Raw genomic sequence first — 142,395 nt, forward strand, 5'->3', positions numbered from 1 at the left:
CATAGGTGACCACAGACCCAAACCCTTGGATCTGAGAACAATGAAAAAGCATTCAGTTTTTTACAAGAAGACTTTTAATAAAAAATAGAAGTAAATAGAAATAAAGAAATCCCCCCTGTAAAATCAGGATGGTAGATATCTTACAGGGTAATTAGATTCAAAAACATAGAGAACCCCTCTAGGCAAAACCTTAAGTTACAAAAAAGATACATAGACAGAAATAGTTATTCTATTCAGCACAATTCTTTTCTCAGCCATTTAAAGAAATCATAATCTAACACATACCTAGCTAGATTACTTACTAAAAGTTCTAAGACTCCATTCCTGGTCTATCCCCGGCAAAGACCCAGCAACAGACAGACACAGACCCTTTGTTTCTCTCCCTCCTCCCAGCTTTTGAAAGTATCTTGTCTCCTCATTGGTCATTTTGGTCAGGTGCCGGCGAGGTTACCTTTAGCTTCTTAACCCTTTACAGGTGAGAGGAGCTTTCCCCTGGCCAGGAGGGATTTCAAAGGGGTTTACCCTTCCCTTTATTTTTATGACATAAGCCAAGTCCCGCAATTTCATGGCAAAACTTCTGTTTTCCTTAAAGCCCCAGCTCCCAGAGTCCTGTGATTACAAAAAATCTCAGCTCTCATTTAAAAGAAAAATAATAGGTTTCTGTTCCTCATAATTACTTTTAAATGTGACTCCCTAAAGGCTTAGAAACCAGAAGAGTCTAGCACTCTATGAGTGAGAACTGGAATTTCCTTTCTATTAGAAATTCTGCAATTTCAAAATTTATTTTCACTCCAAATTGGAATGAATTTTTTTAATTAAAATTTCTTGCAAAACAGCATTTTTTAAAAATGGTTTAGGTCAATCAAAATGTTTCATCTGATAAAATTCAAATGTTTTCTCCTGATTTGGACTTTAAAAATTTAAAATGAAAAACTTCAAAATGAAAAATTGAAATGTTTCATTCCACTCACGTTGACAAATTTTCAGTCTGAAAAAAATCCAAAGGCAGCGTTTCAATGGCATTAAAATGGAATATTTGACTGCAAAGCGGATGTAAGCAACATGCTCACGTTCTGTCTGTGCCAGGGGCAATGGAAAGCACATGCAAGTCAAATGATGGGGGCTGGACTAGGCTGCGTCTGTTCAGTCAGAGGAATCCATCCCTCTGTCTCGAACCTATTAATGACCAGTGGGATCTTCTTGTCCTTGGTATAGAAGAAGGGGAAATTTTCCTCCTTGAAAGAGGCAATGAAGGTGTATAGATGGGTCAAGGACTCAGCATTGTAAAAGACCACCTAACCCTCCGTGTAGTCCAGGTATATCTCGACCCTGTGAAGCCTCTCGTTGCAGTACACAAGGGCCAGGGAGGTGTTGAGAGCCCAGTATTTGCCCATGTGCATCTCCACAGTCCAGAAGCCATGCTTAGGTGTGAGTCTGAGATGTCCCTTCCTCTTCACTGACTTTCTGGCCACCCCCACAGCCCAGCAGCCAGCATCCCACACCTCCATTTCCCAGTAATACCTCCCAAACGAGAATCCTTCATTGGCCAGGACGCAAGGAGCTGTGTCGAATCTCTCGCGGTAGTTGGGCAGGTCCATCCGCTCGTCTCCAAGAGACACACTCCTCCTGTCACTGGACAGGACAAGCTCAGGGTTGGCTGTTTTAGAATTCAGTCACCTCTACTGGAGAGAGAGAAAGAGAATGTGTGATTGGATAGATAGATAGATTAGATTAGATAATAGATAAAGGGAGTGTGTGCAATTGGGCTGGGGAAAGAGAAGAAATCAGGTCATTGCAAGGAGAGAAACATTACTTAGAGAAAATATAAGATGTCCCTATCTACTCCCTCTAGATGTATATCACATACTGAGTTTTTCAGTTTTCTGAGTTGGGGAACCCACTGGCTCAGGGGATGTGGGGAATGGGACATGGGCCCTTTCCTTTCTAGGGGCTGCCAGCTCTGTACAGGTTGCAGGGAGAGGGGATGTGACATTATCTGATTAAAATATGACCATGTAGATCATTGTTGCTACCACTGATATATAATTGTAACAAATCTTATAAGGTATATCAAGTAAGGTGTCTATGGAAAGGTTATGATTTTCTGAATATGACTGTGCTATTTGTATGCATGCATCATTTTTGGATTTGAAGTGATGAGTATTGCCTCTATACCTGGATTTCAAATGTTTGCTCTGGGTAGCACCCACAAGGTATTTAGCCAGCACATTGTGAAGGAACTATTCAAGTTGAATGGCCCATTAAAGAACACTTAACTCACACTAAGAAAAGGAGTACTTGTGGCACCTTAGAGACTAACCAATTTATTAGAGCATAAGCTTTCGTGAGCTACAGCTCACTTCATCAGATGCATATCGTGGAAACTGCAGCAGACTTTATATATACACAGAGAATATGAACCAATACCTCCTCCCACCCCACTGTCCTGCTGGTAATAGCTTATCTAAAGTGATCATCAGATGGGCCATTTCCAGCACAAATCCAGGTTTTCTCACCCTCCACCCCCCCACACAAATTTGAATTTGTGTGGGGGGGTGGAGGGTGAGAAAACCTGGATTTGTGCTGGAAATGGCCCACCTGATGATCACTTTAGATAAGCTATTACCAGCAGGACAGTGGGGTGGGAGGAGGTATTGGTTCATATTCTCTGTGTATATATAAAGTCTGCTGCAGTTTCCACGATATGCATCTGATGAAGTGAGCTGTAGCTCACGAAAGCTTATGCTCTAATAAATTGGTTAGTCTCTAAGGTGCCACAAGTACTCCTTTTCTTTTTGCGAATACAGACTAACACGGCTGTTACTCTGAAACCTGTCATTAACTCACAATGGAAGACACCTATCTACATGTAATGGACTTTCTTGCTATGACTAAGCGAAATCATGTGACTCCAAACACCGTCTTGTCACCTGTAATTTTCCACAGTGAGAACAATGGGTTTCCCTTCATTTGAGAGAAGCTATAAAAGGCGCTGGAAACATCTCCATTTTGCCTCTTTCCTGCTCAAACCTCTGGACTATGGACTTATACTAATGAGAGCATTCTAACCAAAGGACTGAGGACCTTCTAATGATTTGGAAGCAACCAGACACTTAACAAGCCAACAGTTTATTCCATCACTGCTACAAGCCTGAACCAAGAACTTTGCATTTATTGTATATATTTGATTCCTTTAGCCAATTTTAACTCTCACCTTTCTCTCTTTCTTTTTTCTATAAATAAACCTTTAGATTTTAGATACTAAAGGATTGGTAACAGCCTGATGGTTGGGTAAGATCTGAGTTGTATATTGACCTGGGTGTGTGGCAGGTCCTTTGGGATCAGAAGAACATTTTTTTTTGATGAAATTGGTTTTAAATAACCACTCATCATTAAGTCTAGTGTTCGGGTATTGAATCCAGGACTGGAATGCCTAAGGAGAATGCTTTTCTGATTTTTTGTTAGCTAGTGTGGTGAGACAGATGTTTACTTTTGTTACTGGTTTGGTATATCTTATGGGAGAATAACCACCAGTTTTGGGGTATGGCTGCCCTATTGCTTAGCAATTTGTCCTGAATTTGGGCCAGTTGTTACCCACGGAGGCATGGTGACAGGGGACTATGGGGCTCAGGGGAGTGGGGACATAGGGAGTTTCCCCTCCAGGGGCTGCTAGCTCTGATCTGGCTCTAGAGTGGGAGCATTGGCTGACTTGGGGGTTGGTGGGATACAGGACCTTTCCCCCGAGGCATCAGTTCCAGTGTGGCTGAGCTGGCAGTAGCTTGAAGCCATTCCCACTGATAGCTTTAGCGGCACGGGTGAGACAAGCAGATGGATAATAACACAAGAATGGCGATACTGGGTCAGACCAATGGTCCATCTAGCCCAGTATTCTGTCTTCTGACAGTGGCCAATGACAGATGCTGCAGAGGGATATGAACAGAACAGGAAATCATCAAGTGATCCATCCCCTGTTGCCCATTCCTATCTTCTGGCACTCAGAAGCTAGGGACACTATCCCTGCCCATCCTGGCTAATAGTCATTGATTTACCTGTCCTCCATGAACTTATCTAGTTCTTTTTTGAACCCTATTATAGTCTTGGTCTTGACAACATTCTCTGGCCAGGAGTTCCACAGGTTATGTGAAGTACTTCCTTATATTTGTGGTAAACCTGCTGCCTATTAATTTCATTGGGTAACCCCTGGTTCTTGTGTTGTATAAAAGGGTAAATAACACTTCCTTATTCAATTTCTCCACACTAGTTTTTTTTTTTTTTTCCAGAACTCTCTCATATCCCCCCTTAATGTGACTCAGTCCTTTTTTCTGGATCTGACTCTTAGTTCTTTTTCCATTGGGGTCCCAGAGGCCAAACTATCCTGTAACCCTCCCACCCACCCTGAAGTTTGAACCAAGGTGGGACAGCATGAGGGAAGCTCACCCTGGCGCTGCCCATGCCCCACATGTTATGTGGGCTAAGGCCTAGTCCCCAGGGCTGTAAGTGAAGGGGCCTCTCCACACCATCCAGTTGACATTTGGAAAGTGATGTGATTGCTGGGGTACAGCATGCTATATGGATCCATTCCCCCGCATTTCCTTCCACAGAGCCCCTTGCTGGGGAAGCCTGTAGCCCTGTGATTCTCTTTAGGCCAGGTCCACAGTTGGTGCATTTCGCCACAGCTAGCAACGCCCGGACAATTTACACCAGACCTGCAGGACCTAGCCCCGCTTGCTGTCACGCATAGGCCTAGCCACAGCGGCAAGAAGAAAAGGAATGGAATTGGCTCCTGCTTCACCTCTGTAACCCATCATCTGTATCCTCTGGATGCTGTTCAGCAGGGGCAGCTAGCAGTTACATGGCTGTGGCGACTGCAAGCGGAGCTTTGAGGGCTTCTCACTGCCAAACCTGCAACCCACCAAGAGAGGCGTAGTTACAGATCACTGAGCCACAGGACACCGGGAGTGTGGCCCCATCTAGCTCCTTCTTAGGACTGTAGGGTAAAGCATGCCAAGCCACTGGGCTTCCCTGGTTTCCTTTGGAACAATCATCATGAATGCTGCTATCCAGCCTGAATGGGCCTTTGCCCAGCCTCAGGCCTGGGCTACCTTACAAAGTTAGAATGGTGTTAGCTGCCTTACATCAACCCATTTGTGCATGTGTCTACACTTAAATGTGTCCCTCACTGGCGTAAGCACCCCAATAAGCCAACCCAGTAACACCAGCTTCCCAAGTGATGTTGATCTATGGTCGATGTATGTAGGCTGATGCAACAGAAACGTAGACACTGTTACCTATGTTTGCCCTAACAGTCCTCCAGCAACCATCCCAGAATGCCTGCTACGCACCACTCTGGTTGCAATGGTGAACTCCACTGGCCAGGGGTCACACAGGCTGGAAGCCCCCCCATCACCTTTAAAGCCCCTGGAATTTTTGCAATGCCTTTTCTTGATTGTCCAGCTTGGTGAGCATACCTAGCAGCGCTCCATTGTTTTACGCAACTGCCCAGCTGACCACATGCTGGCTACATGTTCCAGGCGTGCTCTGGTTTGGAGCAGACTGGAGCTATTGGATCTCCTAGGCCTGTGAGAAGAGGCTGTGCAGTCACAGCTACAGACCAGACATAGAAATGTGGACATCTACGAGCAGATTGCAAGGGGGACGCAGGAGAAGGGTATGACAGGGACCTGCAGCAGGACCACGTGAATGCTAAGGAGCTGCAGCAGGCATATCAGGAGTTCCAAGGAGGCCAACAATTGATGCAGTTCCAAGACATAGACATGATGCTTTTACAAAGAGCTGCATGCCATACTTGTTGATTCCACCAGCACCCCTCTCACCACCATGGATACCTCCAAGGAGCCCAAGTCACAGACCTCTGATGTGAAGAGCAAGGAGGAGGAGGAGGTGAACAAGAAAAAAGAGTAGGAGGATGGAGGACAGGTGACAGGGAGGACCACCTATGCTGTGAGCCAGGACCGGTTTGAGATTCCATCGCAGTCCAGTCAGTCCCCAGGTCAAGCATGACCTAACCTTGGATATAGTGATGGCACTCCCAAATTAGCAGGACACAGCTATAGAATTTTCATTAATTGACTCATACTAGAAGAGGTAGTGGTACAACAAAGGGAGCTGGAGTTGCTGTCTGCTTTTCATTTTCATTCTGTAGAGTTAGGCAAGGAGGCCACACAGAGCAGTTTGTTTATGTAACCAAGGATGTCCCTTGAATCCTCCTGAGAGATCTCAATGAAACGTCCATGGAGGTTTCTAGGGATGGCCGCCTAATTTCTGCCTCCATTGTAGAACACTTTCCCAAGTCAGTTGGTGGTAACTTCGGCAGGCACCATTGCCACAAACTGGCTAGGAAAGTACGAACCTGGGTGACTTTGGGACACCAGCAGTAGCAGCTGCGTTCCCTGTGCCTTTGTTACCCTAAGGAGTGAGATATCAGGTTAAACTGCCACCACCACCTGCAGAAAATGGTGCCAGTATTCAATGCCACTGCTTTAATTTCATACTTTCATGCAACTGAGCAATTTCCTCCTCATTTCCATCACCCCAGCAGCTCATACTCATGACGTCTGGTGCTGTGAGTGCACTGTCCACGAGCACGCTGAATCAGAAGTCTTAATAAGCTTGTCTTGTGTAACACTTTAGGGGAACAAGGGAAGGGGGCAGTTCTGAACGTTCTTTTTCACTTTCCATTCCTACTACACTGGCGCTGGTACCTCTGCGTGTTTTATCTGCAGCTGCTGCCATTGTGGCCTTGAAGGGTTCCCCCACCACATGGGTGGAACAGTTGACCAGAAAAGGAGGAGGAAAATGGAGGATGTGGGGGGATACGTTCTGTGAGATTCTGCAAGCCGGTGCTGCACCAGACCTTGAAGAGAGGGCCTGCAGGATGAACACTGCAGACTGTATGGAGAAGGAAAAAGAGGACAGGAGAAGCACCAGGACAAAATAGGGCTTCTTTGTCAGCAAACACATATGCTGTAGACTCTTATGGACCTCCAGGCCTCGACTCCCATTGCAGTCTGCGGAGCACTGCAGCATAGCACCTCCCTACGAGCCCCCTCAGCATTCCTCATAGCCAGCATGCCTATCCCTACCACTCCACGCCGGGGAAAGCGTAAACAACCAGAGCTGACTTGTGAAAGCCAGCATTGATGTAGCTACAATGGACATGGCTATTCCTTCCTCTGGTTTATTTATTAAGGCTCCCTAATTTTTTAGGTTAAAATGTATTTACTGTTAAGTTTTTCAGATTGTGTGTTGGGAACAGTTTTCATTCTTTTGTTGTGAAAGTGATTCACCTTTCCTAGTTTACTACACATGGTGTATAATGCCTGGTGGCAGGGAAAGTGGTGGTTTGTGCACCGCACCAGCAGGAACGTGCACAGGAATAAAAATTTGGCCGCTTTTGGAGAGGCACTTTCAGTGCCTCCCCTCACCCCCTGTGGGCGGAGAAGCTAGATCTCCCTTCCCCCCATGGCTAGAAGAGCTGGCTCTCCCTGCCACAGCCCTAGGGCTGGGCTCTCCCTCCCCACCCTCCGCAGCCCCAGGGCCGGTGGAGCTCGCTTTCTCCCAGCAGCCAGAGGAGCTGGATCTCCCTCCATGGCCCCAGGGCTGGAGGAGCTCACTCTCCAGGCCCTGGCTCCGGAAGAGTTCTCTGCCCCCACTGATTGCAGGGGCCTGGGGCCCTGCTTATCCCACACTGTGCATGCCCCTGCAACCCAGTGGATCAGTGCAGTCGTCATAAATGTACAGCAAGCGCCCCCCTGTTAACAGCTGCACTGGCAGTAAGATGTGCCTAGATATGCAGCAAGCACCACAGAGTTCCTAACAGGCCCCCAAACTGCAGTGCCAGGTTAAGCACAGTCCACCACAGCACATTACCATGGCTCACTGTTAAAGTGCCCTTTCAAAGCCTCCCCAAGCCATATAGAGCCTCTCTGATAGCCCTTGTGTCTGGCTGTTCAAACTCAAACAGCCCCTCTATCTCCACCCCTGCAGCAACATTTCCCCCTTTGCTTTCCAGGTATTATGCAGGACACAACAGGCAGCTATAACCACTGGGATATTTTCACACCAAGATCCACTCTGTTGAGTAAACAATACCAGCGCTGTTCAATCTACCAAAGCACATTCACCTGTCATTCTGCACCTGTTGATCCAGTAGCTGAATCTTTCCTTGGTGCTGTCGAGGTGACCTACATACAGCTTCATGAACCAGGGGAGCAAGGGCTAGGCTGGGACCCCAGGATCACTACTGGTATTTGAACATCACCAACAGTAATCTGCTGATCAGGAAAGAAGATCCCTGCTTGTAGCTTTCTAAGCAGTCCTGTGCTCTTAAAGGTGTGAGTGTCAAGCACTTTCCACAACCAGCCAACACTGATGTAGGCGAAGCATCCCTGGTGATCCACCAGCACCTGCATGACCATAGAAAAGTAGCCCTTTCTGTTGGTGTACTCTGTGGAAAGGTGATCTGAGGGCAAAATGGGGTTCCTTGCTCCACTGCAGTTTGGGAACCCCTTAGCTGCAAATCCATCCACTAAGTCCTGCCTGTTGCCAAGAGTCACAGTCCTGCATAGCAGGAGATGATTAATGGCCCCACACATTTGAATGACAGTGGCTCCCACAGTGAATTTTCCCCACTCCAAAAGTAGCAAACCAGCTTCAGTTACTCTGAAACCTCCCAAACCAGCTTGCAAGTTTCCACAGTATGATTGCCACTCATTTCTCCATTGTCAGTGAAGCTCTCAGTTTGGTGTCTCTGTGTTGGAGGGCTATGCCAAGCTCAGCACACAGATCCAGAAATGTGGCCTTGCTAGGACACTCTGTACCTCAAAATAGCACCATAGAACCCCCATATTCTCCCCTGTGATATGATGATATGCTTTATACAATACATGCCTTGTGAGATATCCGTTAGAAAGTCTTGATTTGTTGAACATTAAATATCCTGTTGGGGTGTATGTACTATCATTGTATGTGAAGTTATGAAATATTGCTGTGTGTGTTATTGAACTATGAGGCAAATGGGAAATTCCCACAGCTAGCCTTTCAGTGGCAACAAAGGAGTAACTAACACTGACAAAATAGATTTACATCATGACCAGCCAGACATGTTGATGGCCCATCAAGAAGAATCCACGCTCCCAGAGATCCCTCAGAAAAGGCACATTCACAATGGGGACTACTTAACCCCCATGTCATGCAAGGAGAGACTGTATAAATGAAGGTTGATGACACCACCTGGCCTCTCTCCTCCCCCATCTCAACATCTGGAAGATCATCTGGAGGACAAAAGATTTTGAACTGGGGAGACTGGTCCCAGGCTGAGGAGGAAATTCAGCCTGTGTATTAAGAACCGTAACCTATCTCCAACATCCAGTGGTGTAAGAAAAGCTGTTTGATTCAACTCTTGCTTAGTCTGTTAAAGTGTAGAATTTAGATTATGATTCTGTATTTTTTTCCATCAGGTAACCAACTTGAAGAGTTGGCCTGCAGGGTGAACACTGTGCCTGTTCAGTGGTAGCAGATGACAGAATGAGGAGTAATGGTCTCAAGTTGCAGTGGGGGAGGTTTAGGTTGGATATTAGGAAAAACTTTCACTAGGAGGGTGGTGAAGCACTGGAATGCGTTACCTAGGGAGGTGGTGGAATCTCCTTCCTTAGAGGTTTTTAAGGTCAGGCTTGACAAAGCCCTGGCAGGGATGATTTAGTTGGGGATTGGTCCTGCTTTGAGCAGGGGGTTGGACTAGATGACCTCCTGAGGTCCCTTCCAACCCTGATATTCTATGATTCTAAGGATGGCATGGTATGGTATTGCCACTTTATTTCTGTGCTGCTGCTGGCAGCGGCAGTGCCTTCAGAGCAGGGCAGCTGGAGAGCAGTGGCTGCTAGCAGGGAGCCCAGCTCTGAAGGCAGAGCCATTGCCAGCAGCAGTGTAGAAGTAAGGAAGGCATGGTATGGTATTGCCACCCTTACTTCTGTGCTGCTGCCTGCAAAGTTGGGCCCTCAGTCAACAGCCGCCACTCTCCAGCCACCCAGCTCTGAAGGCAGCAGCGCAGGAGTAAGGGTGGCATAGTATAGTATTGCTACCCTTACTTCTGTGCTGCTACTGAAGGCAGCGCCCCACCAGAACTGGGCACCCAGCCAACAGCTGCTGCTCTCTAGCCCCCCAGCTCTGAAGGCAGCACAGGAGTAAGGGTGGCAATACTGCAACCCCCATAAAATAACCTTGTGACCCCCCTGCAACTCCCTTTTGGGTCAGGACTCCCAATTAGAGAAACACTAGTCTCCCCCATGAAGTCTGTGTAGTACAGAGTAAAAGCACACAAGACCAGATTTCACAGGGGGAGACCAGATTTCACGGTCCATGATGCATTTTTCATGGCCGTGAATTTGGTAAGGCCCTACTCATAGCTTAGAGAAGCAGCTATAAGATGAGATCCTATTACCTCAAGGCCTTCCTCTGAGGGCTTTCACTGGGCTCAGACACCCACAAGGAGTAGCTCTTCCAAGTTATCCCAACACCTTAGCCGATACATGAAAACGAGACTGGTCAATGAGCAGAGTCTAGTCCTCACTCCCAGGGGCAGGTCTCCAGACTCTGCAGCTAATGGTGCTGCTCAGAAAATTACAAGTAGCAATGTACTGACAGTGATCCACCCCACTCAAATTTATGATAGCAAATTGCTCTGTCTGCCCAATTACACCATCATGGAATGCTGAGACAGCACCACCTATCTCATCCTAGCATCCACACAGCTCAAGAGACCTCAAAGGACAGGAAGAGCGCCTGCATCAAGGCTTTCAGCCAGTCAAGACTATGTCCATATGCTCACATCACATCATCTCTGGATAGATAGATACCATAGAAGCTTTATAAAAAAAAACAAAAATAAATAGTTAGATCTCTGGTTTATGAAGGTTATTAGGGATTGCATGTATTAAAGGGTTGTGCTGTCTGAGAAAGGGAGAGTCCTTACCTGCTCAAGGTGATATTTTCATCCTGCACCAGATGAGAGAGAGGAAGAAAGAGTCAGGTTACATTGTAGGTTTTCCTTTTCTCATGTTAAGTAAAATCCTTCCCTTCCCTCTGGCCCTGCCTTTCTAATGGTTTCCAATGCATGGGGTCAGCCTGGCCATGGAGAGTGCCCCCTGCCCTGCTCCCAGCACCACAGGCCCTCTAGTGCTACTCTGGAGCATTGGGGCCAGCACTGCCTGCCAGAGGAGAGTGGAGTGACCCCTGCTGATCTCTGTCCCTGCAGCACAGGCCTCCTAGTGCCGCACTGGGCCTTTGGGGCCAGCTCTGACTGCGAGAGGCCCCTGCTGAGACCTCCCTGTCCCCACGTTGCATTAGAATCCACGGGAAATTCTGAACAGACATTGGCAGCCCTAGAGGGAGTTGGGGGTCTCCCCAGGAGGGTTTGTCCCTTGGATCTGGGCTGTCTCTGTTGCCATCTCACCTGCTGTCCTGGGTCTGGCTCCTCTTTCCTCTCCTCCCATGTGCCATTTGTCTCCTCCATCTCCTGCAGCTTCTGGAGGATCATCTGCTGCCCATCCTACAGGAAGGAGAGCAGGTGCTGCAAGGCAGATAGGGTTGTCAGAGGTGCCTGCTTGGGGGTCTCAGTGCTGCATTGGGGACACAGCTTTAGAGAGGTCCTAGGACACAGCTGAATAACCAGGGTGTTACCAGAGCTGCCCAACCTGCTTAAAACTTGGAGTTCAGATGCCCAAGGGCTACAGGGGAAGAACCTGGAAACGGGCTAGGGAGGGATGGTGGATAAGCAACCAATGTGAGTTCCCAGGGCGATGCTGTGGAGCAAAGGGCTAACGTGATCCTAGGATCTATCAACAGGGACATAGTGAGAAGAAATAGGGAGGTGATTTTACCTCTGCATCCATACTGCAAAATGACAGGGCTCAACAGGAACTGGATCTGACCCATCCCCTAGCAGGGTGCTAGGGCTCAGGGTCAGCCAGCACTCAGATCCAAGTCAGTGATTTGTATGTGGGCAGAATGGAGGCTTGCACTCAGCCCTTCATTAGAGGCCTGGCTTAGTTTGCAATGTAGACACAACCTCATGGCTCCACAATGCCATGTGCCTAACCCAGACAGAGATTGACCTGTGAGCCCAGGTGTGGGCTATTCAGCCCTGGGGTATGCAGGGATGCTGCCACAGAAGTCATGGAGCTGGATGTGGCTAATGGGGTGATAGGGTCACCTACCTCTCACATCTCCCCATGGCATGGGAGGCTCAGCATGATCTCCAGGTCCCTCTTCAGAGTCTCCAAATGTTGCCTGAAACTTTCCTGGAGGGGGAGGAAAGTCTGGTTGGTTAGTGAACAGATCGATCCCACTGAGCATCGGAGGCAGAGAGGGTCCCTGGGATCTCCAGCTGGAGCGGTCATGCAAAGGACATCATGGACGGTGTGATGGGGTGTGCATACCATGCACTGGACAAGAGAGGGTTAACCCCACTCTATGGGCAGTGGAAGTCCTGCCCCTCGGACCTTGCTGGGCATGCTTCAACTGCTGCCTCAGTATAAAAGGGAGCAGTCCAGCTCATTCTAGGCTGACTGCTGGAGGGGAAGGACTGTTAGTGGAGGCTCCAGCTGAAGAGCCATCACAGCCCTTGCTTGTAGGTGCTGGAGATTGAGAGTCAGACTGGAGACCCAATGCCAGGACTCAGGAGGTCTGGTTCCCAGATATTCTCCTTCCTTAGTCAATTCAGACTCAGGGCAGGGACTGTTTCCTCACTGTGTATCTGTGCAGCGCCTGGTGCAATGGAGCCCTGATCTCAGCTGGGCAGGGATTCTCTCACTGTGTGTTTAGCCAGCGCCTAGCACAGGGAGGTAAGTGCTACTGTAACAGGCATAACAAATTTCATGCCATGCTCTCATTTATTCCCACCCCCCAAACACCTCCCCCACCTCCTTGGTCTTTGCACCTCTCATGGTCCTAATCCCCCTCAGCTGGCACAGATTTGTTGTTTTACTCTTATTACAGTCCAATCCCTGCCACACCCTGGGTTTCACAGAACTAACGTTGCTGCAGACCGGATATATGCACCTCCACCCCAGGATCACCTCTGTCCTGTAATGGGGAGGCCTCAAAGGGAAAGCTGAATGTGCAGTGCAATTTGGGACAGCCCCTTAGGGAATGTCTACACTGCAATTAGACACCCACAGCTGGCCTGTGCCACTGACTTGGGCTTGGACTAAGGGGCTACAGCCCCAGTTCTGCAATGCCCCCCCCCCCCCGCAGGGTTCTAGACCCTGGACTCTAGGCCTAGCCCAAATGTCTACACTACAATTAAACAGCCCCTTAGCCCAAGCCAGCTTGTGTAACACTGACAGACCCCAGTTGTCAGGATCAAACCTGGGACCTCTGAAGCTTAGTGCATGAGCCTCTACTGCATGAGCTAAAAGCCATATGGCACTTAGCTAAAGCTGTAGAGCAGACTTCTTAATCTCTCTGTGGTATTGGTGCCACTAGATGGGATCTATCCCCACACCTCATGGGTGTGGTGGTTACACATGCACAGGCCAGCCATGTGTTTTTAATTGCAGTGGTGACAACCTCAGAGCTAGTCTACACTAGAAAATTAGATTGACCAAGCCTTAGGGGTGTGAAAAATCCACACCCCTGAGCAACATAGGGCATGTCTACACTACAGCCATAAGTTGACCTATGTTAGGTTGATCTACAGCCACCACAAATTACTGTTTTTTCATGTCTACACTTCCCTTCTGTCAGTGGTGCATGTCCTTACCAGGAACACTTCCACTGACCAAAGAGGGGCAACGTGAGGGGCTGAGAGCCAGGGCTTGCAGCTCCCCACCACAAGCCCAGCTGCCCCCTTGGGCTCTTGGCTCCCTGCTCCTGGCTGTCAACATGTGAGATCACAGCCAGGTGAGCTCAAAGGGGGGAATCCAATCTCAATTCCCCACTGTGTGCTGGGAAGGGAACCAGGACAACAGTGCAGGGGGCTGGTGTTTACACAAAGTCACAGGAGCAGCTAAGGGGAGGTTGGTCCCTGGCACTGAGGGGCAATTTGAGGCCCAAGAGGAAGGAGTGGGGACCAGTGTGTGGTTTTGCTAGTTTCTGTTCCCAGTCTGACATGAATTGTGACCTGAATAGAAATGGGACTGAAACTCCTCCTACAAAATTACCTAGGAAACAGGATCAGAGCAGTGCCCCCATCTAGCCTGGTATTTGCCCCTATACACACCCATCCCCCTCCTCACTGCTCCAGATCAGTCCCATTGGCCCATCCTGCCGGGTGTCCTGTCTGAGTGGCACCAGTGCAGAGCATTTCAGAGGAAGGAGCAAGAAACGCCACACTGATTTATCCATCTTTCATACATGCCCGCCGCCTGTTTGTCCAATCTCCACACATCTCCATCCAGCTGTATCTAGCTCTCCAAGCTTCACACAGCCTGATCTCACCTGCCTGATCTCTGCACAAGCCCCTTTGTCTGTGGTCACCCACCTCCCTGCCTGTGGTCTTGGACTGCTCCCCTCCCCCCACTCAGTGCTGAACAGCTGTGAAACTCTGCACAGCTTCTCCTTTCCCAGCCCCAGCTTGGAAGCAGCTGCAGTTGTGGGAAATGCTTTAGTCTTGGGCTGATTTCACAAGATGGAATCAGAGTAGCAGCCTGTCAAGGTTCCTTCCCTACTCTGAACTCTAGGGTACAGATGTGGGGACCTGCACAAAAACCTCCTAAGCTTACTTTCACCAACTTAGGTTAAAACTTCCAAGGTACAAATTAATTTTATCCTTTGACCCTGGATCCACTGCCACCACCAAACTCTAACTGGGTTTACTGGGAAATGTAGTTTGGACATGTCTTCCCCCCCAAAAAATCCTCCCAATCCTTGCACCTACTTCCTGGGGAAGGTTTGGTAAAAATCCTCATCAATTTGCATAAGTGACCACAGACCCAAACCCTTGGATCTTAGAACAATGAAAAAGCATTCAGTTTTCTTACAAGAAGACTTTTAATAGAAGTAAAGGAATTGCCTCTAAAATCAGGATGGTAGATACCTTACAGGGTAATTAGATTCAAAACATAGAAAATCCCTCTAGGCAAAACCTTAAGTTACAGAAAAGAGACAGGGATAGTCATTCTATTCAGCACAGTTCTTTTCTCAGCCATTTAAAGACATCATAATCTAACACATACCTAGCTACATTACTTACTAAAAGTTTTAAGACCGTTCCTGTTGTATCCCCGGCAAAAGCAGCATACAGACAGACTTTGTTTCTCTCCCTCCTCCCAGCTTTTGAAAGTATCTTGTCTCCTCATTGGTCATTTTGGTCAGGTGCCAGCGAGGTTACCTTTAGCTTCTTAACCCTTTACAGGTGAGAGGATTTTTCCTCTGGCCGGGAGGGATTTTTTAAAGGGGTTTACCCTTCCCTTTATATTTGACACGCCCCCCCCCTCCCCAAATCTCAGCTAGGGTGAAACGCTGGCTGGGATTTCTTCCTGGAGCTCTAGGAAAACAGTTAATAAGACACATGCACCTCTACATATACTACCAAGTACATAAAGACTAACTATTTTCCACGTCTCAAGGACGATTTTAACCAGAGGATTCTGGGAAACTTCCACAGGAGAATGCATCAGCCACTTTGTTAGAAGCTCCTGAGACGTTGGATGTCGAAATCAAAATCTTGGAGAGCTAAACTCCACTGAATAAGTTCTGTTATTTCCCCATGGTGGTATGAAGCCACTGGAGCGCAGCATGGTCGGTTTTCAGGTGGAAACTCTGTCCCCAAACATATGGGCGTAGCTTTTCCAGGGCTTAGACAATGGCATAACATTCTTTTTCCACTGACTGATTAGTTGCTTTCCCTCTCAAACAGCTTCTTGCTGAAACACACTACAGGGTGGAATTCTTGATCAGATCCTTTCTGCATTAAAACTGCTCCCACACCACACTCTGACACATCTGTGGTTACTAGGAATGGTTTGTCAAAGTCTGGGGCCCTTAGTACAGGGTCAGACATGAGTGTCGCTTTAAGCTGGTTAAAGGGCTTCTGACACTTTTCGGTCCACTGAACAGCATTTGGCTGTTTCTTTTTGGTTAGGTCTGTCAGTGGGGTGGCGATTTGGCTGTATTGCGGTACAAATAGTCTGTAATAACCGGCCAAGCCTAAGACTGATTGAACCTGTTGCTTTGACTTTGGGACAGGCCACTTCTGGATAGCATCCACTTTGGCCTGTAGAGGGCTGATAGTTCCTTGACCCACCTGGCATCCAAGGTAAGTCACTCTGTTTAGGCCTATTTGACACTTCTTAGCCTTAACAGTTAGTCCTGCCTCCCTTATGCGCTAAAGGACTTTTTGTAGATGTTCCAGGTGTTCTGCCCAGGAATCCGAAAATAGGGCCACATCGTCAAGGTAGGAGACTGCATATTCTCCTAATCCCGCTAGGAGACCATCTCCAAGTCTTTGGAAGGTGGCGGGTGCATTTCGCAGCCCGAAAGGGAGGACATTAAATTCATACACCCTGAGATGTGTGGTGAAGGCTGACCTTTCCTTGGCAGATTCATCTAGCGGTACCTGCCAGTACCCCTTGGTTAAGTCCAAGGTAGAGATAAACTGGGCCCATCCCAGTTTCTCTAATAGTTCATCTGTGTGTGGCATTGGATAGTTGTCTGGGTGAGTTACAGCATTTAGCTTACGGTAGTCCATGCAAAAAACGTACCTCCCCATCTGATTTGGGAACTAGAACCACTGGAGATGCCCATGCACTTCCAGAGGGGCGGATTACACCCATCTGTAACATATCCTGGATCTCCCAGTCTATACCAGTTTTACCTTGAGGAGACACCTGGTAACGTTGGACTTTAATTGGGTGAACATTACCTGTGCCCATGGAGTGGTATGCCCGTTCAGTCAGTCCTGGGGTGGCTGAGAACGTCGGCGCATAGCTAGTGTGCAGCTCCTTGATCTGCTGTCGCTGCATACGCCCAAGAGTCATGGAGAGGTTCACCTCTTCCACACCACCAGCACTTTTCCCTTTGTAGCAGGCACCTTCAGGCCACTCAGCGTCGTCTCCTCCCTGGGCTGTAAACTGACAAACCTTTAATTCTCTGGAGTAAAAGGGCTTTAGAGAATTAATATGATACACCTTAGGCTTTCGGTTGGAGGTGGGGAATGCTGTGAGATAATTAACAGCTCCCAGGTGCTCCTGGACCGTGAATGGCCCTTCCCACGATGCTTCCATTTTATGGGCCTGGAGCACCTTTAAGACCATAACCTGGTCCCCTACTTTGAAGAAACGCTCTCTGGCATGTTTATCATACCAGGCTTTCTGCTCTTTTTGAGCATCCTAAAGAAAACTTACAGGAAGAGCTAAAGAGGTTCGGAGGGTGTTATGTAGGTTGGTTACAAAGTCCAGAATGTTAGTTCCTGGAGAAGGTGTAAATCCCTCCCATTGCTGCTTCACCAACTGTAATGGCCCCTAAACTTCACAGCCATATACAAGTTCAAATGGTGAAAACCCTAAACTGGGATGTGGTACAGCTGTGTAGGCAAAGAACTGCTACAACACTAGGTCCCAATCATTGGAGTGCTCATTTACGAATTTACGTATCATGGCCCCCAAAGTTCCATTAAACTTCTCCACCATGCCATTTGTTTGATGGTGGTAAGGAGTGGCAACCAAGTGATTTACCCCCATGAGCTTCCCAAAGGTTTTCCATAGTTCCTGCCAGAAAATTAGTCCCCGCATCTGTGAGGATGTCAGAGGGCCAACCTACCCTGGCAAAAATGTCTGCTAGTGCCTGGCACACTCTTTTAGCCTTGGTGTTGCTTAGAGCTACTGCTTCCGGCCATCGGGTGGCAAAATCCATGAAAGTCAGTATGTACTGCTTTCCTCTGGGTGTCTTTTTTGGAAAAGGACCCAGAATATCCACAGCTACTCGCTGAAATAGAACTTCAACGATAGGGAGTGGCTAGAGAGGGGCTTTGACCTGGTCTTGTGAAGTAGGCCAAAGAGTGGGGGAAACCCCAAGACTGGAATAGGTAGAAACATCCTTTCCTATTCCCTCCCAGTGGAATGACCCCCCCCCCCCCCCCCCCGCAAAAGGTCCTGTTCACCCCAGCATGACCACTAGGGTGATCGTGGGCTAAGCTCAAGAGCTTGACCCGGTATTTAGTTGGAACTACCAACTTTCTCTGAGGATGCCAGTCTTCCTGGTGTCCACCAGAAAGAGGACTTTTCTACAAGGAAACCTGGATCAGTTAGAAGAGCTGAGAGGTGGTGGGTTGCTCTGTGCTGCCGCCCAAACTCTCTGGAGACTTTCATCTGCTTCCTGTTCGGTCTGGAACTGTTCCCTTGATGCTGGAGACATCAGTTCCTCATTGGACTGTGGACCTATGCTTGGTCCCTCTGGAAGCGATGTAGGGGATGGGGCTGTTCTGTTGACTGTGAAACGCTTTTCGCTGGGACGCTCTGTTGGGGTTCAAGCTCTGGCTGAGCCTCTTGTGTAGGGTTATGGGCTGCTGCCGGTTCAGGTTCAGTGGGGCCCTCTGGTGTTGAGGTTGCAAGTACTGGATTCAGTGCTGGCAATGGGTCTGGTGTTGGTTGTTCCACTGGGTCTCTGGGACTGGATCCACTACTGCTGTTGCAGACATTGGCCTGGGGTCTGGGTCCATCACCTCTGACCGGGTCCTGATAGAAGTTTCTGGAACAGAGCTAGGCCTCACTGCTTGTTTAGCCTGGCTGTGGGTGACCATTCCCACTCTTAGCCTGCTTCACATGATTGGCCAAGTCTTCCCCCAACAGCATGGGGATGGGATAATCATCAGATTGAAAAGTCCACAGTACCAGGGCTGGTCAGGAATGGACAGGCAACTTGGCTGTAGGCAAATTGAAAGAGTTGGACTTGAAGGGTTGAATAGTCACTTGGATCTCTGGGTTGATTAAATTGGGGTCCACTAAGGAAGCATGGATAGCTGACACTTGTGCCCTGGTGTCCCTCCACGTGGTGACCTTCTTCCCGCCCACACTCAGTTTCCCTCTGCTCCAAGGGTATCTGGGCCTGAGGACCTCTGGTGTGATTCCGGTGCAATGAACTAATCTGTTGGGGTTCTTGGGGCAGTTGGCCTTTACATGCCCCAGTTCGTTACATTTAAAACATCGTCCAGCTGACGGGTCTCTGGGACGAGGTGGGTTGCTGGAGAATGGGGTGGTGGGACGATAAGGTGTCTGGAGAGTTCTTTGGGAGGTAGGTGGGGCCTTGGGCGGCCCCTGGTAATAGGGTGTGGTCTGGGGTTGTCCCTTCTGGTCTCTGCTCCAACTGCAACCAGTTTTCTTCTTCTCTGCCACCTCCACCCATCTGGCTCCAATCTCTCCTGCCTCAATTACAGTTTTGGGCTTCCCATCTAGGATGTATCTTTCTATTTCCTCAGGAACACCCTCTAAGAATTGTTCCATTTGCATTAGGAAGGGCAAATTTACTGGAGATTCAACACTTGCTCCTGATATCCAGGCATCCCAATGTTTCACAATGTGGTAGGCATGTCAGGTAAATGACACGTCTGGTTTCCACCTTAGGACTCTGAACCTCTGACGAGAATGCTAGTGTGTTATCCCCATTCTGACTCTCGCCTTGGATTTAAACAGGCCATACTTGTTCATTTGTTCTTTAGGTATTTCAGCCGCCACCTCAGCTAAGGGTCCACTGAGCTGTGGCCTCAGCTCTACCCTGTATTGGTCGGTAGAGATGCTGTACCCAAGACAGGCCCTTTCGAAGTTTTCTAAGAAGGCCTCTGTATCATCACCTGCCTTGTAGGTGGGGAACTTTCTGGGATGGGAAGTGGTACCTGGAGAAGGATTGCTAGGGTTTGTTGGTATATTCTGCTGAGCCTTTATCGTCTCCATCTCCAGTTCATGCTTCCTCTTTTTTTCCTTCTCTTCTATTTCTCTCCTGTGAGCAGTTTTGAGCATTTTTGGCTTCTTTCATTGTCTCCAGTTTGGCTAACTCCAATTTGTTTAGTGCCTTGGTGTCTGACATCTTTACCTCTGTTTTTAACTAACTTCACACCCGAGCGTTAGAAATAAAAAACAAAACAAAAAAAAACTTTGCTTGTAAAATTTTGCTGTGCTGGAATAGGATACCTATTCTCTGATAGTGATTGTCAGCCTACAGAAAAAGACAATTCCCTTTGTCTCTGCTCTGGCCCCAATCAAAGCAAAAGCCTGCTTACCAGCAGCCCAAAGGAAAAAGATTTTTCACACGTGTGCTCCTTTAAAAGAAAAATTGAAATCCTAAAAAAAACCTTGCCACTTTTGTCTCCAGGCAGATGGGTAGAACACCCCCCCTATTTACCTTTAGGGGGAAAAAACTTCTGGTTTGCGAAGACTGAATTTCCCTGCAGGAGGTTAAGTAACTGCCTCCAGGCAAAGAAAATCTGCAATTCACAAAGATAATCCCTTGTGTCTCTGCTCTGGCCCCAAAGCAGAGAAAAAAACAGCTGCTTTCAGTTGGACCTCCTTTCCAGCAGCCCCAAAGGAAAAAAAATATCCTTTTTAAAATCTGTATTTCTGGTTCAAAAAAAATCTCAAAATGATTTCATGTTAATCCCACCACTTTGCCACCATGTCAAGGTTCCTTCCCCACTCTGAACTCTAGGGTGAAGATGTGGGGACCTGCATAAAAACCTCCTAAGCTTACTTTCACCAGCTTAGGTTAAAACTTCCCCAAGGTACAAATTAATTTTATCCTTTGACCCTGGATCCACTGCCACCACCAAACTCTAACTGGGTTTACTGGGAAATGTAGTTTGGACATGTCTTCCCCCCCCCCAAAATCCCCTCACTCCTTGCACCCCACTTCCTGGGGAAGGTTTGGTAAAAATCCTCACCAATTTGCATAGGTGACCACAGACCCAAACCCTTGGATCTTAGAACAATGAAAAAGCATTCAGTTTTCTTACAAGAAGACTTAATAGAAGTAAAGGAATCACCTCTGTAAAATCAGGATGGTAGATACCTTACAGGGTAATTAGATTCAAAACATAGAAAATCCCTCTAGGCAAAACCTTAAGTTACAAAAAAGGTACACAGACAGGAATAGTCATTCTATTCAGCACAGTTCTTTTCTCAGCCATTTAAAGAAATCATAATCTAACACATACCTAGCTACATTACTAAAAGTTCTAAGACCATTCCTGTTCTATCCCCGGCAAAAGCAGCAGACAGACAGACACAGACCCTTTGTTTCTCTCCTTCCTCCCAGCTTTTGAAAGTATCTTGTCTCCCCATTGGTCATTTTGGTCAGGTGCCAGCGAGGTTACCTTTAGCTTCTTAACCCTTTGCAGGTGAGAGGATTTTTCCTCTGGTCAGGAGGGTTTTAAAGGGGTTTACCCTTCCCTTTATATTTATGACACAGCCGTGTTAGTCTGTATCCGCAAAAAGAAAAGGAGTACTTGTGGCACCTTAGAGACTAACAAATTTATTAGAGCATAAGTTTTCGTGAGCTTTAGCTCACTTAATCAGATGCATACAGTGGAAAATATAGTGGGGAGATTTTATATACACAGAATATGAAACAATGGGTGTTACCATACAGACTAACAAGAGCGATCAGGAAAGGTGAGCTATTACCAGCAGGAGAGTGCGGGGGGGAGGGGAGAGGGGAACCACATGGCCCCACAGTATGCCAACATTTTTATGGCTGACTTAGAACAATGCTTCCTCAGCTCTCGTCCCCTAATGCTCCTACTCTACTCGCGCTACATTGATGGAGTCTTCATCTGGACCCATGGAAAAGAAGCCCTTGGGGAATTCCACCATGATTTCAACAATTTCCATCCCACCATCAACTTCAGCCTGGACCAGTCCACACAAGAGATCCACTTCCTGGACACTATGGTGCTAATAAGTGATGGTCACAAACACCACCCTCTCTGGAAACCTACTGACCGCTATTCCTACCTACATGCCTCCAGCTTTCATCCAGACCACACCACACGATCCATTGTCTACAGCCAAGGTCTATGATATAACTGCATTTACTCCAACCCCTCAGACAGAGACAAACACCTGCAAGATCTCTATCAAGCATTCTTAGAACTACAGTACCCACCTGCTGAAGTGAAGAAACAGATTGACAGAGCCAGAAGAGTACCCAGAAGTCACCTACTACAAGACAGGCCTAACAAAGTAATAGAACACCACTAGCCATCACCTTCAGCCCCCAACTAAAACCTCTCCAGCGTATCATCAAGGTTCTACTACCTATCCTGAAGGACGACCCATCACTCTCAGATCTTGGGAGACAGGCTAGTCCTTGCTTCCAGACAGACCCCCAACCTGAAGCACATACTCACTAGCAACCACACACCACAGAACCACTAACCCAGGAACCTATCCTTGCAACAAAGCCCATTGCTAACTGTGTCTACATATCATGGTGTCCCCTGAATAGATAGGGCCTAATTACATCAGCCACACTATCAGAGGCTTGTTCACCTGCACCATCTGCCAATGTGCTATGTGCCAGCAATGCCCCTCTGCCATGTATATTGGCCAAACTAGACAGTCTCTATGTAAAATAAATGGACACAAATCAGACGTCAAGAATTATAACATTCAAAAAGATAAGCTATTACCAGCAGGACAGTGGGGTGGGAGGAGGTATTGTTTCATATTCTCTGTGTATATATAAAGTCTGCTGCAGTTTCCACGGTATGCATCCGATGAAGTGAGCTGTAGCTCACGAAAGCTTATGCTCAAATAAATTGGTTAGTCGCTAAGGTGCCACAAGTACTCCTTTTCTTTTTGCGAATACAGACTAACGCGGCTGTTACTCTGAAACCAGTCTATAAAGTATCTACGTGGGGAACAAATAATAGAATCTGTTCAGCAGCAGTCAAAAAAGTGACCAGAATGTTGGGAATCACTAAAAGGAATAGATAAGACAGTAAATATATTGCCTCTATATAAATCCAGAATAATGCATGCAGATGTGGTCACCCCATCCCAAAAAAAGACAGTAGTTGAATCTCTCCTTCGTGCTGTAGAGGTGTACAGCTTCATGAGCAAGGGATAGGCTAGGACCCCAGGATCACTACGGGCATTTCAACACTACCAGTGGTGGTCTGCCAGTTGGGAAAGAAAGTCCCTGTTTGCCATATGTGAGCACCCATAGGAAAAAGAGTGGGTGCTCAGCTAGTGAACTGAGGGGTAATCCCACTGTGATAATCAGCAGCAAATCAGCTCTTGCACATTTGGGAGGGCCCCCCCATTAACCTTTGATGGGCAGCTGGATTAGCTGTTTGCAGACAATCAGCTGTAGCGTGCTGAAGACAAAAATAGGCAGTAGGGGGAGGGGGCTGGTGTGAAGGGAAAAGAATTTTTTTTAAAAAAAAAAAAATCCCCTTTTCTCTTTTGCTGCTCTGAAAGGGCCGCAATCCTGCAATGATTCATTTGTCTTAACTTTGATTTCACTGTAGTAAATGAAAGCGTGCAAGTGGTTGTGAGATCAGAGCTGAAGGGCCTGTCTATACCACCCACACTTCAGTGGCACAGCTACAGCATTCAAGCGGTGTTACTGTAACACCGTGCTGCAGCAACAGAAGGGTTTTTATCACTAATTAATCCACCCCCTTGAGCGATGGTAGCTAGGTCGATGGATGAAATCTTCGATAAGACAAACTGCCTGTACAGTTGGGTAGGTCATCCTAACTACATCACACAGGGGGTGAGATTTTCCAGGAGTCTGAGTGATTTAGCTAGGTTAAGCCTACATCTAAAACTTAAGTCAAGTGTGTTTGTAGAGTCCATGGCACCATGAGGCCCTGGCTTCTAGGTACTGCAGCAATTAGGGCTGTCAAATGATGAATTAATTGCATTTAATTGTGATTAAAAATCATGATTAATTCATTTTAATCACTGTTAAATAGAAATCCCAAAATATTTAAATGGTAGTTTTCTAAATTTTCAACTATTGATTTCAGTTAAACAGAATATGAAGTACAGTGCTCCTTAAATTTTTACAAATATTTGCACTGTAAAGTTACACGCTTGGACCACTGTTCCAGAGAACATGCTTCCATGCTGATCGGTTCTGCTCTAACTATCCAAAGCAGAGCAGACTGATGCATGTTCATTTTCATCATCTGAGTCAGATGCCACAGGCAGATAGTTGATTTTCTTTTTTGGTGGTTTGGGTTCTGTAGTTGCTGCTCAGAGTGTTGCTCTTAGACTTCTGAAAGCATGCTCCACACCTCATCCCCCTCAGATTTTGGCAGGCACTTCAGATTCTTAAACCTTGGGTCGAGTGCTGTAGCTATTGTTGAAATCTCACATTGGTACCTTCTTTGCATTTTGTCAAATCTGCAGTGAAAGTGTCAGGGCCAGATTAACTTTTTTGGCGCTGGGCCCACAACATTTGTGGGCCCCTTGGGGAATGATTGTAAAAGGGGCTGGGGCAAAAGCCCAGTGGGGTAGGAGCTAGGGTTGGTCCCTGGAGCAAGGGAGGGGCCAGGGGTAAACTGCAAACCCAGCAGGGCTGGGGAGAGGTAAACAGGATTTTTCCATGCCCCACCCCCTGCCCACATAGAGCAGGTACTTACCTGGTTCTAGCCCATTCTCTTAGTCTCTCTGCACTGAGCTGCCCCTCCTCCCACAGCAGCAGGGCCCATTCTCTTCCAGCCTTCTGGGGTGGGTGTTGGGAGTGGGAGGAGCAGAGGCTAATGTCGTTACTCCTATAACTGGACTTTTAGTTTTAGTATGACACTCATGTCATTTTCTACTGGAGTTTCCAGTCTAAAACGGGATACCTGGCAACAGGGCTGCCAGAAAAGCCTGAGGGGCAAGCAATCATTTTTAAAAGTGAGAGGGCTAAGCCTTAAGCAGGAGCTGGCAGCATTGTTGCCGGCACCCAGTGCCAAGAGGCTAAACAGCTGAAGTTGGTTCGTTACCCAGTGTGCTACACCCAATAATCACAACGGGGTGGAGAAGCAGAAAAGTTTATTTGAAGCTTCAAATAGGTACAGGGAGATTTGAATCTCAAATCCTGTACCCAGAGCAGGAAGTTACATAGGCTTTTATACATCTTTTTCCCAGCATACTTATCCAATAGCAAGCTGCTCTAAGTATTCATATAGCCAGCCAATGCAGTTCCCAGCTAGTTCCCTGGTTCTCTGTATCATTTGTTAAACTATACATAAAGCTGCTTTATTCAGCATTGTTCTTCCATATCTCCCCTGTTTGGCCTTGCTTAGTTTCAGGCAGTCTGACTCTGCAACATATTGTTGCAGATTCTCAGCATAACTGCTGTGTGTGCCTCCAGGCGGGGAGGGGGGCCCCCCCAAGGACACTTGGGCCTAGTGCGAGGGGGCTTCATTGACATTCGTGGTCTTCCATCCCCTCGAGTTACCTAGTGGCCATGCCCCAGTGTCCCTAACAGCATCAAGCTTCTGCCCCCATAGGAGAGCCGGGAGGGGAGGGGGGTGGCGTGGAGAAAAGCGGGCCAGGTGGGGCCCCTTTGAACTGTGGGCCCGGCACCATGGTAAATCCAGTACTGGAAAGTGTTCTGAAAATGAACAACATATGCTGGGTCACTAGCTGAGACTGCCATAACATGTTCTATATGGCAGAACACAGGTAAAACCACAGAGCAGGAGATGTACAATTCTTCCCAAAGGAGTTCAGTCACAAATTTAATGAATGCATTTTTTAACAAGCATCAGCATGGAAACAGCTCCTCTGAAATGGTGGCTAAAGAATGAAGTGGAAGACAAAAGTTTTAGCCTATCTGGCATGTAAATACCTTGCAATGCCAGCTACAAAAGTGCCATGTGAATGCCTCCTCTCACTTTCTGGTGACTTAAATAAGAAGCAGGCTGCATTATCTCCCGTAAATGTAAACAAATTTGTTTGTCTGAGCAATTGGCTGAACAAGTAGGACTGAGTGGACTTGCAGCCTCTAAAAAATTTTAGATTGTTTTATTTGAGTGCAGGTTTTTTGTACATAATTCTACATTTGTAAGTTCAACTTTCATGATAAAGTGATTGCATTGTAAAGATAGTATTTTTCAATTCACCTAATACAAGTACTGTAGTGCAAATACTTGTATCAAATGTAAAGTGAGCACGGTACACTTTGTATTCTGTGTTGTAATTGAAATGTATATGTAGAGAAACACCCAAAATTTTAAATTGGTATTATATTGTTAATGGTGTAATTAAACCTGACTAATTTTTTAATTGGGTTAATTTCTTTTGAGTTAATCACTTGAGTTAACTGCAATTAAACAGCCCTAGCAGCAATCTAAATATCATAATTATATAAGGCCGCCCGGTTCAGCAAACACATCAGCATGTACTGCACATGACTCCAGGAGCTGGGGGTGCAAGATAAACTCTACATATTGTGAGACAATAAAATCACAACAGTTGATAACATGATGCAGAAGGATCAATCCCAGCTGTCAACTGGGGAAAGCATCTGTTTAACATGCAATCAAATATAAATTGGTTTGATGTAATTAGTGGTTTTAGATTCCAAGATCAAAAGGGACCACTGATCATCCAGGCTGACTCCCTGTATAACCCAGGCCAGATCCCCACCCAGAGATTCCTACATGTATGGTGAGCAGTCCTGGGGCTTTCCATAGGCCACACACAAGATATAAAAGCAAAGACTTAAGAAAATAAGAATGACCATACTGGTGTGGTGGTGCATGAACACCCCATCCCTCTTTGGTGTGGATTGTGGGTGTGATGGCACCACCGTTAGTCTACCAGAATGTCCTGGGACTCAAGATAGTGCTGCTTAATGGCCAGAGTCAATATAGCAGCCCTCAAGTGCAAGGTGGCATGGTTAAGTGCCATAGAATATCAGGGTTGGAAGGGACCTCAGGAGGTCATCTAGTCCAACCCCCTGCTCAAAGCAGGACCGATCCCCAATTTTTGCCCTATATCCCTAAATGGCCCCCTCAAGGATTGAACTCACAACTCTGGGTTTAGCAGGAGCTATCCCTCCCCCCAGAGTCAATATAGTGGTCGAGTGCAGGGCTATGTGGCCTAGAGGCCAAGGACCACAACCCAGGGCAGTGACAGTCCAGGGGGGGCGGGGGTAGGGAGAAGGGATGGGACCTGAGCCCTCTCTGCCCCACCAGCTCCTGGCCCAGGGCCCCACTAGTAGCAAATATGTCTGCCACCCAGTCAGTGGGGAATCATATCACAACAGGCAGACTCTGCTTTGCAGGAGGTCACAACTCTCTTCCCCCTCCCTGGGCCACTTCCTACCCTGCTTCCTGAAGTCATGGTCCATATGACACTGGGGTCTCCAGGCCCTTGGCAAAGGTAACTCACTGGGACTTTGACTCAGCTATAGACAACAGGTCTCTGGTCAGTTCTTGAGCTCTCCAGCTCCCACAGGCAAGGGCTGTACTGGCTCCTGGGCTAGAGCCTTCACCAAGCATCCTTCCTCCTCAGCATTCAGCCTAGACTGACCTAGTCTGCTCCCTCTTATACTCCAACAAGAGTTGGAGCATGCCCACCATGGTCTGAGGGGCAGAACTTCCTCCACCCACAGTGTGGGATGAACCCATTCTCACCTAATGAGGGGTATGCACACTCCATCACACTGGGCAGACCAATGGTCCATCTAGCTCAGTATCCTGTCTTCTGACAGTGACCAATGCCAGGTGCTTCAGAGGAAATGAACAGAACAGGTAATCAAGTGGTCCATCCCTGGTTGCCCATTCCCAGCTTCTGGCAAACAGAGGCTAGGGACACCATGCCTGCCTATCCTGGTTACCAGCCATTGATGGACCTATCCTCCATGAATTTATCTATTTCTTTTTTGAATCCTGTTATAGTCTTGGCTTTCACAACATCCTCTGGCAAGGAGTTCCACAGGTTGACTCTGCATTGTGTGAAGAAATACTTCCTTTTGTTTTTTAAACCTATTGCCTATAATTTCATTTGTTGACCCCTTGCTCTTGTGTTGTGTTCCTTATTTACTTTTTCCACACCAGTCATGATTTTATAGACCTCTATCATATCCCCCTAGTCATCTCTTTTCCAAGCTGAAAAGGCCCAGTTTTATTAATCTCTCCTCATACAGAAGCTATTCCATATCCCTAATCACTTTTGTTGTTCTTTTCTGAACCTTTTCCAATTCAAATAATTTTTTTTTGAGATGGGGTGACCACATCTGCACGCAGTATTCAAGATGTGGGCGTACCATGGATTTATATAGAGGCAACATGATATTTCCTGTCTTATCTATCCCTTTCTCAATGATTCCCAACATTCTGTTTGCTTTGTTGACTGCCGCTGCATATTTTTAGAGAACCATCCACAATGACTCCAACATCTTTCTTGAGTGTTAACAGCTAATTTAGACCCCATCATTTTATATGTATAGTTGGGATTATGTTTTCCAATGTGCATTACTTTGCATTTATCAATATTGAATTTCATCTGCCCAGTCACCCAAGTTTGTGAGATCCCTATGTAACTCTTCGCAGTTGGGGACTTGACTAGCTTGAGTAGTTTTGTATCATCTGCAAATTTTGCCACCTCAGTTGAACTTGCTTATTCACATGCTTAACTGTAATGCAGGATGGGAAGTCGGCAGGACCCTTGCCTAAAACTTGATTGTCTTTGTCACATGGTAGAATTTTAAAATATAGGTACATATGTAATGCTGGTTACAGAAATCCTTTTTTGAAAACTCATATTTTGATCATGGTACACAACCATCTTCAGTCACACTAAGGATGGAAAATTTCACAACCCGAAAAGAAAAAAATTCTTTTCTTGTTTCACTCCTAATTTCCAAATTGGTTTGTAACTGCTCAGGTGCAGGCAGGGCTCTGGTCGGATTCCTGCCATGCAGCAGGTCTGGGCCCAGGGCTCCTGAGCTGTGGCCACCAGAGGGCTCTGGCTATTGGAAGGAAGGGAAGATGCTGGTTACTGCAATCTCTATGCTGAGCAGATCCGGGGTTGAGCTTCCTGGGTCACAGCTGCTGCTTCATCTGTAGTGTCCAAAAGGCAGACTGAGCTGCTGCCGCCCAGCGGGGTGTGTGCAGGGACAACCCTTCCCTAGTGTCCCTCTGTGCCCAGCCGGGGGGACTTTCTCTGGGGGCTGGAACAAGCCCCCGGGACAGCCCCGGGCTCTGCCGACACCAGCCCCTGAGCCGGAGCCTGCTGCAGGTGAGGGGAGAGACCCGGGGGTGGGCGTAGGTTGACCAGACCTCCTAATATTATCTGGCCGGTCCCAAGATATTAGGGGTTTTGTCTTGTATGGGTAGCTATATCCACTGTCTTCCCCCTGCCCCCTCCCAAAAAAGGTGTCTCAGTTTTTCACACTTGCTAGCTAATCACCCTAGATAGGCAGGAAAGTGACTCTGCACAAATGGCCCCTCCTGTCTGCGAGTCCCAGAGCTGCTCCCCTGAGCGCCTGCAGGAGCCGAGCCAGCTCCGGGAGAGCGACCGGCCCGGGAGCGGGCCAGGGACCCAGTCTCCCAACCCCAGGGGAGGGCAGAGGGGTCAGGAAGGAGATGGGGGAGAGACTGGCAGGGGCAGCAGGAGCAATAAATGGGGAGGGAGGTTCCCGCTCCCAGCCCCATTCCCTGCAGCACCCGGGCAGATTGACTTTCCTGGACAAGATGAGGGGTAGGGAGAGGAAAAGGCAGTTCCTGCCTCTGCCAAGTCCACACACTGCTCGGGGGGATGCACTGCCTGGGGACAGTGTCAGGGGGATCCCTCAAAGCAGCTCCTTGGATTCTGCTCTTTTCTAGCTCTTGGCTCAGAGACTCTGTTACTGGGGGGGTTTAAAATGTCTGTGGGTGGGTCTAGGCCGGGTGGGAGGGGCTGGGTCTGTGCAGAACAAAGTGACCGCTCTGCAATGAGCTCTGTGCACTGTGCCTGCACTGGGGATGAGAGCCTTTGTCTGCGAGGTGTTCTTTGTTGTTGGGCTTTAGTGAAAGAGGCCCTGAGAGAAGCAGACTGGAGATGAAGTAAGGTTTGACTTAGTCCCAGGGAGTAACATCATGGCATGGCATGACTGTTTGTTTGAAATGGTTGTGTTAGTCAGGAATGGCAAAGCTCCCAGCAATGGACTTTGCCAGCTCAGCCTATAGAAATATATTGGCAGGATGACTGGTTTTTGTACATACTCCATACCTAGAATATTAATGTTACAAAATATCATAAGGAATATGGTATTGCTGACTCGAAATGCTAAAAAGTCATGCACCACAGTCCAAAAAGATGGATTTAAAAATCATGTTATTTTAAAAAAAAAAAGAGAGAGATAAAAAGAATCCAATGCATATTAATCTTTTGCTTTTCAAGCCTTTAAAGGGTTGTGTTTTCTCTTCAACCACAAGGGCTGGAAACTAGCAAGAAAGCTAGCTAGCTGAGATTCACAAGGGAGCACAAGACTCCAGGAGCTGGGGCCGTATGATGTACTCACAGTAATATCACCAGAGTTGATAACATGATGCAGAAGGATCGACCCCCCCTCTCACTTGGAAGAACTTGTGTTCTCTAACCCTTGATCCAGTTTGTAGTGGTTTGATGTAGTTACAGTAAATATTTATTATCACCGATTTTAAGGCTGGAAGGGACCACTGTGATCATCTGTCCTGTCCTCCTGCATCGCACAGACCAGGGCTCCTCATCGGGTGATCCCTACATCCAGCCTGACCAGCTGGTATTCTGTTCTGATGCCTCACTGTGATCACACTAGTCTCATTTCCTGTTTGAACACAAACCGTGAAAAAGTGGGTGTTTACCAGTACAAAAACTTTTCTCTCCCCCCACCCCACTCTCCTGCTGGTAATAGCTTATCTAAAGTGATCACTCTCCTTACAATGTGTATGATAATCAAGGTGGGCCATTTCCAGCACAAATCCAGGTTTTCTCCCCCCCCCCCCAAACCCACTTTCCTATTGGTAATAGCTTATCTAAAGTGATCACTCTCCTACAATGTGTATGATAATCAAGGTGGGCCATTTCCAGCACAAATCGGGGGGGGGGGGGGGGGAGAAAACCTGGATTTTTGCTGGAAATGGCCCACCTTGATTATCATACACATTGTAAGGAGAGTGATCACTTTAGATAAGCTTATTACCAGCAGGGGAGGGGGGAGAGAAAACCTTTTGTAGTGGTAAACACCCATTTTTTCATGCTTTGTGTGTATAAAAAGATCTTCTGTACTTTCCATAGTATGCATCTGATGAAGTGAGCTGTAGCTCACGAAAGCTTATGCTCAAATAAATTGGTTAGTCTCTAAGGTGCCACAAGTATTCCTTTTCTTTTTACTTTATAGACTGTAATCACATCACTCCTTCACTTTCTCTTTGTTAAACTAAATAGACTGAGCTCTTTGAGTCTATCACTGTAAGGCAGGTTTTCTAATCCTTTAATCATTGTCATTGCTCTGCTCTGAACCTCCTCTAATTTATCAACATCCTTATTGAATTGTGGACCCCGAACTGGACACAGGATTCCAGCAGCTTAAAGAAGTTGGGTCTCCGAGCGACACTTTTGAGCGCTGTCTTACCCAAAGCTGCTGTTTCCAGGTTATGTTAGGCCTCCCACTTTTCTCAGACCACTTTCCACCTGGGTTGCCATGCCTGACACGCAGATGCCCTGCTGCCTAGTGGAAGGCACAGGCCTGAGTTAGGCACCTGTACAATGAATGGGGAGAGTAAGGCAACTAGGAACGGGCTCCGCTAGCAGGGAAACCAGCCTGAGCTAGCCAATAGGAAATGCTGAGAAGAGGGGTAAGTCCTCAGCCCTGTCCCTCTAGGGGACACCTAGGTGCCTAAGTCCTCCCCCTCCCTCTGCTCAGGAGTCATAGCCATGAGCCCTCACCTGACTTTCAAAATATGGAGGAATGGTGCCTCTCCTTACCTGCTAGCTGAGGGGTTGGAGCACTCAGCCAAGGCGAGAGAACTGAGCCTGGGTCGCCTGTCTCTGCCTGGTGGGGAAGCATAGACTTGAATTAGGGTTTACTGCCTCTCAGGGAAGTGCCCTGGCCACGGGGCATTCTGGCCAGCGGGCTCTCCGTCTCGCCTGTTGCAGCTGCTCCACCGTGCATCAGGATTTCAATATTCTTTGGGACAGTGAGAGGGTGAGACGGACTCTGCAGTCCAGTGATTAGTGCTCTCATGGGGGAAACCCAGGTTCTGGTCCCCCTGCTCCGGGTGCAAAGGGTGCTGCGGTAATGGAGAGCCTGGCGGGGTGTTTGAGCTGTGTGTGGGACAGGCAAGGCTGTGTTTTACAGCTGCTATACAGAAAGAAACAGCAAGAATTGGACAGAGCCTAAGTGCAAGGACCTTGGGAGACTGTTCAGCCCATGTCAGTCTCCCCACACTCCTCCCAGCTCCTCTCCTGACCTCAGTGTTTCTCAACAGCCAGCTGGCTCCCAATCCCCCCATTTCCCTCACTGTCTCCCAGTCTCCTTGAGCAGTCCCAGATTTTCTCCCTCCACATCCAGTCCCGGTTCTTGTGCCAATCTGCTCCTTCCCCACTCCCACCCTGGTCTGCCTTTGCACCAACTGCATTCTAATCATACAGCTTCCTCCGTGGTGCTGCAGGGGGTCACTGAGAGTGTAGGGGAGACAGTTCCACTGGTTCAGGTGCCCAGCCCCGCCATAGTCTGGAGCAGCGGTTGCAGGGAGAGTCAGTTGGAGTGTCACGAACTGCTGCCTGTTCCAGTTTGCTACTGGTATTAATATCTGACACAGCTGGTGTATCATTCTGTGCTACCCCGTTAGAATTTTTCTACCTCCATCCCCTGGGGCCAGTGGTAGCAAATTCTGGTGTATGGGGGTCTCCCTGTCGCAATTTGCTACTCCTCACCTTTCCCTGGCCCTGTGGGCTTGCAATGGTTGTTTTGGATTACATTTGCCCTAACTCTGGCCCCCGGAGCTGGCCCGACCTGCTGGAGTGGGTTCAATAACGTTGCTGCCATGCAAAGGAGATGTGAAGGAGACCAAGAGACATTGGGTTGTATTCCATGGATTTGTAGTCCAGCATGCATCCCACCTGAATTCATTGCATTAGGTGCAGCTGCACTGGCTGGTGGAGGGGTTAACTGGAGTAGGCTGGCAGAGTTGTCACTGTGATAGGAGGAGGGGTGCACAACATATACCCAGAGGGATCAGTTATGCCTCGTGTCAGCGCTGAGTTCTGTAGGTTGGGTTAGAGGCAGCTCACAAGAGTTTCTTCTTGCTGTGGGGATGGTCAGCAGGCTGCTGGCATACACAGCAGTGGGCTCCAGAGACTAGTGAGGCATAGGGGAGCTGGGAGGAGACAGGGCTTGTTCAGTTGCTCTCTGGGGATGGTGAATGAACAGTCTGGCCAGCACTAGGAGCAGGGAGGGGCTTGAACATGCTCAGTGAGGACAAAATCTTCAGCAATTTTAGCAGCTAAAACCAAAGAAGCCTCTGCTGACCATGTGCAAATAGCATTTTTCAAAGGCATATACATTAGCCAAATGCGGGTTTCCCAGGCATGGCAAAATTCTCCCACCCCCCACCCCCCCCCGCATTACAACACCCTGCTCTGAAGCATGGAGAGTGCGTGAGCTTTTCAAAGAAAAGGACATCCGAATTTTTCAGCATGGGCAAAACCACTTATTTTTCCCTAGCCTCAGTTTCAGAAATGGCTGGACTGTTTTGCTGAAATTTTCCCAGCTATTTCAGCCTGAGGCAGAGACCTGGCATGGAAAAGATCAGGCCAAACAGTTTATGTTTGGCAAAGTTATAAGCCACAGAAAACAGTTTCTTATAACAGGATGTGCCGGGCAATCTTAATAATAGGTGGTGCTGTCAGCCCAGCTTATAATGTGATAGCCAGCCGCTCCCCTGTATAGGTGTGCTTGGGTGGCTGGAGACTGAATGTTCTGTGAGCTTTATTTCTGTATCCACAGAAAGACCCTGGGGGGAATCGGGGTGAGAAATGCGTGAAAGCCGCTTCTGAAACCTCCCCACTCGCCCTTCTCATCCTGACAGGCTGCAGGATAACGTCCCGGTTTCACTCCAGATCAAACCGCCTGCCCGGGGGTCGGGGATGGGAAATGGCTGCAGAGCAGCTGGCTCAGGTAGGGAATGGTCAGGGGCTGCTGGTGGGGGACGGGGGAACAATTAATCTGAAATAACAGAAGGTGCTGAGAAAGGAATGAGCTGCTGAGATGCATTTAATATGGGGCACTCAGGGCACCTGTGACTGAGCGAGTGGGACTGTGGCTCACTGAGTGGGGGATTCTTGCTGTTCTAGGAGCCAGTGACCTTTGAGGAGGTATGTGTGTATTTCAACGAGTGGCAGTGGGCTCTGATGGACCCAGGTCAGACAGCCCTCTACAGGGATGTCACGGGGAAGGGTTCCTGTCCCCTCAGGTATTAGAAGCAGCTGGCTTGGGTTCTACTCAGGGTGCTTTCCCACTCCCTTAGGTTTCATGGGGATCAGCCCCAGAGTATGTGTGCGTGTGTTAAAAGAGTGACTGTTCCTTTCACTCCCCTTCCCCTGGGAGAGGAGATTCAAGGACACACCAGTGGTTAGGGCTGGTCAAAACATTTGCAACTGAACAGTTTTCTGTCAAAAAATGCCATTTCATCAAAATCAAAATGTCTTACCAGAACGTGTCCATTTCAATGAAATTTTCAACGAGAGAAAGTCAAGCCGTTTCATTTTGACCTCTCATTTGCACTTTTATATTATAGGCATATGTAAATTTTAATATTGTATTCTATTAGAGAATATTATGTGTGTGTCCTGTTCTGGTGCCCACAATTCAAGAAGGATGTTGATAAATTGAAGAGGGCTTAGAGAAGAGCCACAAGAATGACTTAAGTATTAAAAAACCTGCCTTATTGTGATAGACTCAAGGAGCTCAGAGAGAAGAGAAGGTGAAAGGGTGGCTTGATCACAGTCTATAAGTACCTAGGTGGGGAACAAATTTTTAATAATGAGCTCTTCGTTCTAGCAGAGCAGGGTCTAACATAATCCGTTGGCTGGAAGCTGAAGTTAGACAAATTCAGACTAGATATAAGGCATACATTTTAACAGTGAGAGTAATTAAGCATTGGAACAATTTACCACGGTTCATGGTGCATTCTCCATCACTGAGAATTTTAAAATCAGGATTGGGTGTTTTTCTAACAGCTCTGCTATAGGAATTATTTGGGGCAGTTCTCTGGCCTGTGTTATACAAGAGATGATCACAGTGGTCCCTTCTGGCTTTGGAACCTTTGAATCTGTAATAGTGACACAACACATCCCTCAGCAGACATCTGACTCTCCCAGAGTGTGTCCATGGACCTTTTCTCCCAACTTCCCAGCACAGAGAGAGGGTTAAAATCACGTCTCTATAATAAATATTCTCTGTCTGTGTCTCAAGCCCTGATCTTGCCTGTTCTCTTTCCCCCAAGCAGGATTTCCCATCCCCGAGCCCAATGTGATCTCCTGGATGGAGCAGAGGAAAGAGCTGTGGGCCCCAGATCTGCAGGACTCTGAGGAACCAGAGCTCCTGAGGGATGTCCGAACAGGTGAGGAATTGGTTACATCAGCCAGGAAAACATTACAGTGGGAAGGATGGTTTGTGGCTAAGGAACTGTCTCTTGATTTTTCTCCCTCTCCCATAGTTATATGGGTTTCTTCCTCCCTCTCTGAGATTCCCTTTCCTCCCGGCACAGGGAGTGACTCCTGTGTGGATTCTCTTTGTCCCAGCAGGTGACGGTACGGGGAGTGAGAGCGAGGAGGAGACCCCTCAGCAGAAAGGCCCTGAACCAGTGGAACTACATGGGGCGGTATCGGGAACAGCCAAAGGGGATGTTTCCCAGAGTGCTGAGCAGGGAAACCCTCGAGGGACAGGGAAGAGCAGATCCTCCTACCCGGGCAGAGGTGTCAATCAGCTCAAAGACATCGGGGAGCGGCCCTACCGGTGCGAGGACTGTGGGAAAAGCTTTAGCAGCAGTTCAGCCCTCATCATCCACCGGCGGATCCACACCGGGGAGAGACCCTACAAGTGCCCCGAGTGCGGGAACAGCTTCAACCAGAACTCGGCGCTGATTGCACACCGGCGCATCCACACCGGCGAGAAGCCGTATGAGTGCCCTGACTGCGGGAAGCGCTTCAGCCACGGCTCCACCCTCATCAAGCACCAGCGCACCCACACGGGCGAGAAGCCCTACCGGTGTGAGGAGTGCGGGAAGTGCTTCAGCATCCGCTCGACCCATGTGCGGCACCAGAAGACCCACACGGGCGAGCGGCCCTACGTCTGCGGGGAGTGCGGCAAGAGCTTCAGCGACAGCTCTTACTTCGTGCAGCACCAACGGGTCCACATGGGCGACATGCCCTACGCCTGCCGGGACTGCGGAAAGAACTTCATCTGGAGCTCGGCCCTGCTCCGGCACCGGCGCATCCACACCGGGGAGAAGCCCTACATCTGTGGCGACTGCGGGAAGAGCTTCAGCGAGAACTCCACCCTGCTGCGGCACCGGCGCATCCACACCGGCGAGAAGCACTACAAGTGCACCCAGTGCGGGAAGAGCTTCAACGACAGCTCCTCCCTCATGCGGCACCAGCGCGTCCACACCGGGGAGCGCCCCTACCAGTGCCCCCAGTGCAGCAAGAGCTTCGTGGATAGCTCCACCCTCATCTGCCACCAGCGCACCCATACCGGCGAGCGCCCCTACACCTGCCCCGACTGCGGCAAGAGCTTCACCGAGAGCTCCACCCTCATCACCCACCATCGTGTGCACACGGGCGAGCGGCCCTACACCTGCCCCGACTGTGGCAAGAGCTTCAGCCAGAGCTCCAACCTTGTCACCCACCAGCGCATCCACACTGGCGAGCGCCCCTACGCCTGTGCCCAGTGCGGGAAGAGCTTCTACCGCAGCTCGGACCTTATCCGACACCACAGGACCCATACGGGGGAGAAGCACTACAGGTGCCCTACCTAGATCCAGCTGAGCTGCTCTGGGTATCGGAAGGGACCTGGCTCCCTGCAAGGGTAGCTGATCTTGTGGCCAGCGTACACAGCTGCCTGCGTGAGCACTCCGGACGGAGGGCACATGGTGGGTGAGACATCTGCATGTGCCAGGGCTCTGTTTTCACAGGTGTGTATGTGAGCCCTTTCGGACAGAGGGCATATGGTGCATGAGTTGTCTGCTGAGGCACCGCTCTCTCCATCACCTTCTTCTGAGAGTTCACCCTCGAGTTTGTGCAAGTGAATTTGCCTTTGATGCCTCCTTATTGACTTTTTTTTGTTATCGGTAACAGAGTCAACTCAGGAATCACTTTGGTTAATATTTTTCCATCCCAGCCTTTTGCATAAGTTAGTTTTCTGAAGCAACAATCATTCAATAATAAGTTAGTGGGATTTTGCTGTTGTTTTTTCGAAAAGTAGCAAAGAGCCCTTGTCTCTGTGGGGAGAGGGAGACTGGGCCGAAAGGTGGCAGTTTTGCTGTCGATGCTGACATATAGTGTTTTGTGTGTGAGTCCTTGGACAAGGGACACATGAGGCCTGAACTCTTGTGATATGTAGAATTTGAGGCCCTTTTCCTTCACATATCTCTGCATGCCAGAGGGTTTGAGCAGGGCAAGCTTTCACGGTCAATAAGCTCCTGTGGGTGTTGGATTTTGGCACTAAGAAAGGGGTTCCCCTTGGCCCTATCACTGGGGCTATCACTCCACCCCATCCCCCAAGACAAAAACAACATACAGCCCCTGGGCCACACACCTGGCCAGCTGACACAGTTCCTGGAACACTTCTCAGATCCTCATGGGTGTCAGAAGCTCAACCCGTATGGTGCCTCTGAGACCTCTGTTAGTCTGTGCTGAGCTCTCCAATCATTGCTCCGACTGTGAGGGGCACTGCTGTTCTGTGCTGGAGGCTTCTCACTGCCTACGCCATCGTGCAGATATGCCCTTATGGGCTGAGCATTATTTAGGGCTGGGCTGGTGCATGTAACCCTTGGACTGAGGAGGAAACTTCAGCACATAGGGCCAGATTTCTAAAGGTATTTAGGCACCTAGTGGGATTTTCAAAAGCCTCTAGGCACCCAGCACCCATTGACATCAATGAATTTCAGGTGCCTAGGCTTGCATGTTCATGGCCTGCAGGGTCAAGTCAATGCATCCGAGTGCCTAGCTCTTTTGGAGGTCCCAGCTATAATTCCTCTCTGCACAGAGGGCCAGCACAAAGTCTATGCACTAATCTAAACACTGATGTTTGCAGCTGAAATCAAACGTGGGATGCTGATTCTCCAGTGCCTAGCACGGGCTGATCTCCGAGGACCTAACTCCATCTCTGTGTGACTTACAGCCACTATCTGCTGTAACAGGGATCCAGAGAGGAGACCCCAAGGTTACTTCCAATAGGGACAGAGGAGTGGGAGCTTAGAAAGGAACAGAGTTAGGAGACTTCATCCCATGAAGTTTTATGAGCCAAAGCACCCACAAGCAGGGCCAGACTTTCTGACTAGCTCAGCGTGTGGGATGGTCTATGGACAAGCTGAATGCTGTTGGAGATCTGGCCGCTTGTTTTGTAAGTAGCAAATGTTAGCAAAAAATAACTCCCAAGGTTATTAGGGGTTTTTTAAAATAAAAAAGCTACCCAATAAAAAGTGTGGAAACAATGAAACACTCAGGTCACGTGCATCAATGTAGGAATACACCTGCAGTTCATACATTCTATAACAAACACCTGTGCGGGGGTGCTGGCGGTAGGGACACTACTGGGACCCAGGATTATCAAAGGGAATACCCAAAATATAAGGGCACAGGGGCTGAGGGAAGCCTGACCCCAAGAGCCCAGAAGACACATGCCCCTGGTGGGCCCAGGAAAAGAACTGGTAAGCCCATTTGTAATGGGGCCAGAGTGACGGTTATGGGTTTAGTCATTTCTGGCGCACTCCCCTTCTAAGAAATAGAGCTGGGGAGTCACAGACCTGGAGTCTGTAGCAAGAAGGCTGGTTGTGGCATTGGGCTGGGACCGCTCTCTCAGCCTCCCCGTATCACCTCAGGCCAGTCACCTAATCTGTATGTGCCTTAGTTTCCCTGTGTAATATACAATGGGGGTAATAATCTATTTAGACCGTGAGCTATCTGGGGCAGGGACCCTCTCAGGGTCTGTGCATCGCAGTACAATGGGGATCGGTTCTCAGCGCCTTGAGGTGCTCCCGTAATACAATTCATAACAACTGCCCCACCCCAGGCACCCCCAGAAGGGCTCTGCACTAAGTAAGTCCCACAAAAGCTGTGTTTTCAGACCATTGGTTGGCCCCTGTCCCAGGCATGAATTCCACCCTACAACTGATTGTAAAACATCCTAGAGTTCTAAATGCAAATTCCCTGGCTGTATTCAGCCAGTTCCAGTGACATCTCAGCCCCCTCACCAGGCTACCCACACTCTGGCAGGTGCTCCTCAGTGCCTGGGGGGCTCAGCTCCCACAAAGCTGGGAAGCTCACCACTCCCATAAAGCCAGGCCCCAGGGGATACTTACAGGTGAGTCTAAATATGATGGCCACATCAACACTGGCCTCCCTTCTCTGTGGATCCAGCAAATGGAAATAAGGAGACACCAGGAGTCTGGGGTGTTTCTGTGAGGACCCAGGATTGCGCCAGAGGATACCTCACAGCAGAAGAGACCCAATGGCCAAGGGACTGCTCGGAGCCCCAGATGGCAGCAGGCTTGGGTGTCTTTGTTCTGCAGGGTCCTCTCTGTTCAGGAACAAGATGGAATCTGGAAGATCCAGGGGGAAGTGTGGGTGGCTGATTTGCTGTTAACTCAAACTCCAATGGCTCAGTAAACCCCATTTGTAAAGAAGCAAGAGGGGCCATGGTGTTTAGGGTTGGCACCCCTGGAGTTTGCGGAGAGTAGGTTCCCATCTGTTCCCTGTGTTATTTGTGGTCCCAGTTCATGCTGCTCTGGGGCACCTGGGCATCAGGTGAGTTTGTGTCACAGCACCTGAAGATTTTTGGGGACCTGTCTCCAGTCTGTGAGTGAGTTGGGGGCAGAAGTTGCAGTCCCGATACTTTTGCAGGGAAGGGCTTTGTTAAGGAAAAGGGAAGGGCTATGGTAGCTGGGGAGAAACCTACATTAACGCCCCTTCCCAGCCGGAGGGGGATTTTCTCTGGGGGCCGCAGACTCCAGGTGAGGGAAGAGACCGGGGGGGAAGGGCTGGGGCCGGGCAGGAAAGTGACTCTGCACCAATGGCCCCTCTTTGCCCCAGCTTTGCTCCCGGGGTGTCAGGGGTTTGTAAGTCCCAGAGTTGCTGTCCTCCCTGACCCGCCCCCAGCTCTGCTCCCCTGAGCGCCTGCAGGAGCCGAGCCAACTCCAGGAGAGCGACTGTCCCGAGCCCGGGCCAGGGATCAAATCTCCCAGCCCGAGAGGAGGGGAGGGGGGCAGGAAGGCGACACGGGGAGAGACTGGCAGGGGCAGCAGGAGCAATCAGTGGGGAGGGAGGTTCCCGGCTCCCAGCCCTGCCCCATTCCCTGCAGCACCCCAGGCAGATTGACTTTCCTGGGACAAGGTGAGGAGCAGGGAGAGGAAAAGCCAGTTCCTGCCTCTGCCTAGTCCCCGCGCTGCTGGGGGAATGTGCCACCCTGGGGACAGTGTCAGGGGGATCCCCCAAGCAGCTCCTTAAATTCCATCCCCTGCTAAAAACATAAATCTGCTCCAGAATCTTAACTTTCCTTTAAAATAAACAGTATGCCCACCAGCTCTCATGAATGCAAAGAAACCCTTGAAAATGTGAAGGGAGTGGTACTGATGCAGATTTGTCTGCCTGAGTGTGCAGCCAGCCTAAAACAATAGTGCCAAGTGGTGGGGACTGTCCCCATTCATGCAATAATCCCTAAAGGCAACATTTAGCTATTGCAGAAGTATTAACTGCCTGGTTTAGCTGGAACATAAATCTAATCTGCATCCCTGTTGCTGTGATGTGGGATTGGAGACCTGGGATAGGGGGGGTTGTAAGATAGGACCAGGAGCCAACTCATTTCTGCCCAGATTACTGTGGGAGGGAACTACATCCTCACTGCTCCCAAAGAAAGTCCTGCCCCTTCGGAGCCTGCTCACTCACAGGGATGGAAACAGGAGATGCATCCACAACCCTGTCTCCTCAGTCCCCAAACTGCTTCCTAACCCTTCCCCTAGGGACTCAGTTCCCTGCCACAGAGATCTCACTGCCAGGCCTCCTGACCAGGGCTCCTAGTTTTCTGTGATTAAAAAAACAAAATTCTCCAACAAAAAAACATAAAACTCCACATTTTTCTGTGATTAAAATGAAAGGCTGAACTTTCATTTCCCTAGCCCCAATATATATAGGTATCAGTTGAACCCAATGTTTTATTGATATACAGTGGAACTCCATTTATCCAATCTAACTGGGACTGGGTCCCGATTGGATAATCAAAAATTCAGATCATCAGCAGGGGCTCAGACTGTCAGCCATAGGATGGAGGGCTGAAGTATCAATTTCCTATATTCCTATGTGTGCACTGGTGGTTCAGCTAATCTGGAGAGCTGGATAATGGAGGCTCAGATAAATGGGGTTCTACTGTATACATTTTTATTTTTTCACAAAATGTAAAAGTGAAAGATTCTCTGTAAAAATGCAAATTCTGCATTTTTCCATGGCAAACGGATTCCTAGGATGTGACCCGCACCTGGGGGTCACAACCACTAAATTGAGGAGCGTATGCTTTAAAATGCAGAAATCCTCTGTTCCATCCCTGCTGATGACCCAAGGGGAAGTTTCCCTCTGCTCCAACAAACAAGAACAAACCCCCCTCAGATTATTTTGAGATAACATCTCCTAGTCAGCCCGTCTCTCCCTGAGTTGCAGGGCCCAGTGCCACAGGGTTCTGAGCCTTTGATGAGGCCTTTAGATGCTACTGCAGGATTACAGTCTCGCAGTAGCAAGACCCATAGAATTTAAGACCATAATTATGGTTGTGTCAGAACTGGCTGGTTTACCGGGTCCGTACCTCCACATCTCAGCTCTGTTCAGAAACCCTTTCTGGTAAACCTGCCATGTGGGGAATTGGAACCAAAAGTCCACCATGGATGGATGTGCATGTGCAGGGATCCCCGGGCTGTGTTTGGATGGGGTGGATTTTTCAGGAAATTTGGGAAAACCAGCACACTCGAAAAGCCAGCCTTTTCCCACTCTGCACACATTTGCTGTCCCCTGTCAGAGCAGATCCACTGTGACAGCAGAGACAATCAGCCACTCAGTGTCCCCCCATCCAGTCCCTTTGCTCATTTGGGGAGGGTCACTATGACCCTGGCTGTCATGGCAATGGCTGCCTTTGCTAATTGGTTTCCCTCTGATTCCCCCTGTCATTGATACAAAGCAGGGTCCCAGCAGGCACTGCAGTGAAAGCAGCAGGGCTCCTTTGGGTGGGGACTGGGTGGCACATGAAAATAAGGTACAAAATTACAGCTCCTGCTTATGGAGATTGGCTAGCTGCTTCTTACAAACTGGGGGCGATCTCTGGCTTTCTGAATATTTACCTTTCCAAAACAAACCAACCCAGGAAATTAGAGATCTAAGTCCCTATTCCATTTTCCATTACACATTTTTAAGTTATGTAGAAGTTGCAGTAAATGTGAAGTTTAAAACATGTTTCATTTGAATACAATTTAATTTAATGACTTCCCAGGTATTGGTCAACAAGACACTGAAGTGGTGAAATATGGAGCTGCACAAAGATAAGAGTAGCAATAAAATAGGCATTGAACCTAATAAATGTGTTTTATTATTTAAATGGCACATATATAAAAGATTTTGTTTCTATTAAAAAAGAATATTTACAAACAAAAAAACCCCTCATTTAGCATTAGTTAAGGCTGCTCTCATCAATAAACTAAATAATTAACAATTAGGAAATACAAAATTTAATCCTTAAAGGTTGCAAAGTCAAGGGCTCTCAAGGGAGGAAATTCCAGAATAAATGTTGCACATGCCATCTTAATTTGCCCCCCTTGTGTTTATGTACTATGATGCAGTCTTTAATTACATGAACCTGTATTATTTTTTTCCCAAGATCCCTGCCTCAGTCAGTGCACAGGCTGGGGCTGCTCAGGAGATGAATCCATTGTGTAGTAAAGGAGGCTGTTGTCTGTGGGACTACTGCCTTTTTTGTTGCAGAAGTTGGAAGGTTTGGGGGGGCCTTCAATGAGAGAAAGGATGGGTTTGTGGTTAGGGCAGTTGACTACCACCTGGGAGGTTTGGTTTCTAGTCCGGCTTGTGCCACTGAGTTCCTATGTGATGTTTGCCAAGTCACTTATACCAAACTATTCACAGATGGTTTCTTCTGTGTGTAATTAAAGCTGCATCATAATGCATGGGCACAAGTAAATTAAGGTTGCATGGGCAGCATTCATTCTGGCATTTCCTAACTCAAGGGCTTTTGACTTTGCCAAAGGGAGGAAAAAAAAAATGTAGCCACAACTCCCTAATTTCTCTGACAAGCTCTGTTTGCAATTATAGCTAGCAAAACAAGTAAAGGCTTATAGGCCTAGGAGGTATGAGTGCATGTCTTTGCAAGCGCAGCTGGTGGTAACTCAAGAATGCTAATGTCATGTTACACTTAGACTTTGGCTAGCAAACTGCACAGTCCCATACAGCACAGGTTTATAAATCCATTGAGTTTCAGAGAGTGGTGAAGTTCTTTGTTGTCCTCATTGCTTGATATACACTCAGCCTGTTATTTTATTGTTCTGATTTTCCTCCACTTCGGCCAGGTGACTTTAGATGACATTTCATGCAGCAGACAGTCTTAGCTGGCTGCCTCTTCCTACTTCCTGCCTCTTCCTGGACTTCTAGGCTGTGGTGGGAAGATGAGGGGGAGGGGAAATCCACTCTGCCACTTGCAAGACTCTGAATCCTACTCCAACATCTTGATTCACCTTCCCCCCACAGCAGGAATTCCAAACAATTGTTCAGATGTCTGGGTAGAGAGAACTCTCTCCCCCCAGCCCCCTCCAGTAGAACCACTCCATTTGCTCACTTGCTGTTCAGCCACCTAAATATCTCCTTTGCATTAGATAATGGGGTCCCACCACTTACCTGGAAAACTACTTCCTTCTTCCATTCTAATATTTCCAAAAGATGTATATCTTCATGGGTGGCACGTGAAACCCCCCCCTTCGGGGGTGCTAGCCTCCTGGCCCCACCTGAAATCCTGCCCCTTCCACCCCCCTCGCCTACTGGAGCCCCAAGCCCCCCACAGCCAGAGGAGCGCCTGCCCACTTGCCCCAGCTGCACCAATGCCCCGGCCAGCCCGAGCACTGGCCCAACCTCTGGACTGTTGGCCGGCCCAAGCACCAGCCCAAGCCCCCCTGGGGCCAGGCCACCAGCTGTCCCAAGCCCCAAGCTCCAGGCCGCCAGCCCAAGCTGAGCTTCCGACAGCCTCTGGGGAGAGGGAGAGTGAGGGTGGGGCCTCAGGGTGGAGCATGGGAGGGGCCACACAGCCTGGGTTGGGGAGGCTTAGCCTCCCCTGGCCTATTATACCTGCCACCCATGTATATCTTCTATGGCTTCCCCAGCCGGAAACAAAGTTAGAGCAAGTTGATAACTGTGCCCTGCCTCAGCCAGGGGTGGCTTTTTTTCAACACTTTTTTTTCTTTTAAATAAAATGAATGTTCCTTATCATGGTGTGTGGGTGGGGCTCTCCTGATGCTAGAAATAGGAGGGTCTGCACAGGAGAATTCATAAAGGATTAAATACACATTTCAAAATGTTGCAACCCGCAGCCATGTGTAGATGGAGAAAGCAAAGTGGGGGGATTCTTTTTTTTTTTTCCTTGCAGCAATACAATTAATATGCTGTCTGTTTCATTCCACTGGCAGACACTTTCTGCTTGGCCAAGCCTCCCACCCAGGGCGCTGGGTCCTAAAACTGGCCCACACTGAGGAACATAGAGGACCTTTTCAGGGTTGTGGCATGCAGGAGCAAAGAGTGCCTGGAGTTCAAGAGGGTGAAGAAGAAGCGGGACACAGTGGGAGCAGGGAGAAGTCCCTGGAAGGAGAGTGTAGGAGCGTGGAACAGGACTGATTGACCCTGGAGCAGATGCTGAATGCATGGGCTAGCAGCAGGGGTGGTTCAGTTCCAGCACCAGTAGCTGTGCCAGCCATCACGCCTGTGACGGCACCTGCCGCTGACTCTCCTGCATGGTGCCATGTCCTGCAGCCAGAGCAGATTTTGGAGAACCCTGATGCCTCCCCTGGAGTGGACAGGGATGCTCTGGGGAGCACAGCCCCCTGCACAACCCACAGTCCTTGTGCAGGCAGGTGGAAGGTGGGTCACAACGTACTGCCTAGGGAAGGAGAAGAGGGACAACACTGGAATCAAGGAATTGTCTGAGCAACTCAGCTTTCCTTAACAAAAACAACAAAAATGTTTCTAGCCCTTCATGTCTGCAGCAAAAAAGCCTGCAAATATGAAACAAGTGCACCCGAAAGGTTCAGAAACAAAAAGGCAGATAAAAAGAACCCCAAATATATTTATTTTTAAAAAGTTCATAATTTTTGGTGCACAAGTAGTACAGTTTTGAATTCTTAGGGTTGTTGACAGTGTATTTCTATGTTTAATAAAAATTACAGTGCAAATTTGCCTTTGAAAGGAATTTCATACAGGATAGTACAGTGCCCTTACTGAATATGTTGGGAAGTTAGTTCTACACACAAGTGGTGCAATGTGAAAAATGCACAGGGGTGCTGCAAAGAGAGGCAAAACTACAGTTGAAAAAGGCAATCCTCACTGGATCAAAGAAAATGGCAATTCCTGTATACTGATGACAACCCAAGAACTCAGTCAGCTGTAGTCATATGATCACAAATAATAAACTTTTACTATGGAGAAAAATTGCATATTACAAAATCACAGTAAAACACAGGAAGTGTTGTACTAGAACTCACAGTGAGATGCGATTGCTTAAACTATTTGCATAATTTAATATTAATCTTAATTATATTACTCATTAGTATTTGCTATTATAAACATTAAAGTAGCAACATTCCATTCATCTGCACAAAATGTGAACCAAAGTAAATGTTGGAGCGGTAAAAACAATGAGCCAAAAATAATTGTAAACATTAAATAATTAAAAGGAGTGAAGCTACACTGACAGTGGATTACAGGAAAGGGAGACCAGTCCTGGCAATCAGAACTCCAATAAGTCAAACAAATGAACTGCTATGAGGCTGGAGGTGTCTACATGTTACAGTCACAGAAATTGCCAAAGAATTTTTTTAAACACCAATACACCAACAAAAGAAAAGGAGAACTTGTGGCACTCTAGAGACTAACAAATTTATTCGAGCATAAGCGGTTAGTCTCTAAGGGGCCACAAGTCCTCCTTTTCTTTTTGCGGATACAGACTAACAAGGCTGCTACTCTGAAACCTGTCAATACACCGGCCGTTTCAGACAGAGAAGAGCTGCCTTGTCTAGGCACTGGGTGACACTGCGCCTTTAACACCCAGGTTTGGGAAGGGAGAGCTGACATGTTCCAGCCAGCTAGGAGCACAAGCCCCCCGCCCCCCTGTTTGGCAGCCCCTGCTGCAGCTAGCTCACCCCGTCTGCAATAACTTTTATCCGCTCCGCCCGCATCCCGGGGCCCCTCCGGCAGCGCTTGGACCCTGTGCTCGACCCCTGGTCCTGCGCCCTGCCCCTGATTTGGCCTCTTCTGCAAAAGGGGAGGCTTGAGATTTGTGTCGTCACACCTCGCCTTCCCCTGAGCACCCTGCACCCCCACCCGCCTTTTACCCCCTTTGATGGCCGGTGTAGTATGGGCAGAGTGAGGGCAGCGGCTTCAGCAGCTGCTACTGAGCATCCGCCTGGCTCCAGGCTGCTGCTCTCGGCCTGCAGATCCGGGGCTGAACTTCCCGGGTCAGACGCTGCCGCCGCCTCCATCGTGAGCCGGAGCCCGGGCTGAGCCGCTGCCGCTCCCCAGCGGGGTGTGTGCGGGGAGAGCCCTTCCCCAGCGCCCCTCGGGGCCCAGCCGCGGGGACTTTCTCCGGGGGCTGGAACCAGCCCCGGCCTCTGCCGACACCAGCCCCGGAGCCGGAGCCTGCAGGTGAGGGGAGAGACCCGGGGGAAGGGCTGGGGCCGGGGGGGAAAGTGACTCTGCACCAACGGCCCCTCCTCGCCCCAGCTCTGCTCCCGGGGGGGCGGGGGTCTGCGAGTCCCGGAGCTGCTGCCCTCCCTGACCCCCGCCCCCCGGCTCTGCCCCCCTGAGCGCCTGCAGGAGCCGAGCCAGCGCCGGGAGAGCGAAGGCCCCGGGCCAGGGTCTGAGTTTTCCAGCCCGAGTGGTGGAGAGGGGCAGGGGCAGCAGGAGCTGCCAGTGGGGAGGGAGGTTCCCAGCTCCCAGCCCTGCCCAGCCCCATTCCCTGCTGCACCCCTGGGCAGATTGACTTTCCTGGGACAAGGTGGGGGGCAGGGAGAGGAAAAGCCAGTTCCTGCCTCTGTTGCTGGGGGGATGTGCTGCCCTTAGGACAGTATTAGGGGGATTCCCCAAAGCGGCTCCTGGGATTATGCTCTTTGGCTGCACAACTTCAGCCTGAAGGGACCAGTTCCTTTGCTTATAACTTGCTCAGAATTAGTAGATGGACCTTGGGTCTGATTCACTTTGGCAAATCTTATGCTCGTCTTTAGGGTTGAAAATTTCTGTCTGGGGTGAATTTATTGTAGAAATATTGAGGAAAAGACACTCAGCCATTTTTTGAGATGGGGCAGGAAGGGAAAGAAGCACCATGCATAAAAAAGTTTGATCAAATTTTCAAGAGCCCTTGCATGTTAAAAACTTTTGGCTAGAAACTACATTTGACTGAATTTCTGGCTGAGACACTCATCTCTGTAATATGGAAAGACCTGTTTTGAAATTGCTTTGTTATAAGGGTTGGTAAATCTCCATTGTGCGTACACACTGACTTTTTTTCTTTTTTGATATGATTTGTACTAACTTCAGATCTGATCTGGTAAACACTTGCTTATATGCTTGTCTTTGGCCACGTGAGTGGTCCCAATGACTTCACTTAAATCTCTGTTACCCAGAGGTTTTAACAATGTCTCAATCAGATTAGTCCTGGTGGGAGAGGTGGCACCTGCACTGGAATAAAGTGACCAAGCCAGTGTCTTGAAATACAAGAGACTAAAGGTAGATTTCTAAATCCATGTTCGGGCACCTGAATAAAAGGTATTCAGAACTGAATTCCAATGTTGCTGGCTGAGCATTCTGGAATCTCAGAAGACTTATTGAGAGAAATGAATGTGGATTTTGGACAGTGCTTAATTTGTAATGTAAGAGGTGCTGGGGCTCAAGCAATATTTTTACATTTATAACTGATGCAGCAAGGCCAGAGGTGCCAGGACTATGAACTGCCAAGGCTAGAGGTGCCGGGGCTCAGCCCTGACGCAAATTAAGCACTGATTTTGGAACTAAGTTGATGTTGCTGATTTTGAAAATCTTTGTGGAACTGTTTCCCCACATGGCAGAGTCTAGAATGTGTGCGCATAGAAAGAACCTGGGGTGACTAATTGTCCTTCTAACCCTGACAGGCTGCAGAGTAACATCCAAGTCCAGATTGTCCCATCCCCCAGAGGGAAGGGAAGGGAAATGTCTGCAATAGAACTAGTGACCTTTGAGGAAGTGGCTGTGTATTTCACGGAGGAAGAGTGGGCTCTGCTGGACCTGAGTCAGAGAGCATTTTACTGGGGCGTCATGCAGGAGAATTATGAGACTGTGACCTTGCTGGGTAAGGATTGCTGTCCCTTTGAGTATTAGAAAGTGTGTGTGTGTGTTGTGGGGCTGTGGGGGAGGACTGTGGGCCTCTGGAGCATCTTTGTCAGTTTCTGTGCATGGTTCTTCACTGGTCCCCCAGATTTCACATGACAGCCCCAGATCCCCTGTGTATGAGACTGGCCCCTCCATATCCCCAGGAAAGAAGATGCAGGGACATAACAATGATGCTAGCCTTCCTATAACCAAGGTTTGCAAGTGGGACAAACTCACTGTCTCCTCCTGTTCCCAGGGCGAACGTCCTTTGGAGCCTCTGAGATAGACAAGTGTCTCATGACTCGGCTCTGCCCAGGTCCCCAGTGGGCAATTTTCAGATGCACTTCTCCATCTTGTCTGTGGTGTGCCTCAGCCAGCTTTGTTAGTGGGAGGCCCCAGATGTTCTCAACACTCTGCCACCAGCCAGGAAGGGCATGGTGCAGTGTCATGGGGCTGAGCAAGGTCCGGACGAATTTAGTGTGCATTGGGGGGAAAGAGAGAGGAAGGCTGGTCTTTGTATTTCACACTGCACTCGGACTCAGGACTCTGCAGGGGCAAAACAGGGCTCATGGGTCATGGGAAGGTTCTGAATGACCATTGACCAGCCATTGGATGTGCCCTTGTGCTCTTCCATCATGAACCTGTGACAGGAAGCTTTTTGCTGTCTCTGCCAGACTGAGGGCAGGTGTCTAGTGATTTTCTTTCCAGGCCCTAGGTGGCATTTCCTCTGTTTATTTCTTGGCGACTCATATTTGGGCAGCACCTAAAGGCCCCAATCAGGGGTCACCGCCTCCTTGAGCTAGGCACTGCACAGATACACAGTGAGAGAGTCCTCACCCCAAAGAGCTCACAGTCTAAATTATAGGGTTAGAAGGGACTGCAAGGGTCATCTAGTCTAACCCCCGGCAAGATGCAGGATTTGTTGTGTCTAAACCATCCAAGACAGATGGCTATCCAGCCTCCTTTTGAAAACCTCCAATGAAGGAGCTTCCACAACCTCCCGAGGTATCGGTTCCATTTTCCTTCTGTTCTTACAGTTAGGAATTTTTTCCTGAGATTTAGTCTAAGGCTATGTCTACACTTACCATTTAAAGTGCAAAAAGTCCCTTTTTTGTGTTAAAACCACAGGAGCGTCTACACTTGTTAATGACCTTTTGCGGTGAAACTCAGAAGTTTCACCACAAAAAGAAAACCACCTTCACGAGAGGCATCTAACTCTTACCGCTGTTCTTTTTGTGCTGTTGTGAAAATGAAGACACATTCTACTAGTGTAAATACCTTTTGGCCTCCGAAGGATATCCCACAGTTCCAAAAGTGACCACTCTGGCCAGCATCTCCGCTGCGCTGATGCCAAGTAAACGGACGTCCGCCCCTCCCTCTGTGAGCCCCGGGAAGTTTGAAGCTCTCTTTCCCTTTGCTTGTAGATATGGCAGGGACAGCAGCCAGACAGCAGGGGGTTTTAAAAAAAATGCCACGAAAGAAACAAGGAAGTCATGGGGCTACTGGGACATGAAGCAGGGCAGCACAGGGCACTGGGCAGGGACCCAGCATGCCCTCTGCTCACCCCCCCCCCCCTTCCTACGAGACCTATCAAGGGAGCTGCACTGTGGGATAGCTGCCCTACAGCGCTGTTCTCATTGGCGATGGAAGTGCTGGTAGTGTAAACACTCTCTGATGCCTGAGGAATTGAGTGAGTACACAAACCAGTGCTTTACTTTCACCGGTTCCCTATCACCAGTGAAACTTACAGTGCAAAAACTCTGTAAGGGTACCCTTAATCTGCTATGCTGTAGTTCGAACCCACCACCTCTTGTCCTGCCCTTTGTGACAAGAGAGAACAACTTTTCTCCATCTTTTTTTTATGGCAACCTTTCAAGTATTTGAAGACCAGTGCCATGTCCCTCCTTCATCTCCTCTTTTCCAAACTAAATGTACCCAGTTCCTTCAGCCTTTGCTCATATGGTTTGCATTCCATCCCTTTGATCGCTCACCTCTGGATCCTTTCCAGTTTCTCCACATCCTTTCTATACACTGGTGACCTAAATTGGACAGAGTACTCCAGCTGAGGCCTAACCAGTGTTGAATAGAGCTCTACTATCACCTCCCGTGACTTGCACTATGCCTCTGTTAATGCAACCTAAAATTGCTTTGCTTTTTTTGCAACAGCATCACACTGCTGACTTGTGTTGAGGTTGTGATCCACCACAGTTCCCAGATCCTTTTCAGCAGTGCTGCTGCCAAGCCAGTTATCCCTCATTCTGTATTTGTGCATTTGGGTTCTCTTCCCTAAGTGTAGCACCTTACATTTGTCTTTGTTGAATTTCATTTTGTTGTCTATAGCCCAGTTCTCCAATTTATCAAGATCCCTCTGAATTTTAGCTCTGTCCTCCAAAGTGTTGGCAACTCTCTCCCTCCCCACATTGTATCATCTGCCCATTTGATCAGCATGCTGTCTATACCTACAGCCAGGCCATTAATAAAGATGTTAAACAACACCGGGCCTGGAACAGATCCCTGTTGAACCCCATTTGAGACCTCCCTCAAATCTGACATCATTCCATTAATAGTTACTTTTTGTTTGTGGTTGTTTAACCAATTATGTATCCACTTAATGGTAGTGCCACCAAGCTCACATTTCTTCAGCCTACTTATCAGATTGTCATGTGGGACTGTGTCAAAAGCCTTGCTGAAGTCCAGGTATATTATGTCCACCACATTCTCCCATCCACCAAACTAGTTACCTTGTCACAGAAGGAAATCAAGCTGGTTTGGAATGATTTCTTCTTGGTAAATCCATGCTGGCTGCTAGTGATCACCCCTTCATGCTCCAGGTATTTGCAAATTGAATGTTTTATACATTGCTCTAGTAACTTCCCAGGTATCGAAGTCAGGCTGACTGGTCTATAGTTCCCCGGCTCCTCTTTTTTCCCCTTTTCAGGCTATGTCTACACTTCTGTGGTAAGTTGACCTTTGCTATGCAACTCCAGCTACGTGAATAATGAGTTGACGTACCTTAGGTCAAGTTATCGCTGGGTCTACACCACGGGGGAGTGTGTCAATGGGTCGACTTACCTTACTCTTCTCATCAGCGGCAGAGTATGGGGTTGACTGGAGAGCTATCTGCAGTCGATTTGGCGGGTCTTTACTAGACCCACTAAATTGACCGCCAGTGGATCGATCTCAGAGTGTCAATCCCTGCCCTAGTATAGACCTCCCATTAAAGATGGGCACTACGTTAGCCCTGCTCCAGTCATCTGGGACCTCTCCTGTCATCCATGAGTTTGCAGATGTTATTGCCAGTAACTCCAAGATTTCTTCAGCTCATTCATTCAGCAGCCTGTGGTGAATAGCATTCAGCCCCGCTGATTTGATTTCATTCTAATTGGCAGAAGATCTCTGACGTGTTTTTTACTTATCCTGATCTGCAGCCCTTCCCCTTTATTGTCTATGGTAACTTCACTAATCATCCATGTTATTTTTTGTGAGAAGACTGAAGAAAAGTAGGCATTGAGCAGCTCTGCCTTCCTATCATCTTCCGTTACCAGCTCACTTTCTCCATTGAGCAGTGGACCCACGCTGTCCTTGATCTTTCTTTTTTGCCTGACATATTTATACAATCCCTTCTTGTTTGTCTCTAACATTCCTTGCCAGCTGTAACTCATTCTTTGCCTTGGCTTTCCTGAGTTTGTCCCCACATGCTTGTGCTATTTACATATATGCTTCCTTGGAGACATGCCCCTACTTCCATTTCCTGAATGTATCCCTTTTGGTTCCCTAAGGCTGTGTCTACACTTAAAACGCTACAGCAGCACAGCTGCAGGTGTACTGCTGTAGTGCTTCAGTGTAGACATGTACTACAGCAATGGGAGGGAATTTCCCATTGCTATAGTTAATCTACCTCCCTGAGAGACGGTTACTGGATCGACAGAATTCTTCTGTCAACCCAATGCTGTCTGCACGGAAACTTAGGTTGGCTTAACTAAGTCATTCAGGGGTGTGGATTTTTTTTACCAGCCCTTAAGGTTTTCCTGCTCTGGTTTGTGTTGTGGAGGTATGTGTGTGGGGGGTGGGGTGGGGGGAAGGGATGGAGGGGTTATAATTGACAGCGATGGAGACTTGGTTGTACCCCAGATACCTAAAGAGCATAGCAACTATGCTCAACTTCTCATGGGAATAAGTTAGGGCCATTCCCTAGGCAGAGTGGTTGAACCCTTGCTCCAGAACAGTGCCTCATGGGATCTTTTACAATGTACAGCCAAGTCCCTGTAGAGTTGTGGGAGGGAGAGGAAGGAGCCTTTCTGGGTTTTGCTACTTAGAACATGGATCTTGAAGTAGTAACAGCTCTTACCCTAATGAACAAGATCAACACTGGTTTTCTTGCCCCCCCCACCCCAGCAGGATTTCCAATTTCCAAATCTGACATGATCTCCCGGCTGGAATGTGAGGAGAAACCATGGGTCCCTGATCTCCAGGGTTACGAGGAAAAAGAGATCCTGAGAAACATTCACACAGGTGAGGTGGCAACTAAATTGACTCAGAAACCAATATTTTTATCCTTGGGCAGTTTCACAAGTTCTGTGTAAACCTATAGCTGCTGCCCTCATCAATATTCAGATGGGACAAGGAGATGGAATTGGTCATCAGCTCTCTCCCCTCTGGGGAAGGGTTTGTGAGGTGATTCAGTTCCTATTTTATTGGTCCCCAGTAGTCGTTGGGGTATATTCCCCCTTGTGCCATACCTCTTTCTGCTGTTCTCTATCTCCCTGACACAGGGAGTGATTTCTGTCTGGATTCTCTCTCTGTCCAGCAGGTAACAGGACGGTGAGTGGAAACAATGAGGAAAATCTTCAGCAGGAAGGTCCTGATCAAGTAGAACCATACACGATGGTATCAGAAAATGCCAAAGGGCATGTTTCGCAGAGTCCTGAGCAAGGAGAAGCCCGTGAGAGGCAGCACAGGCCAGAGAGGCAGCAGAGAAACCAGCCAGGGGGTAGATGGGGTAAATCCATTCAGAGGAGCAGAAGGGTAGAGGAAATCAGAGATATTGTTCAACCGAAAATCCCTGCTGGAGAGGGACCCTTCACCTGTAGTGAGTGTGGGAAGAGCTTCCGTTGGAGATCCGTTCTTATTATTCACCAGAAAATCCACATGGGAGAGAACCCCTATAAGTGCCCGGACTGTGAGAAGAGCTTCAGCAAGAGCTCAGATCTCAATCTTCACCAGAGAATCCACTTGGGGCAGAAATCCTACATATGCACTGACTGTGGGAAAAGCTTCCCTCAGTACCACCTCCTTACTTCCCATCAGAGAACCCACACGGGAGAGAGACCCTACAAATGCCCTGAGTGTGGGAAGAGCTTCAGTCAGAGCTCACACCTTGTCATTCACCAGAGAACCCACACTGGGGAGAGACCCTACAAATGCCTGACCTGCGAGAGATGCTTCGGTGATAGATCTCAATTTAAGACTCACCAGAGGATCCACACAGGAGAGAAGCCCTACAAATGCCCACAGTGCGAGAAAAGCTTCAGTCGGAACTCTTACCTAGTTATACACCAGAGAACCCACACGGGAGAGCGACCCTACAAATGCCCCGATTGTGGGAAAAGCTTCAGTGACAAGTCACATTTTAATACACACCAGCGAATCCACACAGGAGAGATGCCCTACAAGTGTCCTGAGTGTGGGAAAAGCTTCAGGAGGCGCTCATACCTGGTTACACACCACAGAACCCACACGGGAGAGAGACCTTATATATGCCTGACCTGTGCAAAAACCTTCAGTGATCAATCTCATTTTAGAAAACACCAGAGAACCCACACGGGAGAGAGGCCCTACAAATGCCCCGAGTGTGGGAAAGGCTTCTGTCTGCGTTCAGACCTTATTATACACCAGAGAACCCACACGGGAGAGCGGCCCTATAAGTGCACCGAGTGTGGGAAAACCTTCACTCGTAGCACCTACCTTTTTTCACATCAGAGAGTCCACACAGGGGAGAAACCGCAGAAGTGTTCTAACTAGGGATGGGCCAAGTGAATGATACCTCTGGTGGTTCCCACAGTCTCAGCGAGTCAGGCCAGGCTGGAGTGGTCGTGTAATGGGGACATGTAATGGTTATCAAAGCAGAGAATGGAACCACCTTCCTGGGACAGAGTTGTACAGAGCAGGAGGCTGAGATAAGATTTCCACGTTGTAATGGGATTTGATTATTACATCTCAGAAAGCTCTGAACATCCTGTGATCAGCTCCTACATCTAAATCATTTACCCACAATTGGCCAGTTCCCTGTGTAGTGTGGGAGGACTCTTGGATTCCTTGTTGGCACTAAGCGCTCACATAGCTGCCCCTGTGAGTAATGCTTTCTCTCATCTCTAGTTGGCTAGGAAACTCTGTCCCATCCTGGTGGACAATAAGCTGGCCTCAGTAGTTGTTCATACCTTTGTCACCTGTTGGCTGGACTACAGCAGTGCTATGGACCTGGGCACAAAAGCGTCAGCACTTAGGAAACTCCAGCTAGTACAGAACACTGCAGCACTTCTCTCGACAAAGGCTATGCATGGACAACTCAGGCCTGCCCTCGGTGTCTACTCTGGCTTCCCATAGAATATTGAATCAAGTTCAGGTCTCGGTTCTTATCTTCAAGTTGCTTCCTGGTCTGCTAGGGGCAAACCAGTGCCTCAGATGCTGTATGCATGGGTCTGTGTTTTTGTAGGATTTGCACGAGGAGCTGAGTAGCTCAGTGCCGATCTCTTCATGTGAACAGGGACTCCAATGGAGTGTCCCATGAAAAACATGCTTCACACAGGCATTTGCAACTGACATTGTATTTACAACCCCCGTCCCCACCACACTTTTATTTTATTTTATTTTTGCATCAGCAGTTTTGTTCCCAAAGTACCCTCTAACTTAGGTATTTTACAAACAGTTCTTTTTTTTTTTTCTTCTAAACAGGGTTTTGTAATTTGCTGAAGGAAGAAGAAATTCAAGATTCTGCATTAAGCATTTACCTGAGGGTCTTATTATTTCATCTAATACTTTATCTGGGTCTCTAGCATCTGTCATGTTGTTCACCTACTCTACTGCTTGAGCACAATATTCCTGGGTTAAACAGGGACAAATATTTGAGAGTTTTTGGTTCACATCATGTGCAGTCCAGCTCACAGTCATGGCTGCTTTGGCCTGGGACATCTATGACACAATCTCAGCAGTTCTCAGACTGTTTCTCTTTCAGACAATGTGTGATGATTCTGCTTATGGCAACTTGTACAGTCAAAAGCAAAAGTTTGACCAGTTATGGGTTAGCACAGCCTCCATGCCAGATTTCTTTCTCAGAGTTAGATAGTACGTGTCTATAGAATCAGCATCTCCTTCTTTTTTGGTATTCTATGGACGTCGGGGTTCTGGAGGTGCTGCCTCACCCCTTGGCTTGAAGTGGTTTCCATTATATACAGGGCTTACAGTTTGATTCAATGGCTCTCAACACCCTTACTATAAAAATTGTTTCTGCACCCTTGCCTACAGAGCATCCGGTTTTGGGCCAGGGCAAAAGCAGGCCAGGCCCAAACTGTTTGTTCCTTCATGGCTTTTGGTGGTCACATTCTCCCAGGCCTCTAAAGAACCATCACTCAGCTGCTGAGAGATTTAAAATAAGAAACGCAGATAAGGCATCATACTAGTTTTTATACTGTGCTTGAAAACCTTTCCTTTGTGTGTCAAGAGACCTCTTCAGGTCACAGCTTTTTTTTTTTTTTTTTTTTTTTTCTTAATTGCCTTGGGATGGTCTCACTCCATCGACCTTTCAGCTGGAAGCTGAACATGAGAGTCCACTGAGCTAGCATGGCCAGGTCCTGTTACCAGCCCTCTCCAACCCACCCCACTCTGTTTGAACTGGGGTCTCCTGGTTGGGATCTGGAGTGTTAAACCAAAGCTGGGTCAGCAGTCTGGCCTCATGCTCCCCCTCTGCACTGTCTTGATAACCTTCATCAGGTGCTCTCCCTGTTGGCCTGCTCCCATGACATGCTTCCAGAGTGGCACGCACTGGTTGTGCCAAGAGTATATTGGTTCCTTCTGTTCCCACAGTTTCCTCTGTCTGGTGTCTCTTCATGAGCTGTTTGAGTGCCAGAGCTGGCGAGGCTTAATTCAAGGGACTGTGAGAAACCTCCATCTTTAACTCACAGACCTTTTTGAATGGCGTGTCCTCTTTTATATGATGGTTGCATAGTACTTTCTTAGCCAATAGTTTTGGGGACAATGCTTTAAAAGGCCTGGTCTCCTCCAAGGTAAGGAGAAACTTTTGATCAGTGCATAGTGGGACAGAGACAGTTGTAAAAAGGGAAGGAGTGAGGGTGAAGATGTTTGAACACTTTGTTTTGTATTTTTATAGTTGTTGGAAAGTTACCGTTCATTTAAAAACAAAAGGCATACACACCCGTTCCCCTGAAAAGGGCCCTAGGTGCTTGTATGGGGGGGGGGGGGGGGGGAGGGGGAGGCGGCTTATGGGAAGTGGTATACCCTGAACCAGCTGGCTCCCATTTGCTTAAAATCTCTTCAATTACACCTTTTTCTGCTTCAACTATGCCTTTTAATTTCCCCTTAGTCTCTCTGCATTACAGTTGTACTCACCATAACACAGTTTTCTGTAATTTCTCATTTCTGTCATCTACTGTCTTGTATTATTTGACATTGTAAAATATCTAGGGACTTGTACACACTACCAGTTCTGTCAGTGTAACTTATGTCACTCAGGTGTGTGAATAAGCCACCCCTCTGAGCAACATAAGTTACACCATCCTAAGTGCCGGTGTCTGCTACCTCTTGTGGAGCTGGTTTTATTCTGCCAATGGAAGAGCTCTCTCCCATCGACATACGAGTGTATTTACCGGATGTGCTACAGCAGCGCAGCTGTATCGGTGCAGCTGTGCTGCTGCAGCACTTCTAGTGTAGACTAGCCTGAGGTGACACATTGTGTAAAAGTAAAATGTGAAGTGTTATATAAGAACAGGGAAAACTTGACTCTTTAGGACTTCTTCAATGTGATGATGATAAAAAAAAAACCAACAGCAAAGGAGTTGTTGCTCTGCACAAATACCACCAGAGTATCACCAAGTATGTAATCCTGCCAATGATTTTGTTACTGTTATTTTATTTATTTATTGTTACTATTTCTGATAGGCCAGGACAAAGATTAGAAAGATTGGCAAAGCAATAGGGGGAATAAAGCTTCATGAAGCTGGGGAGAGCTGCTGTGTGACAAATGCCCATGCTAAAGCCTGACAATTAACAAAGAATGCATACTTTCACTAAAAAGTATTTCAAATAATTGTCAAATTTCCCCTAAAATCTGGGCCAGCTCTCTTACCCCTATACCCTGGTTTTTTCATGTTAAACTTTTAAAAAGTTATGATAGTTTGTATTTTAAAATTTTATTTGATGTGATTAAAAATCATGTAGTTAACAGAACATGGTAGTTGAAGAAAAAATAAGTCAGGTAAAGAAGAGCTGGGGTGTGGGGTAGGCATGAATAGGCATGTTTCTTTAGATGTCAGTGCCAGGCTGGAGATTTTATCTCCGTTCTTGTCTTTTAAAATTGTATGCGTTGACTGTGAAATCCCCTTATAAATGTGGGAGTGGGTGGGTTTTTTTTAATACAGTATCCCAGAATTTAAAACTTTCTTCACAATTCACAAAATGATGAGCTTATTAAAAGTCCTATGTCCTGTATTTGTAAAGAGATTTAGAGAAGTTATTATCTGGTTGGTGTTTCTTCATACTGGGCAATTCATTTAGGCAAAATTTTAAAAACAAGCTAATGCTATTTTTTTTTCCAAGTTGGGATAGTCTCTCTTTTAAACATTGTATTGTCATTTTCATTTTGTTTCGGTAAGACAAAATCATAATGTTGTATGAGAGGGTTTGGGGAGGTGCTAGAAGTTTTAAAGGCTGTATACAATGTAAAGTTTTATATCTGCACAGGGCAATTAATTCTGTAAGGCCGCTTCAGTGTGGTGATAAATAAAATGGGCAGGAAAGTAATTGTTTTGCAGATAGCTCTGTAAAATATTGGTACAAATGTAAAGATGTTGATACATTTTCATTATATCACAGAGCTTTTTTTATTAATTGAAAGGGTCTGGCTTTGGCTTTTTGCAGCAGTGTCACAGCACAATTCTCTCAATGTGTTTGCTCCCCATCTTGCTTTTAGGTGTTTAGTCACTGCTATTCTGTGGGGCTCCAATGTATATATTTAGTATTTCTGCCCTTCTGTGAAAAAGTGACTAGAAAAATAACAGTGGGAAAGTAATGCCTTATGTATTATATGCATTTACCCTTGTTAAAGCATGACAACTAACAAAGAATGGATACAAAATTTTCACTAAATAAAAATTTCAAACAGTCATGAAAATGTCTCCTAAAATCCTGGGCAACTCTTATCCTCATGCCCTGTTTTTTCATGTTACCTTCAAAAGTCTTGGTAAGTGTGTGAATGTGGATGTTTGTGTCTGTTTCATTATTTTTATTTATTTTTTGTATTTTGCTAAATGTGCCAAGTAAGTTAATAATGCAAAATATGTACTGCTAAAGCATATAAAATACATTGAATCTTAAGGACATTTTATTTGTAGCTACTGCCTCTCAAAGACTTAAAATATAGGTTTCCCTAATGCTCCATTGTTGTTTGTATTTTATTTATTAAATCCAATATGCTAAATGTGGCATATTTATAAAATAGTCTACTGTTTGGCTTGAATATATGCTTAATTGTTTTGAGAAGGAGGAGATGATAGCAGAGAAATTACTCAGACTTCATTTTGTATTCCTGACCACCATTTTGAATAAGCAAGTCACTCCACTATTGGAAGCTGCAGGTCACATGATATTTATGGAGTATGTGCAAAAATAGGGGAAAGGTCAGCAGATCATAATTCTAAGGTAAACAACAGTCCTGAGCATTTGTGGAATGTTTGGAATGTTGGTATTGAGCATGTGCAGTAAAGATCACAAAAAATGCCAGGCCATTCAAACAAACGGGAGTGTAGTATACTGGGGGGAAAAAGGCATCTAGAATGTTTTGACAGGACAGTATAAAAGTCGATGTGTCAGTGGGTAGCAGCCAGTGCAGACAGAGCTGAGGAGAGAAGAGTGGACAAGAGGAGTCCTGAAGAAGCAAGCAAGAAGGCAGCAGCAACAGTGGCAGCAGAAGGAGTCCTGTGTCAGCAGACAGAGTAAACCTGTCAATTATAATTATAGTATAGTATAGGACAGTATAGTATAGTGTTAGTGAGTACATGTATATTTCTGGGTTAAGAAAGATGTATGAGTGTGTGTTGATAGTGAAAGAAATGTATGAGATTTAAACCATTTAAAAATTGCTGTTAGCAATCTGTGACAGACTGGCCATCTGTAACAGGGTGCAACCACTTAGAATCATTTCAAACAGTAAGGTAGTATGGTTTGGGGTGCTCTTTTACTTGTTATAAGGGATTTGTGTTTATAACATCAATAAGGGGATTGTTAGTTTGTTATTGTATTAGGGATTCTTATTATTTGCACCAATAAAAAGGTGCCTTGTTTTGGAAAAGAATACTGCTTGTGTCAATCATGTATCTGTGTCCTCCACGTATTTCCTAGCTCTCCTGGAGACCCATACCTTAGGAAAACAGATTGGTTAATATTGAATTGTTTTTAGGGAACTCTTGATGAACTCGGGAGGGGACAATAGGTGAGCTTATTCTGGGAGTACCCTAACTCTGTTTTCAAGGTAACAGAGATGGGGGCAAGAGGGGATGATGGTGCTACAGATGTGTGTGTTGAGGAAGGACATACATTGTCAAATCCTGCTGGAAAGGAGGGGTTTGTGTGATACTGCTATTCCCTGCAACCTAAACTTCCTTCATAATTTACAAATGATGTCCGTGTGAACTATTTTTACAATTTTTGTTTGTTTGCACTTGTGTATGCTGAGCAATTCATTTGGGCAAGACTTCATTAAAATTAAGAGTTTCTAGTACAGCTTAAGCTAAAAGGTGCTAATTTCTAATAAATATAAAAAGTTGCCAAGAAATATGTTACTTTGAGTAAGTAGAATAAAGGGAAATTGGAATACAGTTTGGGCATGTAAGTCCATTGGGGTGTCTTGCCAGTTTTTAAAGACTGGTGTAGAAAGAGGAAATTTTAATCCTGGTCCAGAATTTAAAAACAAAAATGATTAAATGTACATAGATATGGTAAAAAGTTTAATAAAGAAATCTGCATACATATCCCATTTGATAGATATTTTAGCTTTAATTTATATTTTAATATGTGATGCTGAATAATGTGAAATGTGATGCAGTTTAGTATTCTATGATGTAGATGTCTGCAAAAATCCTGGGGGTAGAGAAGCACCTTCTGATTGGCCCAGTGGCAAGCTCCCAGAACAGGCTTTTTTGTCATTTAGCTGGAGACATTCTGTGGGTGTGATGGTCTCTCAGAGGGCCCAGTACTGAGAGTCATTTTGTTAACCTTCTGCATCAGTGAGAGAGAGAGACTTGCTGGCGGTTGGCTGCGTACTAGCTCCCTGACACCCCACAGTGTATGGTATGCCCACACCGTGAATACTATGCGCAGGTCTAGTCACCCCATCTCCAAAAAGATATTAGAATTGGAAGAGGTACAAAGAAGGGCAACAAAAATGCTTAAGAGTATGGAACAGCTTCCATATGAGGAGAGATTAAAAAGACTGGGCCTGTTCATCTTGGAAAAGAGATGACTAATAGGGAATATGATAGAGGTCTACAAAATTGTGACTGGTGTGAAGAAAGTGAATAAGGAAGTATTATTTACTCCTTCTCATAACACCAGAACTAGGGATCACCCAAAGACATTAATAGGCAGCAGGTTTAAAACAAGCAAAAGGAAGTACCTCACACAACGCACAATCAACCTGTGGAACTTGTTATAAAGGCCAGAAGTAAACAGGGTTCAAAAAAGAACTAAATAAATTGATGGAGATTAGGTCCATCAATGGCTATTAGCCAAGATGGTCAGGGATGAAACCCCATGCTCTGGGTGTCCCTAGCCTCTGTTCACAAGAAGTTGGGACTGGATGACAGGGGATGGATCACTTGATGATTGCCTGTAATGGGCATGTGACACTAGGTGTGTGAACTCACAAGCTTGAATCTTATGGGTGGGTGGGATGACGGGACCTGCCTGCTTGCCAGCATTTAAATGGGAAGGTGATGTTGGGTTATGATGAACCCAGCACAATAGAGAGCACCCAGGTAAACAGACAGTCTGATCCAAGTGTGAAGCAGTGCAATGTGGGATAGCAGTGGGAGGACGGCTAGAAGAAGAGTAGTTATTCTGAATTAAGGATACATCCACATGAATCTCAGACTGAATTAACTAGATCTTCCAAAATGGATTAATTAATGTGGAGTAAAATGTTAGAGAAATTGAGGAGGGGAGAATTTTGTGTGTGGACACAAGGCAGTTTATACCACCCCCAAAGTTAATCTGAAAAAAATTCCCCAAATAGAGCAGGTCTAAGGCCATGTCTACGCTACAAAATTAGGTCGAATTTATAGAATTTGGTTTTGTAGAAAGCATTTTTATACAGTCGATTGTGTGTGTCCCCACACAAATGCTCTAAGTGCATTTAGTCTGTGGAGTGTGTCCACAGTACCGAGGCAACCGTCGACTTCCGGAGCGTTGCACTGTGGGTAACTATCTCACAGTTCCCACAGTCTCTGCCACCCATTTGATTTCTAGGTAGAAATCCCAATGTCTGATGGGGCAAAAATGTTGTCGCGGGTGGTTCTGGGTACATATCGTCAGGCCCCCTCTTCTCTCTCTCCCTCTGTGAAAGCAATGGCAGACAATCGTTTCGTGCCTTTTTTCCTGGGTTACCCATGCAGATGCCATACCACAGCAAGCATAGAGCCCGCTCAGCTCACTGTCACTGTATGTCTCCTGGGTGCTGGCAGACGTGGTACTGCATTGCTACACAGCAGCAGCTCATTGCCTTTTGGCAGCAGACAGTGCAGTATGACTGGTAGCTATCATTGCCGTACTCCAGCGTGCTCTTTTAGCCGACCTCGGTGAGGTCGGTCAGGGGTGCCTGGGCAAACATGGGAGTGACTCAGCCAGGTCATTTCCCTTTTAAGTTTTTGTCTCATGGCGATTCAGTCCTGCCGGCAGTCCTACTGCACCGTCTTCTGCCGAGCACCCAGGAGATGATGATGGCCAGCAGTTGTACTGCACCATCTGCTGCCAGCAAGATGTATAAAGATAGATGAAGTGGATCAAAACAAGAAATAGACCAGATTTGTTTTGTATTCATTTTCTCCTCCCTCCCTCCATGAAATCAAGGGCCTGCTAAACCCAGGGTTTTGAGTTCTATCCTTGAGGGGGCCATTCTGTTTCTCCTTGATGCAAAGCCACCCCCTTTGTTGATTTTAATTCCCTGTAAGCCAAACCTGTAAGCCATGTTGTCAGTTGCGCCTCCCTCCGTCAGAGCAACAGCAGACAATCATTTCGTGCCCTTTTCCCTGGATTGCCCGAGAAGACGCCATAGCACAGCAAGCATGGAGCCCGTTCAGCTCACTGCAGCAGTTATGACCATTGTAAACACCTCGCACATTATCGTGCAGTTTATGCAGAACCAGCACCTGAAAAACCATGTGAGGAGGTGATGGCAGTGCAGTGATGAGGACATGAACACTGATTTCTCTCAAACTGCTGCTGTCCCCAGCAATTTGGAGATCATGGTGTTACTGGGGCAGGCTCATGCCGTGGAACACGGATTCTGGGTCTGGGAAACAAGCACAGAGTGGTGGGACCACATAGTATTGCGGATCTGGGATGATTCTCAGTGGCTGCGAAACTTTCGCATGCGTAAGGGCACTTTCATGGAATTTTGTGACTTGCTTTCCCCTGCCGTGAAGCGCAAGAATACCAAGATGAGAGCAGTCCTCACAGTTCACAAGCGAGTGGCAATAGCCATCTGGAAGTTTGAAATGCCAGACAGCTACCAGTCAGTTGGAAATCAATTTGGAGTGGGCAAATCTACTGTGGGGGCTGCTGTGATCCAAGTAGCCAATGCAGTCACTGAGCTGCTGCTATCAAGGGTAGTGACTCTGGGAAATATGCAGGTCATAGTGGATGGCTTTGCTGCAATGGGATTCCCTAACTGTGGTGGGGCAATAGACAAAACACATATCCCTGTCTTGGGAGCGGACCACCTTGGCAGCCAGTACATAAACCAAAAGGGGTACTTTTCAATGGTGCTGCAAGCATTGGTGGATTACAAGAGATGTTTCACCAACATCAACGTGGGATGGCCGGGAAAGGTACATGACGCTCACATCTTCAGGAACTCTGGTCTGTATGAACAGCTGCAGCAAGGGACTTACTTTCCAGACCAGAAAGTAACAGTTGGGGATGTTGAAATGCCTATAGTTATCCTTGGGGACCCAGCCTACCCCTTAATGCCCTGGCTTATGAAGCTGTACACAGGCACCCTGGACAGTAGTCAGGAGCTGTTCAACTATAGGCTGATCAAGTGGAGAATGGTGGTAGAATGTGCATTTGGACATTTAAAGGGTCTCTGGCGCAGTTTACTGACTCCGTCAGAACTCAGCGAAACCAATATTCCCATTGTTATTGCTGCTTGCTGTGTGCTCCACAATCTCTGTGAGAGTAAGGGGGAGATGTTTATGGCGGGGTGGGAGGTTGAGGCAAATTGCCTGGTCACTGAATACGCGCAGTTAGACACCAGGGCAGTTAGAAGAGCACAGCAGGAAGTGCTGCGCATCAGAGAAGCTTTGAAAACCAGTTTCATGACTGGCCAGGGTACTGTGTGATACTTCTATTTGTTTCTCCTTGATGAAAACCTGCCCCCTTAGTTGCCTCTAAATTCTCTGTCAGCCACCCGCCCTCCCCGCTTTGATCACAGCTTGCTTGTGTAACCCTTCTGCCCGTCAGAGTTGGCAGCAACAAGGGTTCAGTATCTAGGGGTTCCATTCCAATAACACAATGCAAAACCGGCTTGAGCCCCCACCCAGTGACCTGGGACAAATGTATACCACCCCCCGCTGGGCACCTCCCCTCTTGCAAGCACATAGTCTGAGTGTAGCAAAAGCCTTTTAATAACAGAGAGAAACAATGTGGCATTATGTTGCGGGAAACACCACCAACAGGATTCATATCACAACCCATGAGCAAAACCCACCCCAAGCAAAAAAAGGGGCATGTCCTTTCCCTTTGGTTCTTGAGTCCAGCAACCCAAAATCACCCAAAGTTCCACGACCCAGAAGTCTCTGTCCTTGGTCAGGGCAGCCCCAGAGTTCAAAAGTTTATCTGCAGAGTTTTACCTCCCAACCTGGGTGGAGATGGGGGGGGGAGGAGGGGGGTTAAGGGGCACCTTATGTGGTCCAAATCTGATGGCCCCACCTCTCCATGGGGCTCCGCTCTGCCAGCCGCCCCATGAGCTGCTCTAGGCATCCGACAAACTGCTCTGCTCCACCAGCCGCTCTGCTCTGCTCGCTGTCCCGCAAACTGCTCTGCTCCACCAGCCGCTCCACTCTGCTCGCCATCCTGCAAACTGCAATGCTCTGCAGCCGCTCCGCTCGCCATCCCAAAAACTGCAATGCTCTGCCAGCCATCCCGCAAACCACTCTGCTCCACCAGCCACTCTGCTCACCATCCCACAAACTGCTCCACCATATAGCTTCAGGCTCCCCCACTACTTAACACAACACTCAGTGATTTCAGCTCTTAGGTGAATTCAGCTTATAATAGGGGAGCCCCAGTGCTGGTGCACTGTCAGCCCAAAGTGAATTCAGCTCAGCAGCCTGTAACTAGACTCCTAATAGAATCAAAATTAGCTCTGATATTCCACAGTAGAGAGAGGAGGAAGTGCAATTAGCATGTAAGGCCCTTACCAGAGGGGGGGTGGGTGTATACCACCGAGTACTAATACCTGTCCCCAGCCTCTCTCCATTCACAGAGAATTGGAACCCATGTCCCTTGCCTAGTGAGTGCTACTTAGTTGATGGTGAATCCCTCCATCATAACAAAAGGCCAAGTACAGTTCCACTGTCCTTGATTCCCATAATCAGGGTAATAACAATTTATTCTTCCTGCCCCAATAACAGAGACACTGGGGATCCCACAGCAGCCAAAGTGATCATTTGGGCAGCTATGGCCTCATTCTAGCGGGGGTGGGTGAGCCTATGCAAATGAGATCGGCCCCTGAAGTTCTTTTCCACAACTTGCCACACCTCACCACCAGATGTCAGGGTGGAGCTCATCCTGACTCTGCTTACACTTGCAAAGGAAATAAAGTCACTATCATTTAAAAACCATGTATTCTTTATTAATTGATTATAAAAATAGGAAGATAACTCACAAGGTAGCCTGGGTGGGGTGTGGGAGGACGGAAGGAAAAGGCCACTTTAAAACTTCTTGAATGACAGCCTTCTGTTGCTTGGGCTGTCCACTGGGGTGGAGTAGTTGGGTGCCCAGAGCCTTCCCCCCCACCACGTTCTTGGGCGTCTGGGTGAGGACAATGGAACTTGGGGAGGAGGGAGGGCGGTTAAGCAGGGGCTGCAGCAGCAGTCTGTGATCCTGCTGCCGTTCATGAACTGGACAGATGTCCGTTTGATCTCACAGTACCCCAGGGTTGCCTCATGCCTCCTCTGATCTTCCTGCCGCCACCTCTCCTCACATTCATCGGCCACTTTCCTGTACTCTGCTATTGTGTCCCTCCACACATTCTGCTGAGCTCTGTCAGTGCCGGACGACTGCATGATCTCAGAGAACATTTAATCTCGCATGCGTTTTTCTCTCCGCCTTATCTGAGATAGCCTTTGGGATGGAGGAGGGAGGCTTGAAACATTTGCAGCTGCTGGAGGAAAAAATGGGAGTGAAGTATTTAAAAAGAGCATTTTACAGAACAATGGCTATACTCTTTCACGGTGAACAACACTATTCACATTACATAGCACATGTGATTTTGGTACAAGGTCGCATTTTGCATCTTATATTGAGTGCCTGTGGCTTTGGTGTTAGAGATCACACATGCAGTGCCAGGCAACAGAATTCGGCTTGCAGGCGGCCATGGTAAGCCATAGTCTTTCGGCTTCTGCAATCTTCATAACAGCAGTGCCCTCCTCTCCCATACCAAGCAAAGCACGTTGAGTTGGCCATTTAGTGCTGCGGTTTTCCTGTTAACGTGCAGCAGCAGAAACCAAACTAACCCCAAACCCCATCCAATTCTCTGGGCTACTTAATCATTAAAAAACACTTGCTTTTATAATGTGTATTATATTTAAAAAGGTACACTTACCAGAGGTCCCTTCTCCGGCTCTGTTGGATTGGGAGGGTATTTCAGTCAGGGTGAGAAAAAGATCCTGGCTGTTGGGGAGAACAGTGTGCTGTGTGCTCTCCCCAAGCTCGTCCTCCTCCTCCTCATCTTCCCCGTCCACAAAATCCTCAGGCATGGCGGAGAGTACCCCATCATCGGAGTCCACGGACAGGGGTGGGGTAGTGGTGGCGGCCCCCCCTAGAATTGCATGCAGCTCAGCGTAGAAGTGGCATGTCTGGGGCTCTGTCCTGGAGCATCCATTTGATTCTTTGGTTTTCTGTTATGCTTGTCTGAGCTCCTTAAGTTTCACGCGGCACTGTGTTGCGTCCCTGCTGTAGCCTCTGTCCCTCATGGCCTCGGAGATTTTTTGAAATGTTTTGGCATTTCGTCTTTTAGAACGTAGTTGTGATAGCATGGATTCATCTCCCCATACAGCGATCAGATCCAGTACCTCCCGTTCGGTCCACGCTGGAGCTCTTTTTCGATTCTGGGACTGCATGGTCACCTGTGCTGATGAGCTTGCCTGGCTAAACAGGAAATGAGATTCCAAAGTTCCCGGGGCTTTTCCTGTACACCTGGCCAGTGCATCCGAGTTCAGAGTGCTGTCCAGAGCGGTCACAATGGTGCACTGTGGGATAGCTCCCAGAGGCTAATATCTTCGAATTGCGTCCACACTAATCCTAACTTGAAATGGCAATGTTGATTTCAGTGCTAATCCCCTCATTGGGGAGGAGTACAGAAATCGGTTTTAAGAGCCCTTTATGTCGAAAAAAATGGCTTTGTTGTATGGACGGGTGCAGGGTTAATTCAATGTAACGCTTCTAAATACGACATAAACTTGTAGTGTAGACCAGGCCTAAGTAAGTAAAGGAAAGGGAATAAAAGAAAGTGTGAGTGCGGGGTGGGGAACATCTGTTAATTCCTTTAAATTTAAAATGCTTTAACAGGTTTTCCATGACCCCACATAAAAGACTTACAAGGGTGGGAGGAAGGGGGCACACTGACTCATATTGCCTATAAACCAATGCTAGGAGCCTGGGTAACAAACCAAGAGTAATTAGAATTGCTCATTTATGAGTATAACTTTGATCTAGTTGGTATTATGGAAACTTGGTGAGATAATTTGCACTATTGGAATGTTACAGTCAATTATTATACCCTCTCTGGGAAGGAGCAAGTGGGCAAAAAGTGTGTGTGTAGGGGGGAACTTGGCATCCTATGTCAAAAATAACATTACTTGTTTCCAAGTCACTGATAACTTGGAAGAAAATGATGTTGAGCTGTTTATGGATCGGTGTCCGAGCAGATCAAGCACAAGATGGGATACTAGTTGGTGTCTGCTACAGACCACCACATCACAATAGAGAACAGGATGACTGGCTTCTCACACATTTCTAAGTCCTGGGGCCTCAAGCCTATAAGAGAAGGGAGGTAACTGAGTGAGCTCTCTGCTGGCATCTGCCAGGGAGCAAGTGCAGTGGACTGAGTGAGGCAGTACCTCATTTGCATATTAACTGCAGATAGTTTGGGGACATTGGGGTATAATTTGACTAAGTTTTGTACTTGGGGTCCATATAGTTGAGAGTATGCTGTTGAGAACCCACCTGGGCAAAGGCTGGACAATGACTGAGTATGGTCACCCTGATGGATACTGATGTTTGTCACTGGGAATAGCTCTTTGGGTGGTAAAGTCTCTACCGTGGTCCTAAGGCTACTGGTCTCCTTGCATCTGGAAAGCTGAGCTAAGAGGTGTAATTGCTTCACATGGGTAGAAGTCACCAGAGATTCCAGTTGCCTCGACACTGGCAAGCAGAGGTGGGAGCCTAGCCGCAGTTCTGGATGTCTGAGCAGCTGCCAAAGCAAGGCAGTCATTGGATTCACCCACAGGCCTTAGCTTGTGGCAGAGAGCAGTTGTGTGAATGACACAGGGAGCAGGAATTCACAGCAACCATCTGTGTCAGCCTAGTGACTTTGTCCCAGCTTCTGAACTCACTATAGCACAGTGGTTCTCAACCTGTTTATCACTGGGGGCTGCATATGCGGCCCACAATGTGTTACATGGGCTGCAGGCTGAGAACCACAGTGTGGCCAGGCAGCCAGAGCCCAGGACCTTGTTGTGCGAGGCCAGGCAGCAGGAGCCCAGGATCCCAAGATGTGGGGCCGGGCAGCAGGACCCGAGACCCTGAAGTGCAGGGCTGTGCAGCCGGCAGCTGGTCCTGGACCTCTCAGTGCAGGGCCAGGGAGCAAGACCCCGGGACACCTCTGTGAGGGGCCAGGCAGCCCACAGCCAGACCTGACCCCCCACATGGGGCTGGGCAGCTGGACCCAACCCCTGGAGCAGAGCCCCACCTAAAACCTGGGGGTGCTGCAGCACCCCAGCAAAACTCTAGATCCCAGTGCCCTCCCCAACCTACCCACAGACCCACTCCCTGCAGAACTCACCAGCCCCCTGCTGGCAGCATCACTCCAGCAGGCTGCCTTATTCTCTCTCCTGCTCAGCCAGCCCCACCCCTTATCAGACCAGCATGGGAAATTTTGACATTTTTTTTAGCACACAGCTGGGCCACAGCTCTGTGCTAATTGGGCTGCTGATTGAGAACTGCTGCTATAGCAGAACAGGTTTACCTGGACTCTGGGAACCACCAACAATGAGGGAGGAAGTTGGGGACCCATGAACTGAGAGTTGAAGGCTGGGAAGGCAGAACAAACTGCATCAGCCATTCAGGGTCCAATTGTTTGGGACTAAGACTTATGCACCATGAGGTAAATGGTGGTGAAAGGTGTTAAACTGTAAATATTTGTCCTAGTTTAACCTGGCCCTTCCCTGGCCCCCCCAATAAAGTTAAGACCATAAGAATGGCCATACTGGGTCAGACCAAAGGTCCTTGTAGCCCAGTATCCTCTCTTTCGACAGTGGCCAATGCCAGGTGTGGGAATGAACAGAACAGGTAATCATCAAGTGATCCACTCCCTATCTCCCATTCCCAGCTTCTGGCAAACAGAGGTTAGAAACACCATCCCTGCCCATCCTGGCTAATAGCCATTGATGGACCTATCTGTGATGGGTTGGGTCACAGAAGACGCCCTGGGACTGCCACCTGATGTGCTGAGACTACCTCTGAACCAGTTTTCCCTGACAGCTTGGGACTTCAGTACCCTGTCTTGTTGAGGCAGACACGCTAGCCTGCTACAAACACAGATCCAGGTCTGAACCATGTCCCCCACAAGCTGCAGACTTAACCGAAAACAGCTTAAGAAGCGCTCCTGTCACTAGCACCCAGATACCCAGTTCCCAATGGGATCCAAACCCTAAATAAATCCATTTTACTCTGTAGAAAGCGTATACAGGGTAAACTCATAGATTGTCCGCCCTCTATAACACTGACAGAGAGATATGCACAGCTGTTTGCTCCCCCAGGAATTAATTACTTACTCTGAGTCAATTAATAAGCAAAAAGCGATTTTATTAAGTATAAAAAGTCAGATTTAAGTGGTCCCAAGTAATAACAGACAGAACAAAGTAAATTACCAAGAAAAATAAAAGAAAAACACGCAAGTCTAAGCCTAATACAGTAAGAAACTGATTACAGATAAATCTCACCCTCAGAGATGTTCCAGTAAGCTTCTTTCACAGACTAGACTCCTTTCTAGTCTGGGCCCAATCCTTTTCCCTAGTACAGTCCTTGTTCCAGCTCAGGTGGTAGCTAGGGGATTTCTCATGATTGCAGCCCACTTTGTTCTGTTCCACCCCCTTTTATAGCTTTGGCACAAGGTTGGAATCTTTTGTCTCTCTGGGTCCCCACATAGAATCATAGAATCATAGAATATCAGGGTTGGAAGGGACCCCAGAAGGTCATCTAGTCCAACCCCCTGCTCAAAGCAGGACCAATTCCCAGTTAAATCATCATCTCTTTCTAAATGGAAAAGCACCAGATTTAAGATGGACTTCAGTACCAGGTGACATGGTCACATGTCCTGTGAGACCCCAAGCCTTCATTCTTCCCAGCTTGACTCACAGGAAGGCTTGCAAGTAAACAGAGTCATCTACAGTCAATTGTCCTAGTCGATGGAAGCCATCAAGATTCTAAACCACTATTAATGGCCCACACTTTGCATAAGTACAATAGGACCCCAGAGTTATATTTCATATTTCTAGTTTTAGACACAAGAATGATACATTCATACAAATAGGATGACCACACTCAGTATATTATAAGCTTTATAATGATACCTTATAAGAGACCTTTTGCATGAAGCATATTCCAGTTACATTATATTCACACTTATTAGCATATTTTCATAAAATGAAGTGCAATGTCACACTATCCTCCATGAATTTATCTAGTTCTTTTTTGAATTTTATTTGTTTTAAATCTCTGTGCTTGCAAATAGGAACAGATTTGCCTGGCAAAGGCACCCGAGTGATTAGAGGTTTCTAGATTACTGGGTGGGAGCTTGAGACAAAATTGAAGAGAATCCCCTGAAATAAGGACCTGTCCCCTGCTGGTGCCTTGGCAGAAGGGTTACACACCTATCTACAATGTGTAGGGAAAAAAACCTGTGTGATCATGAGGGATTTCAGTTTGAGTGACATATTCTGTAGGTCCCATGCTTTCAGTACTAAAACACAGTGTTTAATTCGTAATGAAAGAGGTGCCAGGGCTCAGGCAATATTTTTACATTAATAAGTGATGCAGCAAACCCAGAGGTGCTGGAGCTATGAATTGCCACCAGAGGTGCCAAGGCTCAGCCCTGGCAAAAATTGAGCACTGCTAAATCCCTGGGAATTTCTAAATGTAATAGATGGCAATTTCCTAAGCAAAATAGTGTTGTAATCAACATAGGGGATTTTTTTATCAGACCTTGTCTTAACTGATAAAGAGAAACTGATCACAGAACTAAAAGTCAATGGAAACTTAGGCACCAGTGATCATGGCTTGATCACATTTATAACAAGGAAGTAGAATAAAGTCCAGACCAGTGAGATCTATACTTGGTAGTTTAATAGGGCCAATTTTGCAAAGCTGAAAACAATTATGATCCAGATCAGCTGGGAGGAAGAATGTAATCAGAAAAATTTGAATGATATTTGCAGATCATTTAAAAACATCTTACTAGGTGTCCAAAAAGCCACAATCGTACAATCAAGGCAGAAGGCCACACTGGTTAAAAAAACAACTTGGTTTAATGCGGAAGTGAAGGCCGCTGCAAAAAATTATATATATATATTTATATATATATATAAATAAAACAAATGGAGAAAAGGGGAAGTTGATAGTCATACATATAAAGCAGAAGTTAGGAATTCTAAAAAAATTAAAAAAGGAAGCCAAGGGACATAAGGAGAAATCTAGAGTCATTAGAGTCAAGAAGGAGCTTTTAAAAAAAATATTAGAAACAAAAAGAATCATGAGAAAGGTATTGGTGTATTAGTAGATGGAAATGGCAGAATTATCAATAATAATGCAGAAAAAGCAGATATGTTCAATAAATATTTCTGTTCTGTATTTGAGGAAAAAAACGTCATCATATGGTGGTGACAACACATTTTTCATTCCACTAGTATTTCTGGAGGACGTTAAACAGAAGCTACTAAAGTGATACATTTTTAAATCAGCAGGTCCAGGTAACTTGCACCCAAGAGTTTTAGAAGAGACGGCTGAGAAGCTTGCTGGACTTTTAATGCTGATTTTTCAATAAGCCTTGGAGCACTGGGAAAGTTCCAGAAGCCTGGCAGACAGCCAAGGTTGCAACAATTTTTAAACAGGATAAACAGGATGACCTGGGTAATTATAGATCTGTCATTCTAACTATGATCCTGGGCAAGATAATGGAGCAGCTGATAAGAGACTCAGTTAATAAAGATCTAAAAGAGGGTAATGTAATTAATGCAAATCAACGTGAGTTTATGGTAAATAAATCCTGTCAGACTAACGTGATATCTTTTTGTGATGAGATTACAAGTTTGGTTGGTCAACATAAGAGCAGCCATACTGGGTCAGACCAAAGGTCCATCTAGCCCAGTGTCCTGTCTTCTGACAGTGGCCAATGCCAGGTGCCCCAGAGGGAATGAACAGAACAGGTAATCATCAAGTGATCCATCCCGTCACCCATTCCTAGCTTCTGGCAAACAGTAATAGGTAATAGTGTTGACACAATATACTTAGAAATCCAAAATGGTATCAAATCATTCTTTGGGAGAAGTAGCACCCAATCAATGTTTGCAAATGAAGGCCTCTATCTAGAAATAATTTAAACAAACATTTAATTTGATGTAATACAAGTATTCCTATTCATACCAATGCTGTGTGTTTCTAGGTAGTCAAATACATATATCCTGTGTCGCCAACTCTCATTATTTTATCATGGCAATGGCAATGTTTGGTATTTATCTGAAGGCACAAGCTTCTGGAATCAAGGGATTGATTGATAATTGTCTAGATGGCAGCCAGTATCAAGTGGAGTGCCCCAAGGGTCAGTCCTGGGGCCGGTTTTGTTCAATATCTTCATAAATCTTCATAAATGATCTGGAAGATGGTGTGGATTGCACTCTCAGCAAATTTGCGGATGATACTAAACTGGGAGGAGTGGTAGATACGGTGGCAGGTAGGGATAGGATACAGAGGGACCTAGACAAATTGGAGGATTGGGACAAAAGAAATCTGATGAGGTTCAACAAGGATAAGTGCAGGGTCCTTCACTTAGGACGGAAGAATCCAATGCACCACTACAGACTAGGGACCGAATGGCTAGGCAGCAGTTCTGCGGAAAAGGACCTGGGGTGACAGTGGACGAGAAGCTGGATATGAGTCAACAGTGTGCCCTTGTTGCCAAGAAGGCCAATGGCATTTTGGGATGTATAAGTAGGGGCATAGCCAGCAGATCAAGGGACGTGATCATTCCCCTCTATTTGACATTGGTGAGGCCTCATCTGGAGTACTGTGTCCAGTTTTGGGTCCCACACTACAAGAAGGATGTGGAAAAATTGGAGAGAGTCCAGCGAAGGGCAACAAAAATGATTAGGGGTCTGGAACACATGACTTATGAGGACAGGCTGAGGGAACTGGGATTGTTTAGTCTGCAGAAGAGAAGAATAAGGGGGGATTTGATAGCTGCTTTCAACTACCTGAGAGGTGGTTCCAAAGAGGATGGTTCTAGACTATTCTCAGTGGTAGAAGATGGCAGAACAAGAAGTAATGGTCTCAAGTTGCAGTGGGGGAGGTTTAGGTTGGATATTAGGAAAAACTTTTTCACTAGGAGGGTGGTGAAACACTGGAATGCGTTACCTAGGGAGGTGGTAGAATCTCCTTCCTTAGAAGTTTTTAAGGTCAGGCTTGACAAAGCCCTGGCTGGGATGATTTAGTTGGGGATGGGTCCTGCTTTGAGCAGGGGGTTGGACTAGATGACCTCCTGAGGTCCCTTCCAACCCTGATATTCTATGATTCTATGATAATTGCAGCTTTCATTAAAAGGACTCTAGCCTTCCTGGTTAAGGAAAAAAGCTGGAAAATATTAAGCTAATATACCCTATAAACACAAAAACACAAACAAATAGAACCCAAATGTATTTATTTTTTAAAATATCATACTTTTAATGGATGACTGATGATTTTTGAATTCTTGGGGCTGTCTAATACTATAAATAAGTTTAGTAAAAATACTATAGAATGTGGCCTTTCAGAAGGATTTCACAGAAGAAAGTGCAGTACTCCTCATGAAAATTTGGGAAGTCATTTCTATGCACAAGTGGTGATGTGTCAAAGATAGAGGCACTAGATAGAAGGGCAAAACAGCAATTGCAGAAATCAGTGCTCATTGGTGCATCAAATTAAACTGCAGATGTTTTGAGAGCAGTCTGAGAAATCTATACGTCTTAATAACATTTGATCACAAAGAATACATTTGTGCAACAGGATAAAAATACTGCAAATTTAGAAATAAATCTGGTATGGAAATTTTATGTTGGGCCATGAATGCTCACAAAATTTGGGTTGGGGTTCAGGAGGGATTGAGGGCTCTTGGGTGGGGCCAGAAAAGAGGAGTTCAGGGTGCGGGAGGGGGCCCCAGGCTGGGGCAGAGGGTTGGAGTATGGGGGGTGTGAGGGCTTCGGCTGGGGCTGCAGGTTCTGGGGCGGGGCTGGGGATGAGGTGTTTGGGGTGGAGGAGGGTGCTCCAGGCTGGGACTGAGGGGTTCAGAGGGCAGGAGGGGGATCAGGGCTGGGTCAGAGGCATGGTGGAGATCAGGGGTGCAGGCTCTGGGTAGCACTTACCTCAAGCAGCTCCTGGAAGCAGCGGTATGTCCCCCCTCCGGCTTTGGCATGGCCAGGCGGCTCTGCGCGCGGCCCCATCCTCAGGCACCGCCCCTGCAGCTCCCATTTGCTGCAGTTTCCAGCCAATGGGAGCTGCAGGGTTGGCACCTGCGGACAGGGCAGCACACGGAGCGCCCCAGCTGGCCCTAAACATAGGAGCCAGAGGGGAAACATGCCGCTGCTTCCAGGAGCTGCGGTGCGCAGAGCAGCCTCTGACCCCACTCCCCGGCTGGAGCGTGAAAGCGGGGCAAGCCCCAGACCCCACTCCCCAGCAGGATCCTATAGGCCAAAGTTTCTCAACTTTTCAGGTTGGCGACCGCTTATTCAAAATAAAAAATGTTTACAACCCTCCTCCCTCTTACACGTACTACAAGAACAAAAGCGTATCCATGATAACTATGATAAACCTGTAGAATTTGTGTGTGTTGTGAGAGGTCAATAGAGAATACATAGCCCAAGCAGTAGACACTCATGCTTTATAATACAGGGATCCTGCTTCAATCCCTGCTGACAACCTGACCAGAAAAATACCCAACCCACAAACAAAACAAACACCCTCAAGATCCTTTCGAGATGACCCCTAATCAGCCCAACTCTCATTCAGTTCAAAAGCTCAGCACAATGGGGCCCTGATACTGCTGGGCTATTTGGACACTACCGCAGTGTAAAGGATAACAGTAATGAATAACAATGAGCCTCATTTCCCCCTTTTTTAATTTCTCATCATCACTCCTCCTGACTTGCCCCAAAATTTGTTGGACTGGATCCTCAGCTGGTGTAAATTGCTGTAGATCCATTAAAGCCAACACTCGCAGATCTTGCTATATCTTGACTTTGTATATCACATATATCTCGACTTTAGCAAAGCTTTTGATACGGTCTTCCACAGTATCCTTGCCAGCAAGTTAAAAAAGTATGGATTGGATGAACGGACTATAAGGTGGATAGAAAGCTGGCTAGATTTTCGGGTTCAACAGGTAGTGATCAATGGCTCAATGTCTAGTTGGCAGCCAGTATCAAGTGGAGTGCCCCAAGGGTCGGTCCTGGGGCCGGTTTTGTTCAACATCTTTATTAATGATCTGGATGATGGGATGGATTGCACCCTCAGCAAGTTCGCAAATGACACTAAACTGCGGGGAGAAGTAGATACACTGGAGGGTAGGGATAGGGTCCAGAGTGACCTAGACAAATTGGAGGATTGAGCCAAAAGAAATCTGATGAGGTTCAACAAGGACAAGTGCAGAGTCCTGCAATTAGGACGGAACAATCCCATACACTGTTACAGGCTGGGAACTGACTGGCTAAGCAGCAGTTCTGTAGAAAAGGACCTGGGGATTAAAGTGGATGAGAAACTGGATATGAGTCAACAGTATGCTCTTGTTGCCAAGAAGCCTAACAGCATATTGAGTTGCATTAGTAGAAGCATTGCCAGCAAATAAAGGGAAGTGATTGTTCCCCTCTATTCGGCACTGATGAGGCCTCATCTGGAGTACTGTGTCCAGTTTTGGGCCCCCACTACGGAAAGGATTTGGACAAATTTGGAGAGAGTCCAGCAGAGGGCAACGAAAATGATCAGGGGGCTGGGGCACATGATTTACAAGGAGAGGCTGAGGGAACTGGGCTTGTTTAGTCTGTAGAAGAGAAGAGTGAGGGGGAATTTGATAGCAGCCTTCAACTACCTGAAGGGGGTTCCAAAGAGGATGGTGCTTGGCTATTCTCAGCGGTGGCAGAAGACAGAACAAGAAGCAATGGTCTCAAGTTGCAGTGGGGGAGGACTAGGGTTAGATATTAGGAAACACTATTTCACTAGGAGGGAGGTGAAGCACTGGAATGGGTTACCGAGGGAGGTAGTGGAATCTCCATCCTTAGAGGTCTTTAAGGCCCGGCTTGACAAAGCCCTGGCTGGGATGATTTAGTTGGTGCTGGTCCTGCTTTGAGCAGGGGTTGGACTAGATGACCTCCCAAGGTCTCTTCCAACCCTAATCTTCTATGATTCCTGTCTACTATAAACTGGTGAATCAATGAGGGCAGATCCCCACCTGGTGTAAATTGATGTTGCTACACTGGAGCCAATGAGGTCAGATTCCCAACTGGTGTACATTAGCCACTCTTCATAGGAGCCAATGGCTCAGAACCCGAGGGTATATAAAGCTGTGTCACTCCATTGAGTCAGAGGCACTAGATCCCAGATAGTGTAAACAGACCATCACTCCAGTGGACTTGGCAGAGCTGGGCGGATTTACACCAGATGGATATCTGGCCATTTGGTTTGTAATCAGCCCCTGCAGCAGAGATCTAAAACAAAGCCATTTTGTCCATTACACCCCAGCTCTGGGGCCAGTTCAATTTCATATATACTATAGTGCAAGAAACTGCTACCTGTAGGCATTTGCTACATCAGGTAGCAGTGTACTACAATAGCAGTTTCTTACAATCTAATGTATCAGTAACTGCTACCCTACAAGGAGCAGTTTACTACACTACACCGGCAGCTCCCAGGGCTGTCTCCGCCTCCTTAACAGCCCTCCCGGCCTTGGCCCATCACTTCTCAACCACCCTCCATGACAGCCTGGGTGAGTCCATCCCCAGCTGCTGTGAGAGCACCCCTCCAAGCCAGTTCCCTGCCTGGCACCCCCGTTCTCCTCAGGGGCAGCCTAGACATGCAGCAGTGTCTCCCCTCCCCCGACACAGCAGGTGGGGATGAGGAGACTCCAGGAGATTGAGGGGGTAACTTTAGGGCTGTAGATTGTTCCCTCTGGGACCACAATGTAAATAGCTGCAGGGCTGGTGGGTCCCGGTCCTGCAGCAGGGGCAGATTGGCAGAGGCCCTGGGTGTTTTTCACCTTCCTCTGCAGCATGGGGCACGAGGCACTTGCTGGAGGATTCGCTGCACCTTGAAGTCTTTAGACCATGATTTGAGGACTTCAGTAGCTCAGACCTAGGTCAGGGGTTTGTTACAGGATGGGTGGGTGAGATTCGGTGGCCTGCGTTGTGCAGGAGGTCAGACTAGACGATCATAATGGTCCCTTCTGACCTTAAAGTCTATGATTCCTCTGGGGCTCGGTTAGCCTCTGTCTGGTTCATTTGCGCTGGAGGTTTCTGTCTGTCTAGGCAGGAGAGAAGGAATCTGGCTTCATCCATCTTTAATTGACCGACGCCAGGAGAACCAGGGAGGGGTTTTTAGTAGCTGTGGCCACCAGAGGGCCCTGGCTGCTGCTAAGGGAGGGCTGGTGGCTCTCTATGCTTCTCTCTGCCCGCCATTTCCGGGGCTGAACTTCCCGGGTCAGACGCTGCCGCCGCCTCCATCATGAGCCGGAGCCCGGGCTGAGCCGCTGCCGCTGCCCAGCGGGGTGTGTGCGGGGAGAGCCCTTCCCCAGCGCCCCTCGGGGCCCAGCCGGGGGGACTTTCTGCGGGGGCTGGAACCAGCCCCTGGGCAGCCCCGGGCTCTGCCGACACCAGCCCCTGAGCCGGAGCCTGCAGGTGAGGGGAGAGACCCGGGGGAAGGGCTGGGGCCGGGCAGGAAAGTGACTCTGCACCAACGGCCCCTCCTCGCCCCAGCTCTGCTCCCGGGGGGGCGGGGGTCTGCGAGTCCCGGAGCTGCTGCCCTCCCTGACCCCCGCCCCCCGGCTCTGCCCCCCTGAGCGCCTGCAGGAGCCGAGCCGAGCCAGCGCCGGGAGAGCGACCGGCCTGGGCCGGGCCAGGGACCGAGTCTCCCAGCCCGAGAGGAGAGGAGGGGAGGGAGATGGGGGGAGAGTCCGGCAAGGGCAGCAGGAGCAATAGGGGGGAGGGAGGCTCCCAGCCTTGCCCAGCTCCATTCACCGCAGACGCAGCACCCCGGGCAGACTGACTTTCCTGAGACAAGGTGAGGAGCAGGAAGAGGAAAAACAAGTTCTTGCCTTTGCCTAGTCCCTGCACTGCTGGGGAATGTGCTGCCCTGGGGACAGTGTCAGGGGGATCCCCAAAGTAGCTCTTTCGATTCTGAAATTGTGGGGGCCAAGAGCAATCAAGAGATCTTCTTAGTAACTTCCTGTGCCCAGATACACAAAGGGGCTGGGGTGTTGCAACGCTGAGCATCATAAAGGCCTCCTGGCATGTAGCCAGTCACTGGAGTAACAATGGAATGCACACAACTGAGTGAGGTGCCCACGCTCCCTGTACAGTGACTGGGCAGAGATAGGGGCCTAGGAGTGGGATCCACAAAGGCCCCTATGCTAGGTGAGCAGCTGCTTGAGCTAGCCCATGGAGATGCTGATGACAGGGATGTATCCAAAGCCCAGCTCTCTCTCAGAGATAGGGTTCAGACTGCAGGGCGGCACCTATCCCTGTTCGGGAACTACAGGTGGGATATCCTCTTCAGGAGGCTGGTAGGTCAGGTGCCTATTGTGGTTCTTGTGAGGCACTTAGGCAGCTGTTGAAATCCACACACAATAGACTCAAGCAACTCCCCAGCCCTGCAGAGTGTGGAGCTGCAGGGAAAGAGCCTGGTGGGAATCAGGGTGTGAAATGCATTGAAGCACCTTTGGAAATGGCCCCAATTTCCCTTCTCGCCCTGACAGGCTGCGGAATAGGTCCCAGTCCAGGTTATCCCACATTCCTGAGTAACAGGGAAGGGACATGGCTGCAGTGGAGCTGGTGACCTTTGAGGAGGTGGCTGTGTATTTCACCAAGGGGGAATGGGCTCTGCTGGACCCGGGTCAGAGAGCCCTCTACAGGGACGTCATACAGGAGAATTATGAGACCGTGACCTCGCTGGGTAAGGATTCGTGCCTCCTCGGGCATTCAAAATTGGTGTGTATGTGTGTCTCAGAAGCATTGGTGTCAGATTCTGTGCAGGGTTCTTCATGGGTCCCTCAGATCTCAGGGGGATCTGCCCCGATAGTCCCAAGCTCCTGTCTGTGAAAGACTGTGACCTCCACACACACCCTGTTAGGAGAGGAAATTCAGGGACATAACAATCATGCTACTCTTCCCACAACTGAGGTTTTCAAGAGGGACAGGTTCCCTGTATCCCTCCCCCCCTTCCTAGGGGATGTTCTGTCCTTTGGTGCCTCTGACCCCTCTGCCGTCTGACAGATGAACACGAGTCTCATGCCTCAGCCCTGCCTAACTCCCCAGCAGCCAGATTTTCAAATGTGCTTTCTCTCTGTCTTGCCTGTGGTCTGCCCCAGCCAGCTGTGTTAGCGGGAGGCCCTGGATGTTCTCGATTCTCTTCCACCAGCCAGGAGGGGCATGGACCAGAGTCACGGGGCTGGGTCCAGTTGCTGCTAATGCCTACAGGGCCACCTCCTATGCCAGCATGCTGAATTCGTGGAAGGAGGGTGCTGTTCTTGGTGTTTTTTCTTGGACATGCCTGAGCCTTCTGAAATGATGGTTCCTTGCAGGGAGAAGGGCTGGGTTCTGGGGCAGAATGAGGGTGGAGGATGTGATTCATGGTCTGAATGTATTCTGTGGGGTAGCTCTCTACATTAGAAGAGAGGGGAAAGTTGGGTTTTGGTTCAGGATGCTGTGTGGGCAGAGCGGGTCTCCTAGATGGTGGGGGAACGTCTTCAGCCCCTCTCTGGGCCCTTGCAATCCTGCCCTTCTCTGAGGCTTCTCAAAGAGCCTTGTCCCCTGCTCCTGGATTAGGCGACTTTGCCAGTGGCTGGTGGGGGAACCCAGGCTGCCCACTACTCCAGGTGGCAACCCAGGGACCCTATAAACAGCAACTACATACTACTGGGGGAGGGATAGCTCAGTGGTTTGGGCATTGGACTGCTAAGCCCAGGGTTGTGAGTTCAATCCTTGAGGGGGCCGTTTAGGGATCTGGGGCAAAAATTGGGGATTGGTCCTGCTTTGAGCAGGGGGTTGGACTAGATGACCTCCTGAGGTCCCTTCCAACCCTGATATTCTATGATTCTATGCTCCCTGTTTTCCCTGGGCCTTTGCCCACCTGGGCCCTTTACCTCCCTAATTACAGTCTCAGTCTCTCTCTCTAGTTCCAGTAAATGCAACCTGTCAAGGTCCTCTGGCCAGAGCAGAGCCCCTGTCTTCACCCATCTGGTCCCAGCCAGGTACTGCCCCACTCAGCCCCTGCAGCTCCTTTTATCTGAGCCTGGTGGGCTCTGACTGGCTGCTTCTCTGTGGCCTCTATAGGCAGGCCTGGAGGACCCACCTTTGCTGGTCCTTTCCTGGGGTGGGGTGTGGTAGGACTATGGAGCCTCTAGCAGGGGGCCTGGAAGGGTCTGGTGCACCCATCACAGAGACAATCTTCACTCCAAAGAGCTCACAGTCTTAAATAATGACTTCCTGTTCTGCTTTTGTTGGGGAGGGACATGGGTGTGTGGGGAGGCGGGAGTTGGTGGTGATTTTCTAGACAGTTAATGCATGGCTGTGATGCTTCCAAGTCAAAGCAAGTAGAAATATTGGAAACAAATGGTTCCATAGAAAATCAAATCAAAACGTGCCTTCTAGAGCCGGGACTTAATTAATTAACACGATTCTCTCCTGTCCAGTAAAGTACAGCTCACCCAAAGTCCTTGCAGCACTTTACAGCCAGGCAGGCTGTGATCCTTTTCTCATAAGACAAGCGCGTGACAGTTTGCCTCCTAGCTGAAGGATTCAGAGCATCTCTGTGCACTCCAAGATAAGCCATATCAGTCTGTTGTCTTTAGTCATAAACAGGACACTCCCTGCTGTTTTTTCTACCTGTGGATTTCCCCTCTCGTAGACTTCACAATTGCTCCATTTCACACCTGGCTCAGTACGCGAACAGCCATACGGTGTGAGGCATATGATACATAAATGGCCAGACAGGGAGATCGGTGACAGTTAGCTTCTGTCTGAAAGGAACATTTCTGAGGTATGTCTCCTCCCTGGTGACCTGCCTTAACTCCAAGACTCTACAAACATAACTTTTCAATAAAGATATGTAATTTCTGTGATATTATCCATAGACACGTTTCACGCTGATGATGACCAGTAGCCTACTGGCCTTTGGTAGAACCCTCATACACCTATCTGCCAGTGAACTGTTATGCAGATCTCTGCCCCTGGGGATTCTTGTACAATCCTGTGCACCCTGTGTGTCCTCACGAGTTGGTATTGAGAGGTCCCTTAGTCTCACCCTCCGTGTTCCTGGGGCCCTGCAACAGCTAGCGCAGGGATGGAGAAAGCTAGTGATGGATTACACACGAGCAGGGAGAGACGCTTCAGAAGCAGGAATTCATGTAAACCTTACGCCACTATGGCTGGTTTAGGAAACAGATTTTTAATTACCACAGCACCTGCCCTCTCCAATGGGCATCAGGGCTGATTGTGCCATAATGGTACTTATATGGGTCCCCGTTACCACCGTGTCTGAGCATCTCGCAGTATTTAACATATCCCTTTGCCCCTGTGGAAGAGGGAGCTGCTATTACATGTGTTATATGCATAGGGGACTGAGGCACAGATAGTCTAGTCTAGACGCTCACATGGTCACCCAGGAAGTCTGGCAGAGCAAGAAACTGAACCAGATCTCCTGAGTTTGAGGCCAAATCCCTAACGACCCCCTTCCTGTCACTCTGGGAACCGATATTCACACAGGAAGAGACAGCCCCTGCTCCCAAGTGACTTCCATCTAAAAAGAGAAGACAGATGGAGAGTCGGTGTCTTTCTCCATTTCACAGAGGGAGAGTGGGGACCAGAGGGATTAAGACTGGAAATTTGTAAGGGGCCTAGACACTGCAGTCAGTGCAGTTGGATGTTTAACTCTCTTGGGTCCCTTTGAAAGCCACAGCCTTTATGAATTAGATGCTCTCATGTCTTGTAGAGTGATGCTCACTCAAAATCCTTTCAGCATCCCACAGCCCGGCTGGCTGTGACCTGTGTTCTCTGTAAGCTGTGCACTTGCGCAGCCGCCCAGGAGAGATTCAAACGCTGCCCAGCTGATTTGCAGAGCATGCACACCCAGCAGCATATGTTCAGGTGCCCCTCCTCCATGTTGCTCTGTCCTGCAACTGCTCTTGGGATCCTCCTGTTGGCTGTGTGGGGGGTAGGAGGGAAGGAGGGTGCTGGTTTTTGGGTGTTCCCCTGCCCCTGTACCCCATCTCTGCAGAGCAGGGAAGAAGGGACACAGCCTGGCTCAGCCTGCACTGTTTCTGAGATTTCCCCAGCAACTAGCTCAGACAGTTTCTGTGTCTGTCTCACACACTCACAGTCTCTCTCTCTCTTTCACACTCACCTCCCGACACATATTGTATTATTGTTGTTACTTCTTGATACTTCCTGCAATGCACATATATTCTCTGTAATTTTATTCTTTCAAAGTGTGTTATTTTAGGGTTTTGACTGGTCTATGCATTTCATAATTTTTATCTCTCTCTTACACTTAAATTTAATTATTCGAGTAGTGAGTTCTAAAATGCCTAACCTGCCCTGGCTGGAGTAATTATCCCTATGGTAACTTTTAAAAATATATATATTCTATCTAGGATTTTTGTTTCTATTGGTGACGCACATCCGCGCATATCTTGGTGCACATGACAAAATTTATTCTGCACATGGATGGAAAAAATTAGAGGGAACGTTGGCTGTGACCCTCTTTCCTTAGGACAAACACGCGGTTAGCTTGGCTCCTTGGTGAAGGATCCTGTGTGTTTCCTTGTGCCCCCAGATATATGCTAACCATTCTGTGTCTTTGCCCATAAACAGGCCACCCCTCTGCTCTCTCCTAGATTGTGCAGCCTTTCAACTGGCACCTGGCTCAGTCTGCAGATAGGCCTCCATTGCAAGGCAGACAATGCATGTATAACCACAGAGGGAGATAAGTGTCCGTAACCTCCTGCCTGAAAGGAGCCTGTCCAAGACATGTCACCTCCTGGTGACCTGCCCTAACTCCAAGACCGTAAATTACACATAGTTGTCAGTATAGACACACAACTTCTTAAATACTATCCGCACATACATCTCACAAGGGTTACAGTGACTAGTGGGTAACTGGTTTTCAGTGGAGACCTCACCTGCTGCCCTCTGATGAGCAATTATGCAGATTTCTGACCCAGAATATCCCTGTAAAACCCTAGGTATACTCTGTGCCCTCTGCCAGTTGACACCAAGCGGTCACTGGGTCACATCAGCAAGTCAAGGTGTAAATCTACAGCACCTTACCGTGCTCTAAATAGGTGTGCAGACCCTGCTTCTGCACACTAAGTGACTGAGAGCAGTACCTCAAAGCACACTACAGAACTTTCAGTGCATGATAGCAGGGTCCACACAGACAGTTAGTGCACAACAGCTGATGTGCTTCTGTCACACTCTGCCTTACTGACCAGGTAGACAAGCCCCCTGTAAAATCTTCCTGTTCTAGCTTGTGTTCTGGAGGAATATGGGCATGTGTGTTGCAGGGGAAGGAGAAGGGAATAATTGGCAGCAACAGAGCCTTAGTAGTAGCCCTGATACCTAGAGAGGGTAGCAAATTTTCTTAGCTCCCCAAGGGAATAAGTAAGGCCCTTTCCCTAGGCAGAGTGGATGAACCTTTGCTCCAGACAGTGTCTCATGGTGTCCTTTACGATTTATAGCCCAGTCCCTTTAGGGTGGGCGTGGGGAGAGGAAGTTGCCCTGTGGGTGGGCTACTCATATCCTGGATCTGGAAGTATAACAGCACTGACCTTAATGAACAAGATCAACACTTGTTTCCTTGCTCACCAAACAGGATGTCCAATTTCCAAACCTGATGTGATTTCCCGCCTGGAACTAGGGGAGGAGCCATGGGTCCCTGATCTCCAGGGTTACGAGGAAAGGGAGATCCCGAAAAGTGCCCATATGGGTAAGGAATTGACTGAACTGACTTAGAAACCAATTTCTGTATTTTTGTGACAGACATCACTCGTGGGTTTTCACCAATTGTATCTGGCCTTTTAGTCCCTCTCAACATCCATATTGTAATGGAATGAAGGCAGAATTGATCTCCTCTCTCTGCCTCTAGTCAGGAAAGGTTTGGGGAGGAGAGTCAGATACTGATATTTCCATCTCCCCACCACTTATTCTGGTTTGTTCCCCCCTTTCTCATTCCCTTCTCTGAGGTTCCCTTTCCCCCGGCACAGGGACTGACTCCTGTCTGGATTCTCTCTCTGTCCCAGCAGGTGAGGAGATGGTGAACAAGAATAAGGAGGAGAACCCTCAGCAGGAAGGTTCTGAACAACTGGAGCCACATGGGATGGCATTGGGAAGAGCAGAAGGAGATGTTTCCCAGAGACCTGAGTGGGGAGAAGCCCGTAAGAGTCAGCGCTGGTCAGAGAGACAGCAGGGAAACCACCAAAAGGAAAGACAGGATAAATCCATGCAGAATATCAGAGGAGTTGGAAAAATCAAAGACTCTGTTCAGCAGAGTGTCCCCCCAGGAGAGAGACCTCACATGTGCGGCAACTGTGGGAAAAGTTTTCCTTGGAAATCATTCCTTATTATTCACCAGAGAATCCACACAGGAGAAAAACCTTATAAGTGTCCTGACTGCGAGAAAAACTTCAGCCAGCGCTCAAACCTCACCAAACATCAGAGAGTCCACACAGGAGGGAAGCCTTACAAATGTCTCAAGTGTGGGAAAAGCTTCAGTTGTAGCTCAACCCTCACTGCACACCAGGTAATCCACATGGGAGAGAGACCCTATAAATGCCATGAGTGTGGAAAAAGCTTCAGTGATAGATCCACCTTCAGTACCCACCAGAGAATCCACACGGGAGAGAGACCCTATAAATGCCTGACCTGTGGGAAAAGTTTCAGGGATCGGTCAACCTTTAATAAACACCAGAGAATCCACACGGGAGAGAAACCACATAAATGCCCCAAGTGCGGGAAAAGTTTCCGTCAGCTCACGCAACTCGTTAGGCACCAGAGACTCGACACAGGAGAAAAACCCTACAAATGCCTGACCTGTGGGAAAAGCTTCCGGGATAGAGCCACCTGTAACGAACACCAGAGAATCCACACGGGAGAAAAACCCTATGAATGCCCCGAGTGCGGGAAAAACTTCCGGTACAGCTCAGCCTTTATTAGGCATCAGAGAATCCACAGAAGACGCAAACCCTAGTGTGTCCTGACTAGGGATAAGTGAAGTGAGTAACACCTTTGCTGATTCCCATGAACGTCAGCAACTCAGGCCAGGCCGGAGGGGCCATATACCGGGGACGTGGAATAGTTAAAGCAAGGAATGTAATCACCTTTCTGGGACAGAGGCATGCAGAGGAAAAGGCTGAGATAAGATTTCCACATTGTGATGGGAATTTGATTATTACTTCCTGAGAAGCTCTGAACATCCGCTGATCAGCTCCTACCCACGATCAGCCAATTCATTTAACAGTCTAGGAGTGCTCTTGGATTCATCACTGATGCTGAGCTCTCACGTAGCATCATCCATGAGTAATGCTTTCTGTAGTTCCTGGTTGGCAAGCAGACTCCAGTCCCTCCTAGTGGGCAAAGACCCAGCCTCAGTTATTTACACCTTCACCACTTCTTGCATGGAGTACCGCAATGCTACAGAACTGCACTTAGGAAACTCCAACTAGTACAGAAGCACTGCAGTGCATCTCCTCAGCTACACAAGCTACAGGGAGCCCATCACACCTGTCCTTGCTCCCAATAGTGGCTTCGCATAGAATATTGAATCAAGTCCAAGGTCTTAGTCCTTATCCGTGGAGCTCATTGTAGAGATCTAAAAGACTGCCTTAAGCTCTGGGATCGAGACTGGGGTCGAAAACTTCACCCCTCTGGACAACGGAACTCTCAACAATAAGGGTAAAGCTCGTGTGTTCATGACACAGGTCTCTCTTATTGGCTGGTCTGAGACTGTGGAATGAACTCTCCAAGCAGCTAAGGACCGTCTCAAACCTTACTGCCTTCCATGCCAAATGCCAGGCACGTTTCATTGACCTGCATTCTCTAACTTAAATGCACAATGCCATTTATATAGACAAAAAAAAACAAAAAACCCTCCACTGAGCACATACCTCATCCTGGAGAGAGGATAAGAGAACAAACAGCACATGAAAGATGTTAAGTTATGTGATTAATATGCTACTTGGAAAGTGCTCAGATATTACAGTGATTAATGCAGTTTTATAGCAGACCACCAGGTCTGCATTATAATTAAGGTTAAAGCAGCTTTCTATGTATAGTTTGACTCTTGTAAGTGGTCTAAAATCTGCACCGTTACTTGGATTGCCATGAAATGTGGTGTGCCTTCTCAGGACATGGGGTGGGGTTACTGATCCAAATTTGGGGTCATTGAACAATCGGTTCCTAAGTTACACTCCCCAAAAGCAGTTTTTCTTAAGGTTCATGGATTCTACCAATTTTCTTTGCACAGAGCTAGGGATGAAACCGAGGAACTGTTTCTGGCACAAGAGTCTCAGTCACTCTAGGGCTACTCCCAGAGAATGCATGGACTGGACCACCCCTCTGGGGGAATAAAGCTGAAAACAGTATTAGTGAGTTTAGCTCTCAAGTTAGGTGTGCGCGTAACGCTCCCACACCAAATGGATCTCACTGTGCATGTGCTGTCTGAGAGGCCACGGGGGTTGGTAGCCAGCTGTAACGTTCAGCAGCTGTGTGGCTCTAGGCAAAATGTTCTGGTGATTGCTCCAGTGTAAATTCAAACCCAGCTGTTGGTAGAAATCTGTAGGGAAACATCAGAGGCATCTTGTGACAATCAGCCTCTATCAAAGAGGGTCTTTTATTTTATTTTGGGGAATTGTAATCTGAGTGCAGCGGGAGATTCAGAAGGCACTTATGCTATTTTTGAAAAGAAAATAAATTACACATGTCATTGCTGGGAGGGGAAGGAAGTATTAGGGGGTGGAAGAGTGAGGGGAATAGGGAGAAAGGGGTTAGGGGCTGCAGTAAGGGGAGGAGGGATAATTAGAAGATGGTAGGGGACAGTGTTCTGGGGGCTCAGGTCAGGGTGAGGGGATGGGGATTAGGGGGACTGGAAAGGGTGAGGTGGAACCCTGGGAAGGGTGAGGTGGAGGAGGGTGGCAGGGCAGGAGGCAGGGAATAGGGGTGGGGGCACCTGTCAGTCCCACATTCTCCCTCCTATGTTTGTACCAGGTTCAGGGGCTCCTTACACCTCTGGGGTGTCTGAGCCCCTTTTCCTGCCCATGTGTGTATGCCAAGATCTGGGGGAGCCCCTTTTTTCTACCCGTACATGAGCCAGGATCTGGGGGGAGATTGTCCGTCTAGGGATGTCGGAGCCAATCTCCCAGCTACCCATGTGAGCTGGCATCTGGGAAAGCCCTTTTGGGTCAGGAGCTGAGACGGGCATGCTGGGGGACATGTAACAAGAACACACACTGAGACTGGGTGAAGAGTTGAACTTGTGAATGGGCCTGTTCAATGCATATCACATGCTCTCCAGCACTGGGTATGGGGGGAAAGGGGTGGGAAGGGGAGGGTGGGATGGAAATGATGGTTCAAGAGGGAGGGCTGTATGTAGCAGGGGATTGTGGGGGTGGGAGAAAAGACAGGCAAACCAATCTTCTCTCACATGCTTAACATTACTGTTATTACCATGTAATAAAACTGTCAAGTTCTTGGGACACAGACCATGTCTGAGATTTCTCTCATCAGCCCTGCTAGCAACTGCACATTGCAGACATTTCAAAGCACAGCTGTTAGTCCCATTCCATGATATCAAAGTATAGGGAAGATTGGGGTACTTAGGATTCACATAGCAACTGTGTGACCTAGTGGAAAGACATCTGTACTGGGACTCAAAAACCCTGGGCTCTATTCCCAGGTCTGCCACAGGCCTGTGGCATGACTTTGGCCATGTCACCTCACCACTCCGTGCCTCAGTTTCCCCATGTGTACAATGGGGATAATGATGTTTCCGTCCTTGAGATCTACTGATGAACCGCACTGAGGGGTAGCTCTTATTACCTGAACTGCGCACCTACATGATAATTACAACTGTCTAAATGGTGACAGGTTTCAGAGTGGTAGCCATGTTAGTCTATGTCAGCAAAAACAATGAGGAGTCCTTGTGGCACCTTAAGTGCCCAAATAAATTTGTTAGTCTCTAAAGGTGCACAAGGACTCCTCGTTGTTTTTGTCTAAATGGTCTAATTCATACAAACAAGATTTCTGTCTGTTAAAATACTAGAGAATTCACTGACAAAAACCTCTGTGTTAATGCAGACTTAGAGCTGCCCAGTGGTATCTCATGCCTTTCCATGATACTGAGTTTAGCAAAACTTAAGCTTTTGAAACCAGGAAGTGAAGAGTTAAAATATTTCTAGCTCAGATCTCTGAAAACCAAGAGCTAGAGAATTATGGTTCATACTAGTGCAATCTTAACTCTGAGTGATGCCATAGTACACTCTTAACACATTAACCCCACTGCCTTTGCACTGTAGTGAATAGGAGCTACCTACACCTGCCTGGCACTCAAACAGCTAGGCATGGTCTACACTTAAAACTTAGGTCAACCTAGCTATGTTGCTCTGGGCTGAGAAAAAAAAATTGCACTATGTATAGTTATGTCAATCTAACTTCCACTGTAGACACAGCTACCTTGATAGAAGCATTCAACCTAGCTACTGTCTCTCAGAAAGGCAGATTACCTGCTGACAGGTTTCAGAGTAGCAGCCGTGTTAGTCTGTATTTGCAAAAAGAAAAGGAGTACTTGTGACACCTTAGAGAATAAAAGGTGCCACAAGTACTCCTTTTCTTATTGAGATTACCTACTGTCATGGATCCACGTAGCAACGGTGTGGCCTAGTGGAAAGACATCTGTACTGGGACTGGTGCTGTCCCCAGGTTTGGAACAGTCTCTTGGAGGAACCCCTTCAGTGTGCCAGATGCCCAAGGGGTCTCCCTCTGCCTCCAGGGTAAACCTTGCAGCTTCTCTGCCTCCATAGACTGAAGCAGTGGGGCTCCAACCTTCCTGCTTCACACCATGAACTCTGCTCAGCAAGTCCAACTGAGATAGACTCTTGGTACAGACTTGGGCCATGTCTACACTACAAACTTACGTCAGCACAAGTTATGTTGGCATAAAGTCACCGCAATTAGTACATCACTTGTGCAGTTTGTCTTGGCTCCTTGTGCCGGCGGTGAAACATTTGGCACAGGGTTGCAGAGTACCTCCATGAAAGTTTCATTGAGATCTCTCAGGAGGATTCACAGAACATCCCTGTGCACATAAACTGCTCCATGTGGACCCTACCCCCAACTCTAGAGAGGAATGAAAAACAGTATTAAACTAAGAGAGGTAGAGTTGCTATCTCTCTCTTCTAACACCAGTAAATTAATTATGTCAAAAATGTGTCCTGTTACTTGAGGGGGTGGGAGGCATCCCTGTAATTTAAAATTAAACTACACACTTACCCAAAGTTCTTCCCCAGCATCAGGCTCACCCCATGCTCATCTGGCAGTACTGTCAAACTGCTGTGGAGTAAAAAATGGGTCCTGGCTTGCTGCACGGCTGGATTCCCACTGTCGCTTGTCCCCAATACTCTTCCTCTTTGTCATCCACCTCATCCTCACTGTTCATGGCAGGGGCCTGTGACTCAGGCTCCTTGGAGGTATTCACAGCGCTGTTGGGGATGAGAGCAGGGTCTCCACCAAGTATGGCATGCAGCTCTTTTTACAAGTGGCAGATCTGTGGCTTGGCACTGGATCGGTATGTCTGCCACAGTTCCTTGGCTTTCATGCTGCACTGCTGCTGGTCTCTGTCCTATCCCTTCTCCTGCATCCCCCAAGCAATCTGCTCATAGATATCCATGTTTCTATAGCTGGATTGGAGTTGTGCCTGCACAGCCTCTTCTCCCCACAGGTCCAGGAGATCCAATCCCTCCTCTCTCCTCCATGCAGGAGTGTGTCTGAAGTGTGTAGCTGGCTTAGAATATTAGGGTTGGAAGCACCTCAGGAGGTCATCTAGTCCAATCCCCTGCTCAAAGCAGGGCTAACACCAACTAAATCGTCCCAGCCAAGGCTTTGTCAAGCCAGGCCTTAAAAACCTCTAAGGCTGGAGATTCCACCACCTCCCCAGGTAACCCATTCCGGTGCTTCACCACCTTCCGAGTGAAATTTTCCACTGAATGCATCCAATGAAGTGAGCTGTAGCTCACGAAAGCTTATGCTCAAATAAATTTGTTAGTCTCTAAGGTGCCACAAGTACTCCTTTTCTTTTTGCGAATACAGACTAACACGGCTGCTACTCTCAAACTAGTGAAATAGTTTTTCCTAATATCCAACCTAGACCTCCCACACTGCAACTTGAGACCTTTGCTTCTTGTTCTGTCATCTGCCACTACTGAGAACAGCCTAGCTCCATCCTCTATGGAACCCCCCTTCAGGCATGGTCAACTGGGCAGTTGCACTCAACCATGGAGAGTTGCTTCATATACTTGCCAAGCTAGGCAGTCAGGAAAAGGAATTTCAAAAATTTGCATAGCTTTAAATGGGAGGTGTGGCTTCTGGTCCAGCAGAGTTGATAATGGGGACTAGAGTGGTCCATGTGGGGCATTGTGGGACAGCTGCTGGAGGATAGTAATGGTCAATGTAAATAACGCAGTGTCTACACGCACACTATTTCAATCTAACTACATCAACCTTTGCTCTATGCCACTCAGGGAGATGGTGTTATTAAGTCAGCATAATGGGGCATTATATTGGCAGGAGCCAAATTTAAATGTAGACACATGCACAACTAGTTTGGGATAAGCGGCCTTATCCTTATACTAACTTTGTTGTGTAGACCAGGCCTTAGTCTAATGTATTCTTAAAAACCTCCAGTGATGGGAATGTCACAACATCCCTTGGTAATCTGTTCCTGTGAAGAATTACCCTTCTAGTTCAAATTTTTTCTCCTAATATCTAACCTACATCTCCCTTGCTGTAGATTAAGCCTATTACTTCTTGTCCTACCTTCAGTGGACATGGAGAACAATTGATCGCAGTCCTCTTTTATAACAGCTGTGACAAAGCTCTGTCCTTGCCTCTGTGGGTCCCATGTTTCCTGGCAGATTTCGCTAGCCGCTGAGGCTCACTGTGACCCTCCACGTAACCCTTCTCTCTCTAGAGACAAGGGTCACAGTCTACTGAGCCATTTTCATCATAAGCCAGCGAGGGAGGTGAGGAGAAGTTATCCTTCCTTGCACAGTCTCTGTTGTCTCCCAGTCTTAGTGATTAATCAGGGGGCAAAGGGGGGGGGGAGCCCAGGCCCACCCTCCACTCCAGGCTCCAGCCCAGGGACCCTAATAGGATCAGCTATGGTAGCTGACCTTTTAGAAACATGACATGTACAGTTCCCTGGGCTACTTCCCCCACAGCAGCCCTCACTTCCTCAAGCTCCACTTCACCCTTACCTCAGGGCCTCCTTCCTTGTGCCTGATATGGTGTGTACTGCTCAGTCTCTCCAACAGCGCAACTTCCTTCTACAGCTCCTGACATGCACACCCACCTGACTGACTGGGAGGCTTTTAACTAGTTTCAGCCAGCCCCTGATTGGCTTCAGGTGTCCCAATCAACCTAGCAGTATCCCTGCCTTCTGGAAAGTTCTTAATTGGCCCCAGGTGTCTTAATTGACCTGGAGCAGCTGCCATTTCACTTGTCCTGGTACTAGGGATTTGTTTAGCCTGGAGCTAATATATCTATCTCCCACTACTTTTCCATAGGGTCCGTGATGGCGGACGTGATCCACCCAGACCAGACCTATACTGTCCCGGGTCGCAGCATTTTTGACAACCTATTTCTAGTCCGAGACCTTTTGGAACTCGGGCATAGAGACGGTCTGTCGTTTGCCCTCCTGTCTCTCGATCAGGAGAAGGCGTTTGATAGAGTAGACCATGGGTACCTCCTGAGCACTCTGCAGGCGTTTGGATTCGGACCTCAGTTTGTGAGTTTTCTCCGGGTGCTGTACACCTCCGCGGACTGTTTGGTTAGGCTCAACTGGACCCTGACCGAGCCGGTCAGCTTCGGGTGAGGAGTGCAGCAGGGGTGCCCCCTCTCGGGCCAGCTGTATGCTCTGGTGATCGAGCCTTTCCTCTGTCTCCTCCGCAGGAGGTTGACAGGGTTGGTGCTGCGGGAGCCGGAGCTGCGGCTGGTCCTGTCGGCGTACGCCGATGACGTGCTCCTCGTGGTCCAGGACCCAGGCAACTTGGCGTGGGTGGAGGCTTGCCAGGCCATCTACTCGGCAGCCTCCTCCGCCCGAGTCAACTGGGTCAAGAGCTCTGGCTTGGCGGTGGGGGACTGGCGGCAGGTGAGCTCCCTGCCACCCACGCTTCAGACCATCCGGTGGAGTGCGGGTCCACTGCTCTACCTAGGCGTTTACCTTTCTGCCATGCACCCTTCCCCGCCAGAGAACTGGCAAAATTTAGAGGGCGGGGTGATAGAGCGGCTCCGGAAATGGATGAGGCTACTCCGATGTCTCTCCCTCCGAGGGAGAGCACTGGTGCTCAACCAACTAGTCCTGTCCACGCTCTGGTACCGGCTCAACACCCTGGTTCCGGCCCCGGGTTTCCTGACCAACCTCCGGACAACGATTCTAGAGTTCTTTTGGTCAGGAATGCACTGGGCCCCTGTTGGGGTTCTTCATCTACCCCTGAAGGAAGGAGGGCAGGGCCTGAAGTGTCTGCACACTCAGGTCCATTTCTTCCACCTCCAGGCCCTGCAGAGGCTCCTTCATAGTGCAGGTAGTTCAACGTGGAGCATATTGGCGCACGCCTTCCTGCGCTACTTCCAAGGGCTCCGATACGATCGGCAGCTCTTTTATCTCTGTCCGAGAGGTTTTCCACGAGACCTCTCCGGGCTGCCGGTCTTCTACCAGGACCTCCTCCGGACCTGGAAACTGTTCTCAATGATCAGGTCCATGGCGGCCACCGTGGGAGCAGATCTCCTCACGGAGCCCCTGCTACACAACCCCCAGCTCCGTGTGCAGGTGGCGGAGTCCTGCTCGGTGCGCCAGAGTTTGGTCCGGGCGGAAGTCACGAGAGTCGGAGACCTCCTAGACTACGACCGGGGAGACTGGTTGGATCCCCTGACGCTTGCCCGGCGCATGGGGCTCTCCAGACCTCATACCCCCCGGCGCATACTTCAGGAGGTGAAGGCCGCCTTAACGCCCGCTGCTCGGGCTTATCTTAATCGAGCCCTGCGCGAGGGCGCATCCCGCCCACGCTCTACCCCAGCCCGCCGGACCTTTTAATTGGGTCCCTACCCCGTAGATCCCACAAACCCCTCACCCTTTCACTGCAAGCTGGCTGCATGAATTGCAGCCGGTCAGCTTCCAAATCGCGCCACGGAAATATTTATACACACTCACGCTTCACACCCTTCACGCCCACACCCTGGTGTCCCGCCCCGATACAAAGTGGCGGGACCTCCTGCCACCTTTGGAGGGTGAGCAACCTCGGTGGGCCAGCCTGTATTCCACCTTGGTCCCGAGGCCCGTCGGGGACATTATTTGGCGGCTCCTTCACGGAGCTGTGAGCACGGGCGTGTTTTTGACATGGTTCACCCCCATCCCGGATACTTGCCCTTTTTGCAATGTGAGGGAAACCCTGGCGCACGTATATTTAGAGTGTGCCAGATTGCAGCCCCTTTTCCGGCTCCTCACGAATATTTTATTACGCTTTTGGCTACACTTCTCCCCTCAACTTTTTATCTACACACTTCCCATCCGTGGCCCCACAAAATCGCGAGATCTCCTGGTTAACCTTCTCCTGGCCCTAGCTAAAACAGCCATTTATAAAACCAGAGAGGGGAGGTTGGCTAATGAAGCGTCCTGCGATTGTAGGGCCGTTTTCCGATCCTCAGTACATTCATGTATCCGGGCAAAGTTCCTCTGGGTGGCATCCACCGACTCCCTTGACACCTTCGAGGAGCGGTGGGCGCTGTCCGAGGTTCTCTGCTCGGTGACCCCGTCCGGTTCCCTCCGCCTGACCCTTTGATTGAGGGGAAGAGCAAGAGACCCCAACTCCAGCCGTTGCAGCTGTGGATACAATCATCATTGTCACCTAGGAGGGGTCCTATAACACGTGGGTGTACTCCCCCCCACCCCAAACCGCCCACCCTGCAGCCGTGCCCATCTTGTCGGGCACTCTCAGGAGAGGAATAATCGGTGACACTGGGCGTGGCAGTAGGTAACTCGAGGGGGTGGAAGACCACGAGTGTCGAGGAAGCCCCCCGCTCTAGGCCACCAGGTAATTCAGGAGGGTGGAAGACCACGAGTGTCGAGGAAGCCCCCCCGGTCTGGGCCCAGGCTAGCCTGAACACTTCTCCCTCCTGAAGGCTGCTGTGTTATACCTTCTGTTTGCTCTTGTTTTGTTGCATAGTTTTGCTTTATCCTCTTTGGTGATTCTTTGTAAGTCTTACACAAATAAAATTCTTTTCTGCTTCAAAAAAAAACAAAACCCACAACTACTTTTCCATAGTCATCTGGCCTTGCCCCGTCACACAGCCCTTAACATATCTGAATACTGTTATCAGGTCCTTCCTCAATTTTCTTTCCTCAAGTCTAAAAATGCCCAGTTTTTTTTAACCTTTCTGCATAGGTCAGGTTTTCTAAACCTTTTATCATTTTTGTTGCTCTCCTCTGGGCTCTCTCTACTTTGTCCACATCTTTCCTTAAGAGTGGTGTCCAGAATTAGACAAAATACCCCAAGAGAGGCTTCACTAGTGTTGAGTAGACACTTACCTCCCATGTCTTACCTTCTGCACTCCTATTAACACACCCAGAGTGATATTAGCCTTTTTTGCAACTGCATCAAGTTGTTCACACATATTCAATTTGTGATCTGTTGTAACCCCCAAACCCTTCTTAGCAGTACTACTGCTTAGCTAATTATTCCACATTTTGTAAATGTGCATTTGATTTTTCCTTCCTAACTGAAATATTTTGCACTTCGCTTTACTGAATTTCATCTTGTTGAATTCAGACCAGATCTCCAGTTTGTCATGGTCATTTTGAATTCTAATCCTGTCCTCCAAAGTGCTTGCAACCCCTCCCAATTTGGTGTCATCTGCAGATTTTATAAGAATACTCTCCACTCCATTATCCAAGTCTTTAATGAAAATATTGACTAATACTGGACACAGGACTGACCCCTGTGGGACGCCACTAGATATGCCCTACCAGTTTGACAGTGAACGATTGACAAATACTTTTAGTACTGTCTTTCACCAGATGTGCACCCATCTTATACTAATTTCATCTAGACTATATTTCCCTAGTTTATTTATGAGACTATCATGTGGGACTGTCACAGGCCTTACTAAAATCAAGCTATCATAGAATCATAGAATCATAGAATATCAGGGTTGGAAGGGACCCCAGAAGGTCATCTAGTCCAACCCCCTGCTCAAAGCAGGACCAATTCCCAGTTAAATCATCCCAGCCAGGGCTTTGTCAAGCCTGACCTTAAAAACCTCTAAGGAAGGAGATTCTGCCACCTCCCTAGGTAACGCATTCCAGTGTTTCACCACCCTCTTAGTGAAAAAGTTTTTCCTAATATCCAATCTAAACCTCCCCCACTGCAACTTGAGACCATTACTCCTCGTTCTGTCATCTGCCACCACTGAGAACAGTCCAGAGCCATCCTCCCTGGAACCCCCTTTCAGGTAGTTGAAAGCAGCTATCAAATCCCCCCTCATTCTTCTCTTCTGCAGGCTAAACAATCCCAGCTCCCTCAGCCTCTCCTCATAACTCATGTGTTCCAGTCCCCTAATCATTTTTGTTGCCCTTCGCTGGACTCTCTCCAATTTATCCACATCCTTCTTGAAGTGTGGGGCCCAAAACTGGACACAGTACTCCAGATGAGGCCTCACCAATGTCGAATAGAGGGGAACGATCACGTCCCTCGATCTGCTCGCTATGCCCCTACTTATACATCCCAAAATGCCATTGGCCTTCTTGGCAACAAGGGCACACTGCTGACTCATATCCAGCTTCTCGTCCACTGTCACCCCTAGGTCCTTTTCCGCAGAACTGCTGCCTAGCCATTCGGTCCCTAGTCTGTAGCTGTGCATTGGGTTCTTCCGTCCTAAGTGCAGGACCCTGCACTTATCCTTATTGAACCTCATCAGATTCCTTTTGGCCCAATCTTCCAATTGGTCTAGGTCCTTCTGTATCCTATCCCTCCCCTCCAGCGTATCTACCACTCCTCCCAGTTTAGTATCATCCGCAAATTTGCTGAGAGTGCAATCCACACCATCCTCCAGATCATTTATGAAGATATTGAATAAAACCGGCCCCAGGACCGACCCTTGGGGCACTCCACTTGATACCGGCTGCCAACTAGACATGGAGCCATTGATCACTACCCGTTGAGCCCGACAATCTAGCCAGCTTTCTACCCACCTTATAGTGCATTCATCCAGCCCATACTTCCTTAACTTGCTGACAAGAATACTATGGGAGACCGTGTCAAAAGCTTTGCTAAAGTCAAGAAACAATACATCCACTGCTTTCCCTTCATCCACAGAACCAGTAATCTCATCATAAAAGGCGATTAGATTAGTCAGGCATGACCTTCCCTTGGTGAATCCATGCTGGCTGTTCCTGATCACTTTCCTCTCATGCAAGTGCTTCAGGATTGATTCTTTGAGGACCTGTTCCATGATTTTTCCAGGGACTGAGGTGAGGCTGACTGGCCTGTAGTTCCCAGGATCTTCCTTCTTCCCTTTTTTAAAGATTGGCACTACATTAGCCTTTTTCCAGTCATCCGGGACTTCCCCGGTTCGCCACGAGTTTTCAAAGATAATGGCCAGTGGCTCTGCAATCACAGCCGCCAATTCCTTCAGCACTCTCGGATGCAACTCGTCCGGCCCCATGGACTTGTGCACGTCCAGCTTTTCTAAATAGTCCCTAACCGCCTCTATCTCCACAGAGGGCTGGCCATCTCTTCCGCATTTTGTGATGCCCAGCGCAGCAGTCTGGGAGCTGACCTTGTTAGTGAAAACAGAGGCAAAAAAAGCATTGAGTACATTAGCTTTTTCCACATCCTCTGTCACTAGGTTGCCTCCCTCATTCAGTAAGGGGCCCACACATTCCTTGGCTTTCTTCTTGTTGCCAACATACCTGAAGAAACCCTTCTTGTTACTCTTGACATCTCTGGCTAGCTGCAGCTCCAGGTGCGATTTGGCCCTCCTGATAACATTCCTACATGCCCGAGCAATATTTTTATACTCTTCCCTGGTCATATGTCCAACCTTCCACTTCTTGTAAGCTTCTTTTTTATGTTTAAGATCCGCTAGGATTTCACCATTAAGCCAAGCTGGTCGCCTGCCATATTTACTATTCTTTCGACTCATCGGGATGGTTTGTCCCTGTAACCTCAACAGGGATTCCTTGAAATACAGCCAGCTCTCCTGGACTCCTTTCCCCTTCAAGTTAGTCCCCCAGGGGATCCTGGCCATCCGTTCCCTGAGGGAGTCGAAGTCTGCTTTTCTGAAGTCCAGGGTCCGTATCCTGCTGCTTCCCTTTCTTCCCTGCGTCAGGATCCTGAACTCAACCAACTCATGGTCACTGCCTCCCAGATTCCCATCCACTTTTGCTTCCCACACTAATTCTACCCGGTTTGTGAGCAGCAGGTCAAGAAAAGCGCCCCCCCTAGTTGGCTCCTCTAGCACTTGCGCCAGGAAATTGTCCCCTACGCTTTCCAAAAACTTCCTGGATTGTCTATGCACCGCTGTATTGCTCTCCCAGCAGATATCAGGAAAATTAAAGTCACCCATGAGAATCAGGGCATGCGATCTAGTAGCTTCCGTGAGCTGCCGGAAGAAAGCCTCATCCACCTCATCCCCCTGGTCCGGTGGTCTATAGCAGACTCCCACCACTACATCACTCTTGTTGCACACACTTCTAAACTTAATCCAGAGACACTCAGGTTTTTCTGCAGTTTCGTACCGCTATATTACGTCCACTCCTCTGCTCCTATCCATTAGGCCAGTAACCCTGTCAAATTAGGTTGGTTTGGCATGATTTGTTCTTGAAAAATCCATGCTGGTTACTCCTTATGACTTGTATATCCGTTAGGTGCTTACAAGTTGATTGTTTAATAATTTGTTTCAGTATCTTTCCAGGTAGGCTGAACTTAGGCTGACTGGTGTCAAAGTCAGATGAAATGAGGTGCTCATGTCATTCACTTAATCTGTGTTGGGAAGAGTATCTCTCTATAAAGATTGTCATAGAGAAACCACCTACAACCATAAAGTATAAACAGTGGCAAAGTTAATATACAGATAAGAAAATACAAAGCTCAATGCTCTTAGTATTTAAGATAAACAAAGGCAAAACAGTAGCAATTGCAAATGAAGACAGTTTGCATATATGAGGTATTCACATAGAATAACTTCTGTAGTTAGATATATTCAACCCAATCAAAGTCAGGGTACAAAAGTATTATAGCAATTATAGTATACACATATGAAGACTGAAGTAATGCTAGGAGTTGGGAGGAAGTTTTCATTCACACACACAATGTATTGTTATCAGAGGGAGAGAGAGATCTAAGGTGTTTCCCACACACAAACACTGTCACACACAAAGATACATATGTAGTCCAGATGCAGAGAAGAGGTTGAGAGTGAGCAAAATACAGTGTTCAGAGTAGCAGCCGTGTTAGTCTGTATCCACAAAAAGAACAGGAGTACTTGTGGCACCTTAGAGACTAACAAATTTATTTGAGCATAAGCTTTTGTGGGCTACAGTACACTTCATTGGATGCATGCAGTGGAAAATACAGTAGGACGATTTTATATACACAGAGAACATGAAACAATGGGTGTTATCATACACACTATAATAAGAGTGAGCAGTTAAGGTGAGCTATTACAAGCAGGAGAGAAAAAACAACAACAACCTTTTGTAGTGGTAATCAAGATGGGCCATTTCCAGCAGTTGACAAGAACGTGTGAGGAACAGTAGGGGGAAAAATAAACATGGGGAAATAGTTTTATTTTGTGTAATGACACATCCATTCCCAGTCTTTATTCAAGCCTAATTTAATGGTGTCCAGTTTGCAAATTAATTCCAATTCAGCAGTCTCTCGGAGTCTGTATTCTATCTGCTACCCAAGATCCATAAACCTGGAAATCCTGGATGCCCCATCATCTCAGGCATTGGCAACCTGACAGCAGGATTGTCTGGCTATGTAGACTCCAGCACTCCTAGCTATCTTCGAGACACCACTGACTTCCTGAGGAAACTACAATCCATTGATGATCTTCCTGAAAACACCATCCTAGCCACTATGGATGTAGAAGCCCTCTACACCAACATTCCACACAAAGATGGACTACAAAACTGTCAGGAACAGTATCCCCGATAATGTCACGGCCAACCTGGTGGCTGAACTTTGTGACTTTGTCCTCACCCAGAACTATTTCACATTTGGGGACAATGTATACCTTCAAATCAGCAGCACTACAGTGGCTAAAGGTACCCACATAGCCCCACAGTACGCAAACATTTTTATGGCTGATTTAGAACAACGCTTCCTCAGCTCTCGTCCCCTAATGCCCCTACTCTACTTGCGCTACATTGATGATATCTTCATCATCTGGACCCATGGAAAAGAAGTCCTTGAGGAATTCCACCATGATTTCAACAATTTCCATCCCACCATCAATCTCAGCCTGGACCAGTCCACACAAGAGATCCACTTCCTGGACACTACGGTGCTAATAAGCGATGGTCACATAAACACCACTGCCAAGGTTCCTTCCCCACTCTGAACTCTAGGGTACAGATGTGGGGACCTGCATGAAAACCTCCTAAGCTTACTTTTACCAGCTTAGGTTAAAACTTCCCCAAGGTACAAACTATTTACCCTTGGACTTCCACTGCCACCACCAAACTTTATCTGGGTTCCTGAAAAAACGTAGTTTGGAAATGTCTTTCCCCCCAAAATCCTCCCAACCCTTGCACCCCACCTCCTGGGGAAGGTTTGGTAAAAATCCTCACTAATTTGCATAGGTGACCACAGACCCAAACCCTTGGATCTTAGAACAATGAAAAAGCATTCAGTTTTCTTACAAGAAGACTTTTAATAGAAGTAAAAAGAAATCACCTCTGTAAAATCAGGATGGTAGATACCTTACAGGGTAATTAGATTCAAACATAGAGAATCCCTCTGGGCAAAACCTTAAGTTACAAAAAAGACACACAGACAGGAATATTAATTCTATTCAGCACAGCTATTTTCTCAGCCATTTAAAGAAATCATAATCTAACACATACCTAGCTAGATTACCTACTAAGTTCTTGACTCCATTTCTGTTCTGTCTCCGGCAAAAGCATCACACAGACAGACACAGACCCTTTGTTTTTCTCCCTCCTCCCAGCTTTCGAAAGTATCTTGTCTCCTCATTGGTCATTTTGGTCAGGTGCCAGCGAAGTTACCTTTAGCTTCTTAACCCTTTACAGGTGAGAGGATTTTTCCTCTGGCCAGGAGGGATTTTAAAGGGGTTTACCCTTCCCTTTATATTTATGACAACCACCCTATACCGGAAACCTACTGACCACTATTCCTACCTACATGCCTCCAGCTTTCATCCAGACCACACCACATGATCCATTGTCTACAGCCAAGCTCTACGATACAACCACATTTGCTCCAACCCCTCAGACAGAGACAAACACCTACAAGATCTCTATCAAGCGTTCTTACAACTACAATACCCACCTGCTGAAGTGAAGAAACTGATTGACAGAGCCAGAAGAGTACCCAGAAGTCACCTACTACAGGACAGGCCCAACAAAGAAAGTAATAGAACACCACTAGCCGTCACCTTCAGCCCCCAACTAAAACCTTTCCAGCGCATCATCAAGGATCTACAACCTATCCTGAAGGATGACCCATCGCTTTCACAGATCTTGGGAAACAGGCCAGTCCTTGCTTACAGACAGCCCCCCAACCTGAAGCAAATACTCACCAGCAATCACACATCACACCACAGAACCACTAACCCAGGAACCTATCCTTGCAACAAAGCCCATTGCCAACTGTGTCCACATATCTATTCAGGGGACACCATCATAGGGCCTAATCACATCAGCCACACTATCAGAGGCTCGTTCACCTGCACATCTACCAATGTGATATATGCCATCATGTGCCAGCAATGCCCCTCTGCCATATACATTGGCCAAACCAGACAGTCTCTATGTAAAAGAATAAATGGACACAAATCAGACGTCAAGAATTATAACATTCAAAAACCAGTCGGAGAACATTTCAATCTCTCTGGTCACTCAATTACAGACCTAAGTCGCAATATTACAACAAAAAAACTTCAAAAACAGACTCCAATGAGAGACTGCTGAATTGGAATTAATTTGCAAACTGGACACCATTAAATTAGGTTTGAATAAAGACTGGGAGTGGTGTGTCATTACACAAAGTAAAACGATTTCCCCATGTTTATTTCTCCCCCACCGTTCCTCACACATTCTTGTCAACTGCTGGAAATGGCCCGTCTTGATTATCACTAGAAAAGGTTTTCAAAAGGCTTTTTTTTCTCTCTCTCTCCTGCTGGTAATAGCTCACCTTAACTGATCACTTTCGTTATAGTGTGTTTGGTAACACCCATTGTTTCATGTTCTCTGTGTATATGAAATCTCCCCACTATATTTTCCACTGCATGAATCCGATGAAGTGGGCTGTAGCCCACAAAAGCTTATGCTCAAATAAATTTGTTAGTCTCTAAGGTGGCACAAGTAATCCTGTTCTTTTTGCAAAATACAGTGGTTAACTTCCCAGTGGTGATAGATATTACTGGTAAGTATTCTGTAGTACTTAAATTTGGAGTACTTAAATTTTAGCCGGTTAATAGAACAAAAGGTAACCAGAAAACAAGAAACTCTCACACATGTGATGACACATTAGTACAGCTGCAGAATTAGGTGTGCACACAGCAAGACAATAATGAACTCAATGTTAGTTCTGTTAAGCAATAACACAATAACTTTAGTAAGCTAGGTAATGGTTAAATCAGCCTTAACATACAAAATGTACATCATATCTTCTTATGGTTATTGTACTCACCAGGTAAAAACAGACAACAAGGCTATATTGACATAACTACGTTGGGGTAGCTATGTCTGCATAAACCCATGGTATACATGCAGTCCACACTGGTAGAAGGTGTTTTTTGGTCACTGTAGGAACACCACCTTCCCGAGTAAAAGGCTTGTTTATGCTTCCGCGCTATCATCACCAGGTTTACAATGCCACCAGTGGTGCTGGGCCCACACTCAGAAGGGGCCCTGTTGCCCAGGATGTGGCCTCAATTCCCCCCACTCCACCTGTGCTCTGCCCTGAGGCCCTGCCCCACTTGGTCTCTTCCCCCCAAGGCCCCGCTCGCTGCTCATTCCTCTCTGCCCCCTCCCCCCAGCTGCTGCTCACTCCTCTCTGCCCCCTCCCACTCTGTGCGAGAGGCAGGCAGGGCCTCGGGGTGAAGAGGCTAGGTGGGGGTGGGGCCTTGTGGTGAGCATTGGTGGAGTGGAGTGGAGGGGAGGGACTGAGGGTGGGTGGGGGGTAAGCCCATGGTCTGGGTGCTGTACCTAGACCAATGGAGCACCATAGACACTTCCTGCAGTGATGGAAGGGGTTTTCTTATTGCTGTAGATAATCTTCGCTCACAAGTAGCAGATTCTTCCATCCATCTAGCTGCATCTATACTGAGGGTTAGGTAGGCATAACTACAGCACTCAGGGTGTGAATCTTTCACACCTGTTAACACCATAGTGAGGCTGCCCTGGCTTTTAAGTGCAGACCAGGCCTATACTGATGGCATAATTCTTCTGTCAACATATATAGGTCTACACTACGGGTTTTGCCAGTGTAGCTCTGTCAGTCGGGGTGACACCCCAGACCAATGACACTATGACAACTTAAATTTTAAGTGTAGATCAAACCTAGATCAGGCACCTAAGTAACTTAGTCTCAATGTGTAAGATTTAAATCCTATAACCCAGTCCAATTATTGTTCTGAGGAGAAAGATTTTAAAATCTATTAAAAGCTATTTCAGTGCTCCATCTTTTCTCTCTTGTTCTTAGTGTATCCTCCCTAATGCAATTGGCAATCAGGATAGCTCAGTAACACCTAAGGACATTTTTAAGTTGATCAGTTTTGTATATTCCCAAGGTATAAGTCCTACCAGTACAAGTATCTGGATTTATGGAATAAAATATGAACTCCAGTAGTTTAAATATTCTAAAAAAGCAGTATTTTTGCTATACAAGACAAAATTTAGACTTCCTTCAAAGCACAGAATTTCCCATGGAATCTATTAGCAATAACTATTAATTTCCTAACTTCTCTACACTATAAATAGTGAACTCTCACCCTTCCTTCAGTTGACCAGAGACACACTTTGTGTGGTGAAAAGAAAAGGAGGACTTGTGGCACCTTAGAGACTAACCAATTTATTAGAGCATAAGCTTTCGTGAGCTACAGCTCACTTCCTCAGATGCATATCGTGGAGACTGCCGATCTGAGGAAGTGAGCTGTAGCTCACGAAAGCTTATGCTCTAATAAATTGGTTAGTCTCTAAGGTGCCACAAGTCCTCCTTTTCTTTTTGCGAATACAGACTAACACGGCTGCTACTCTGAAACTTTGTGTGGTGGTGATTTCTTCTTGGTATCTCTGATCTTCATGAAAGCTCTTTCTTTCACAAGGTTGCTTACTGATGGGATTTTGGACTCAAAGGTCCAAACCCAAGGTTCTTGTCTATCAATGACTCTTATTTAAAAAAATGCACTCTATCTCAGGAGAGGAGAATCAAAGAACTGATCACTTCTTGCTTGAAGTGCATAGGCCTATCTGTATCAGATCAAAAGATCTCTACTGCTCATTTGGGCTAGGACATTCCTTTTCTACATTATTCTTCCATTCCATCATACCGATGGATTTGTCCAGTTCTAGAAGGGATCGATTTCTTGATATTGGCACCTTTTCATTGGATATCATAAATTTTAGGGATGGACCCCATCTTTGGTTTCAGATAATAAAATTTCTCAGTTGGACAGGTCAGGTGTATGTTTCCTCCCATCCAATAGGTGGCATCCAATCTTCAATAAAGTTCTTTTCATGGGGTTCAGTTCCTTTTGTGAAATTTTTGAATTCTTATTTGGCCTTGTCAATTAAAGTATAATACTAATAGAATTGTTTGAGAAGTCTTTAGCTCCATTTTCTGTTGTTAATTCTTGAAACATTTAACAACAGGAATAACAATCTTTCATATTTTATTATAACTTGGTCATTATATTCTTGAAGTTTTACTAATTTTAAAGTTTAAAGTCATTCTTCCTTCTTCTTACACTTAACTTCACTTAGAGGGGAATTTATTCCATCTTGCATTTAATGCAGGACGATTGAACCCCAAGCTTGATTCTAATTTCAAGTAATTTCCAGGTTCATTATAAAATGAATATGCTAACTCCCAATCATTAGGATATTCTGCTTATATTAACAGGTTTCAGAGTAGCAGCCGTGTTAGTCTGTATTTGCAAAAAGAAAAGGAGTACTTGTGGCACCTTAGAGACTAACAAATTTATTTGAACATAAGCTTTCTTCAGCTACAGCTCACTTCATCGGATGCATTCAGTGGAAAATACAGTGGGGAGATTTATATACAGAGAGAACATGAAACAATGGGTGTTACCATACACACTGTAAGGAGAGTGATCACTTAAGGTGAGCTATTACCAGCAGGAGAGCAGGGCGGGGGGGGGGGAAACCTTTTGTAGTGATAATCAAGGTGGGCCATTTCCAGCAGTTAACAAGAACATCTGAGGAACAGTGGGGGGTGGGGGAGGAATAAACATGGGTAAATAGTTTTACTTTGTGACCCATCCACTCCCAGGCTCTATTCAAGCCTAATTTAATGGTGTCCAGTTTGCAAATTAATTCCAATTCAGCAGTCTCTCGTTGGAGTCTGTTTCTGAAGTTTTTTTGCTGAAGAATTGCAACTTTTAGGTCTGTAATCAAGTGACCAAAGAGATTGAAGTGTTCTCCGACTGGTTTTTGAATGTTATAATTCTTGACGTCTGATTTGTGTCCATTTATTCTTTTACATAGAGACTGTCCGGTTTGCCCAATGTACATGGCAGAGGGGCATTGCTGGCACATGATGGCATATATCACATTGGTAGATGTGCAGGTGAATGAGCCTCTGATAGTGTGGCTGATGTGATTAGGCCCTATGATGGTGTCCCCTGAATAGATATGTGGACACAGTTGGCAACAGGCTTTGTTGCAAGGATAGGTTCCTGGGTTAGTGGTTCTGTGGTGTGGTGTGTGGTTGCTGGTGAGTATTCGCTTCAGGTTGAGGCATTGTCCTAGAGAGCTTCAAAAACATAAACAAGAAATCTATTCCTAACTATCAATATCTTCTAATGTTAAATTCATAATGACTACTTCTCATCTTGTGAATATGTATTTCAGCTCTAACAATCACTTAGATAAAAGCTAGATGTTATTCATTATTATTATTATTCCTAATAGTATACATTCTTTACCTTGGAGACCTTAATTTCTCCTGTGCCTCTGACACAGCAGGCAGCCCATTTCTTCCACTAATTACAGTCACCCTCTAGTTGTGGTACATCTTTCCAGGTGATGCTGGTGCATCCTCTGCCACTGTCTTCTGCCGGTTCTCCCTTGACCCTCCTCACTTTCCCTTTCCTTCCTCAGGCACCCAATTCATAGTTTGTTTAGCATGTCTCCCATCTTCTATACAGTGTACATGTCCCAGCCTTCTTTCTTTGATGATATTTTCTAATATGTCCTGCTCCCTTACTCTCAGATTTGTTATTTTGTTCTTCCATGAAATGTGTAGTATGTTCCTCAGCCATGGGCTGCCTCCAATCTCTTTTTGTTAGCTGCTGTCATCGGCCAAGCCTCTTCTCCTTACGCTAACATGCTCAATACAATCACATGGAATAATCTGACTATTATCATCCTGGTCCTGTTAAATATTGGAATGGTTGCAAATGTAATCTGGAATCCGCATAGCATAAGTATTATTCATAAACTAATAAAATACCTGCTTACAAATATATCTTATAATAAATTTAGCTATATATTCATGCAGTTGTTCCATGTTTTTTGAGAAGAAAGGAATTTGCAGTTGTCACCTTCCATCTTAATGGAAATACCATAAAATTCATTTGGTCTCAAATGTTCTTTTGTTTCTCCAGAGACATTTGGGCAGATATCTCTCATCTTAAAATCGGGAAATTTAGTATAGAAACATAGAATCTTAGGGTTGGAAGAGACCTCAGGAGGTCATCTAGTCCAACCCCCTGCTAAAAGTGTTAGGGGGCTTATTCCTTCACCCACTTACTTCCCTGGTCCTTCTCGCATGAACAGAGAGCAACAATACCCGAAGTCCAAAGGTGCAAACAATTTGATGTTTATTGGGGTGAACTTCCAGCAAGCATGATTCCAGTTTCCTTCCTTAGTATCCTCCTTCCCAGCTCTGACACCACAGAGCCTTACACCTGTGTCCCTGTTCCCATTCCTACCCTTAGCAAAACATGATTCCAACTTCCTTACTCCCATTCCCTGTTCCCATTTCCCCCTTTAGCAAAACATGATTCCAATTTTCTTACCCCCATTCCCTGTTCCCATCTCCCTTACCCACATGCCCATGCCCACCCCCACCCACACCCACTCACTTCCTCATTGACTACAGATTATATAGTAAAACTTGAGTTCTGCTTAGCTATACTTTAACCAATCATTTTCCTGAAATTTAACTAACCAATCCTAACATATTGTAACATGATTATGTAACCAATTATATCCCACCACCTTAATTAGTTTACACCCAGCAAAATTAATTATACAGCAGACAGGAACAATCACAGAACCAGACAGAGATTATACAGACAAACAATAGCAAAGTGGGAACTACAATGACAAGACAACACAGAAGTGAGGATTTCACATCCCAGCTATTGATAAGTGAGTTCTTGCCAGACAGGATGCTATCAAACTAAGTTTCCTTTTACATTTTCTAGGCACTTCCCTTTCTCTGGAGGTGATAGGAATACAATCCTGTCCTGATAGTGCCTAATAGCCCAATAGCACCTTATTTCAATGTGACTAGTTTGGAATGTGAGGATGTGACTGTTCGCTTCCCAGTTTATGGCTGCCTCTGCTGCTTAGCCAAAGGCCTTAGCCTAAGAACAGGGCCTCACACTGTCACAGTAAGAGAAGGCCCTTACACCAGCAGATAGTGATTTTGATTCTTTTATACCTCTATAATTAGCCAAGTGATAAGAATACACCTAAATTCTTAGAGTATAGGCCTTTACAGACAGGCATGAATATCTATATCCTAACAAAAAGCAGGACCAATCCCCAACTAAATCATCCCAGCCAGGGCTTTGTCAAGCCGCACCTTAAAAACCTGTAAGGTTGGAGATACCACCACCTCCCTAGGTAACCCATTCCAGTGCTACACTACCCTCCCTAGTGAAATAGTGTTTCCTAATATCCAACCTCGACTTCCCCATTGAAACTTGAGACCATTGCTTCTTGTTCTGTCATCTGCCACTACTGAGAACAACCTAGCTCCACCTTCTTTGGAACCCCCCTTTAGGTAGTTGAAGGCTGCTATCAAATCCCCCCCACTCTTCGCTTCTGCAGACTAAATAACCCCAGTTCCCTCAGCCTCTCCTCGTAAGTCTGGGGCTGTGCCCCAGCCCCCTAATCATTTTCGTTGCCCTCCACTGGACTCTCTCCAATTTGTCCAGATCCCTTCTGTAGTGGGGGGACCAAAACTGGACGCAATACTCCTGGTGTGGCCTCACCAGTGCCGAACAGAGGGGAATAATCACTTCCCTCAATCTGCTGGCAATGCTCCTACTAATGCAGCCCAATATGCCGTTGGCCTTCTTGGCATCAAGGGCACACTGCTGACTCATATCCAGCTTCTTGTCCACTGTAATCCCCAGGTCCTTTTCTGCAGAACTGCTGCTTAGCCAGTCAGTCCCCAGCCTGTAGGAGTTCATGGGATTCTTCAGTCCTAAGTGCAGGACTCTGCACTTGTCCTTGTTGAACCTCAACAGATTTCTTTTGGCCCAGTCCTCCAATTTGTCTAGGTCATTCTGGACCCTATCCCTACCCTCCAGGGTATCTACCTCTCCTTCCAGCTTAGTGTCATCTGCAAACTTGTTGAGGGTGCAATTCATCCCATCATCCAGATCATTAATAAAGATTTTGAACAAAACCGGCCCTGGGACCAACCCCTGGGGAACTCTGCTTGATACCAGCTGCCAACTAGACATCAAGCCATTGATCACTACCTGGTGAGCCCAACAATCTAGCCAGCTTTCTACCTACCTTATAGTCCATTCATCCAATCCATACTTCAACTTGCTGGCAAGAATACTGTGGGAGACCGTATCAAAAGCTTTGCTAAAGTCAAGATATATCACTTCCACTGCTTTCCCCATTTCCACAGAGCCAGTTGTCTCATCATAGAAGGCAATCAGGTTGGCCAGGCATGACTTGCCCTTGGTGAATCCATGCTGACTGTTCCTGATCGCCTTCCTCTCCTCCAAGTGCTTCAAAATGGATGTATTGGAGAAATCCTATTCGGCAACCTGTGAACCTCAACAGGGACTTATCTGTGCTTACACTCTGCCCAGATTTGTAGACACGCATACACCTCTCTTGGAGATGTTTCAACAGACATCTGACCCAGTAAAGTTTGTCCAAGAAAGGCCAATGCCTGCTTTCATCTCTGCTGCTGGAGGCTACATTGTAGCAGAGAAAGAATGTAGGAAAAGAAACCTATGCCAAGTCATCTCTCTTTGAAAAACTGGAATTGAAATGAGAGTGGCTTTGTGGGAAACATTTGTTGGTTTGTTATCTCTGTAAGCAGGCTCTGAATGACATCTTGTAGGATTCATACAAGGTTTATGCGCTTGGCAACATTCAGGGCACACCCGGAGTGTTGTGTAGGAGCCGTGCACACACAGCTCCTCTCAAGGGCATCAACCTTGGAATCTCGCCCAGTTGACATGAACCGTGGGAAGCCTCCCAGGACTGGGCTCAAGGCCCGAGAGCAAGGAATGCGGTAGATAGAAATTGGTAAATAAGAATATTAAACAAAGCCAGTGTATTCCTTTTATCTGTTGGAGAATGTAATGCGCGGGGGGAGAGAAAGAATAAAGGAGAGGGTGGAAAGCTGACAGGAGCAGTCCGTTGGCAGACCAGCCTGTTTGCTTGCTTAAAGCTTTGTGCTGTCTTGTATTTGAACCGCAACAACTGGCGCCCAAACATGGGGCCCTCAGCACTCACCTCGCCTGGCAAGGGTTTCAGACGCGTCACTCATCCGCTTCGTGGATCCCGGTGAGTATTTTTCGTCATGGTAAGTATGGGAAGCTCCCTCTCTGCTTTGCAAGTGCAACACCGCAATGAGCTGCAGTATTTGCTGCGTAAGGCTCAGCATGACTGCCCCACTCGAGAACTCACTCTCCTGCTACAGGAGGTGAGTGCCCAATGCCCGTGGTACCCTGAAGCCAGAACCCTTAAGCTAGCAGACTGGGAGCGGTTGGGCCAGACATTGCACAAAGAGCCTTGGGCGCCCGTGCAGGCTTTACATGCCTGGCACCCCTGCCACGATGCGATACAGCGTGTCACCTCGGACAGGCCCTCCCTCGCGGGGCTGGTGCTCTCGCCACTCCCGTCCGCTCCTGCAGCCATCCCCCCTCCTGGCGATGCGACACAGCGTGTCACCTCGGAAAGGCCCTCTCCCGCGCCAACAGAGGGGCTGCCGATCCTGCCACCCCCGTCCGCTCCTGCAGCCATCTCCCCTCCTGGCGATGCGACACAGCGTGTCACCTCAGAAAGCCCCTCTCCCGCACCAACACAGGGGCTGCCGATCCCGCCACCCCCATCCACTCCTGCAGCCATCCCTCCCCCTGCTTCGCCCCCAGTGCCTCTATTACCACCGCCTCCCTGGCCTTCCCCACCGGAGCTGGTGTGTGATCACCCTCCCCCCGTGGGGCCCCATGCTCCGGGGCCCCCTGGGGGGTCGTCCGCGTCTGCTCAGGGGCTTTCGCTGGTGCAACAAATGGTTCACGCAGTGAAGACTCACTCAGATCTTACAGCAGAGGAGCTGGCTGATCTGGTCTCAGTTTGTCTGGTGACCTGGCAGGATGATGGCCAGGGCAACCAGGTTGCAAACTGGGTCAGTTTGCCTTACTCGGTGATCAGAGAGGTAAAGAAAGCGATTCGCGAGTTCGGCCTCACTAGCACATATGTACGTGGTCTCATTGAAGGGCTAGGTACTGGGTACACCCTGATCCCTTAAGATTGGAAGGCGCTATTGCGCATGATGCTGACGCCCAGTCAGTATGTTATTTGGCTTAGTGAGTATCGGCAGATGGCAGAACGCCAAGCCCAGGTGTATAGAGAGCAAGGTATCATTTATGAGCACTTGGCAGGGGAGGGCCAGTTTGCTACTGTTCAGATGCAGTTTCAACTCCCTCAGGCCGTCTTCCCCATTATTTCCACCTGCACCCAGCATGCTTTCCGGAAAGTCCCGGATTCGGGCAAGCCTACCAAAAGCTTTGCCAGTATCCGTCAGGGTGCATCAGAGTCCTTTATGGATTTTACCAACAGATTGCAGGAGGCTATCTTCCGGCAGGTGGATAGCCCTGCAGCAGCTCAGGAGATCCTGTTAAAAATGGCAGTTGAAAATGCGAACGAGGATTGCCGCCGTGCTCTCCAGGCTGCACAAGCTTCTGGAATTCTAGAGCTGTCAGACATGCTACAGGCGTGCCAAAACATCGGAACCCAAGCACATAAAGCTGGAGTTCTGGCTGCCGCCCTGTGGAAAAGCGGGAAGGAGGGGAAGCATTGTTACTGCTGTGGTAAGGAGGGTCACTTTCAGCGGAAGTGCCGCTCATCGACGGCGCCCGCTCGCCCCTCAAAGAAGTGCCCCAAGTGTCGGAAGGGCTATCACTGGGCTAATCAGTGTTGTAGCGGGTCGGGAAACCGCACGACGGGTCTCTCCCAAACCCAGGGCCAAATGGGGGTGTTTCCCACTCAGACAACTGTTCCTCTGCTTTAAACCCCATAGACTCCATGAAGGCGGCGACTGCTGGAAGTGCAGGGCTTGATTTGATTATGCTGGAGGACGCTGACTTTTGGTTGCCGGGGGAGGTTTGCGCCATACCTACCCAGGTGACGGGACCTCTCCCTGACGGATTTGTGGGTCTGGTTCTCCCTTGCTCACACGCTGGGAAACAGGGTTTTTTTGTCATCCCAGGGGTCATTGACACCGATTACACCGGCATTATTAAGGTTCAGGTATGGACCCATCTTCCACAGTCGCTCCCGCGTGGACGGTCAGTTGCGCAATTGATTTTAGTTCCCTATCAGGTGCCAGCTGCAGAGGACCGAGCCCGGGGTGGGAACGGCTTTGGATCGACGCTGGCTCAGTCGCCATCTCACAACACGTCCTCTCCACTTGTTGCTCTAACAATGTCGGTCCGCCCCTTGAAACCTCAGTTAACACTTCTCTTAAATAACGTTCCTTTTACAGGGCTGGTGGACACTGGAGCTGACGTTACGGTGATTCGTGATCCGGAGTGGCCGGTCGGTTGGCCAACAGTTCCTTCTAAAGAGTTGTGGGGGATCGGGGGTAGCAAACCCGAGCGCCAAAGTTTGTCTTGGGTCACGGTCTCTAAACCAGGAGGCTGTGCCCTTGCTACAATCCGCCCTTTTGTACTCCCTGTCCACCTCAATATTTGGGGCCGTGACTTACTTACAAAGCTGGACACCACCCTCGATATTAATATATAATGGCACAAAATCCTCCCTCACCCACCTTGCCATCTGCATTACCATTGGTATGGCAATCCTTAGAGCCCGTATGGATTGACCAGTGGCCCCTCCCCCTAGAAAAGCTGAAAGCGCTTCATTCACTTGTACAACAATATTTGCATGCACAGCGCTTGGAGAGCTTCACTAGTCCTTGGAACTAGCTGCTGTTATTTTGGCCTTTCAACTTCTTGCTGATTGTCCCTTTAATTTGATCGTGGACACGCATCATGTTTATCAGGTAATTGATCATTTACCCCTTGCCCTTATTACCCCTCAGGTCGATGCGGACCTTCTTCGCCTGTTTTTGTCCTTACAGTATCTCATCACCACTCGTAATTTCCCTTATTTTGTTGCTCATATTCGCAGTCATACCTCTCTGCCTGGGCTACTCACTGAGGGCAATGCGCGTGCTGATCGCGCGTTACGTGGTCAGGTAAATTCCCTTTTTTCTGACCCCATCGAAAGCCATTCCTTTTTTTATCAGTCTGCCTCTGTTTTGGCCCGACAGTTTCACATTCCTGCTGATCATGCATGTTCTATTGTTTGTTCCTGCCCCCACTGTGCCGCTGCTGCCCCTACCTTTTTTTATGCCATTAACCCCAGAGGTACCGCAGCGAATCAGCTGTGGCAAATGGATGTCACTTACGTGCCACAATTCCGCCCCTATTCGTTTTTACATGTTTCCATTGATACCTATTCAGGATTCCTCTGGGCGACCCCACAGCGTGGGGAAGCTACTCCCAAAGTTATTCACCATTTGCTAGCCTGTTTTGCTGTTATGGGTCGCCCGAGCCAGATAAAAACAGATAATGCCCCAGCCTATTGCTCCACAGCCCTCTCCATTTTTTGTGCCCAATGGGACGTCTGTCTCAAACACGGGATCCCTTATAATTCCACAGGCCAAGCTATTGTTGAATGTGCAAATTGCACACTAAAAACCTTGCTCAACAAACAATTAAAACAAGGGGAGCTGCGTCTCCGAACCTTAGGAGACATTCAGCAACAATTGCATATCCTTTTGTTTATTTTAAATAATTTAATGCTGAACGCAGATCAGCAGACCCCCGTGGATCGGCATTTTCACAAATCCGAGGTACTGGAAAGACCGCGTGTCTATTACCGTCAGCTGCCCGATCTGCAATGGCTGGGCCCAGTACCTCTAATCACTTGGGGTCGGGGATATGCTGCTGTGTCTCTCCCTGCAAGACCGTTGTGGGTTCCGGCCCGGTGTGTGCGACCGGCACTGAAACAGCATGGCATGGCACCAGGGGCTGTCAAACCCCATACCGGAGTTTCAGCTGACCTTGGAGGAGAACGCGGTGCCTCCCGGGTCGACAACAGCAGGACGGAAACAGAGGAGGCGTAGCGTCCCAAGCCAGCCCGTGACATGGGGAGCAGTAAAAGCATTGGTCGCCGCGGCTCAACGAAGACTGGCAGCAAACCAACAGCCAGAGACTTCTGAGACTTTGTTTATGGCAATTCTTGCCCAAATTACTGCTAATTCTGTATTGACTGTATGCCTTTTGTGCCTGCTATTTCCTGTAGGGGTTGGCTCGGGAGCGCTTTCTCCGTTACGGGCCCGAATGACATATAACCTATGGGAAAGATTGGCTTCAATAGCAAATGTTACCCACTCTTGTTTATCTAATTCTGTAGCAGCTGGAGAATTGTTGGGTACATGCCTTATTCCAGTATGTCATCACCCTGAAGAAATTGGGAATGAGATGATGCTCGCTGCTTACGCGAACCTCTCTTCCCAGTATTCTAGCATGGCTAATTGGGGCCCGGCCAATTATACTTTACCTTCTTAAGCTTATTTTTTGCTGTTGCTGTGTGCAATGTATTTCCCTTTTGTTAAGGCTTTGTCGAGAACCGCCCTGGCAGGCTCCACGAGTTATGACCTTGTCTGTCCGGGAGTTAATTGGCTTGCAAAAGCAAATTGATGGCTACCATGAGATGGCCGAGCACAAATAAACAAAAAAGGAGGGGATGTAGGATTCATACAAGATTTATGCGCTTGGCAACATTCAGGGCACACCCGGAGTGTTGTGCTGGACCTGTGCACACACAGCTCCTTTCAAGGGCATCAACCTTGGAATCTCGCCCAGATGACATGAACCATGGAAGCCTCCCAGGACTGGGCTCAAGGCCCGAGAGCAAGGAATGCGGTAGATAGAAATTGGTAAATAAGAATGTTAAACAAAGCCAGTGTATTCCTTTTATCTGTTGGAGAACGTAATGCGCGGGGGGAGAGAAAGAATAAAGGGGAAGGTGGAAAGCTGACAGGCAGAAGCCTGTTAGCAGACCAGCCATTTGCTTGCTAAAAGCTCTGTGCTGTCTTGTCATTGAACCGCCACAACATCTAGTGATGCACTACAGGAAAAGAGTTCACCAGCAGACAATATTTGCATAGACATGCATACTGTGCCTAGGTGTTTGGCAGATAGACCTGCTTTGCCAAAGTGACCAATTTTGGCTGGATTGAGGTTACAGGTCATTTTCACTACTGAACGCAGGGTAACAAAATGTTGTTATCATTACTGTATGAGTAAAGGGCAGCAGGGGGTCGGAATGCCAAATCCCATTGAAGTGCGGGGGAGGGGGCATGGACTCTGCTTAAAGAGCCCTAGGTAGCATTTGACTGTTTGCACTCCAGTTTTTAAAAACAGAGATGATTGAATTCACTTGAGAGTCCTTTTTCTTCTGTTCAGTGATTACTGGAGCTGAAATCACTGATGAGCAGATCTAGGGGTTAAGTCTTAAACCTTCTACAGGGAGAGTGTTGCAATGGAAAACAATGCAGAGGCAGCAGCGCAGAGGTTCCCCGCTGCCTGATGAAATCACTAAAAGCTGGGCTAAGTGCGGGAACCTCAGAATGCAGCATCCCCGAAGTGGCAGTGAGCAGCAGCAGCAGTTATAACAGTGGCAGAGGTGGCAGCAAGTGGTGAGCAGTGGCAGAGATCACAGCAGCAGCAACAGTGCTTAATGCCCCACCCCCTTTTTAGGGGTGGAAGGTGGACACTTGTAAACAAACGCACCCTGAATTCTGGGTCTTGGCAGACTACATGGAATGCAGCAGAGAAAAAGGGGAGTGGATCGTTAAAGGGACATTCATTCATTGGACTTTCGCATTGCAAGATGGGGAACTGAAGCAAAGAACATTTCCCAGTGTACTATGGGGTGGGTGTTCGCTTATGGTTACATGCTTTTGAATCATGGTCGTGATGTTTTCCCAAATAAATGCAGGGTTCCCTTTCCCTTTTAATAAACATTTTCCTTTGTTATACACAAACTCAATGCTGGAAAATGTAAAGTATTGCCTCTTACCGTCATCCAGGGCTGGTGTTAAGTTTTCCCAGAGTATTGGGTATGGGCTTCTCATAAATATAAAGGGAAGGGTAAACACCTTTAAAATCCCTCCTGGCCAGAGGAAAAACCCTTTCATAGAATCATAGAATATCAGGGTTGGAAGGGACCCCAGAAGGTCATCTAGTCCAACCCCCTGCTCAAAGCAGGACCAATTCCCAGTTAAATCATCCCAGCCAGGGCTTTGTCAAGCCTGACCTTAAAAACCTCTAAGGAAGGAGATTCTACCACCTCCCTAGGTAACGCATTCCAGTGTTTCACCACCCTCTTAGTGAAAAAGTTTTTCCTAATATCCAATCTAAACCTCCCCCACTGAAACTTGAGACCATTACTCCTCGTTCTGTCATCTGCTACCATTGAGAACAGTCTAGAGCCATCCTCTTTGGAACCCCCTTTCAGGTAGTTGAAAGCAGCTATCAAATCCCCCCTCATTCTTCTCTTCTGCAGGCTAAACAATCCCAGCTCCCTCAGCCTCTCCTCATAACTCATGTGTTCCAGTCCCCTAATCATTTTTGTTGCCCTTCGCTGGACTCTCTCCAATTTATCCACATCCTTCTTGAAGTGTGGGGCCCAAAACTGGACACAGTACTCCAGATGAGGCCTCACCAATGTCGAATAGAGGGGAACAATCACGTCCCTCGATCTGCTCGCTATGCCCCTATTTATACATCCCAAAATGCCATTGGCCTTCTTGGCAACAAGGGCACACTGCTGACTCATATCCAGCTTCTCGTCCACTGTCACCCCTAGGTCCTTTTCCGCAGAACTGCTGCCTAGCCATTCGGTCCCTAGTCTGTAGCTGTGCATTGGGTTCTTCCGTCCTAAGTGCAGGACCCTGCACTTATCCTTATTGAACCTCATCAGATTTCTTTTGGCCCAATCCTCCAATTTGTCTAGGTCCTTCTGTATCCTATCCCTCCCCTCCAGCGTATCTACCACTCCTCCCAGTTTAGTATCATCCGCAAATTTGCTGAGAGTGCAATCCACACCATCCTCCAGATCATTTATGAAGATATTGAACAAAACCGGCCCCAGGACCGACCCTTGGGGCACTCCACTTGATACCGGCTGCCAACTAGATATGGAGCCATTGATCACTACCCGTTGAGCCCGACAACCTAGCCAGCTTTCTACCCACCTTGTAGTGCATTCATCCAGCCCATACTTCCTTAACTTGCTGACAAGAATACTGTGGGAGACCGTGTCAAAAGCTTTGCTAAAGTCAAGAAACAATACATCCACTGCTTTCCCTTCATCCACAGAACCAGTAATCTCATCATAAAAGGCGATTAGATTAGTCAGGCATGACCTTCCCTTTGTGAATCCATGCTGGCTGTTCCTGATCACTTTCCTCTCATGCAAGTGCTTCAGGATTGATTCTTTGAGGACCTGCTCCATGATTTTTCCAGGGACTGAAGTGAGGCTGACTGGCCTGTAGTTCCCAGGATCCTCCTTCTTCCCTTTTTTAAAGATTGGCACTACATTAGCCTTTTTCCAGTCATCCGGGACTTCCCCGGTTCGCCACGAGTTTTCAAAGATAATGGCCAATGGCTCTGCAATCACAGCCGCCAATTCCTTCAGCACTCTCGAATGCAACTCGTCCGGCCCCATGGACTTGTGCACGTCCAGCTTTTCTAAATAGTCCCTAACCACCTCTATCTCCACAGAGGGCTGGCCATCTCTTCCCCATTTTGTGATGCCCAGCGCAGCAGTCTGGGAGCTGACCTTGTTAGTGAAAACAGAGGCAAAAAAAGCATTGAGTACATTAGCTTTTTCCACATCCTCTGTCACTAGGTTGCCTCCCTCATTCAGTAAGGGGCCCACACATTCCTTGGCTTTCTTCTTGTTGCCAACATACCTGAAGAAACCCTTCTTGTTACTCTTGACATCTCTGGCTAGCTGCAGCTCCAGGTGCGATTTGGCCCTCCTGATAACATTCCTACATGCCCGAGCAATATTTTTATACTCTTCCCTGGTCATATGTCCAACCTTCCACTTCTTGTAAGGTTCTTTTTTATGTTTAAGATCCACTAGGATTTCACCATTAAGCCAAGCTGGTCGCCTGCCATATTTACTATTCTTTCGACTCATTGGGATGGTTTGTCCCTGTAACCTCAACAGGGATTCCTTGAAATACAGCTAGCTCTCCTGGACTCCTTTCCCCTTCAGGTTAGTCCCCCAGGGGATCCTGGCCATCCGTTCCCTGAGGGAGTCGAAGTCTGCTTTCCTGAAGTCCAGGAAAGTCCTTTCACCTGTAAAGGGTTGAGAAGCTAGGACAACATCACTGGCACCTGACTAAAATGACCAATGAGGAGACAAGATACTTTCAAACCTGGAGCGGGGGGAGAAACAAAGGCTCTCTCTGTCTGTGTGATGCTTTTGCCGGGAAGAGAAAAGGAATGGAGTCTTAGAACTTAGTAAGTAACCTAACTAGATATGTGTTAGATTCTGTTTTGTTTAAATGGCTGAGAAAATAAGCTGTGCTGAATGGAATGGATATTCCTGTTTTTGTGTCTTTTTGAAACTTAAGGTTTTGCCTAGAGGGATTCTCTATGTTTTGAATCTAATTACCCTGTAAGGTATTTACCATCCTGATTTTGCAGAGGTGATTCTTTTACTTTTTTTCTTCAATTAAAATTCTTCTTTTAAGAACCTGATTGCTTTTCATTGTTCTTAAGATCCAAGGGTTTGGGTCTGTGTTCACCTGTGCAAACTGGTGAGGATTTTTATCAAGCCTTCCCCAGGAAAGGGGGTATAGGGTTTGGGGAGGATTCTGGGGGGAAAGATGTTTCCAAGTGGGCTCTTTCCCTGTTATATATTTGTTAGACACTTGGTGGTGGCAGCAATAAAGTCCAAGGGCAAGAGCTAAAATAGTTTGTACCTTGGGGAAGTTTTAACCTAAGCTGGTAAAAATAAGCTTAGAGGGCTTTCATGCAGGTCCCCACATCTGTACCCTAGAGTTCAGTGTGGGGAAGGAACCTTGACAGGGCTTGAGACGGTTCTGTTTTGTATTGTTAAGAGGAACCCCTAGATATTGAACCCAGCCCTTGTTGCTGCTGACTCCACCTGGCGGAAGGTTTAGATCCCTACAAAATTGCAGACCCCAAAAACACTGAATTTCAGGCACACTTGTTGTGATCCACTGCTGCATGCAGCAATGGGCTGATAAATTGTGGGAGTACTGAGTGAGGTATGAATCAGCATATGAATTGATCTGTGCAACATGAAAGGACCAAAAGTCTTCAGTAACAGACAGATGGAAATAATCCAGTGGGCTGAAATCAGTGGTATCCACCCTGCTCCCTGAGTAGCGGTGAAGGACAGCTGGAGTTTGGGGGTTCAGTCAATGCACTTGCTCACCTAAACTTTCTCAGTGATCCAGCTTGCAGGTGAGGCTAAAGCCATCCCTGGGTCAGGTGAATCCTCTAAAATTTCTCGGTACCCTCAAGGCAGCATTACCAATGCTGAAGCCACTGCTGTGCCTGCAGTCTGTGAGCCGAAATGGATGTTGTGCTACAGGTGATCCCTGTGTGTGGTAATTTAAATGAAAGAACTCAGGTAGGGGCAGTCACAACTGGCAAGAAGTGACGTTGCTCCTTTGAAGTTGATGGACTGGATCCACAACTGGGTGAGAATCAACATTGTTCTGATAGCATCAATTAGGCCAAATCCCCAGATGCTCTAAATCAGCTTTGCTCCACGGGAGCCAATAGGTCACATCTGCAACAGTGTAAGTCATCCTTTGCTGAATTGGTGCTATGGACCAGGATGTAGGCAGTCAGGCCTACTGGGAGGAGCAGGAATCCAAGCTGGGGAACGAAGTCAAGGGTCAGCACCTGAGTCAACTGCCAGTTGCCAGGAGTCAAGAATCGAAGGTGAGGGTCAGCGATGGGGTCAGATGCCAAATGCCAGACCTAAGAATCAAGCCAGAGTCAGAGCCAGGACTGGTCACTGAGCATCACAGATGAGGCATAAGAGCAGGAGGAGAGGCAAGGATTGAACACAGTGGGAACAGGAGTCGAGGCAGCCACACACAGGATCCAACAGGAAACAACCTCATTGTTCAGACAAACTTCTCCTGGCTTAAATAGTGTAGCTGGACCAATCAGTGGAGCTGAGTGATCCTCCAATCAGAGTTCCCATGGGTAGTGCCTTGGCTGGAGCAATAGCCCTAGTAGCTTCTCAGCCCACTTGGCTTCAGTAGCCAGGGGGTGGAGGCCAGTTTGTGGCAGCTGTGTAGGGTCTCCAGAGAAGTGTCTTTCCATTTGGTTTTTAAACCATCTCTGCAGCAGAAAATATATTTTTAAAAGATTGTGGCCATTAAAGCCCCAGCTCTGGGGCCAGTCCCCTCCAACAGCTTCGAAGTGGGGCATCACTTGACAGAAGAAGGTCTGAAAACGGACAACATAAAAATGACTGCAATAACTGATATAGTCCCACCAAGCTGCAGGGCTGAATTGCAAAGATTGCTTGGAATGGTTATTCACCTTGAGAAATTTACCTCACACTTGTCAATGGTAACAACTCCTTTAAGTCAGCTGTTCGGAAGAGATGTAGACTTCCCCTAGATGTCAATGCATAAGGTGGTACATGAACACTAGAAAGAATTGCTTACCAGAGCACTCGTGCTAAACAACTTTAATGTCAAAGAAACTGTTACTGTGTCAGTGGATGCAAATTCTACCAGATTCAGGGCTGCATTGCTGCAAAACTGTTTTCCTGTTGCTTATGCCTCTAACGCTCTGACAGCTACGCAACTGAACTATGCTCAAACAGAGAAAAAATGTGGACAATAGTATTTGGATGTACTTGATTTCATCCATTTATCGGGGGGGAGGGGTTGCTGAGGAAACAGACAACAAGCCCCTTGAGGCCACTTTCAGCAAAAAAAATCTGTACAATGCTCCACCAAAGATTCAGGGATGATTGCTAACACTGCAGAAATGTCAAAGGGAGGTTAAATACAGACTAGGGAAAGAGTTAGCAATTACTGATGCTTTATCCAGCACATACATGTGGCATGGTGAAGAGTAAATTCAGTGGAAGCTGATCTCACAATACTACTCATGATGTCTTATCTACCTAGTATAATACTTAGTCCTGCCATGAGTGCATGGGACTGGACTAGATGACCTCTTGAGATCCCTTCTAGACCTACGATTCTGTGATTCTATTTCAGTACAGAAATTGAAGGAATTTCAAGCAGCTATTGCAAATGATGTTGTCCTGCAACCTTAAGACAAACTATTTTGCAAGGATGGTCAGACAAGGGACCTGAAATACCAGATGATACCCATGCATATTGATCATATAGAGATGAACTACATGTGCAAGATGGATTTGACTTTAAAAGTGACAGAATCATCATACCAGAAAGTCTCAGAAAAGAGATCTAGGCTACTGCTATTGAGAGTCGTCTAGGAGCAGAGCTACGTAAAAGGAGAGCTTGAGATGCTGTCTCTTGGCCAGGCATGCACAGTCAAATTGAGGACATGGTACAGCCTGGGAACACATGTCAAACCTTAACAAACAAAACTCAAAAGGAACCAGTGTTACCACGAGGTCCCAAAGAGACCCTGGCAGAAATTTGACATGGAGCTGTTTGCGTTTCAAGGGGCAGATGATCTTATTCAGGCTGATTATTTTTCAAAATGCTTAGAAGTTGCTTGCTTCAGGAAACCACAAGTACATCTATCATTAGACACTGCATGTCTGTATTTACGAGATCTGGCATACCGGAAGATCTCATTAGTGACAATGGACAACAATTTAGCTCCAGAGATTTTAAAACTTTTGCAAAGAAATGGGACTTTATTCACCAAACATCAAGCCTGTTGTTCCCACGGTCCAATGAAATGGCTGAGAGAACAGTTCAATTTGTAAAAAGGATTAATAAAAAATTTAGCTTAGATAACACAGATCCCTCTCTTAGTCTATTGAGCCATCAAAATATACCTATGGGAGATTTAGGATCACCTGCTCAACTCCTTGTGGGAAGATATCTAAGGACCAGATTGCCAACTTCATCACAACTGTTGCAACCCAAATTGATAAAAGGAGACATACAAACTAGCCTACAACTGAGACAAGCAAAGCAGAAATATTTTTTTGACAAAGATGCAAAGCCGTTATCATCACTGAAAAATGGAGAAACTGTTGTATTAATTAAAAAGGAACATGGAAATCCACACAGCTGGTTGACCAGTATCCTGCTCCAAGATCTTATCTTGTTGAAACAGAGGAAGGAGATATCTTTAGAACAAACAGAGAGGATTAAATGAGCACTAAAAGACCGTAAGCAGGAGAGGAAAGAAAATATGGAAGAAACAGAAACAATGTCAACATCTATCTCAGAAATGCAAGCAATACCAGACAATTCTACTGAATCTATGAGTCTCAAGCGGTCAGTTCCAGTACAGAAAAAGCCCAAACAAACGTGGAACGCTCAGACACTTGCTACTACATCTAAAGGAAGAGCGAGAAGAAAACCTGATACATAAAAAGAAAAGGAGGACTTGTGGCACCTTAGAGACTAACCAATTTATTAGAGCATAAGCTTTCGTGAGCTACAGCTCACTTCCTCAGATGCATCTGAGGAAGTGAGCTGTAGCTCACAAAAGCTTATGCTCCAATAAATTGGTTAGTCTCTAAGGTGCCACAAGTCCTCCTTTTCTTTTTGCGAATACAGACTAACACGGCTGCTACTCTGAAACCTGATACATAAAGAGACACATCGTTCTAGACTCCGTAAGGTTTCAGATTAGAAACTACTAAATTAAGTTGATACAAGTTAAGTAAAAAAGTTGAAATTTAGCTAAATTGTATGTATCTTTCTAATTGTATTTTGTTTTGTTTGTTTAAGGGAGATGTAATGATCGTAGGAACCAAAGTTCCCCACAGGATTCTTTGGAAGGAATGATTATGTGGAGAGCCTTAGAAGAAGCAATGTCCCAGGCATGCTTAGCTGCTCAACAATTAGAGCCAAGAGGACCCGGAAAGATAAGCCAGTAACAGGTTGTGAAGTGTTTTTCTGTTACTTTAAACGTCTCCTGTATCTTTTCTTATGTTACAATAACAAGCCGCCCCAGCAGCGCCAGGGGCCGGTTTCTCGGGGACTCTCTCGGCTTCGGTCGCGCCGGGGGTGTCACTGGGCTCCGGACGGGGAGCAGGGCGAGGCTTGTGGCTGGTCTCTGGCAGCGGAGGGGTTAACCCTGTGGCCCGCTGCTGGGGGCGGGGAAGTTGCTCTGGCTCTTGCTGCTCCGCAGCTCCGGGGCTGAGCTTCCCGGGTCAGACGCTGCCGCCGCCTCCATCGTGAGCCGGAGCCCGGGCTGAGCCGCTGCCGCTGCCCAGCGGGGTGTGTGCGGGGAGAGCCCTTCCCCAGCGCCCCTCGGGGCCCAGCCGCGGGGACTTTCTCCGGGGGCTGGAACCAGCCCCGGCCTCTGCCGACACCAGCCTCTGAGCCGGAGCCTGCAGGGGAGGGGAGAGACCCGGGGAAAGGGCCGGGGCCGGGGGGGAAAGTGACTCTGCACCAACGGCCCCTCCTGGCTCCAGCCCTGCTCGCCCTGTATGTGTACGCTGTGGTTTAAAAGCCATGGCTGGCCCTAGCCTGGGGCTAAGGGGCTGTTTAATTGGGGTGTAATTCAGGCTGGGGCTCACCTTAAACTCTGTGAATCGATGAATTTTCGGTTTTCCTCCAGCAAGCACTCCCTGCACGTGTTTAATTAAGCATCTGAATGCGCCCATTGATTTCATAGAATCATAGAATATCAGGGTTGGAAGGGACCCCAGAAGGTCATCTAGTCCAACCCCCTGCTCGAAGCAGGACCAATTCCCAGTTAAATCATCCCAGCCAGGGCTTTGTCAAGCCTGACCTTAAAAACCTCTAAGGAAGGAGATTCTACCACCTCCCTAGGTAACGCATTCCAGTGTTTCACCACCCTCTTAGTGAAAAAGTTTTTCCTAATATCCAATCTAAACCTCCCCCACTGCAACTTGAGACCATTACTCCTCGTTCTGTCATCTGCTACCATTGAGAACAGTCTAGAGCCATCCTCTTTGGAACCCCCTTTCAGGTAGTTGAAAGCAGCTATCAAATCCCCCCTCATTCTTCTCTTCTGCAGGCTAAACAATCCCAGCTCCCTCAGCCTCTCCTCATAACTCATGTGGTCCAGACCCCTAATCATTTTTGTTGCCCTTCGCTGGACTCTCTCCAATTTATCCACATCCTTCTTGAAGTGTGGGGCCCAAAACTGGACACAGTACTCCAGATGAGGCCTCACCAATGTCGAATAGAGGGGAATGATCACGTCCCTCGATCTGCTCGCTATGCCCCTACTTATACATCCCAAAATGCCATTGGCCTTCTTGGCAACAAGGGCACACTGCTGACTCATATCCAGCTTCTCGTCCACTGTCACCCCTAGGTCCTTTTCCGCAGAACTGCTGCCTAGCCATTCGGTCCCTAGTCTGTAGCTGTGCATTGGGTTCTTCCGTCCTAAGTGCAGGACCCTGCACTTATCCTTATTGAACCTCATCAGATTTCTTTTGGCCCAATCCTCCAATTTGTCTAGGTCCTTCTGTATCCTATCCCTCCCCTCCAGCGTATCTACCACTCCTCCCAGTTTAGTATCATCCGCAAATTTGCTGAGAGTGCAATCCACACCATCCTCCAGATCATTTATGAAGATATTGAACAAAACCGGCCCCAGGACCGACCCTTGGGGCACTCCACTTGATACCGGCTGCCAACTAGACATGGAGCCATTGATCACTACCCGTTGAGCCCGACAATCTAGCCAGCTTTCTACCCACCTTATAGTGCATTCATCCAGCCCATACTTCCTTAACTTGCTGACAAGAATACTGTGGGAGACCGTGTCAAAAGCTTTGCTAAAGTCAAGAAACAATACATCCACTGCTTTCCCTTCATCCACAGAACCAGTAATCTCATCATAAAAGGCGATTAGATTAGTCAGGCATGACCTTCCCTTTGTGAATCCATGCTGGCTGTTCCTGATCACTTTCCGCTATGGCGAAGGCTTAAAAAAGTCTCCCTGGATTTAGTTCTGGTGGGAGGGGCTGGCTCTGTGCCAGGGCTGGCTTTACCATGAGGTGAACTGAGGCGGCTGCCTCAGGTGTCAGACTGGGGCGGGGAGCCACTAGGACTCAGAATGTAGAAAATTGTGTCTGCTGCTGGTGCATCTGTATTCTCTCTGCTCTAGCTGCACAGAGATGGGGGAGTGCTGTGCTGGGGGAAGGACGGCACAAGAGACATAACAGGCAGGAGAAAAGGTGAGCAGGAAAAACAGAAAGCAGCAGGGAGAGAGAGGAGGAGGAGCAGCCTCTTATGTGCATCCCCAGGAGCCTGGACTGATTAACACCAGCTTCTGAGGGAGCTTCCAGTTTCCTGCTGCTTCACTAAACCCACTTGAGGAGAACAGGCAATCAACTGAACTAGTGGGAGTCAGTTAGGCCCTTAAGACGCTGATATGTTCCCTCACTCAGGCCCTGCTACCAGCCTGCTTCTTTGACCCCTTCAACTGAGTGTTGAGAGCCACTATAACTGGCACAGAACAGCAGTCATGAGTGAAAGAGGAAAACGCCCCTCTGGGGCAGCATTCAGAAAAAGAAAGCAAGCAAAGGAAGCTTTCCTATCTAAGCAGGAAGGAGGTCTCCTGAGATACATAGACACAAATGTTCACGGTGAGCCTTCTGGCCCCAGTGAGGATGTGAGTGGTGCGGAGATGCCTGATCTTCCAGTTAGTCAGAGTACAGGTGACCTGGCAGCTATTGCAGCATCCATATCTCCATCTCAAATGGACGTAACCATGCACATTCCTGAAGAAAAGTGTAGATCAGAGAAGAGTGTGGTGGAGGCGCAAGAAACAGCCGCTACTGAGTTTACTTCATTAAGTCTAGATGGCCCAGGACTGTGGACCCACTTGAGCAGTAGACTGAGGGACTTCCTTGTACTTCATGGGTCACAGCAAGTGAAAAACTTCATGTTCCCCAAAGACAATGAAAATAGAAGTTTCCATCCAACACATTACTGGTGTGAAATCCCCAATGGTGACAAAGTGGAGAGGCCATGGCTTATGTCCTCAAAACCCCAGAATGCTGCACACTGTTTTTGTTGCAAACTCTTCCAGTCTAATGTTCCAGCCACATTGGGTTCTACAGGAACAAAGGACTGGAGAAATCTGGCTGGAAATCTGGCATGCCATGAGAAGGCAGCAAATCACCAGAGAGCATTCCATAGGTGGAAAGAGCATGAGAGAAGACTAAGGTTAAAGGACCCCATAGATGATCAGCATCAAGAGAAAATAACATCAGAGTCTCTTTACTGACAAAATGTTCTGAAAAGGCTCATTGCCATGGTGAGAATGCTTGCTACCCAAAACCTAGCACTGCGTGGCACTTCAGATCAGCTGTATGTGCCAAACAATGGAAACTTCCTTAAAATTGTGGAGCTGATGGTTGAGTTTGATGCTGTACTCCAGAAGCAGCTAAGAAGAGTCACCACCCCAGAAACGTGTACACACCTCTACCTTGGAAAAACAATTCAAAATGAGATCATACAGTTACTGGCAACAAAAGTCAAACAGAAGATTGTGGCAGATCTGAAGTCAGCAAGATATTACTCTGTTATTCTGGACTGCACACCTGACATCAGCCATATGGAACAAATGACTTTAATGGTGCGTTTTGTAACAACAACAGAACCTAGTTAAAATGTCCCTGCAGTGGTGACGGTGAGAGAGCATTTTCTAGAATTTATTGACATTAATGATGCTACAGGAGCTGGTATGACAAATGTGCTTCTTAAAAAACTGAAAGATACATGAATTGCGATTGCTGACATGAGAGGTCAGGGCTACTATGATAATGGTGCCAACATGAGAGGAAAGAACAGAGGAGGGCAGACACGGATCCGAGAGTTAAGCCCTCAAGCCTTTTTTGTCCCATGCAGTTTTCATTCATTGAACTTGGTGCTCAGTGATGCAGCATCAGCTTCTAGTGAGGCTGCTGAATTTTTTTAATGTATTTCAAAGCATCTATGTATTTTTCTCTGCATCAACTCATCGATGGCAAATTTTGAAGCAACATCTGGGAACTTCCTCTCTGACACTGAAACCACTGAGTGCCACACGATGGGAAAGTCAAGTGGAGGCGATAAAGCCTATCAAACACCAAATTGGGAAGATAGATGATGCCATAGTTGCCATTTATGGAGGATAATGCTATGACAGGAACTGTTCGTAGGAGAACAGTGGCAGAGGGAAATGGAATCACCAGAAACATACATTACTTCCAATTTCTGTGTGGCTTAATGTTGTGGCATGACATACTGTTTGAAATAAATGTTGTAAGCAAGAGACTCCAAGGTTTTGACCTTGATATATCTGGAGCAATGGAATAACTGGACAAAGCAAAGTCATACCTACAGTCTTACCAGACAGATAAGGGATTTCAAAACGTTCTGAAGAGTGCACAGAAGTTGGCAGAGGAACTTCACACTAAAGCTATTTTCCCACCCGTTCAAGAATACAAGAGTCAGCGAAGAAGACGACATTTTGATTACAAGGCACAGGATAACCCCATAAGAGACCCCAAAAAACAATTCAAAGTTGAATTCTGTAACCAGATGCTAGATTGTGCAATACAGTCAGTTGAAGAACATTTCATGCAACTGAAGGAACACAGCAGTATATTTGGGATGTTGTATGATATTCCAAAACTCCTCACTATACCTGAAGAAGACCTACACCAGCAATGCAGGGCACTAGAGACAGTGTTGACACATGATGACGTGCGCGATGTTGATGCGAGTGATTTAGGTGATGAACTGAAAGCACTTTCAAGATACATTTCAGCAGGATCAACTCCAAAGACTGTTCTGGAATATATGTGCACAAATAAAATGACCACCCTCTTTCCAAATGCTTTTGTGGCTCTGTACATACTTCTAACATTTCCTGTAACAGTTGCCAGTGGAGAATGCAGCTTCTCCAAGCTGAAGTTAATAAAATCACATCTACGCTCCAGAATGACGCAGGAGAGGCTAGTCAGCCTTGCAACCATCTCAATAGAGCATGAGCTGGCCCAGACTGTGGACCTTCAGCAGGAAGTAGTTCAAATCTTTGCAACCAAGAAGGCACGGAAAGCACCACTTTGATTATTCAAACAGATAAAAACCCCAGTGTTTACTATGCAGACAAGAAAAGTTACATTTGCTGTTCAGGCATTTGAAAGTTAAGTGTTACTTAAAATTTTTGAACGAGGCATTTTAAGTTGTTAGTTCTCCTTTATTGGGGTAGGTAGCAGAGCAGTACCATGAGAGGAGTAGAACAGGAAGAAGGTAGAATTGAGACCTCAGGTTTCAAAATGTTGTGGGCCAGCCCTGATCTGTGCTATAATAAAATGATGAAGGCCAGGGCCTTTAAATACAGGAGCATAATTAAACAGTTATATCCATACTCAGGCACCTGAATAAGTAGCTTCATTATCAACAGTGAACACTCAGAACAGAACACCCATGTTGCAGGCTCTGCAATTTTAAACTCAGGCCACTGATGGAGAAAACTGACTATGAATTTCTGAGCTTAACTTTAGGGTCTTGTTTTTAATATCTTAGCATAAACATCCCCCCAGAATGGCAGAATCTAGAACTGTCTGGGAAAGAACTTGGGATGAATCTGGCTGTAAAAGGGACTGAAGCCCCTTCTGAAACCTCCTCAATTGCCTTCTTGCCCTGACAGGCTGCAGAACATTAGCTCCAGGTCATCCCATCCCAGCATGAGACGGAGAAGTGACATGGCCATAGCAAAGCCTGTGATCTTCGAGGAGGTGGCTGTGTATTTCACCAAAGGGGAATGGGCTCTGCTTGACCTGGGTCAGAGAGCTCTCTACAGGGATATCATGCAGGAGAATTATGAGATTGTGGCCTCACTGGGTAAGGATTCCTGTCCCCTTGGGTATTAGAATCTGTGTGGCTCTGAAGCATCTGGTTCAACTGCTGTGCAGGATTCTTCATTGGTCCCCTAGATTTCAGGGGGATCAGCCCCAGTATTCCCAGATCCGGTGTGTGAGAGACTGTGCCCTCCACGTCCCCTCCCTTGGGACAGGAGATTCAAGGACATAATGTTAATGGAGCTTAGGTAAAAGTGATCATGACTTGATCATATTTATAATGTGCATTAGAATAAAGTCCAGACCAGTTATATAACTGGTGCTTCTAAAGGATCAATTTCACAAAGTTGAAAACAATTATGAGCCAAATCAGCTGGGAGGAAGAATTTCATCAGAAAAATGTGAATGATAATTGGGAATCAATTTAATAACACCTTCCTGGATGCCCAAAAAGCCACAATTCCACAACTGAGGAAGAAGGCTGTGCTGGTTAAAATACCAACCTGTTTAGAGGGAGGGTGAAGGCAGCTGTAAAATACAAAATAAAATATATTTATAACAAATGGAAGAAAGGGGAGTTTGACCATTATGAAAATAAATCAGAAGTTGGGAAGTGTAAAAAAATTGATAAGGGAAGCCAAGGGACGCAAGGAGAAATCTATGGCCAGCAGAGTTAAGAACGATAATGTTGCCGGCACCCAGTGCCGAGAGGCTGAACAACAGCTTGAGTGGTTCGTTACCTGGTGTGCTACACCCAATAATCACAACGGGGTGGAGAAGCAGAAAAGTTTATTTGCAGCTGCAAAAAGGTACAGGGAGAATAAAATCTCAAATCCTGCACAACAGAGCAGGAAGTTACACAGGCTTTTATACATCCTTTTTTCCAGCATACTTATCCAATAGCAAGCTGCTCCAAGTATCCATATAGCCAGCCAATCCAGTTCCCAGCTAGTTCCCTGATTCTCTGTATCATTTGTTAAACTATACATAAAGCTGCTTTATTCAGCATTGTTCTTCCATATCTCCCCAGTTTGGCCTTGCTTAGTTTCAGGCAGTCTGACTCTGCAACATACTGTTGCAGATTCTCAGCATAACTGCTGTGTGTGCCTCCAGGCGGGGGGGCCAAGGACACTTGGGCCTAGCACACAGAGCTGCTGCGAGTGCCTCCAGGCAGGAGGGGGGGGGCAAGGACACAGGGGCCTAGTGCGAGGGGGCTTCATCGACACTTGTGGTCTTCCATCCCCTCGAGTTACCTAGTGGCCATGCCCCAGTGTTCCCAACAATAAGAAGGAGATTTTAAAAAATATTAGGAACAATAAGCAATCCTGACAATGATAGTAGTATATTACTAAGTGGAAATGATAACATTATCAATAATAATTTAGAAATGGCAGAAGTCTTCAATAAATATTTTTCTATTTTGAATTTGAGGATGCAAAAGATGATTTAGTCATATCACAGGGTGGTTATAACACTCTTTCCATTCCATTGGTATCTCTGGAGAATGTTAAACAAAAGCTACTAAAGTTAGACATTATTAATTCAGCAGGTCCAAATAACTTGCACCTAAGAGGTTTAAAAGAACTGGCTGAGGAACTCACTGTCCATGAATGTTGATTTTCAATAAGTTTTGGAGCACTGGGGAAGTTCCAAATGTCTGGAAGAAAGCTAATGTGCCAATTTTCAAAAAGGGTAAACAGGATGACCCAGATTATTATAGGCTTGTCAGCCTGATATTAATCACAGGAAGATACTGGAGAAGCTAATATAGGACCCGATTAATAAAGAAATAAAGGAGGGTAAGGTAATTCATGTAAATCAATGTGTGTTTATGAAAAATAGATCCTGTCAAACTCACTTGATTTTTTTTTTGAGATTATAAATTTGGTTGATAAAAGTAAAAGTTTTGATGTAATAGACTTCTATGAGATGTTTGACTTTGTTCAAAATATTTTGATTAAAATATTAGATATAAAATTAACACAGCACATATTAAAAGGATTAATAACTGGCTAACTGATAGGTCTCAAAATGTAACTATAAATCGGGAATAGTCATCGTGTGTGTGTGTTGAGTGGACTCCCACCGGCATTGGTTCTAGACCCTATGCTATTTAATGTGTTTATGAATGACCTGAAAGAAAAGATAAAATCATCACTGATAAAGTTTGTGAGTGACATAAAAATTGAGGGAGTGGTAAATAGTGAAAAGGTCAGGATACTGTTTCAGAGTGATCTGGATATCTCCTAGTATACTGAGTGTTTACCACATTTCGATATGACTAAATGTAAATGTATACTTCTGAGAACAAGGAAAGTTGGCAATACTTAAATGATGGAGGAAAAGCAGTGAGTCTGAAAAGGATTTGAGGGTTGTGGTGCATAATCAGATGAACATGAGCTCCCTGTGTGATGCTGTGGCCAAAAGAGCTAATGCAATCCTGGAAGTAGTGGACTAGCCACTGGGCTGATGTGGCCTGTGCCCAAGGGCCCTGACCAACTGGGAGGCCCCTGGAAAAAAATCCACCGCTGCTGGAGGAAGCCTGGAGCTCCTCTCCAGCAGCCCCGACCTGTCCCTGGCAGCAGCTGCAGGGAGCAGGGCAAGTCCCCAAGCCCGACCTACTCTCCAGAAGAAGCACCAGGCAGGCGGGGTGGGATAAGCCCCAACCCCCTGACTCTGATCCCCTGCAGAAATGCAAAGGGGTGTCGGGGGAAGCCCCAGCACCCAGACCCCTGCTGTAGCCCTGGAACTGGAAGAGCTCGCGCTCCCCATTGTGGCCCTGGGGCCGTGGCATGGGGACACAACTTCTCCAGTCTTGGGGCCGCAGTGGGGCAGGGAGAGCAGAAAGGAGCAAAAGGGGTTGTGGGGCTGCAATGGAGGGGCGGGATGGGGAGGACCCTGGGTGGAACAGGGGCAGGCGCTGGGGAAGGGACAGAAAGAAGTGGGGCTGTGGGTGGGGCCACAGGCGGAATGGGGGCCAGGCTGCAGGTGGAAGGGATGGGGAGGGGCTCCCCACTTGCTCTGACCCAGGGCCCCAGGAAATCTTAGTCTGCCTCTGGATCCTGGGATGCCTAAACAAGGGAATCTCAAGGAGGAGTAGAGAGATTATTTTACCTCTTTATTCAGCACTAGTGCGATCACTGCTGGGATGCTCTGTGTCCAGTTCTGGTGCCCACAATTCAAGAAGAATGTTTGTAAATTTTGAGAGGGTTTGGCAAAAAGACACAACAATGTTTACTAGAAAGCCTGACTTATAGCGATAGACTCAAGGAGCTCAATCTATTTAGCTTAAAGAGAACATTAAGGGGTGGATTGATTACTGCCTATGAGTATCTACATGGGGAACAAATGGGGAATAAGTAGCTAGGTAGTAGTACTGCAGAAAAAATTGTCACTGATTGATTATGAGCTAACAACGTGATGCAGTTGTAAAAAAGGCTAAAGTAGTTCTGGCGTTTATCAACAGGAGTTTCATATGTGAGATGTGGGATGTAATTGTCCTACTCTGCTCAGCACTGGTGAGCCTCAGCTGGAGTATTGTGTCCTGTTATGGGCACCACAATTTAAGGAAGGTGTGGACAACTTGGAGAGAGTCCAGAAGAGTGGAACAAAAATGAAAAATGGTTTAGAAAACATGAAAGACTAGGAAACGTTTAAAAACCTGGGGGTATTTAGTCCTGACAAAAGAAGACTGACGGGGGGGACCTGATAACAGTCTTCAAATGAAAGAAAAGGAGGACTTGTGGCACCTTAGAGACTAACCAATTTATTTGAGCATAAGCTTTCAAATATGTTTTTTTAAAGAGGACAGTGGTTTTTTCTCCACGTCCACTGAAGCAGGACAAGAAATAATCAGCTTAATCTGCAGCAAGGGAGATTTGGGTTAGATATTAGGAAAACACCTTTCTAACTCTAAGGATAGTTGAGTACTGGAACATATTACCAAAGAAGTTGGTTGAATCACCATCACTGGAGTTTTGGACATCTTAGATGAACACCTGTCAGGGATGGCCTAGTATACTTGGTCCTGTCCCAGCACAGAGGGCTGGATTAGATGGCCTCTTAAGGTCCCTTCCAGCTCAACATTTCTATTATTCTACTATTTGAGCCTAGGCAGGAGGAGACTGGCAACTTTTCCTCCAAAGTGGTCCTTGCTGTATCTGTGGAGTATGGAGCAGGATGAGATAGTGAGAAGAGCCAGCACCACACCTGAGATGGCAGTCAGCTGGGCATCTGGGTGGGCAGAGCAGATCTCATGGGCAGTGAGGAATGGCTGATTGAGCATTCAGCAGCCAGGGGATGGGGCTGTAGTGCCTATGAGAGCAGGCTCTTTGCTCTCTGCAATGGACTGGGAGCAGGTGTCTAGTGATTTTCTTTCCAGGCCATCAGTGGCATTTCCTCTGTTTATTTTTTAACAACTGTTCTCAGGGAAGCACCTAGAGACTCCAATCAGGGATGACAGCCTTGTGGACCCAAGTGTTCCATGGACACATTAGGAGACATGAGAGAGCTTGGCCTCTGTTGTGAAGGTGTGTGGGTGTGGAGGGGAGGTGTCATTGGCAGTGATGGAGAATTTACTTGTACCCCAAATACCTAGAGAGCATAGCAACTCTGCTCAGCTTCCCCGGGGAATAATTTAGGGCTGCTCCCTAGGCAGAGTGGATGAACCCTTGCTCCAGCCCAGTTCATCATGGGATCTTTTACAGTTTATAGCCCAGTCCCTGTAATGTGGGGATGGGTAGGGGAAAGACCCTTTTTGCATTTTGCTGCTCAGATCCTGGGTCTGGAAGTAACTTTGCACTAACCTTAATGAACAAGATAAGCATTTGTTCCCTTTCCCCAAGCAGGATTTCTGATTTCCAAACCCAGTGTGATCTCCTGGCTGGAACGAGGGGAGGAGCCATGGGTCCCCAGTCTCTGGGGCTATGAGGAAAGGGAGATCTCAAGAGATGCCCACACAGGTGAGGAATCAGCTAACCTGCCTCAGAAACCAATTCTTGTATCCTCATGCAAACATGGCTCTTCATCAAGTGGGTGGGTGAAATTCTGGGGCCTGCGTTGTGGTGGAGGTCAGACTAGATGATCATAATGGTCCCTTCTGACCTTAGTATCTATGAATCAAGACTGTCTGACTCTTCAGCCCCTGCCTTTATTTATATTCAGAGGATGTGAAGAATGGCTGGGTCCCCTCCTGTCTCTCCTCTGGGGAAGATTTTTTGGAGGGGTGGTGATTTAGCTCCTGATATTTTCATCTTCCCAGCAGTTGTTTGGGTTTATTCCCCCTTTCCTTTCCCTCTTTCTGAGATTCCCTTTCCCCCAGCACAGGGAGTGACTTCTGTCTGGATTCTGTCTCTGTCCCAGCAGGTGATGGGATGGTGAGTGAGAACAAGGAGGAGAACCCTCAGCAGGAAGGTCCCGAGCAAATGGAAACACATGGGATTCTATCAGGAAGATCTGAAAGGAATGTTTTCCAGAACCCTGAGCACAAGGAGGCCTTGCAGAGTCAGTGCAGACCAGAGAGACATCAGGGAAACCAGCCAGGGCAGAGACAGGGTAAATCCGCTCAGAAGAGCAGAGGGGTTAAGCAAATCAAAGAAACTGTTCAGCAGAGAATCCCCACTGGAGAGAGACCAAACACGTGCAACAACTGTGGGAAAAGCTTCCTTTGCAGATCAGCCCTTATTACTCACCAGAGAATCCACACAGGAGAAAAACCCTTTAAATGCCCTGAATGTGGGAAAAGTTTCTGCAAGAAGTCAGCCCTTACTGACCACCAGAGAACTCACACAGGGCAGAGACCTTACAAATGCAATGAATGCGAGAAAAGCTTTACTTGCAACTCACACCTTCGATCACATCAGAGAATTCACAGGGGAGAGAGACCCTATGAATGCCCCCACTGCGGGAAACTATTCCGGCACAGCTCAACCCTCATTAGGCATAAGAAAATCCAAACAGGACACAAAGCCTAGAAGTGTCCTGGCTAGGGGTGGATCAAGTAAATAACACCTTTGTTGGGTCCTATGATTCCCAGAGAGTCAGGACAGTCTGGAGTGACCATATAACAAGAACATGCAATAGTTGTTAAAGGAGAGAATGAAATTAACTGCCAGGAACAGAGCTGTGCAGAGCAAGAGGCTGAGCTAGAGTCCCATGTTATGATGGGATTTGATTATAGCATCCTCTGTTCAGCTCCTATATTAAAGTTTGATGTTATTCACCTAGAACCATCTTTATCTTATACAATGTGACTTCTCATTTATTCTTGATAGTGTTTTGGGCCTGGATCCACCAAGGGGCCTAGGTGTTGTGACATCGAGAATTACAACATCTAACTTTTAGGGTCGTAGAAAATCACAGGTATGACACTGGGATCCGCAGAGCCTGAGTTTGGAGCCCAATCTCCCTGTAAGATGAGTATGCAGAGATAGGCATCCTACAATTGCCTTTTTAAGTAGATCAGCAAGTTGAGACAGTAGCTGCAGCCAGCAAGCTCCTTCTGTCCTGAGCCCTGTTGTGTCCCCCCGCCTGCCCTATGGAGAAGGGGTAAGTGAGGGGCAGGAGCAGAGGGGGAGGGGAACACCCTGACATTAGCCCCCCTCCTCTCCCCTCCTCTCACCCCCGCACAGCAAGCAGAAGGCTCCCTGGAGCAGCTCCAAGGCAGAGGGCAGGAGTAGCACATGGCAGTGGGGGGAGGGACAGCTGAACTGCCGGCAACTGGAGGGGCAACCGGACTAAGTTATAGGATTTGAATTTGACAAAATTATAATTAAAATTGATTTGGTGCTGAGTTAGACTGTGTGCTTTCACTTGTAATTGCCAATTATTGCTTACACTTGTGTGTGTAGTGCTGCGCTCACTTCACTTGATTACTAAATTATCTGGTATACTGCTTAAAAGAGCTACTCTTGACATCTGTGGTTTGTTGAGTACATAACTAAATCTCAGATGTGTTATCATTTGTGGAAATTCATTGTTGGATGATAAATTCTGTTTTGTTTTCTTACTTTAATTCAATTTGTACCTTTAAGTGCTAGTGGGAGCTAGCAATTTTGTTAAATAACTGTTCTGCTCTGCATCTCACACTCATCCCCTGCAGCTGTGCTGTGTTTACACATTTGAGTGAGAATTACCTGCTGGTGAAAAATGCATCCTTAAATCTCTCTCCCTCGTTACATTACACTGTGTGTGAGAGAAAAAAAGCTATCTTCTGACTTCAAAATCTCACATCCATCTTTGTGTGTGTTTGAAACTTTAGAATACTTTCAAACTAACTTTAATTTTTGTGTATGATTTTTGTGTATGATTTTTGAACTACAGAGCTATCTAAAGTGCTCATACCTTACACTCGCCTCTAGCTTCATTCCAATCGTGGTGTAGGGACTTCTCTAGCACAGTTATAAATAGCAGTGTAGAAGGTGAGGCACGGCTTAGGAGACTAAAGACATGACTGAACCCTGTGGATATGTACCTTACACTGGCCCTCAACTCATCCAGGCACTGCCTCCCCTATCTACACTGCTATTTTTAGCAACGCAGTGTCCCCCTTCCTCCCTGCCTCAGTTTGCTGCCAGACCCTTTCCCTGACTCTGGGAGCTGCTGGAGCCTTTGCCTAGGGCAGGGAGACTCTGGCTGTGGGGAAAGACTCCAGCAGCTCTCCCTGCTGAGCCTTTTCCTGTGGCCTACTCCTGCCAGAGCCTTTCACTGGCACATGCAGCTATGCACCATAATGTAGACCCAGCTTGCTGTTCACTGAGTCATGAAGTTGTGGGTCACCAGTGTGGTTAGATGTTTGGCTGTGTATGTGTTTTTTGTGTGTGCTGCCCCACCTCTGCAGACAGCTAGCTGGCACAGCAGACCTTGAATGAACCACTCAATGACTACAAGATCCGTTAAGGTACGAAGGCACCAGGCCAGGTTTATTGTTGACAAAGCACGGTAATAGCACCTGGCAGACTCTACAAGAATACTAAAACATGTATGTTTGTAACAATGGACGCAGCCTAGTGAATGGTGGGACTTTCCGTTCCCCCCTCGGCTGAACAAATATTATCCCTCTGAAATATATTTTTATACCCGAATACAAACAAGTTAGTACTGCCTCTGACATAATTAGTTACTACCCCCTGATGTAGCTAGTTATCACCTTGTACATGTTGGTTGAATTAAAACATTTTCATTATATGCTGTCATCCTGACTTTTTCTTTAAAAGGGATCAGTGTGTTCCTGTTATTTTTGAAAAATGTTTTTTACCATTTTTAATACCCGAATGTTCTCGTACCACTTAATATTGGAATGTGTTTGCATGAATACTTTGTGCTTAGCACTTCTTAGGAATATGTATTTTCGCAATATTAGCCCTATTCTTACCAAATTCTGTGAGCAGTCCCTGCCTTATACCAGGCCTTTAATACAAGGGCATATGTCAGCCTCTCTTCCTACTACAGCCATTGCCAGTGGATGCAGTGCATTGAAACCATGTCCAGATAGACATGTGTCTACACTGCTGAATTCCAAGCTGTAGTAATCATATGTATGTGAATTTGCCTTAAGAATCATGCTTAGCCTCGGAATACTACCATCGTAAGAGAGACGGAAAAGAAGTATCAATGGTTTTGCTAGCTTTTGTTAGTTGAAACTACTTTCAGTTCTGTTGTCCTGTGCAACCTCTCTTGTTCAAATTTATTTTTAGTTTAAAAGTTTTAATATCAAGTTGAATTATAGTTGTTGTAATCTAGTTACTTCACTGAGTTTTTACTTGGTTATATTACACTATTTTGTTAAATTGAGCTGTTGAATTACGTTGATGCTTAGCTACTAATTAATCTTAATTAGGATAATCATCCTGTTGATGCTGTAAGTATCCTAAGTAATTAAGTGAATACCACTGTGTTTAATGCTCACAGCTTTTTAAAATTTATACTGTTTTATATCTGGTCCATTCAATATATTTAACCAATGTTGTTTTTATTTACTGCCTTATTTAGTATTTCATGTTTAGTTAAGAGGTTATTTTAAGCAGGGCTTTGGAGCTGTACTCCAGCTCCAGGCAAAAACCTGCAGCTCCACTGCTCTGGAGCTGCTCCATGCTCCAGCTCCGGGCTCTGCTCCAAAGCCCTGGTTTTAAGAGTTGCTCCATTGTATTATTTGTTTTATTTACCTGGAGTATCTCATTTGGATAATTCTTCATGATTTAATTGTTTGTTGGTTTCTTCTGTCATTTCTTATTTCTTAAATGTTTATTTTAAAGTCAATTTTAATGGTTTATTTTGGGACATCCCTTAGTGTTTAGGGAAAAGTATCCCCAATACATTCTTCTGTGGTTACACCCTGATAGCAGTCTCACTAATAACCATAATTAATAATTTCATGTGCTTGTTTGGTTTTCCTGAACTGGTTGTATGAGAAGCTATTGTTCACAATTCCATCTAATTAATTGTTGCTTCTCTCACTTACCAATTCTGATAATTGTTTGATTCTTTTGGTAATTTTACTTTGAAAATTAGCTGGAATCCAACAACTTTCTGGAGACAGCTTCACCTCTGCATTCCTGACTTCTGAACCATTTTCCAGGACACTTGGACAAGGCGAAAGGAGCTTTTTAACTAAACCCCGAGTAGATTTGCTGTGGAGTGGGTATTTGGAAGACAGAAAGAAAAAAGGAGGAGCCTTCTGACAAGATTGGAGGATGCCAAGCAGATCTGCCTAGTGTGGTAGATACTTGCTGGGTTTTGCTGAACATCTCTGAGAGCAAGGGGAAGATCTTCACTGATAGCTGGCAGGTGGACATGAAGGGACTTTCTGCATGTTATGAGCTGCCAAAGAGGGGACCCCTATGAGGTTCCCTAATTGGTCAGGGAAACATGGTCAGGGATGTGTTGAGGTAGAAAATGAATGTCCTGTAATCCAGTGTGTTGAGATTTTATTAAGAGTTGATACTATTAGAAGGGATCTGCATCTCAGTTAAATTTTTCAGCTGAGTTGTACAGGACAAAATCTTTGTTGATTAAACATAACACAGGGAAAATTTCAAACCAATGGCCCTGTGACAAGTGCTGAGCACACACATGGCTGTGTTGATAGGCTCACAACAAATGTGTAGAACAAAATAGTTCTCCTTGTCTTGGTGGGTGCAATGGTGGAGGCAGGGCCTGCCATTTGAGGGCACAAAAGGGGGCTCCCACTACCCTGTGTTCTCCACGGGCTGCAAAACATGGCTAGGTTGGGGTGTTCTTTGTCAACATCATCCCACTGTGTTCTCTAGCCGTGCTGTTTGCTTCTGCATCATATTCAGAAGCCTTTCCTGTATGTCCTTTCCTTTTTCCTTGCTCTCCCTTGAGAGCAGGGGGCAGGGATAGGTGTGACTTAATGACCCCTTAATGTTGACTGGTAAAGAGGTTACAGGAATGTCCTAATTCTGGTCTGTACATTCTGGTTCCGCCAAGAATGTCACGTGAGGTCTTAAATGAAAGCTAGGCTCACACTGTGTCAAGGTTTCTTCCCCACTCTGAACTCTAGAGTACAGATGTGGGGACCTGCTTGAAAACCTCCTAAGCTTACTTTTACCAGCTTAGGTTAAAACTTCCCCCAAGTACAAACTATTTTATCTTTTGCCCTTGGACTTTATCACTGCCACCACCAAACGTCTAACAAGTATACAATTGGGAAACGTCTTTCCCCCCAAATTCCTCCCAACCCTTACACCCCCTTTCCTGGGGAAGGTTTGATAAAAATCCTCACCAATTTGCATAGGTGAACACAGACCCAAACGCTTGGATCTTAAGAACAATGAAAAAGCAATCGGATTCTTAAAAGAAGAATTTTAATAGAAGAAAAAGTAAAAAGAATCACCTCTGTTAAATCAGAATGGTAAATACCTTACAGGATAGTCAGATTCAAAACAGGGAATCCCTCTAGGCAAAAACTTAAGTTACAAAAAGACAAAAAAACAGGAATCTACATTCCATTCAGCACAACTTATTTTCTCAGCCATTTAAAGGAATCAGAATCTAACGCATATCTAGCTAGATTACTTACTAAGTTCTAAGATGCCATTCCTGTTCTGTCCCCGGCAAAAGCATCACACAGACAGAGAGAGAGGCTTTGTTTCTCCCTCCCCTCAGCTTTTGAAAGTATCTTGTCTCCTCATTGGTCATTTTGGTCAGGTGCCAGCGAGGTTATCCTAGCTTCTTAACCCTTTACAGGTGAAAGGGTTTTTCCTCTGGCCAGGAGGGATTTTCAAGAAGTTTACCCTTCCCTTTATATTTATGACACACTGGTTATTCATATAGTTGTGAAATGTACATACAGAGACTATGTAAATATGTTCTTAGATTCTGTATCTAGGTATGAATCACCAGCAGAAATGACAAAATGTTTTTTCTGTCAGACAAGAGATCTCTCTGCACCTCTCTCTCCTTGTCTGCTACAAATTAAGCATTATAAGCTAACAGAATGGATGTCCATCTACATACAAAGCTATCAAACAGATGAAAAGTCAACAGAGAAGCAGCACCCAGGAAAAATAAGCCATGGGCAGACATCCCCTTATTCTGCTTCTAGGAGGTAAAGAGACATTTGTATTCATGAAAGCGAAGTTTCAGCCACCACTACAGAGGTCTTTGGGGAAATAAACTTCTCCAGGCATGAGGATAACCTGTTAGTTCAGTTTAGTGTCTAGAAAGCGTGTTCTGATCTTGTTTTATGTGTAACCTTTTGTTTCCAATATCATTACTCACTATCACTTGAATCTTGCATCTTTTGTAATAAACTTTATCAAAGTGCTGTGGTATTAAGCAAGCTGCTGATTGTGAGGTGACGCGTACAAGCTGCTGTTTTTCCTTGGTAATTCTGTGAGTAGCTAGTGTCAGGGGCTGGATATCACAGGAGAACACTTCAAAGGGACTCAGGGACTAGGTTGCACCTATTGTTAACCTGCTAGGTAAATTAAGGGCTGGCCTAGCCCAGAAGAGAGAGCTTGGAAGACTAACAAGCTGGTGCTGTCAAGGAGCTGACACCCAGCTAAGCACAAGCAAGCCACTGTCCCCCTGTAGATGGGGGTAACAAAGTGACTCTATGATTCTATGACTCTCAGTCCTAGGTACCCCAAGAACCATCACAGTAGGTAACTGCATGTGCACCTCTTCAGGCTTTCCTTATACTGAGGGATGTTACCCTGAGGTGTCCCCAGGAGGCAGAGAAGGGTCTTGTTGAAAAAGGCAGTGGGCCCAAGGGGAAGATATGCAGCACTGCTCTTTACCTGGATGGTGCTGTCACTCTCTCTCAAGTGGCTCATGACCATGAGTGCCAACTTCAGGGCAGACTGTCAGAAAGTGGGGCAGACACCCCCAACGTGGTGGTGTGATTTCACCAAGCCAGTAACAAATGTGAATTTCTGAAGCACTAGAACAGTCTTACCACAGAGTCACAGACAGTGCCCTTGGGTGCTCCGGTCTCTCTTGCCACGCAGGCAAGCTGGACTTTGTGATAAATGGTCACTTATACCTAAGATCACAAAATATGCAGGTTGCCCCCAGTCCCAAGAGACTTTTTGCTTAGTATTCACCTGTGCCTCAATATGTACCTTAGATCTCACACCAAAGACAATGCTTGTAGCCAATCCTATAATAAACTAAGGATTTGTTAACTAGGAAAAATAACTGAGAGACAGGTTGCAGGCAACATATATACACAAGTGAGTTACAGTCTATGGTTCCAAAAGGTGACAGAATTGCACTCATCTGTCAGCACTGAATGTCTTTTAGGGCTAACCCAGGTTGACCCTGGGGGTCTCTGCTGGGGAGAGTCCAAACAGCAAAGAGATAAAGAATTTTCTTGTCAGAGATCTTCATTCCCTTCTTCCAGAATTGA

General features: G+C 47.2%; 4 protein-coding genes and 1 long non-coding RNA gene across 20 annotated transcripts; 4 read left to right on the forward strand and 1 right to left on the reverse strand.

Annotated features, from left to right (window-relative positions):
- Positions 1-1,014: 1,014 nt before the first annotated feature.
- On the reverse strand, positions 1,015-24,666 carry LOC311531286. The gene is made up of 5 exons (XR_014714180.1): positions 24,602-24,666; positions 12,234-12,317; positions 11,471-11,587; positions 10,991-11,013; positions 1,015-1,682 (listed from the first exon to the last, which is right to left on the reverse strand). It is a non-coding gene; the product is annotated as an uncharacterized lncRNA (long non-coding RNA).
- A 4,358-nt stretch (positions 24,667-29,024) lies between these two features.
- LOC311531241 (uncharacterized protein) lies at positions 29,025-38,643 on the forward strand. Of its 5 annotated transcripts, none has more exons than XM_084648477.1 (4): positions 29,025-29,198; positions 34,013-34,101; positions 35,432-35,545; positions 35,727-38,643. In XM_084648477.1, the coding sequence occupies exons 2-4, from the start codon at positions 34,071-34,073 to the stop codon at positions 36,959-36,961; spliced, it is 1,380 nt and encodes a 459-aa protein (XP_084504603.1). In that variant the 5' UTR covers positions 29,025-29,198; positions 34,013-34,070; the 3' UTR covers positions 36,962-38,643. The 5 variants fall into 5 exon arrangements, with proteins under 5 accessions (XP_084504603.1, XP_084504604.1, XP_084504606.1 ...); XM_084648478.1 differs by having other exon boundaries at positions 35,730-38,643; XM_084648480.1 differs by lacking the exon at positions 34,013-34,101 and having other exon boundaries at positions 35,429-35,545.
- An 8,251-nt stretch (positions 38,644-46,894) lies between these two features.
- On the forward strand, positions 46,895-57,259 carry LOC311531235 (uncharacterized protein). Of its 3 annotated transcripts, none has more exons than XM_084648462.1 (4): positions 46,895-47,090; positions 48,572-48,768; positions 53,184-53,300; positions 53,596-57,259. In XM_084648462.1, the coding sequence occupies exons 2-4, from the start codon at positions 48,630-48,632 to the stop codon at positions 54,807-54,809; spliced, it is 1,470 nt and encodes a 489-aa protein (XP_084504588.1). In that variant the 5' UTR covers positions 46,895-47,090; positions 48,572-48,629; the 3' UTR covers positions 54,810-57,259. The 3 variants fall into 3 exon arrangements, with proteins under 3 accessions (XP_084504588.1, XP_084504590.1, XP_084504589.1); XM_084648464.1 differs by having other exon boundaries at positions 53,599-57,259; XM_084648463.1 differs by having other exon boundaries at positions 53,187-53,300.
- Positions 57,260-78,721: 21,462 nt separating this feature from the next.
- On the forward strand, positions 78,722-88,259 carry LOC311531247 (uncharacterized protein). 5 transcript variants are annotated; one of them, XM_084648503.1, is made up of 4 exons: positions 78,722-78,925; positions 80,002-80,198; positions 85,116-85,229; positions 85,543-88,259. In XM_084648503.1, exons 2-4 carry the CDS (start codon positions 80,060-80,062, stop codon positions 86,487-86,489), a joined length of 1,200 nt encoding a protein of 399 aa, XP_084504629.1. In that variant the 5' UTR covers positions 78,722-78,925; positions 80,002-80,059; the 3' UTR covers positions 86,490-88,259. The 5 variants fall into 5 exon arrangements, with proteins under 5 accessions (XP_084504629.1, XP_084504631.1, XP_084504632.1 ...); XM_084648505.1 differs by having other exon boundaries at positions 85,546-88,258; XM_084648504.1 differs by lacking the exon at positions 78,722-78,925 and adding an exon at positions 79,217-79,307.
- Positions 88,260-123,304: 35,045 nt separating this feature from the next.
- Positions 123,305-137,678, forward strand: LOC311531255 (zinc finger protein 2-like). 6 transcript variants are annotated; one of them, XM_084648516.1, is made up of 5 exons: positions 123,305-123,362; positions 123,478-123,629; positions 129,374-129,567; positions 134,372-134,485; positions 134,886-137,678. In XM_084648516.1, exons 3-5 carry the CDS (start codon positions 129,411-129,413, stop codon positions 135,494-135,496), a joined length of 882 nt encoding a protein of 293 aa, XP_084504642.1. In that variant the 5' UTR covers positions 123,305-123,362; positions 123,478-123,629; positions 129,374-129,410; the 3' UTR covers positions 135,497-137,678. The 6 variants fall into 6 exon arrangements, with proteins under 6 accessions (XP_084504642.1, XP_084504643.1, XP_084504647.1 ...); XM_084648517.1 differs by having other exon boundaries at positions 134,889-137,678; XM_084648521.1 differs by lacking the exon at positions 129,374-129,567 and adding an exon at positions 133,953-134,053.
- The last annotated feature ends 4,717 nt before the right edge of the window (positions 137,679-142,395 follow it).

This window comes from Lepidochelys olivacea (assembly GCF_965140295.1).
Source record: "Lepidochelys olivacea isolate rLepOli2 genome assembly, chromosome: 14".
Lineage (NCBI taxonomy): Eukaryota > Metazoa > Chordata > Testudines > Cheloniidae > Lepidochelys > Lepidochelys olivacea.

Bases quoted from the DNA above. Each gene is read 5' to 3' on its own strand.
- LOC311531241 (XM_084648477.1), top strand. From the start codon at position 34,071: ATGGGAAATGGCTGCAGAGCAGCTGGCTCAG. The intron at 34,102-35,431 runs GTAGGGAATGGT...TCCCCCAAGCAG, and splicing joins CTGCAGAGCAGCTGGCTCAG to GATTTCCCATCCCCGAGCCC. The intron at 35,546-35,726 runs GTGAGGAATTGG...TCTTTGTCCCAG, and splicing joins CCTGAGGGATGTCCGAACAG to CAGGTGACGGTACGGGGAGT.
- LOC311531235 (XM_084648462.1), top strand. From the start codon at position 48,630: ATGTCTGCAATAGAACTAGTGACCTTTGAGGAAGTGGCTGTGTATTTC. The intron at 48,769-53,183 runs GTAAGGATTGCT...CCCCCACCCCAG, and splicing joins TGAGACTGTGACCTTGCTGG to CAGGATTTCCAATTTCCAAA. The intron at 53,301-53,595 runs GTGAGGTGGCAA...CTCTCTGTCCAG, and splicing joins CCTGAGAAACATTCACACAG to CAGGTAACAGGACGGTGAGT.
- LOC311531247 (XM_084648503.1), top strand. From the start codon at position 80,060: ATGGCTGCAGTGGAGCTGGTGACCTTTGAGGAGGTGGCTGTGTATTTC. The intron at 80,199-85,115 runs GTAAGGATTCGT...CTCACCAAACAG, and splicing joins TGAGACCGTGACCTCGCTGG to GATGTCCAATTTCCAAACCT. The intron at 85,230-85,542 runs GTAAGGAATTGA...TCTCTGTCCCAG, and splicing joins CCCGAAAAGTGCCCATATGG to CAGGTGAGGAGATGGTGAAC.
- LOC311531255 (XM_084648516.1), top strand. From the start codon at position 129,411: ATGAGACGGAGAAGTGACATGGCCATAGCAAAGCCTGTGATCTTCGAG. The intron at 129,568-134,371 runs GTAAGGATTCCT...TTCCCCAAGCAG, and splicing joins TGAGATTGTGGCCTCACTGG to GATTTCTGATTTCCAAACCC. The intron at 134,486-134,885 runs GTGAGGAATCAG...TCTCTGTCCCAG, and splicing joins CTCAAGAGATGCCCACACAG to CAGGTGATGGGATGGTGAGT.